This window comes from Mercurialis annua, linkage group LG5 (genome assembly GCF_937616625.2).
Source record: "Mercurialis annua linkage group LG5, ddMerAnnu1.2, whole genome shotgun sequence".
Lineage (NCBI taxonomy): Eukaryota > Viridiplantae > Streptophyta > Magnoliopsida > Malpighiales > Euphorbiaceae > Mercurialis > Mercurialis annua.
The window spans coordinates 3,266,970-3,395,396 of NC_065574.1; the positions used below are offsets into that span (position 1 = coordinate 3,266,970).

The 128,427-nt window shown below is 30.7% G+C and overlaps 12 protein-coding genes across 15 annotated transcripts; 3 read left to right on the forward strand and 9 right to left on the reverse strand.

Moving 5' to 3' along the window:
* Nucleotides 1-391: 391 nt before the first annotated feature.
* On the reverse strand, nucleotides 392-2,071 carry LOC126679925 (dof zinc finger protein DOF3.1-like). Its single transcript, XM_050374950.2, has one exon. The coding sequence runs from the start codon at nucleotides 1,405-1,407 to the stop codon at nucleotides 631-633; it is 777 nt and encodes a 258-aa protein (XP_050230907.1). The 5' UTR covers nucleotides 1,408-2,071; the 3' UTR covers nucleotides 392-630.
* A 10,315-nt stretch (nucleotides 2,072-12,386) lies between these two features.
* LOC126681243 (serine/threonine protein phosphatase 2A 55 kDa regulatory subunit B beta isoform) lies at nucleotides 12,387-21,044 on the reverse strand. 2 transcript variants are annotated; one of them, XM_050376734.2, is made up of 14 exons: nucleotides 20,719-21,044; nucleotides 18,152-18,255; nucleotides 17,929-18,027; nucleotides 17,711-17,830; nucleotides 16,919-17,128; nucleotides 16,343-16,434; nucleotides 15,232-15,350; nucleotides 14,692-14,815; nucleotides 14,471-14,594; nucleotides 13,754-13,822; nucleotides 13,567-13,658; nucleotides 13,387-13,464; nucleotides 13,217-13,284; nucleotides 12,387-13,117 (listed from the first exon to the last, which is right to left on the reverse strand). In XM_050376734.2, the coding sequence occupies exons 1-14, from the start codon at nucleotides 20,828-20,830 to the stop codon at nucleotides 12,981-12,983; spliced, it is 1,548 nt and encodes a 515-aa protein (XP_050232691.1). In that variant the 5' UTR covers nucleotides 20,831-21,044; the 3' UTR covers nucleotides 12,387-12,980. The 2 variants fall into 2 exon arrangements, with proteins under 2 accessions (XP_050232691.1, XP_050232692.1); XM_050376735.2 differs by having other exon boundaries at nucleotides 16,922-17,128; nucleotides 20,719-21,043.
* A 16,757-nt stretch (nucleotides 21,045-37,801) lies between these two features.
* Nucleotides 37,802-39,766, forward strand: LOC126680078 (inorganic pyrophosphatase 2-like). Its single transcript, XM_050375127.2, has 4 exons — nucleotides 37,802-38,032; nucleotides 38,248-38,369; nucleotides 38,478-38,679; nucleotides 39,217-39,766. The coding sequence occupies exons 1-4, from the start codon at nucleotides 37,895-37,897 to the stop codon at nucleotides 39,571-39,573; spliced, it is 819 nt and encodes a 272-aa protein (XP_050231084.1). The 5' UTR covers nucleotides 37,802-37,894; the 3' UTR covers nucleotides 39,574-39,766.
* Nucleotides 39,767-40,962: 1,196 nt separating this feature from the next.
* On the reverse strand, nucleotides 40,963-47,151 carry LOC130014657 (ABC transporter C family member 8-like). The gene is made up of 12 exons (XM_056106013.1): nucleotides 47,002-47,151; nucleotides 44,737-46,688; nucleotides 44,328-44,648; nucleotides 44,152-44,238; nucleotides 43,458-44,078; nucleotides 43,212-43,376; nucleotides 42,834-43,128; nucleotides 42,531-42,745; nucleotides 41,868-42,173; nucleotides 41,676-41,739; nucleotides 41,357-41,596; nucleotides 40,963-41,251 (listed from the first exon to the last, which is right to left on the reverse strand). The coding sequence occupies exons 1-12, from the start codon at nucleotides 47,024-47,026 to the stop codon at nucleotides 41,148-41,150; spliced, it is 4,395 nt and encodes a 1,464-aa protein (XP_055961988.1). The 5' UTR covers nucleotides 47,027-47,151; the 3' UTR covers nucleotides 40,963-41,147.
* A 4,402-nt stretch (nucleotides 47,152-51,553) lies between these two features.
* LOC126680324 (ABC transporter C family member 8) lies at nucleotides 51,554-58,098 on the reverse strand. Of its 2 annotated transcripts, XM_050375429.2 has the most exons (13): nucleotides 57,913-58,098; nucleotides 55,548-57,499; nucleotides 55,139-55,459; nucleotides 54,963-55,049; nucleotides 54,269-54,889; nucleotides 54,019-54,183; nucleotides 53,640-53,934; nucleotides 53,335-53,549; nucleotides 52,675-52,980; nucleotides 52,500-52,563; nucleotides 52,166-52,405; nucleotides 51,872-51,960; nucleotides 51,554-51,841 (listed from the first exon to the last, which is right to left on the reverse strand). In XM_050375429.2, exons 1-13 carry the CDS (start codon nucleotides 57,935-57,937, stop codon nucleotides 51,824-51,826), a joined length of 4,398 nt encoding a protein of 1,465 aa, XP_050231386.1. In that variant the 5' UTR covers nucleotides 57,938-58,098; the 3' UTR covers nucleotides 51,554-51,823. The 2 variants fall into 2 exon arrangements, with proteins under 2 accessions (XP_050231386.1, XP_050231387.1); XM_050375430.2 differs by having other exon boundaries at nucleotides 51,554-51,960.
* A 9,538-nt stretch (nucleotides 58,099-67,636) lies between these two features.
* On the forward strand, nucleotides 67,637-68,703 carry LOC126682656 (uncharacterized). The gene is made up of 2 exons (XM_050378397.2): nucleotides 67,637-67,904; nucleotides 68,316-68,703. The coding sequence occupies exons 1-2, from the start codon at nucleotides 67,734-67,736 to the stop codon at nucleotides 68,526-68,528; spliced, it is 384 nt and encodes a 127-aa protein (XP_050234354.1). The 5' UTR covers nucleotides 67,637-67,733; the 3' UTR covers nucleotides 68,529-68,703.
* Nucleotides 68,704-70,140: 1,437 nt separating this feature from the next.
* On the reverse strand, nucleotides 70,141-73,041 carry LOC126683258 (uncharacterized). Its single transcript, XM_050379105.2, has 3 exons — nucleotides 72,804-73,041; nucleotides 71,035-72,403; nucleotides 70,141-70,669 (listed from the first exon to the last, which is right to left on the reverse strand). Exons 1-3 carry the CDS (start codon nucleotides 72,869-72,871, stop codon nucleotides 70,211-70,213), a joined length of 1,896 nt encoding a protein of 631 aa, XP_050235062.2. The 5' UTR covers nucleotides 72,872-73,041; the 3' UTR covers nucleotides 70,141-70,210.
* Nucleotides 73,042-77,076: 4,035 nt separating this feature from the next.
* LOC126682655 (ethylene-responsive transcription factor 13-like) lies at nucleotides 77,077-77,982 on the reverse strand. The gene has a single exon (XM_056105749.1). It carries the CDS (start codon nucleotides 77,980-77,982, stop codon nucleotides 77,077-77,079), a length of 906 nt encoding a protein of 301 aa, XP_055961724.1.
* Nucleotides 77,983-84,845: 6,863 nt separating this feature from the next.
* LOC126682654 (uncharacterized) lies at nucleotides 84,846-86,460 on the reverse strand. The gene has a single exon (XM_050378394.2). The coding sequence runs from the start codon at nucleotides 86,076-86,078 to the stop codon at nucleotides 85,008-85,010; it is 1,071 nt and encodes a 356-aa protein (XP_050234351.1). The 5' UTR covers nucleotides 86,079-86,460; the 3' UTR covers nucleotides 84,846-85,007.
* Nucleotides 86,461-108,028: 21,568 nt separating this feature from the next.
* Nucleotides 108,029-113,623, forward strand: LOC126681030 (inactive protein kinase SELMODRAFT_444075-like). Of its 2 annotated transcripts, none has more exons than XM_050376396.2 (10): nucleotides 108,029-108,256; nucleotides 108,719-109,674; nucleotides 110,047-110,201; nucleotides 110,283-110,377; nucleotides 110,550-111,583; nucleotides 111,756-111,916; nucleotides 112,231-112,307; nucleotides 112,398-112,545; nucleotides 112,636-112,785; nucleotides 113,140-113,623. In XM_050376396.2, the coding sequence occupies exons 2-10, from the start codon at nucleotides 109,488-109,490 to the stop codon at nucleotides 113,377-113,379; spliced, it is 2,247 nt and encodes a 748-aa protein (XP_050232353.1). In that variant the 5' UTR covers nucleotides 108,029-108,256; nucleotides 108,719-109,487; the 3' UTR covers nucleotides 113,380-113,623. The 2 variants fall into 2 exon arrangements, with proteins under 2 accessions (XP_050232353.1, XP_050232355.1); XM_050376398.2 differs by having other exon boundaries at nucleotides 108,174-108,191.
* A 1,264-nt stretch (nucleotides 113,624-114,887) lies between these two features.
* Nucleotides 114,888-118,282, reverse strand: LOC126681032 (protein WHI4). The gene is made up of 10 exons (XM_050376400.2): nucleotides 117,975-118,282; nucleotides 117,808-117,870; nucleotides 117,532-117,613; nucleotides 117,325-117,399; nucleotides 117,115-117,205; nucleotides 116,920-116,962; nucleotides 116,312-116,421; nucleotides 116,082-116,151; nucleotides 115,475-115,557; nucleotides 114,888-115,385 (listed from the first exon to the last, which is right to left on the reverse strand). Exons 1-10 carry the CDS (start codon nucleotides 118,191-118,193, stop codon nucleotides 115,355-115,357), a joined length of 867 nt encoding a protein of 288 aa, XP_050232357.1. The 5' UTR covers nucleotides 118,194-118,282; the 3' UTR covers nucleotides 114,888-115,354.
* A 3,703-nt stretch (nucleotides 118,283-121,985) lies between these two features.
* On the reverse strand, nucleotides 121,986-122,792 carry LOC126681034 (PRA1 family protein F3-like). Its single transcript, XM_050376402.2, has one exon. The coding sequence runs from the start codon at nucleotides 122,671-122,673 to the stop codon at nucleotides 122,074-122,076; it is 600 nt and encodes a 199-aa protein (XP_050232359.1). The 5' UTR covers nucleotides 122,674-122,792; the 3' UTR covers nucleotides 121,986-122,073.
* Nucleotides 122,793-128,427: the final 5,635 nt, after the last annotated feature.

Genomic DNA, 128,427 nt, shown 5'->3' on the forward strand with positions numbered 1-128,427 from the left:
TATCAATTTTAAAAATGTCAATATATTTATATAATGATGTTAATAGATATATTTATTAAAATAAATAAATAATTATATTTAAATGTATATAAATAATTTTAATTAACAAATGGATAAAGAAATTTATTAAACAATCACATTCTAATTAGTAAGTAGAGAATTAGACAAATTTTATAGTTTAATCGGTTTAGTAGTTTCTAAATTTTGTAATTTTTATTAGTTTGTAAAGGTTGATTGTATCTTCGATTCTTAAGAAAAAACATAATCACATTGACCTTCGATTATAGTCAAACCGATTGAACCGACCAATTTGACTCGATTCTTTAAGCACTTTATTAAGCAATACACCAAAAAGTATATAAAAAAAACAATATCAAAATTGCACTACTAGTTAGTGATTAATTACTAATTTATGGTTATAATAATATAAACAAAAAGCTCTTTCTTAACACCAATAACAATAATCATTTTTCTTCTTCTTCACATGTGAAAATATTTTTAATGTAAAAATCCACACAAAACAAAGATAAAAATCCACATTATCCTATTGGATGATCATTAATTTATATTTATCATCATTAATAGTTTAATATTTTCTTTAAATAAATTAATTAGCTATTGTGTTCTCCACTATTGGAAATTAGAACCTGGAGTGTAAATAGCAAGATCAGGCCACCCATTTGTACTATTCCCCCACTCACCATTTTGCAAGAAACTCTCACCACCATCACCGCCTCCTCCTCCTCCACATTCATCGCCGCCGCCGCCGCCATTATCATTACCGCCTTTTACCTTCAAACCCGGGTTCCGACCCGGACTCTCACCCAAACCCGAATTCAAATCCTCTCCAAACCCACCCACTTGCACCATTTTTAAACCCGACCCATTTGCATTCAAACCCTCAAAAATGCCTCCGAACTGAGCATTTGATGACAACAATGAGCTAAAGCTCCCACCCATATCCAATATCTTCCTCTCCTGATCCGCTTCCAATCTATACATTCGGGTCGGATCATCCACATTCCCATTACTCAATGTCGCCGGTGCTGTACCCGAACCTGTAGTAACTGAAATACTTGACGTCGACGACGACGAAGCTGCCTCAGGCACCCGTCGACTGAGCCGGGCCGGATCAGAATTCGAATTCGAATCCGAGTTAGCTCGTTTTGAGCTTGAAGTACGTTTAGAATTTTTCCGGCTGCCACCGCCGACTGGTATGTTTCGTAAAGCGCCGCCTTTAGTCCAGTATCGGCGACAATTCTTGCAGTAATAACGAGGCTGTGAGAGATTATAGTTGTTGTAGTAACAGAATTTTGTGTTGCCCGAATCACAACGCGGACATTTTAACTGTTCTTGCTCTGGAAATTGTTGTTTCATCGGGTCGAATGCCATTGATGGATCTTGCATGCTTTTCTTGATTAGGGTTTGTAAAATTTAAAGATATGAGAAAATTTGAAGTTTTTCAGGTGAAGTTTGACATTTGAGCTGGGATTTTCGAGTTCGTGATGAAGCTGATAAAAAGATTGAAAATTTTAACGATTTGATTAACTGGGTTTGATGTCAAATTTGATTTTGACGAGTAAAATATTTGAACTTTTTGAGTGAAAACCGTCGCAAAATGGTAACAAATCGTCGCGAAATGACAAAAACATAGAACAGAATAGACGACAAAATTGAAGCCTCTGTTTTTCGTTTTTAAATTACTGCAGAACTATACATAAGTTCTTAATTTTTTTTTCTTCAAGAAACGTAAGAAAAGATCACGTTGTTCGTGAATTTAACTGAAAAATCAAAACCCATTAAAAATTAGAAAAATATGTCAAGTTCCCTCCTAATTTCTTGGAATTTTTTGCTTCATAACTTCAAGAAATTGAAGAGGAAACAGAAAGAATGAAAGATTTTCTTGAAACTTGAAGCAAAAGTTAAATCAAAAAGTGAAGCAAATCTTGATTCTAAGCTGAAAGTAAATAAAAAGCAGTGAAGAAGATCAAGAAAAAGAGAGATTTTCAGAAGAAAAATTGAAGAACAAGAAAGAGAGAATCTATGAATTTTTGTGTTGACGCGTGAGAGTGACTACTCAAACAAAGAGTCATCAAAATAAATAGTAAAATAAGTAGACAATGACTAATCTTGTATTTAATTCATAATTAAACTCTCACTATACAATTAAAATAATTTTTTAAAATTTATTTAATGGTCAATAAACTTGTTTTTATTTGAGTGTTTTGGAGGATGGGAATATGTTTTATACTTGAAAATTTGGCATGCATCAAATGTCAATTGTAATGATGAAAGTGCTATTATTAAAGTACTAATTGTCCAACATTATTATTGAAGTACTAGTTTATCCAACATTCTCCTTTAAACCGAATTTACAATAATTTTATATGAGTGTTTTTTTTATTATATAGTCTAATTTTTTATAATCTCACTTCTTTCTAATAAAATTATCAATTTTTTTATTATCATGAATAAATATATTAAAACAAAATAAATAGAGTAAATGGACATTTCTATTATGACGGACAAAATAATTAAAAAATAAGATAAATGGAGGATTAAATATATTATCTTTATCATGTTAAAATTGTATAAGAGGTGCTTAAATTCATATACTAGAACTTCAAAAAGAATCATATAACTTGTAATTGGATGGCACACTATAGTCAAAAAAAAAACCGTAGATAATTTCTTTTGTTATAACACTTTAATCCAACTATCGTGGCTAGAATTAAAATTTAAATAGTCGGTTATTTCTTTATTGAAATTATACCTTTGACAAATTAATTTATTATTTCAAACTCATTTTATCTTTTTTCACGTGATAAAGGTAATAACAACTGAACACACGCGTAAAACTTTCATCCAAACAAGATCCATTAAATTAAATTCATTAAGCATAGAGATCTAACGAGTGTAAAACCTGGAAAATGACCGGATAGACAAAATAGTAAAAAGTACAAGGGTTTTAAAATGAATTTGGCCAATTTTATTTTAAAGAACAGAAAAACGATCACAACCACATAAAGAAATGCACATCTCATTCTCATTATAACACATTCAGAAATCGTATAATAATATTAGGAAGCAAAAATGGCCACATTCATATTCAATTCATAGAAAATAAATTAAATATTTTGTTGTTCGACAGGAATCAAAATGCCTACATTCATATCCTTCTTCATTTGTCTTATATGGCAGCGAATGTGGTAAACATAAAGTAAACTCCTACGTTTTATATATATTTTTCTGTTTTTTTTCATTATTGCACTATTAGTTTATAAATTTCCATAAATTTTCTTTATTTTCTATTTTCAAATAAAAATAATATGAAAAATTATTGTATATTAAAAAAAATATGAACTTTGGGACAGAATTAGTAGGAAATGAAGGTCAAATTACTCTAAAATCCCTCACATTTATTATAAGTCACCGTTTGGTACCTCTTCTTTGAAAATCAAACGATTTGATATATCAATTTTGATTTTATAAACTATATATAAGACCCTTCAGTTAATTTTGTTAATAATTTAAAATTTACTTTCAAACGATTTAATACCTCAATTTTAATTATATAAACGATTTGGTACCTCATTTTCAAGCGATTTGGTATCTCACATTTTATTCCGTTAATGATTTAATACCTATATTTAACAAAAGGGCTTTCTAGTTTACAAAATCAAAATTGAGGTACCAAATTGTTTAATTTTCAAATAAGTGTCGAATTGTGAATTATGACAAACGTGAGGGGTTTTAGAGTAATTTATTAAAAATGAAACAACTATTAAAAAAAGAGATATTTTCTTTAATCAAAATTTAAATAAAAGTTTCATTTCTTCAAAAGAAAAAGAATGTTTCATTATAAAAAAAAAAATCAATCAAACATAGTGATTTTTTTTTTCAAAAATGTTATCCAATTTCAAAGAAGTTAAAAACTGTTGTAAAACAAAAATGATGTAATGTGAAAAAAAAAATTGAGTGTAAAAAGGGAATGAAGTAGATTTTAAAAACTTAAAATAAGAAATTGGAAGGTCAACTTATTAAGAAGGAAAATAGAAAATAAAGCAAGTGTCTGAATGATTAGCATTTTAGCTGCGTTGCGTAGCCAAACATAATAATAATGAGTGACATAAAACACTTATGTATAAGGTGACAACAGTAAGGAGAACCGTCCATTAATTAATTAACTAAAATTGATAATGTTTAAAGTAAAATTAAATAATTGCTATTTATTGATTGTTTTGTTCAATAATATCATGTTTATTTTTCAATCTTATGTGATGAATTAAGCTTATGTTTGAACTTTTTAACAGCAGTATCTACGAGTCCTGCTTATTTTTAAAGTTCAATATGATAGTATTTTCTTTTATCAACTAAAATTTATTTTATCTTTTCAACTTGATATAAAAGATTAATTAAGGCTATTTTTATAGCTTGGAGAAAAAACACTACCATTTCAATTTTAAATTATCTAATAATTTTTCGCCACTTTAATTCTGATTTGTATAATTTTTTAATCATTTTCTGATATTTTATATGATAGTAAAATGAACTAGCATATTAAGGTATAGATTTTAAAAAAAAAAATTATTTGAATTTAATTTAATATATTGGGTGAAGTTAAGGAGATAAAATGAATCTCTATTGTTATTTTTATTCAATCTGTTACAATAGAGTTGTACACTTTAAGAAAAGTTTTTATTTCAAAACTCTTGTTCACTTTCAAAAGTAACAATTTTAAAATTCAATCTTTCTATTCTATTCCTATTTAAATTTCACTAATAAAGTAAATTAAAAGTAGACTCTGCATTAAATAAGCGTATAATAAGAAGAGTACAAAAAAATTATAAAATCCATAATAATAATTATATTTTTTTAACTGTGTGATAATAATAAAATTGACAACTTTATTAGAATGGAGAGAGTACTCTCTGGTCCATAATATTAGTCGAATTTGATAAATTTTTTGGTTCATAATATTTGACATATTAGAATATTAAAAGAGCATTAATTGCTATTTTTTTATATTTATCTCTATTAATTTATTAAAAAAAATACAATAAACAAATAAAAATAGTAGTTGTAAATGTAAATCAGTTTGGATGTATAATTAACTTAGTAAAAATGTTTATAAATTAAGATATATTAATTATTTTTTTAATTTTTTTTATTAAAATCAAATCCGATAAATATTATGAATCGGAAAAAGTATATCACAGCGTTCTAAATTCTGATAGACTTGTAAATTGGTTTGATTGATTTGTAGAAAGCATGATGAGCGAATAATCATTCAGTTTAATTGTCTAAACACCAACACTATAATTAAGCATGGACGGTGGTGATCATTATGTCAAAATCACTTAAAGGGGTGCAAATTCAAACCTGACTGAATAATCGGACCAAACCCAACAATACATTCGATTCTATTTAAAATTATTAAAAAATTAAATTTTGACCGGTTCTATAAATTTTACACGAACAAAACCAACCGACTCAATTTAATTTATATCTTTATAAAATAATTTGTTTAGTTAAAAATAAAATTTAAATTCGATTAACTAAAATTACATAAATATTATTAGATACAATAATAGAATGAAAGACTGCATAATAGAGAACGGTCATTTTTTGTCAGGAATCAAACCCTGCATATGTTGATGCCCTTAGAAAGAAATAAACATTCTAAAAATTTGTATGGTTCGCATATTTCCGTCCGTCTTAAGCTAACTTTGAACAATATTTTTTTACTTCAAATTCGGTTTGACTCTGAATCGTGTAAGACCTATTTTTATGGACCTGGGTTGCCATAATTGTATAAATTCTAATGTAGGTCGAAACAAATTGGCCTTAACCCATAAAAATATAATGTTGGTGTTTGAACTTACATTTGAAAAAATTAAAGTCTTCTGAGATCCGATGCGCCGCCTAAATCCGCTTCATAAACAAATTTAGAAAAAATTTATAACTATTGGCTACTACCCCATTGGTAAATAAATTTATTATTTAATATGATATCAAAGTTTTTGCGATCGAAAATTTTAAAATTCGCTCATTGTCGTCTTGATGTACATATTTTATACTTCAAATTCAACGAGCATATGCATGCGAAATGGGTTAAAAATCTAACAAATGATCCTTTTGGCGAGTTGGTTATTTTCAACACCTAAATTAGGGTTGTGCAAGAATCGGATTATTTCAATCAAATCAAACTAAATTAATCGAACCGAGTTGTTTTTTTGATAATTCATTTTGTCGAACCGGTTGCACACCCTACATAAAATCACTAATTAGGCGATGGGGCAATGAATGATCATGGTAGAACATAAAAGTGAGGGTGTGAGTAAATTTTTATTAAGTAGTAATCAGAAATTTAATTACTTATTAAACCCATAATCATAGCGGGTGACTTACAATGTAGACAAAGAAGAGATAAAATAAAATGTCATGTCTGTGTCTTGAAAGCGTGCAACATTGTTCAGATTAGCATGCTTTGCTGCCTCTTAATTTCATTTCCTTCCAATTTAGTTATCATGCCTCCTACTCAATAATTTACATCTATTTTCATCTATAAATCATTTCTCAATTTAAACTTAGAACATAATATAAACTAGTTAAGCCGAGTTGAATACCAATTATGTCAAAGATTAAGTTCTAATTTGAGCGTGTTACATAAATTCGAACTCAAATTTTAGCTCGAATGAGTTTAATTTTTTAAAATTAAGTTCGAATTTGAACTATATTTAACCTATTCGAGTTCGAGCTTGACTTGAATTGAATAAAGAATAAAAACAATTATTATATTTAATATTTTAAGTATTTTTTACTATAAAATAAAATTTTTAACCAATTAAATAATATACAGTTAAATTAAATGTATAGAAAATGTTATAGTCTTAAAAATTGAGATGAGTTGGTGCCGCTCGACGGTGTTAAAATAGTTTCTGATGTTGAATTCTAAAAACCAACTAGATATTAGTTTATTTGTGTAAGGGGCTCGTCTATGATAGATACTTCAACACAACTCAAATGAAAGTAGAGCAGCTCGAACTTGAATTCGACTCGTAATAGAATTCTAGTGGCTCGAGTTTGAGCTTGGCTCGAATTTTCAAATTAATTTTTTATTTATTCTTGAGTAACTCGTGAGTAGTCCAACTCATTTACACTTCTATAATAAACACTTCAACTTAGCTCAAATGAAACTAGAGTAGCTCGAGCTTGAATTCGACTCGTAATAGAATTCTAGTTAAAGCATCTAGTTTTATCAAAAATTCAATTTTCAAATGCCGATTTTTCCCAATTCTAGAATTGGTTCATGGAGAGGGTTTGATTAAATCTCGAGGAGAATCAGAAAAGGAAAATGCTATTATTCTTCACGAAGTTTCAACTTTGGGATTGACTTTAATAATCTTACTTCTAATATTCTCACCCTATTATTTTCAACCGTTAATTTATTCTTCTTCATGTTATACACCCCCTTACCAAAGCTTTTTTTTGTCAACCCTGGCCATGTCGGTTCATGTTTGTATACGGAAAAACGGAAAACTTAAGCACAAATACAGTAATATGGCATTATTATAAATTTTTCTATGTTAATAAAAATTCATATCCAAAACATTAAATTTCCGATACGTATTTGAAATGAAAACGTTGGTCGAATAAAGTGTCCGTGTTATCTGGCTAAGTGTAAAGCCTCTTTCACTTATTAGACCACCATAATAAAACCAAGCAAAGCATGTAAGTCCAAACATAGCCGATCACATGCATGTCTCTGGAATGCTTGAATTGTCCTTGGTAAATCAGTCGTCTTCAATTTTGTTAATATATTTTTATAATGCCCTACGTTACGCTTTTACAAAACAATTAGGACCAACGACATGAGAATTGAAAGGAAATATATTTGCTATGTTTCCACCAAGATTTAGACTTATTATAAATTGGTTATTAAACACCACCTTAATAAAAAATACTCCCTCCGTCCCATTTAAAAAGGGACATAACCCTTATGCATATAGATTAAGAAAATAATAATTATTTTTGGTTTTTTTTATTTCACCCCTATTAATTAGTATTGTCTTATAATTTGTGTGTAGAGTATTAGCTTTAATTATAACGCCTAATTACTTAAAAAAATCCCACCTTAAAATATTTTTAGTTTATACCCTGACCTAGGAAAAAGTTCATTTGTACCCTTTTTTTGATTTTTCATTTTCAACTGTACCCCAAATTTTTATTTTTTGACAATTTAATTAATTAAAGGATGAAATCATTAAAAATAATTAAATAGAAGGGTTATATCAGCTTTTTTTTATTTGAAAAAAATATAAATAAGTTAAAAAATGAGGATTATTTTAAGCCTTTTTCTAAATAAAAAAAGTTCAATTTAGTGCTTTAAGGTAGAGTTGAAAACGAAAAATCAAAAAAAGGGTACAAATGAACTTTTTCCTAGGTCATGGTATAAACAAAAAATATTATAAGGTGGGTTTTTTTAAAGTAATTAGACATAATTATAAAAAGAAAAAACAAGTGTATGAGAGAGAATTCCTTATAAAATGGCACAAAAGTCATGAATTGACCTTCTTAAGTGGGATAAAAAAAATTGAGATATGTCCCTTTTTAAACGGAATGGAGTGAGTAGTTAATTTGATAATAATCAAAAATAGTTTATTTTGCCTCATAAATTTGATATAAAAAGTCAAATAAGGCTAAAATAAAATCCCTTCAAATTTAAAATTGTGACTGGTTTTGTCTAGGAATGTAAACGAGTTGTGCTAATTGTGAGTTATTCGATATCGACTCGAGAAAGCTCGAGATTGGCTCAAAAAATCTGAGTCAAGCTCGAGTATCAATTACCGAGTCTCGTGAGGCTCACGAGCCTAAATGAGCTTGTTATTAAAATATAATTCTCTATCCGGTTCATAATATTTGTCGCATTTGACCATTTTACATAGATTAAGAAGGCAATAAATATATCTTGATTTATATGTATTTAAACTGAATTATCCATATTAATTACAATATTTTTATGCTTGACTAGTTTTTTCTAATCTTATTAAGGTATTTATTGTCAGGGATAAACTTGAAAAAATAACAATAAATGCTCTCTTAATATCCTAAAATGATAAATATTATGCACCAAAATAATTTTTCAAATGCGACAAATATTATAAACCGGAGGGGACAATACTTTTATTATAATTATCAGATTTTTATATTTTGAAATTTAGATGTGTATCATATTCATGGGTTAAATTGCATATTACCTAGTGAAAAATAACTAAAATGTAACAAATTTGATTAGTTTGTAATTTTATTAAATTCAAGTCGAGCTCGAGCTCGAATAATTCGAATATTGTTTGAGCTCAAGCTCAAGAATTTAAGCCTGTTCGCGCTCGAATTTGAACCTGTAAAATCAATTCGAACTCAACTTCGATCTTGGCCTAACTCGGGCTCTACTCGGCCCGTTTACACCCCTAGTTTTATGAGGAATTTGCACAAAATACTATGTTTTTAGATTTATTTGTTTTAAATACCTCAATTTTAAAAATTTATATTTTTACTCTCTTTTTGTAATGTTTTTATCTCTACCCCAATTAGAATTTTAACTTATTAGCATTTTTACTCCACTCATGTAAGACACATGTGCACTCTTATATTTTTTTTATCTTTTTTTCTCTTTTTTCTCTTCTCTCTCTTTCTTCTTCTTCTTCTTCTTCTTCTCCATTCCTTTCTCTGCAACTTTTTTTTACGTCTTTTTTTTTCATTTTAATAAAAATTCTTAACAAATTCTATCCAAAAATCCAAGATAAAGAAGAATACATTATGAAAAATTCGACCTAATTCGTCTCAAAAAATAACGAAGTTTTTTGTCATCGCCATCGCCATCATTGATATTTTTTTTTCTTTTCAGAATCTTCTTCTTCTTCTTCTTTTTTCTATATTGTTTTAATTATAGTATCGTCTTTGGTATTTTTTTTCAATTTGTTTTTGAAAAAACATTTTTTTTCTTCATAATGATGTTTTAACATGGGTTTCAAACGTTTTTAAATTAATTTTAGAAATTTTTGGAAACTGTTTTTTCGAAACTGTTTTATATTGTTTGAAACCTTTGTAAACGGTTTGAAACTGTTTTGTTGAAACTGTTATTTTTAAACTGTTTGAAAATGTTTTTTTAAAAATTATTTTAGACTGTTTGAAACCTTTGTAAACGGTTTAAACTGTTATTTTTGAGTCTGTTTTAAAGTGTTTTTAGAAACCGTTATAAACTTTTTGAAACCTTTGTAAACTGTTTTAAGCATTTTTAAATTGTTTGGAACTGTTTTTAGATAAAGGTTGCAAATTGTGTTTTATGAAACTGTTTGAAACCTTTATAAACTGTTTGAAACCATTGTAAACTGTTTGAAGCTATTTTTTTGGAAACTGTTTGATATGCTTATAAACTGTTTGAAATCATTGTATAATTTTTTTAAAATGATAATAAATATGTCTTTTAAAAATTGTATGAAACTGCATTTGAAACTGTGTTTGAAACAGTTAGAAACCGTTTTTAAATGAACAAATAAATAAAAAATTATTAGTTTTCTTTGTTTTTGGAGAAAGTTATGATCGTTGGATTTGAATTCCAAGTGAAATTTGAAGCGATTTGATTACGAATTAAAAATTCGAGCGGATCGAAAAATAAATTTGAAACTAGCAATAAAACTTTAAAAAATAGTAATAAAATCACAAAAATTAATTTTCTAAAATGTTATGAGCTGAAGATTAAAGTTGATTTGTTGATTTGTTATTTTTTTTAAATAAAATAAAAAGGATGAAGAGGAGGAGGAGGAGGAGGAGGAGGAGGAGGAGGAGGAGGAGGAGGAGGAGGAGGAGGAGGAGGAGGAGGAGGAGGAGGAGGAGGAGGAGGAGGAGGAGGAGGAGGAGGAGGAGAAGAAGAAGAAGAAGAAGAAGAAGAAGAAGACGACACTGTAAACATGTGAAGTAATTTTTAGGTAACAAATAAAGTAGGGTATAAAAATAATTGGCTGACACGGGTAGGTAGATAAGTCAAGTCCAAAAATTGTGGTAGATAATTGCTAATTTTTATCTTATTTAGGTATTTCTCTAATTCTCTCTAGTTTTATCCCTTTAGTTTCAAGTTGTTCAATAATTTTATGTCATCTCAGCTCCAATTTATATATAACGTTTCAATCGTTTCTCTCGCCACTTCATATATGAGGGTAAAACGAGGTAAAATATTTAATTTAAGGACAAAACCATAAATCTAATCTTATTTAATTTAAGGAATGACAAAAAAATTGAAAAAGAACTAAATTTCTTCTCTAGATAATGGTATAATCCAATCAAAATTGTAACTTAATTTATTTTTCCAATTTTACATTACTCTACAAAGTTGACACTTGACTTTGTTAGACTTTCAGTTTTGTTTTGTTCAAAAATAAATCATTATTATTGACAAAATGCTATTAATATGGTCAGCAAAATTATTTCCAAAGATTTGAGAAAAAAAAAATCAAACAAAAGAAATCTTTATGTATTGAATTTAAAATTGAAGCCGCCCTTCATCTTATGCACCATATCTCAATATTATTTCATATTTTTGTACATTTTGCTAATTATTTAATCTCCATCACCCGACCATTGTACTATAACCAACTTGATTTGACAAAAAATTGTTCCACTGAGTTTCATTAAACAAATATCTCCAACTTAATACAATTTGTTTTACCAAAATTCCTATTATTTTCACTAGTCAAACATCTGTATTGAAAATGATGTTGTCTTAGTAGATTAAATACATACTTATAATGAATTTTCAATTCCATTGATTATCATAATTTTAATAAAAAAATCAACATTTTCCCGATTATATACGAATTCTTTGTATATTTAATATTTACTTTAATATCTTTCCTTTATATGGTGCGAATTTGGTTTTGGATTGAATTTTTGATAAAATTCTATATTTTGGATAAGGCATGTGTGTAAGGTATTACTCATGAAGTATGACAATAAATAAGAAAATATAGTACATATATTTAAATCAAATTCCTTAATTGTCTTGAACTATTTTAGTTATTTGATCGGTTTTTCGATTATTTCAGTTATTTATAAGAACACCAAACCATTCTTATAATTTTAATCCGATCTGTAAATTTTACGGACCGAATACTCCACTTTTAAGAATTACACAATTTTTGAACCATTTGTTACATTTTGAATGCCATTAGATTGTATTTGCATACACCAAAAAGCAGAAACAAAGAACGAACAATTAATCCTCACTAAACAACACCAAATTTGGCATTTCATGTCTTGAGTCTGTCTAATTGGGTAAACCTAAGGGCAAAATAGAATCAATAACAGGCAAAATACACAAAAAGAAAAAGTTAATGAAAATTCTACATTAAATCTGAGGACTAAAATGGATGGAGTTTCAAACATAGACAAAGAATCAATAAAAAAATAGCACTGCAAAAGTTTTAACAGCTCCTTCCCACCAACATTTGCTTAAAAAAACTACAATTTTACCTTAAAATAGAAAAAAACAAAAACAAAAAGGACCTAAGTGGCAAATATTTTCAACATCCTTGTTTAGTTTTTGTTGTAGGAGAGCTACAATCACATTTTCTTCTGACTTCAACCCAACACATTTTCATCAACATAGATCACCAATCTTCTATTTTCAGAAGATAAATGAGAAAGAAAAAAAGAACAAAGTGGAGATTTTTAAGGATTTTAGGGTTGGGAGGAGGAGGAGGAGCATTAAAACTAAGTTGCTTCCTTGCGGATTCTGCGACAGACACCCACATCCTCGATACGGTATTAGCATGTGTTACAGATTGAAGGGGCATTTGAAATCGGTGTAGCCTCCACCTTACCGTTGGTGGGAATGGAAAAGGAATCGAATCTTCTCCAACAGCAGCAACCCAAAAAAACAGTTAACCAAGCAAATACATTTCTCCTTGGGCACCATCTTCTTTTTATGCATAGTACATATACAAGCTGTTTGCAGCAGCGCAGGCGATCGAGTTTTCCGTTGGGTGCCATGCTAGATGGAGCAACTTTGTCGTAAAATCATACGAATTTCCATTTGCATCGACTCCGGGGCTCTCTGCTCCTGTTACAGATTTCGCAATACAAAAATACCATTTAAAAAAAATACTTATTATGCGGTAGAATAGATAGAAAGGGAGAAAAGCCGAGTGATGACACTGACCCCGCCTCACAACACGCGTTATACTGCTCAGGGATCTAGAAGGCCTCGAAGGCGTCTGCACTTGTCTCCTGAAAGCAAATAGAACCATTATTGTAAAATGATTATTATCATAGAAATCATCTCGAAGATCGTCTATTAACAGCTGAAGTATTATGTGAAAAAGAAAATACCTCATTGGGTTTTTGCTGGCTTCCAAAGTAATTGCCTCGGTACTGCCAGGGGAACAACCAAACACGCGGAACAGATTGCTGGGTTCACATGAAACAAACGAAAACAAAGAACATCAACTTGCAAGTGGAAGGTTTTCAACAACAAGAGTATTAATGACGGGATCTGGGGAATAAACAGACCTGTAAGACCCTGTTGCCACTCGCATTCCATCACCGCTCAAGCAGCACTCGAATTTATCAAAGATTGAATCGTTTTCATATAAATCACACAACTGGTTATATTTAGGGAGAAGAAATACAATCAGAACAAAGAACGACTTAGAAAATTAATTTAGGTTTAACTTCATATGAAGAGATGAAGTCCCACCTTAGGTCTTAAATACTCATGGACCTGGAAGGTTGCAACCGGACCTGAATCCATATTGATGTCCCATAACTGACAATGTGAAAACACAAAACTGAGAAACCAAGAAGAATCTATCCCCACCAAACTTCAAAAGAATAAACATGCAAGCATTAACTCTGTGGCCCTCTGGGTACAAAGTAGTCAGATTCGCAAGTTGTTCCACATTCTAAAATAAAGAGGTATAACTACGAAGAATGATGTTGGAAAACCGAAGTCTTTTAAACAGGAATGCATCACATGAAGCTAGTTTGAAGACTGCACACAATTCATCTCTGTAGTAGTCCCAGAAAACTTTTCACTTAGGATCAAGCCGTAGAGTTTGTATGTTGCGCCAAAGATATGAACTATATTAACTCGGACAGCAGATCTTAATATTATGCTTCATAAATCTACTTTCAGAAATGAGAATTTCATTCAGCATAATCAATTAGCAAGCAAGCAGATAATGTTCTATCTGCAATACCATGCAAGCCAAGGCGAAAGTTTTGCTTGAACACTTAAAAAAATGCACTTTGCAACTTGTATCATAGAAATAAAACAAAATCTAAAAAGCCTAATCCATCATCAATTGAAAAGATTTGCTACTAGATTACTGATTATAGCCCGATACATCTTTATGATGCCGGATAATCAACGACGCATATAATGCTCATCAAATGCAAATACAGAAGCCCAAACCTTAAGAGTCATGTAGTCACGGCTAAGTATATGCCGTCCATCCTTGGCAAATTTAATATCTGAGATTGAAGCAATTATCTCTGTGAAAAATGATCTAGACCCCGGTGCCTCCTGTTCCTCAAACCTGCAAGCGAATTAGTGTTTCATGACACTGGAAGAAATTTGAGTGACGAGAAAACGTAAATGTAACATTAATAGGACAAAGCAGGTTGAATAATTACAGTTTAGCATGAGAATCACATAAAGCTGACTGGCGTAAATCAATGAGTCGGATTGAGCCTCTTGAACTGCTATATGCTAATGTATTACAATGGTTGGGGTGGAATTCTGCAGACGTAATAACCTCTGCAAGAATGAAAGTAAGTCAACAAAAGCAAAGCATCATTCAGCAAAAGGTTACCACCTGAAGCAAGCATCAACAACTCAAATCAAATTTATAAGGGAAAGCTGAACACTACTTTTTGCCGTTGTAAGAATTCACATTCATAGAAACCCAATAGGGTAAATAAACTGGCACGTACAAGAGAAACCAACTGATCCACAGAGTAAGCATACAACAGAAATCAGCACTGAGTACTACAAGATAAATTAACAGGTCCTTGGTAGGTTGCCATGGCAATAAAAGGATTTTAAAAAGGAAAAAATATTCAATGAGCAGATATCCACATTAAAACCAGGATCCCCAAACATTATTCTCGGACATCTGAATCTATGCATTATACAAAGTTTCAATGTAACCATGAACCCAAAAAAAACTTTACCGGTTAGATCCTCCATATTTGTAGGTTTGACATCAACAATATTGAAACTTTGATTGCTAATCTCCAAGTTCCACAGATTGATTCGCAGGTCATCAGCAGAAATAAAAGTTTCACCATCACTAGAAAATGAGAGAAAAGAAATCATTAGTAAAATGAACCAGCAAACACCAAAAGAATGAAGGCATGTACTCAAAATGCATGCAAATATATACAGCAATAGCAAGAAGAGATATGAGTGTGTCTGTGTTGGTGGATGCAAAAAGTGATCAGCTAGTTCAGTAACAAGATTTCAAGTTCAATACTTCCACATCTAATTGAGATACAGAAATTAAAAAGTAGCCAGCCAATAACCTTTAATTTGGAACTTTTCTTATAAAGCAGGCAAATTCGCATAAGATCCAGTATACAGCCACTAGACATTTCTAGACTATATATCTAACAATTCATTAGACTTGTGTATGTATAGCATCTTGATGAATAACAACATTTTGTCACAGAAGGATTAAAATTAAAATGAATATATAACATTGTTAAGGTGAGGAAATGTAGCTAAAAAAGAAAATTAAGTTAAATTATCGTGACATGTAGTTACGTGTTTAATGAGCACATCAAGGTTCTAATAATTGGAACACATTGGTACATGATAATTTTCAGAAATGTAAAGTTCATATCACTGTTGCTCTCATGCAAACCAGAACTCCACTGGGAGGGGGAAGAGAAACAAAATTCCCCATCTGCCTGCCTACTTTTAATTACTATACGGACATCAACATTCTAGTCAAAGAGAGCCTACAAAAAGAACTACAAAGAGGGAAAAAAGAGAAAACTAAAACGGCACCCAAATTTCACATCACAAATAATATCATCAAAAACAAGTATTGACATGTAAATGCATCAATAAAAAACTAAAATCACTGAGGAGTCCCACCATAGTCCTCGGCAATTAAACAAGTATCACTGAATAACAATAGTAACCATGTCACTTAGCTAGAAGAAGTATAAGTAGATAAAAAACATTAGCAGTTGTTAAAAAAACTTTGGAACATCAGCAATGCTCAACTTAACATTAATAACGAAAAATAAGATCATCTGAAATAAGAAACAGAACTACCTGTTGTTTGAGATTGAATTGATGTGATAATCGTGTGCGTGCGCATAGACCCTTCGACATCTAGCCATCAGGCTGGTTTCACCGGAAGTTACCTATGCACAGCATAAAATAAGAGTCAGATTGGTGCAAGACCAGAAGAACAGATTTAGAGAAAATACAACACATCCAAAGAGGTCCCTCTCCTACAGCCCTTTTCTTACAGCAATGGGCAAACACCCAAATCGAACAACAAATTCCCGGAATCACTTCCTAGCCAAAGACCAGCAATAAAAAAAGTCTAATAACCCTCAAAATTCAAGGCTTTTATGGCACACAGAACCCAGGAAAAAGGCACATTAATGATGTATGCCTAGATATTTTGTGTAGAGAGAGCCAAAAGGTAACAAGAAGGATAATTAGCGTAAATTTCATCCATTATACCAAATAGCCTAGGCAATACACAAATAGCAAAAGGACAGAATAATTAAATGAAAGTAATATCCATGAACAGAGAGAGCCCTTCAAAAAGTTGTGGAATTTATGCGAGATGAAAACATAAGAAAACACAATGAAAACAAGGAATGGTTCTAGTACAACTACCACAGGTAAATGCAGAGATGGAACGCCCCCAGGTGGAACGGTGAAGTCATTGCTTGGGTAACTGCATAACTTCTCTGGCAAGCCTCCATTGGCAAGATATGGTTTAGCACTATTTGAATTACTTGAACTAGCAATACTACCATTTCCTACAGCTTTTGAAGGGTCCACATTCATTTCAGAAATTTTCTTGACCTTTTTTTCTTGAACCTGCACAATTCCCACACAAAAATACAAAGGGCAACATCTTAGTGATTTAACATGAAAAGACGTTTTTTAACAAATCTTTGATCAAAATATTTTAAAGTATAACACTATAATGAGCACATAATAACACATTTAATGTCTTTAGGTATACACTAAGACACTTTATCCTTACAGCAATTACTAACTAGGTCAACCATGCATTATGATGACTGCTTCCAGTAAATAGCAAGAAAGCAACAAATTTGACCAAACCATGGCCTTCTGGGATACAGTGCTCAATTTAGGGAATAAAAAGACACAGAAGATAAACATTATCAGAAATATATAGCCAGCAGCAAGAGTTTTGATCAGGTAATGAAATGTTAATATGTCTTCTACAAGAATTATGTTAGCAAACAAGGAAACACATTTTATATTTAAGCATATTAACCATCCAAGTATCCTCCAAACAATTCATGAGGTAGATCAAAAAAATGCAAAATGAGGCTTACTTCAATACATTAAACACTTGTTGCAAAGTTAACAAAAGAAGATGAAACATAAAAGGCTTTCCGCCGAACTTCCAACAAAAAAAATCCTTCCTACCTTCCAAAACTTAATGGTTTTATCATTAGTAGATAGGAGAAAAAGGGCGCCGTTGGCTGTTTGGCACCATCTGATTTTGTTGATTTTTTCTTCTATTTCCAAACTCTTGAGATAGTCAAACTGGCACCAATACGAACAAAGAAGTGCGAATATTAGCAATGCGAAAAGACAAGTCAATTCATTTGAAACCAGACTAGCAATAACCATCAGAAAAATACCTCAGGTTCATGGCTCTGAAATTCTGTTTTATAACGAAACTCAGGATGCCTAGTAATAGGATAATCCATTCTCTCCAGATCTCTTCTTGATCCACCATGCTACACATAACAAAACAAGAAATATTATACTGCTTTCATTAGGACAACAATAGACCAACATACTTAAATAATTACAAACTCAGATGAAGGTACAAATGCAGCTGGAAATGAAAGACAAACATACATCCTTGGTGTCTGTCCTCTCAAAAAGAACTACCCGGCCGCCACGGTCGCCGGTAGCAAGATGATCACCACTTTTATCAAATTCAATAGCTGAAATAATGTCAACTGCAGAAGAAAACAAAATAATATTTAACATAAACCCATAACGATTCTTCTATTCCACAACAATACATCAGATCATACAGTCTTGTCAAATATGTTTGTTTGAACTTCTACAATCCCTTATTTCTTTTTTTCTTCTCTTATATCTTGAAAAGGCTAACTAGCTATTTTTACGTATGGTGCTACTGTAAGCTGTCCTCTTTAAAATAAAATCATCATATGTAGCAAGATAAAAAATAAATAAACCACTAATTTCTCTGTGTCAACAATACTGAAACTGTTAAATAGACATTGTTCTAAAGTGCTGATGCTCATAAAACTGATAATGGTAGCGACACCCAAAAGGAAAAAAAAAATCAATAACCAAAAAATAATTGAAGCTAAGACATCATGTAAATTATCAGAGCGTGCATAAATTCCAAAGTCCCAAACCAAGAGGATAACGGGGCCATAAGTGGCAGATAAAGTATTAGTTGACAGCAACAAATAGCTCATATAAAGGAACATTATCTGACGCATAAGCACCACGGTTGGAAGGATATCAATAACAACTATTTCAACAATTTTCCAGTATTGAATTTCTAACAGCAAATGGTTAGCAAACTTAAGATTCTGGTGTTTATAGCTGAACTTGACATCTAAACTGCTCAAAGCACCAGCTCAAATCTGAACAGGCCAACAGCAATTAAATTTTTGTATTATGACAACTGATAACTGACAGAATATTAAGATTTAACAGCTTTACTTTTTGTATAAAGAATATTCTGCAGAAGAGTGAGTGGAATAAAACTGACAACTTTATTTTATGAGTGAAGTCTGGCCACCAACTAAACTTAGAATGTTATCCCACCAGGGGCAGCCATTGTAGAAGGTAACTTCAACATTGTCGTTGTGCTCTAGTAGTCCATTGCATTTACAGTAATTTCTCAAAGTCAGAAACGTTAGATGTCAGCAACAAGATGATCAACGTGAATCTTGCCGATCATCTACTTCACAAAACCAAATGACATATGAACTTGTTTGAAGTATACCTACATTCAACCATACCTATGCAAGAATTTTAATTTCTGCCCCAGGTGCTCTATTGCACCTTAACAAAAATAGTTACTCCAAAAAAAGCCTCTGGACTTCAGGCTTACTTCAAGATATCTTTAATTGCTATAACATTTGTTGCTATTTAAGGTTCACCTCTTCCGTAATTCTGAAGTAATTGTCAAGAAAAAGACATATTGGATCCTGAATGCCATTATCTTGCAAAGAACATTAATTATTTTCTCTAAAGCTTCTCAAGTAACTTCCATTGCAAATGGAAGAGAACAGCATGGAAGCGCATTTTACCCCATCCCAGCTCATTTCAATATCCTTGCTCCAAATCAGCAATTAAAATCCATATAAGTTTCATTCGCTGTATAGCATGTGATTTATCTCTACTGATTATTCCAATTCCAAGATTCATCTATAACTATGAAAGCACTGTCAATAACCATATCTTCCCCAGTGTTTTTTTATATCATAAAACCTGTTTTTGCAGGTTAAGCTCTTCTGCTGATTCATAGATTTGAAAAAGAATACAGCAAAACCCATCATTGAATTCCTCAAAACCATAATCCCCTACATTGATCAGATTCCCCTTGACTAATGCAGACTGAAAGTAACTACCTTCTGATATTGCTAAAAAAATTATAACTCGTACTATTGATGTCTTCATGCCAAACATTACGGGTAAACACTTATTCTATGTAGTGTAGATTTGGATTTGGATAAGTGCAGACAATATATGAAGCTACTTCAAATATCTAAATGAAAAGCTGATTCACCAATCCCGTATACATCTCCCATATTCTACAAAGCAATAAACACATACAAAGATAAAACTGTAAAGCTTAGGATTAGAATCCTAAGACCAGATTTTTTTTGGCATAGAATGAACAACACATAAGCATATCAAATGTGGTCTTAAAGAAACAAAACTAACAAAATAGTAAGCATATCAGCTTAATTTTTCCCAACTAATACATGGTTAAATACACCAAAAAAAAACACTCAACTAATAGATAATACAATCAATAAGATCCACATAAAACTCTCCAAGCTCAAGTATTACAAACTTAAAATATAAAAATGACCCACTTTTAATTTAACACCCAGCAATTGCATGTACCCAAGAGAAAAAATAACCAATACGGCAATAACCAATTCATCACTAACTTAAAAAAGCTCACTTCAATCAATCCCATTAAATATTACACAAATCCAAATCACTAACAAGTCTCCAAATGACACCAAATTAAAAAACTAAACAAGAATTTACGATTGACCCACAAACCCAAACACCAATATCTAATTGGCCCACGATCTATTTCCGATCCATAACTCGGAAACAAACCCTAATCTGAAATTACAACAAAAAAATTCAACTGGATCCAAACCTTAAAAATGTCAGTAAACCAATAATTAGACATTTACCTTCCTGAACTTCTTCGCCGGCGGTTCTCTCTCCGAAGACCTGAGAGAATTTCCAATCCAACGGCTGTGGTGGGGCCGGCGGAGCTGCAGTGACCTCATCGCCACCGTTCATTGTAATTTTTTTGCAATCTCTTGTGTGTGTGTTTTTGGAGGCAACCAACGATCAAATCGAAGAGGTGTAGTTCCGACAAGGAAGCGATCGAATTAAAAGAGATGAAAATATTGTTAATCAGTAATTGATTAAATTAATAATAATGAATTAAGCTACATATACATAATAAAAAGGAATTTTTTTTTTTTGGTTTTGTTTTGTGTTAAAAATGAGAGAGAGATTTTTATAATTCAACCATTGAAACAGAGAGCTTTTGTTTGTGTGTTTTTATTTTTTATTTTTATTTTTTTTAGTATTATTTTTATTTTCCTCTTTCTATATCTGAATGAAATAAATAAAAACTAGTGCAATATTACAAGTTTCTCTTTGTTTCTCTATCTAAAAGGGTAAAACTGGAACTCCAGTAATTTTTGGCAATAAATGTCATTTTAGTCCCTAAATTGAACACAAAATATCAGCTAAGGCCAAACTTGCAACTTTTAAAAAAACATATTGAATTTAATATTTTAACTCGTTTTACACTTCAACTTCAAATTATCTCACCAATTATTGAGCAGAGGATTAAATCGACTTCTGAATTTATGTTCGGGGTCATGTAATTTACTGACAACTATTTTGACCAATTAATAATATTTTTCAATTATTAAATCAATTAAGGATAAATTCTCTATTTTTAAGTTAATTAAGGACAAAAACTGATCATCTGAGGTTTCTAAATCCATTTATATCGTCTTTAACCAAAAATAAAAAATATGATTTTTAATTGATCAACATGTCTGAAAGTGAGTTATTTATGAGCATAAACTATAAACTAAATTAACCTTTTATTTAAGGCTTAATTACTTAAAAACCACCCACCTTGAACTTTTTTTTCGTTTATACCCTGACCTAGGAAAAAGTTCATCTATACCCTGACGTATGTGTTTATGTTTCACCTCTACCCCAAGGCACTAAATTAACCTCTTTTCATTTAAAAAAATATTTAAAATAGTCCTTCATTTAGAGAAAAATTCATTTCTAATTAATCTCTAATTAGCTTAGGTTAAAAATGAAGAACTATTTTAAACTTTTTTCTTAATGAAAAGAGGTTAATTTAGTGTCTCGGGGTAGAGGTGAAACATAAATACATACGTCAGGGTATAAATGAATTTTTTCCTAGGTCAGGGTATAAACGAAAAAAAATTTCAAGGTGAGTGGTTTTTAAGTAATTAAGCCTTTATTTAATAATTATTGATCCCTGCAGTCGCAGTTTATATGTAATACTTTAATCATTTTCTAACCGCCTCATTTAAAAAAATAAAACGATTTTATTCTTCAGATTGGTAGAATTTTGAAAGTAGTTAGATGTTAAATTAGACTTAAACCGCTTGACCCTACTGAGATTCGAAGTCGAATAGAAATGCATTTGAAGAACATAGCCGCTTGAACTAAATCTCACTTACTGGTTAAAACGATCTAAAATAAGTATATGTTTTCAAAATTATGAGAATAATTTTAATTGATTTTTTATGTTAAATTTAAAAGATAATTTTTTTTTTGTGTGCAACAAACAAAACCGTTCTCTAGAACCCAAAAACAACACTACACTTTCTCTCTAGTGTAAATTGGTTTCATAGAGATACAATGCTGTGAGATAATCAGTATGAAAGTCAGACTTGATTGGATTATAACATGAGGGCATGTGTTTTGACTGGTTGGTGAGGATAAAGCAAAGAAAAAGCTAGGTGTTACTATGTTAGGGTTTGTTGAAATTACCTATTTATCCTTTCCCTTTTTATCTTGCATTTGTCTTGTTTTGTTTTTTGTCATGTACTGAAATGTCACCATGGGAATAAAAAAAGTCATGTCGATGGACGGCTGAGATTGGTTATCAGAAAAGAGGATGTGATGTGAATGTTGTTTGTTACTTTATGAGGAGTAACACATTTGTTGACTTCACTAAGATGTCAAGAAAGAAATTAGAAATAGGGAATTCTTAGGCTCATAGGACTAATTAATAGGCTACAAATATTAAATGAATAAAGGATCACTTTCACCCCCGAAATTGCGTCAAAGTATCAAAAAAGTCCAAAGCTGGAAAACCGGATCACTTATACCCTGAACTTGTGTAAACCGGCTCAAAAAGACCCCTTTGCTGACGTGGCACCTTAATTGGAGAGTGAGATTTAAATTAATCATATCTTACACTAATTAATTATAATCAACACTAATTAATCAAATTTTATCACTAATTAATTATAATATACCATTAAATAAATTAGGGACTTTTTTGACTTTTATCCAAAAAATATTTTTAATTTTTTTTTTTGGAGTTGCTGCTCCGAGGAGCAGCAGCTCCTCAATTTTCTGACCGCTCCTCATCGGAGGAGCAGAGCTCCTCGTGAAAAACGAGGAGGCGCTGCTCCTCATCGGAGGAGCAGTGCTCCTCGTTTTCACGAGGAGGCTCTGCTCCTCAGATGAGGAGCAGCGCCTCCTCGTTAGGAGCTCTGCTCCTCATCTGAGGAGCAGAAGCTCCTCGGAAAAACGAGGAGCTGCTCCTCAGTTGACGAGCAAGCTCCTCGATTCCGGCGAGGAGGAGCTCCTCCTCGACGGAAAACATTTTTTTAAATATAAAAATAAATAAAAATGTAAAATATACAATAAAGTCCTTATATTTTTAAATATTATTAATAATATAAATAAAGTTTTAAATTAAATTATTAATTTGAAAGTCTTATATGTTAATTTTAAAGTTTTATATGTTAATTTAAAAAAATTGAAAATTTTAAGCACCATTTTAATCTTTTTTTTGGATAAAACCACTTTGAAATGAAAACCACTATCTAAAACCGGAGAGTGTAACTCACTCTCTGAGGTGAGAGTGGGGAGGGGTGTTTTTGAGCCGAAATACGCAAGTTCAGGGTATAAGTGATCCTATTTTCCAGCTTTGAACTTTTTTGATACTTTGACGCAAGTTCAAGGGTGAAAGTGATCCTTTGTTCAATATTAAATTATCAATCTTTGATATGTTATTATCATCACTAGTTTAGATTATAAGTGAATAAATATTCATCTCTTTGTTAATCAAGTTTGCTTCCTTGGGAGATAACATGAAAAAATAAATGTTCTTCTGTTCATTGTTTTTCACTAAATAAAATATTTCGTCATCACCACGAACTATATCTCAAATGATACAAGCGTTGATCAGTAAATTATTTTTTTCGTAAATCTTCCCACAAATGCGCCCTCCAAATTATTAAAACAAAATTATTTCTTCATCAAAATCTATAATTTATAACATATAAAAATATAAAGAATAACATAAAGTTGCTGTAATTTAAATACCATCGCCATTTTTTAAAAAAGAGTTGCGATCATCAAATTTTGGTGGGTGAGAGGCGCTAATCTCGAGTCTTTGGTTGAAAACCATCGTCTTTTTGCCCTTTGTGTACGTTTTGTATTTTTTAAAATAATTTGGTCTGTTGTGGAGATTCAATGCGGTTTCAAAGTGTTGTAACATTGAGATCAAATATTTGGTATCAATTGTTGTAACTGGTTCATGACTGGATTGGTATGCGCAGCGGAATTGAAAACACCTGAAAGGTATTTAATTATGGATTTAAAAACAAATGACCATATAACAAAATAAATAAATAATATAAGAGATTTACGTGATTCGCCATTAAAAGATACATCCATGGGTGAAAAAATCGAGTCACTAATCATCAAAAGGAGTTCAAAATTGATGGAAAATCTCCAAATAAAAAATATTTATAATAAATATACCCTTAGAAAAAAATCCACAAAATATTTCTCTTTATAAGAAGTAACCCAAAAGAATTAGTATTAATATATATTTCTCACATTACACATACCCCTTTTCCCTTATTCACATCAATGACTACATCGTGTGTTCGGTTTTTTTCTATAATTCTAAAAGATAAAAAAGGTAGGGTATTTATATGGCATTAGAAGTATTAATCCTGATTAAATTATATTCCTAATTAGTCAGTGATAACAAAATTATTCTACATCAAAATACTACACAATAGAGTTCTAATATAATTAGAATTTTAGTCATATTCCAACACATAGTGTTTTTACAGTTTATGTATTTGGTTTGTATGAATTCATCAAGTTTTTTATGGATTCAATCAAGAACTTATCGTTCTGGGCGATCACATGTTTTGATTCTGGATGAATCCAGTTTTGTGAAGTTTTCTTGACTTCTTCAAGATTTTTATGCTGATCCCTACTTGTTTTGTTGCAAATTTATGTTGGTTTTCACAACTGTAGTGATGTTTCAAGTTTCCAATTGAAGATTTTTTCGAAGACTCAAACTTGTATCCTATTCAAGTGCAATTATTTAATTCATCTGTTTAAAACTTTATTCAGATCGTTCGATTAACCCGCTTATGATTGTATCTTAAGCCATTTTTTCTTTACTAAGTCTGCAGATTTATCCTGCTAATTCGTTTGACCTGTTTTTGGTTTTGAGTTGATATAATGATATTTATGTTGATCTCATAAAAAAGTTAAAAAGATAATAAAAACTACAAAACATAAAATTAGAATTTTTAGATGGACTATGCGAGTAATAATCAGAATTAAGTTATATTTATGTGAAAAAGTTTCAAGTTTGTTCAAGTTAGACCTCTATCATTACTAATTTTCCTCCTTTATGCCCATTATTTACGTTTGAAGTTGTAGTATGATATAAATTTAAGCCAATTATTTGCACACTTATTTCATAAAAATTTGTGCTGATGTACATAAATATTAAAAATTTCAAAATGGTCATGCATAATTGTTTAGAATTCTTAAACTAATGAAGCCTAATGCTAGTGATTTATGAAGTCAACAAATACATTTGTTCTAGAAATCTGGATTAAAATGTTACCTTTGCTTGGATAGTATAAAGATGGGTTGTCAAGAAAAGGATTATGGGTCCATGTGTAATATGTAAGAATTTTTAGAAAAAATTATTTTTAGTTTATAAATATATATAATTTCAATTTGTATAAATATTCAAAACATAAGGTCGTTGTGTTTCTTGAATTTGTGCATAAAAATCAGTTAACTCACGTCTAACTTTAAATTAATTAAGAATTATATTATGGAGTATGTTTTTAAGTCAATTAATTCTGAAATTGGATCACCATGGTCGCTAAATTTTGTTCATTTTATACAGTTTGAAAATTAATCGATATAAAAAGAAAACATCATATTTAATTATTAAAATATTTAAATATAAATCAGTTGACTATGGCGTATAAATTTAAGCATCGCGATGACCTTTTACACTTAGTATTTGTCATCAATGGATATACACTTAATTTTAGTTGTGACTTCTTGTTAGAGTTGAACTAAAGAGAAGGGTCAGTACTAGCCTTGCCTCCCACTTTGTACAATTGGGACCCAAAATGGGCCAACATTTTGGTTACCCTAACCAAAACCCCAAACCTGACCTATTATTTATTTTAGGCCCAAGATCATAGTTCAACACAAAATAGTCATTTGAGTCCATAGAGTTCAAGTTGTTAAGCCCCTCTTGTTCCATTTAACCCTTGGTGATAAAGGCGTCCAAAAACCAAACTAAATTTAAAATATGAAATTCCAAAAGTTTAGTTAACTTTGGATATAAATTGGAAAAATAAAACTCGTAAAAAACAAAATGACTAGTTTAATTTGATTATATTCAATATATTTATGTATTTTATAAAATTAATTTGATTTTTTTATTTTTATTTTTATCGATTCACAATAAACTAAAGACACAGTAGAGATGTCAATTCGTGTCACTTTGTCACAAATATATTGTGCATTTGTCTAAAAGTAAATATATCTTTTTAACTCGAACACGACCCGTTCAACTTATCGTGTTAAAGCTCAAACTCAAACACGGCATGTTTTTTTAACGGATTAACAAGTGATGAAAGTATAATTTATTAAATAAAAAAAATGTCATAATAATTTACTTATTTAACATGTTTAATACATTTATTAATAACTCGTTTGACCTGATCCCTAATTATATGAGTATATAACAAAACAACAAACCTCTTACTATAAACATAAATCTTGATACAACATAAAACAATTAATAGATTATGTGTGCTATGTGATTATATTTGGTCACATATAATTATTTAACAAATTAATATAATTAATAAATATATTTAAATGTGTTTTAAACAGATTAGGCAGATTCGACCTACTATTGATCTATTTTTATTATGAATTCATATAAATTCAATTTAAAATCCGTTTAATTTCTTATAAAACGGGTTGTGTGAGAAATTGTAAGCTCTGGCACAGCCCTGTTTGATGAGAAGTCCAACCAAGTAACTATTATTTTCAATGTCAAAATTATCATGCCATTATTTCTTTATAAATGTTATCTTCATTGTTCTAATAAAATATATTACTATTTTTGTTTGAAGTTTTTGGAAATAAAGACGATGGATTAAGCCATGGGCTTTAGTTAGATTATCTCCACCACAGTAAGGCCTTGGGTTATTTTATTTTGGGCTCATTGTTCCCTTCTATCGGGCGAACTAAATGCTCCTCACTGGACTGTGGAGCACTGGACTGTTTTTTTTTTTTTCAAATTAAATCATGCAAAAATGAAAATACATTTCTTAAAGTAGAAGCTATAGTTAAAATACTTCTAAGCTATATCGTGACCTCGATAGTTACATACAAATTTATAGAATATAAAAAGGCAGAATATTTATGACGTGTACGTATCAGATGAACTAGATTCTCATTAGATTTGATTTTTTAATTAGAGGGAGCTCATACATATTATGCAGTACCCCCTGTGAATACTTCGCCGGTATGAAATAATGAGTATTTTTTATAATAATAAATCAAGTCAAGATTAAGAATCGAACTGGAGGAGCGTAGCCATTCGAGTCGATGGAATGGAGCTAGACTGAAAGGAGAGGAAAAGAGCACGAAACTAAGTTAAACAATCCAAACCAGGTTGAAAGCGTCGAAACTTATCCACTTGAAGCACTACATTTCTTTTTTGGGGTCAACATCAGCAATGCTGTTCATCCAACGATAAATCTAACCCCAATTAATTATAAAATTATGGTAGGAATAATAAAAAAATATTTCAGAATTGAATGTTTTTACTTTTTAGTCAATAAAACTTTTAAATTTTTTTCAATAGCAAATTAATAAAAATAAATAATTAAATAAGTAATACAATAAGTCCAAAATTTTAATTATATATATTAATTAGAGGTTTAATTTAATAATGATCACAATCTCGACAAGAAAAATAAGTGATGTCGATTGCCCTAATTTATTTATTTTAAGTAATTATGTTATTTAGTTTACAAAAAGGCGATCGAGAAAGAAACAGCTACACATTCACTGGTAGATATGATCATATACTCGTTCTGAATATATTTAAATCTGATCTAATATTTTTATTTATATATCTAAATCCGACCTATACGTGATTCAAACATATTGTTATTAGTTAATATTAGTCAATAAATAAATTCATATCGATAAAATTCGCTATTATTTTAAATTTGCTATTTGTTATTGTTTACAACAAATATAAACGACACTATAAACAATATTATAATAAATTTTCTATTTTTTAATAGCTTTTGATTCATTAAATAGTTTTTTAAATCTTGAAATGCTTTTTTCAACAGATTGATCTCAATATTTTTTTGAGGCTAGACACCTCTTTTTTAACTAATGGTCTAAAAATAGGATATTAAAGTTAGGTGTTTAAATGGGTGGATAACAGGTCCGAGCCGCTCTTGCACGCGTATGGTTACGAGCATGCGGTTGCTAGCTACAGTTTACGAGTGTGCCCGGTGGAAATTCTAGCCATAGACACGTCAACTGTACTCGAAGGTCCCTAGAAAACAGCAATACAATACTAGTTAATTATAAATCATAATGTTAATTTAATGTTTTATGATTTTACAATTAAATAAGAAGATTATTACTCCAACCGTTTCGTTTTAAAATTTTAGTAGTTTTAATTTTCACTTTAAAATATTCTATTTTAGAAGTCCTTTTTTTCAAAAAAATTATAGTAATAAATATTCCACTGATATTTTAAAATGACAATAATACCTATATTATGGATAGGAAAAAGTATTTTTTATGGTCTATAACATTGAATAAAATTTTAATGAAAAAATGTTGATGTTTATGCTATTCAAAAGCTACATTAGTTATTATTTTAAAAAATAATTTCGTGTTTTAAATTATAAAAACATTAATAATTTGTATTGTATGTTATTAGAATTTAAAATTTATATTATAAATGTAAAGTTTATTAAATTTTATAAGGATCCCAATTATTTTTTATATGAATTAAACTAAAATCAAAAAAGTATTTTAATATTTTGCTAAAAAAAGTATTTTAATATGCGATTTAATGCTAAGAATAAACCTCAAAATTAATGAATTATAGATCAAAGCGAATAATACTACTTAAATTTATTAATTTTATTTTTCCAACAAGTGTTATTTTTTCCCCGTTATAATAATAAAAAAAATTCAAAATCAGCCATTCGAGCACTTTAATTATGGGTCGGCAACTGCTAAGTGATAGTGGTATATCCGTGTCACTAAATAGCCTTAATAAGCAAATAATTAAGGATGTGTCTGTAGTTAAAAATAAAAAAAAAAGGATGTGTGTGTCTTTGACACATAAATCATAAATGTGTCAATTATTTAGGGACCATGTGCTTATTCATATTTGCATTGGGGTTCTTGCCTGATCGTGCCAGTTCCATGTTATATTTTTCACATTTTTCCTAATTTTTTTTTATTTTTATCTGTCCATTCCACCCAAAAATATTTCTACATAAGTATTGGTATTTCTACAATTTAAAAATAGTGTTAATCATTAGTTTTTATGGATTGTAGTTTAAAATTGCTTACATCATTGATTATTTTACAAGTGTGTTTAATCATTATGATTGGGGTCAAATTTTATTTTTAACTAAAATTTGATATTTTTATTCACTTAACAAAAGTATATAAATAAATTTCATTAACAGAAGTAAATAAATGAAGGTTTTGATCATCGGAATTGGTGGGTGTGAAGTATTGATCTACCGGTCATTGGCTAGAAATCATAGTTTTTCTGTCTGTTTTCTATATATTTTGTGTTCTTTTTTGAATAAATTGCTTCAATGTGGAGATTTGATGTGGTTTTAAAGTTGTTTTGCAGTTTATATTTGGTTTGTATGAGTTCCTTGCGGATTCGATCAAAATTTTACTGTTCAGGGCGACCACTTTTTTGATTCATGATGAATCATATTTTGTGAAGTTTTTTTGATTTCTTCGAATTTTTTATGTTGGTTTCCATTATTTTGTTGTAAATTTATGTTGATTTCCGTTATTTTTATAGTTTTTCAAGTTTTCACCTGTAGATTTCTTCAAAGATTTAAATATGTATTTAATTACAACGCAGTTATTTAATCTATTTTTAATAGATTTGTAAGATAAATCTACAATTAAATTTGCTTATAATTATCGCATATACCATTTGTTTTTGTCAAATCTATAGATTTACTCTACATCTTACATTATAATTATTTTAGTTTCTGAGTTAATAAAATGAAATCCATTTTAATCTAAAAATATATAAAAAAATCAAACACCATGAATTGAATCCACCCGAGCTTGACCAAACCAAATCATGATCAGGGTTAGCTAAAACCCTCCTTCAAATTATGGTTAGGTGAAAGACTGCTTAATTGAACTTAGTGATTACGTAGAACAAGAAAATTAGGTTCGATCGGTTCTTGTTTATTTCATTTTTGTTCCTCACGGAACTTGGTTTAGTGCGTCAGTTTAAGATAGAACGATCCATTAAGCAATTATCATTTACACATCATTAGGATGCACACCACACAAATTATACTACTATATACTCCTAATATTTTTGTCCAACTTGCTTAATGGTGATCATGCCATTTTTTTTAGCAGAGATAAAACTATTCTTCGTTAGTTGTTAACGTAATTAGCGGAACTAAATTAATACCGTCACAAACATACCATGGATTGAGAGAAAATAAGGGTCAAACCCTCAAACTCATGCAACTCTATGGACCTGGCCATTAGGGCAAATCTTCATGTGCATCATACCGTTCTTTATTAGCCACGGTAACAAATTATATATTGTTCGGTTATTTTTAAAGACCAAACAGTATTATCGTTTTAGTCAATTCTTTTAAATAGTTATTCAAATGCTCATTGATTCGAATATCTCATAATCGGAAAGGAATTGCCGTCTCATCTTATTTCATTCTGATTCCACCACTGATCACTAGCTACTAGCCATATATAGACACATATGTTTTGGTTTGCTGTTTGAGACATTTTTTTAATTTTTTTTTGTGAAAATAATATTTAAAGTTATTGCTAAATAATATATTAATTTATCCGATTTTTAAATAATCTTGGAATTTAAAAAAAATTATTTTTATAATATTTTTCCACCGCAATAACAGACTCAATAAGAAAAATGTATGGGACTCACCGATCTGCATTTAATGTAGAGTGCAAATATGGGACTCTAGTTACTGTAAAGTGTAAATGTATTAACTTCTAAATGCATATGGAAAATAGTGCTACTTCTCCCTACAGAAAAATAGACTAATTGTTAGCTTAGGTGTTTTAATTATAAAATTTATTTTTATTTTTAATTATATTAAATAATTATTCAAATATATTCAATTTAATTAATTTTAGTCAAATTAAATAAAATTAATTATGGCTTTAATAATAATTAATGATTTTAATTAATTTTAGTCAAATTAAATAAAATTAATTATGACTTTAATAATAATTAATGATTTTAATTAATTTTAATATTATAAATAATTTGTACTTCTGCATTTCATAAAGAGAAAAATAGTCAGTTTTTTCTTCTTCATAAAAATAGAAAAAATTACTATGTTTAATACTCCCTCCGTCCCAAAACAATACTCCCTCCATTCTGAAATAGTTGTCGCTTTAGAGAGATTTTTTTGTTCCATAATACTTGTCACTTTAAAATACCAAAAAAGCATTTATTGCTATTTTTTCACATATATCCCTCATCAATTCATTGAAAGAATACAAAAATACAAATAAAGAGTCATACTAATTAATGTTAACAAGTTTTAAGAAAGGCTAATTTAGTAAAGATACTTATAATTTTAGACATATTTATTGATTTCTTAATTTGTGTGAAAATGGCTAAAGCGACAACTATTTCAGAATGGAGGGAGTAGTGTACTTTCTCTTTTTCACACAGTTTAAGAAACACAATTAATACTTCAACTTTTCACAAATTTATCTTCATTTTTTCTATCATATCCTTATTAAATATTATGACTATAGGCTAATAGCAGTAAATGATACACTTTAAATGAGGACAATATGAGAAATAAACACTCTAAATTGTATTTTGCAAGGAAAATGGACTATTGTTTTGGGACAAAAAAAATAAAAAAAATATACTATTGTTTTGGGACGGAGGGAGTAGAGGTCGCCATGGGCCGGGTCAGCCCGTGAACCGGCCCGGTCAAACCCGGCCCGGAACCGGACTAAAACCGGTCCGGAACTGTACAAATGGCGGTTCCGGGCCGGTTCTATATTTGTTGAACCGTGAACCGGCGGTTTCGGGTCGGAACCGGCGGTTAAAGGGTCGAACCCGTTGATAAAAAATATATATTATATCTTTAAAATATATATTATATCTTTATCATATAATTTATTTACTTTTGCAATAAAATATATGTTATATTTGTTTTAGTTGAATTTTTGGTTAATTTTTTTATTTTTTTTAAAAAATCTTTATTTTCTTATAATACTATCTCCGTGAGTTATGTTATTATTAAATTAAATATTTTAGTAATTAAATTTTAATTTTTTTAAACCGTCCTAAACCGGAACCGGAACCGGAACCGTCCGCTTCCGAACCGTCATAGAACCGTCTCTTAGGCGGTTCCAGGCCGGTTCCACTTTTTTTTAAACCGTGACCCGGCGGTTCCAAACCGGAACCGCCGGGTTATGAACCGTGGCCACCTCTAGGAGTGAGTACTAGCGAAAGATAAAATTATCAAAATACATGAATCATTTTATTATAGAAGCATCAAATAAATGCTTCTTCAATAATTCACTTTCGAAAATATTAAAGGATAATATAGGAAAATTTTAATAAGTTAACTATCATTAATGAATTTTTTATTCTTAAAAAAATATAACTTTTTCTATAAAATAGAAGGAGTATATATATATATATATATATATATATATATATATATATATATATAAAAGAATGCATTATTTATTTGACAAGAGTATTATAGATAGTTAGTATAGTTTTAATTTGATTAAACTAAATTTTTTAATATGTGTACATTATATGAATCTAGTTTTTATGGATAAAAGGAATAATAATTTATAAATGTAAGTGATATTGTATTTTGTGTGCTTTTTAAAATTAATCATTTTATTAGTAAATAAGCTTCATTGACATATTGATTATATTCATATAATAAAGTTAAGTATATATATATATAGTGTGTGTGTGTGTGAATTGTCTTCAATATATACGAAGTAAGAAACAATAACAAAATTGCAGGTGGAGAATTTAGGTATATTGCATATTGATTTAAGAATTTTTGTCAATATGATAAAGATACCATTATTCATATATATATTTATATGGAAGAATAAAAATAGCGGTGAGAGTTTATATGTCTCTCTAAACTTTTTCTCTCTCTAAATGTCTAATCAAATTTTGGATTTTTTCGATGAAGAAGCTGTGATTTCCGACCGAAACTATAATTTTTTTCGCTGATTTAAATATTTTTGTAATTTTTATTTGGATGAAATTGCTATGTTTTTAGAATTTTGTTAGTGTTTGATGTATTTTTGTTTTTTTTATCGATCTTCAATTATTTAAAATTTTGTTAGTGATTGTTTAAACTTCAGACTAAGATTCTTGAAGATTAAAAGTTTCTTAAAATTTGTTTGAAGTATATTTAAAAGAGAAAAAGATGAATTTCTTTATAGATATAAATGGTGTTCGAGTTAGGTTTTCGATTGACTTTACACTGTCAAAATTTCCTCTTATAATCTTTATATCATTTGTTTCACTTTCAGTTCCGTAAATTAAATTTTAAATTCAATTTGATCTTCTAACTTTTTTGTACGCCATTTTTTAATTCTTAATATAATTAGCTTTCGGCAAAATAAGAAAGAAGAATATAATTAATTATAGAAAATTTAAAATGTTTTAGAACAAAGCTGATTAAGAGATAAGATAAAGAACCTATTTCAATTTGTGCCTGTATTGTACTTGTATCTTCACTATAGCATCTTAGTCATTTTGAATCAGTTCCATTTTGGATACCATTCTTTTTTAAGAACTTTTTAATTGTTAATTGTGAATTAAATGACGAGTTACTTGTTAAAAAAGTCACATAACCAACAAATTTCCCAAAGGAAATTCCTTGAAAAATTTAAATACACGTTTTCCTGAGTTCATCGGCCAAAAAGAAATAAAAGTTCATTTAAATACCAGTTTTTTTTGGAATATTGTCATAAAAATTCACGAACTTTACATGTTTTCTCATTTTAATCATGAACTTTAAATTTTCTCATTTTCATGCACGAACTACCACTTTTTCTCAAATTCATGCACGGTGCTGAGGTGTCACGGCTCCATTGGTGTAATTTGCTGAGGTGGAAGTCATTTTACACCAATGAATGAGTGCCACCTCAGCACCATGTATGAATTTGGAAAAAGTGGTAGTTCGTGCATGAAAATGAGAAAATTTAAATTTCATGATTAAAATGAGAAACCATATAAAATTCGTGATTTTTTTTTACATTAACCCTTTTTTTTTATGAATTATAATATAAGTTAATTAGAATACGTATTGTATTGTGTAAAGTCCTATTAATAAATAAGCCATTTAAGTGTCATTTTGTGACTTACCTTTAAAATTTGGCACCATAATTCCAGGGTGATAAAAGGATCACTTCTTCCCAATTTTCATGCAACTCTTCCGGCTAGCCAGCTCTAATTTAATTAGCTTGACTTTAATAATATTTTGTGATTTTTTTATTAAATCATATTAAAAGCATGTAATTATAATAATAATAATAATAATAATAATACATGATTGCTTACATATCATAAAATGAAATGTTTGAACAAAAATATACGGGTGTCTTTTGATAAATTGCTTCATAAATTTAAGACGTAAAAATAAAATAATCCAATCAAATTCTTTCTAACTTTTATAGAAAAGATAAAATAAACTCACCTACAGAACAAAAATTATAGAAGAAGATAAAACAAATTTCTATAAAGATATACGAAGCAAAACTCTTACTCCTGGTTTATAATATTCGTCGTATTTAACTATTTTATATATACTAATAAAATAATAAGCATGTATTTAGCTAATATTTTTATTAATTTGTTCATATTAATTATTAATATTATTTTTAATTTTCTGACTAAATAAATTATACTCCCTCCATCTCAGATTGATATGCAGTTAAGACATATATAAATATTAAAAAATTTAAATTTCAAAATAAAATAAATTAATACATGAAAAATTACCATGTTATCTTTATTTAATATAGTGGTAATTTTTATATTTTGTGAGTTGTATTATCTTTTCAAGATATTTTTTATAATTAATGAGGATATATAGAGTGTTTTTATTTCATGCATTGGTTGTGCCATGTCATATTTACAACAAGCAAATGAACATTTGCGATAAGCAATTTTTTATTTATTACTTAATTTTTGGCAAAAAGTATAAAAAACCCTCGTAGTTTTTATAAAAGTACAGACCAATCCTTTTATTTTTCTGGTATATAATTAAGCCCTCTTTATTTTTAAATCGAACAAATAAATTCTTTCGTCAAACACCATTAGAAACACTCGTTAGTGGCTGACATGTCTCTCATAATCATATAGAATACAAATTTCAATTTTTTTATTGTTTAAAATATTTACCAAAAATTTGAGGGGGTAAGTGTCCCAAAAGTAAACTAAAAGGGTTTATTTGTTCGATTTTAAAACAATGAGGGTTTATTTGTTCAATTTTTAAAATACGAAGGCTTAATTATGCTTAAAAAAATAAAAGAGCTTTGCTGTACTTTTAAAAAAAAGTCGAGATTTTTTTTGTATCTTTTGTCTTAATTTTTTATTATTAATTTTGCCACATGACTAACACACCATTGATTTGTTGAACGAATGACATGGCGCAACGATTGCGTGTAATAATTTTTGGGATAGAAAAGACAGTGACTTAGTAAAATAAATATTCGGTGTCTATAATTTAAGACAAAAAATTTAAAATAATGACTATTAATTTGAGAGGAAGAAAGGAGTATATTGATGGGGATAGACATGGAAAAATAGTGATAAATATTTTGTTTTTATTTTAAAGTGATTAATTTTATATATCAAAATAATTTTTTAAATACGAAAAATATTACTCTTTCCGTCCCAATAGAGTTGTCCACTTTGAAAAAAAAATATTGTTCCAAAATTTTTGTCCACTTTAAAAAAGTAACAAACTTTACACTTAATTTTTTTATATCATCCCTATTTAAAATTCACTAATGAAAGTAAATTGTAAGTGGATCCTATATTAAATAAGAATATGATAAAAAAAGTAAAGAAAACTTTATAAATGCCATAAACAATAATTGTTTTTCTTAAACTGTTTGATAAAAGTAAACTGGACAACTCTATTAAGACGAAGAAAGTATAAAACAAAGGGTGTAATATTTAAAAAAACTGTTACAAAAAAAATTTATATCTCCAAGTAGTATTTTTATCTTTACTGTTTGAATGTTTTAATTTCTTTTTGTTAACAAGGCAGAAGTAAAAGCTTCTTATCTAGTGTTTAATATTAAAATTTAGTTTTTGACTTTTTTTTATAATTAAAAAGGAAATAATGATAAAAAACTATTAAATAAAAAATAAACAAAAAATAAAAACTTGGTACCATCAGAAGTAAACACCAATTTTTTTAACCGTTGACGGTAGAAATGATTTAATTTGTTTTTGACGTTTATTATAAAAAAAGGCCAGGCAAGGTACATGTTCTCAATTTTACTTTACAATTTTTTTCACATTGTATTAAACTTTAGGTTATAATTTAGTCCATTAAATTTTTTTGACGTCCTATTTGTAATTGATAATATTTATTTATCAATTTTTTTACCCTAATTTTTTTACTATTTTTTATCATTTTCAGTTAATGTATTTTCTTCAAAAACAACTTTTTTTTGTGAAAGGTGAAGTATTTACTATAATAAAAAGATACTATTAAATTAAAATTATATCTACTTATTGAATTGTCTTAAATAATATGCATAGAAATTAATCAAATTATTGAACCCAATTATTAAAAAAACTAAAGTGGTTAGGTATAAAATTACGATCCATGTCATCAGCTTAATTAGCAGCCACACAACCCAAATCCATGCAAAGAATAGGTTCCAAGAATCACACATTTTGATACTCTTCTCCGAATATTCTCCTTTTTATGCAATTAAATCCCTAAAATAAGCTAAAAAGTGGGTTTCAAAGGTGTCCAACGCATAGAATTTCATACCATTAGAATATTCCATTATTCCCACCTTAATTTACCCCAATTAAAACTTCTAAACCTAATCCTAACTTTCTAGTTATTATTAATATCACCCAATACCAAAATATTAAATTTGTCACCAAATCAAACGGCTAAAAATTGCCTGTTATTTTTATACTATAGTATTTTCTAGAGACACCAAATTGGAAAATGGACTTACCATAGAATTAAAGCATATGTTAAAGTAAAAATGTAATATTCGATTGGCATCCAAAAATCCATTTTGCAACTGTTATTATTCCTTCCTAATTCGTTACGTAAAACCTATTACAACTCGCAACTTTTTCTTGTATAAATTGAACCCTAGTTTTCTTACTAAATATTCATACCAACAAAGAACTTGTTAAGACTTGCAAATTTCTTCTTCTTTCTTTAGTTTTCTGTGTTATATTTTTAATTCTCGTCGCTAAAAATGGCCGGAATTTTGGTGGTTTTTGATTTCGACAAGACGATTATTGAAGTTGATAGTGATAATTGGGTTATTGATGAACTTGGTTTTACTGATTTGTTCAATCAACTTCTTCCTACCATGCCTTGGAACTCTCTTATGGTTAGTATTCTATTGATTTTTCGGTATTTTTAGCGCGAAAATTTATCGAGTCTTATGTTGTTATCATTTTTGAAAAGTTTATAAAACTCGAAAACTTTACATTTATTATTTATTCTTCTGAAAAACATTGTTTTTGTCTGTTTTTTTTGATATTTTCCGTTTCGACATTTTCGTTTCCGTCAACTTATATTTTCCTGTATTTGTTGAAATTGCAGGATAGGATGATGAATGAGCTTCATTCAGAAGGTGTAACCATTGAAGACATTGATGAAGTTCTGAAACGTATTCCGATTCATCCGAGAGTTATTCCTGCTATAAAATCTGCTCATGCTTTAGGGTAAATTAAATTAAATATATCTTGATTTTTCTCATTTAAATTTTTAATATTTACGTTTTCGTTTCGGTTTCATTTCGGTTTCTGATGCGATGTTAATGAATTTTTCAGGTGTGAGTTGAGGATTGTGAGTGATGCAAATATGTTCTTCATTGAGACAATTTTGAAACATCTTGGATTAAAAGATTATTTTTCAGAGATTAACACTAATCCAGGATTTGTTGATGAAGAAGGAAGATTAAGGATTTCTCCTTATCATGATTTTACTCAATCTTCCCATGGTTGCAGTCTTTGCCCACCAAATATGTGCAAGGTATATTTTTATATTTTTAATTTCTTGTTTTTTATTTTATTTTTATTAATTTAATAAATGTTCCAGTTTATCAATTTATTTTTTAAATAAAGATATAACAAGATGTTAAGAAAGAAAATACTTTAATTAAATGGATCCAGAATGTTTGGAACATACACGTTTTTCTTATTTTAGTTTCCCACATTCACATAATTTATGTATAAAAGAAGATACTTTCAGTTGTTGGAAATTGGATTATTCGGTTCCGTTTGAAATTAAAGAAAAATATTAGTATTTTTTATCGGTTTGATTTTAGCAGTAAAAACTTATTTTCAAAATTGTATAAAAATCCAACAAAAAATCGAATCAAAAACGAGAAAAATCAACCGACCGGTTCAGTTCAACTTGAAACTTTCAATTTTTTTTATTCTGTTTAACATTTTTTTTGGTTTAATTTGATTCGATTTAATCTGTCTGCTCATGTATTACTACATATAATGTTCTGATTTTGGAGAGTTATAAAATTTTAATTGTTTTGTTGGCTGTGTATAATTACAGGGTCACATCATTGAAAAAATTCAAGCTTCAATGTCAAAAGAACAGAATAATAAGAAAATAATCTATCTCGGTGACGGTGTCGGCGATTATTGCCCGAGTTTAAAGCTAACAGCCGCTGATTATATGATGCCGAGAAAAAATTTCCCGGCATGGGAATTAATTTTCAGAAATCCTATGCTTCTTAAGGCGGAAATTCACGAATGGACCGACGGAGAAGAATTTGAACGAGTTTTAATCGAGATTATTGATGAAATTTATTTGGAAGAGAATAATGCTCAATTGTTCTCAGCAGATTACATATTGCAGAATGTATCATCAATTTCTGCTCTGCCTCAAGCTGTTCCTGTTCCTCTGTAATTGAAATTTAGTAACTTAAATATTGGCAAAATGTTAATGCCATAATTATCAAATTAACAAAATTTAGTCTTTGTTTTATGAAATTGGAAGCATGTGACTTAAGTTTGTAATGCTGCTTCTGAACCAATTTAATTGTGCAATATATATACTATATATGAAATGTTTTGCAAAGATAATTCTTTTTATTTTTTTATTTTTCTTATTTTTCATCTTATTGCTATTAATTCTGCTAATTGTTTTGATGCTTTACACCTGATATTTATCTCAAAACTTCTTCATTAAGAAATACTGAACTGTAGTTAGTTAACTAATTCAAAAGTCTATCACAACTTAGATTGTAAGAATTTTTCACAATATATGTGTAAGTTTTTATTTTAATTTTAATTTTAAAAAGGTCGAAATTTGATATAAAAATAATTAATGATACCAAATTAATTTTTTTTTTACTATTGATGGAGTTTATTGTAAATGAAACTATATTATTTTGGGTATTTTGCAGTTACTGCACCAATTTTAAACACTAAGTGGGTGTTTGGTTCAGTTTTTTGATGGAGTTTTTAACTTTTACTTTTCAAAAAACTCAACTAAAGTGTTTGGTGAGAATTTTCTAAATTTTTTTTGAAGCTTTTTGAACCTCCAACAGCTGTTTTTTGAAAAGCTCAATTTTAGAGTTTTTTACCAACAGCTGATAGCTTTTTCAATATTTTTAATTATTTAGACAAAACTACCCCTATTAGGATATATTATTTTTTAATATATATATAGTAATTTAAATTATTTTTAAATACTCTAATCATTTTTAAATTATCTAATATTATTTATTTATATTAACAAAACTATAACTTAATTATTTTTTAAAATAAATCATAAATTTATAAAAAAAATATCTAAATAAATTTAAACTAAATGTTCCATCTTATTAAAAAGATAATTTTTAATATTTTTATTGAATAGTATATAATATAATATATTCATAAATTAATAAATAAAAAAAGTTTATACCCTTTACGGTCATTTTATATATAAACAGCATCAGCTAATCAAATCTCACCAAACATGTATGGTCTATCAGCCATCAGCTACCAACCAACAGCGAACAGCTATCAACAACAGCTAACAACTATCAGCTATAAGAAACAGCTGAACCAAACAGGCCCTTAACTTTCAACTTTCAATGATTCAAAATACCAATTAGATTTCTACAAGTCTTTGCTAATATGAACGCAAAAAATCCAACCGGAAATTAAACTAGCTAGCTAGAAAGCTTTAACTAAAAAATATTATATTATACTATATGATATGATATATATTTATATAAACCAAAAATATTAGTATATGTTAATGTCTGAACCAACAAAGATTTCGAAACAGACACAAATCATAACGTTTCATCTGATATTTCACAATCCTAATCGAATGTTGCTCAACCTTAACCGGAAGAATTATTCTGTGTTTTACTTTGATGCCATTTACTCTCAAACTTGAGATGCAAGGTACTCCATGAAATGCTTGCAATATCGTAAAGACTCGCGAAATAAAAAAATCACCATCATCGAAGCGCGGAATAGGTTTATCTAAGAGTTAATCCTGCAACTTGACCAATATTCAGCTACAAGCTTAGAAAAGTTAGATTCAATCTCCATCAATTTTGAAGGTTCATCATACTCCAACAATTTCCCTGCACCAAATCAAATGAAAATGAAACGACGAAATATAAGATACGACAAGTTTTTCTGCGATCTTACTGCATAATATTCTAATTTATCCAATGAAAAAAACTTACCATAAGAAAGGACCATGACCATGTCACTGTCTATCACAGTCGGAACTCTATGAGCAACGGTTATAACGGTACATTTCGAGAATTCTTGTCTGATAATTTTTTGAATAATTGCATCTGTTGCAGAATCAATGGAAGCAGTGGCTTCATCTAGAACTAGAATTTTGTTTCTTTTTAGAAGTACTCTTCCCAAGCAAAACAGTTGGCGTTGTCCGGCGCTCCAATTTTCGCCTTCATCGCTCACTTCAAAATTTATATTTTAATTCAAGAAATTAGAATGCATCATCTAAACTGCAAAAAACTCTCACTTTTGCATACTTACCTAATGAGTCTAGCTGATTAGGTATGCTACTAATTGTTGTCTTAAGCTGACACTTCTCCAAAGCCTGCAAATAGCGAAATTACGATCTTACATGTTATTCAATCGAAATTTGTGAGGTAATAAGCCCGTACGGTACCAAATTTGTTTGTATACAGAATTAAAAAAGAGTTCAATAAGAATGGTATCGTTTACCTCCCATATTTGATGGTCAGAGTATAGGCCTAAAGGATCGAGATTAGTTCGAACACTACCCCGAAACAGTGTTGGTTCTTGAGGAATGATGCTTAGCTTTGTCCTCAAATCTTTAAGACCTATAGAACATATGTCAAGTCCATCTATAAGAATTTGGCCACTTGCAGGCTCTACTAACCGAAACAAAGCACTGATTAATGTTGTTTTTCCGCTTCCTGTTCTCCCTACAACTCCAACTCTTTTCCCTTCATCGAATACGCAACTGATTCCTTTCAGAACTAGCGGAGCATTCGGACGGTATCTTATCTGAATGATCAAAGTAAAAGAAAAATGCTATCATAGTTACAACCTGAAAAAATGAATACATTCAGAAGCAAGTTTATATTTGCTCTTTGAAAAGCCAATTTTCCATACTCGTGGACTATGTTGCACGGGAACTTGTCTGAGTTCTATGTTTCGGTATTTTGTTTTTATTTTCAAAAACGCTTTTGAAATTTCAAAACATTAAATTTATAACCTGTTTTTGTTAAAAAAAAAGATCATTTCGCCGTTTTTCTTTACAGCATTTCCGTTTCGAAGTTTCTATTTTTCATGCAACATAGTGTGATGAGATTTAATTCAAAGGTACTAAAAGCAATGCAATCATATTAAGGTTTTTCTCACCTTCAGCTCTTGAAGCTCTATTCTACCCTGGAAAGGCCAGGAAGATGGTGGCCTACTGTTCTCCAAAATTGCCGGCGGTTCTGGCGGAATGTGCATGAACTGCTTGATCCTTTCAACTGATATAATATAGTTTGCTAAATTGCAATACCAACGAGACATGAAAACCGTGTTGCTAGTAAGAGACAATGCATAAGACAATGATAGTCCGACGAGTCCTGCAATCCAGAAAGGTTTATATATATGGATCTGGATCAATTTTTCAATACTTATGAAACTCAATTGTTTCTGACAATGTAATTCTACCTGGAGCGATGGTGCCTTTCGGAAGAAATACAAGCAAAAGAGCAGCGGTGAGTAGAGTTGCATTCTGCATAGCCTCTATCCGTATAATAAGCCATTCCATTGCTCCATTAGATAGGAAGAAAAGAACAGCATCTTTATCTACTAGCTTTATGTAATTCTGAAAAAACCTATCCACCGTTTTGAATGCTCTTATCGTAACAACACCAAGTGATGTTTCGGCTGCGTAGTTCATGACAGGGGCTTTTGTTGTACCATTGATCCTTATCAATTCTCTTGCAGAGGCCAAATAGTAATCCTGAAAGCAGAAAAAATGTTAAGCTATTAAATTTTATAATAAACTAGAAAAATGTCAAGGATTCGAAAATTGTATTCATTTACCTGAACATATTTTGTACCAACTATAGCAAGGAATGCCACAATCAGAACTTGCCATGTGACCGAGGCCATAATTACTACGGTAGCTGTAATTTCCATAAAAGCAGCAGCAGCATAAATATAGGCTAAAGGAATATCAAAATCCAATATGCTCAGATCCGAAGAAGCCTGCAAATTACAAGAACATATATTAAGTCTAGCAGTTTTCTTTGTTTCTGCCATACATTTATAAGTTAAGTATATTCTTACGCGAGTCAGAATCCGTCCAACTGGGGTAGAATCAAAGAAGAGCATTGGAGCTTTAAAGATTGCATTAGTGAAGCCAGAGAAGAAGGATTTAGAAGCTTTTAATCCAAGAAGGACTGCAAAATATGACCTCAAATATACGAAAATAGAACTGACTGTCGATATCAACGTGTAAACGCCAATCAAGACGCTGCTTTTGATGTTCGGAATCTGTATAGCATATGCTAGCCAATAAGTTGCAGCAGCTTGAAGAGCAGAAAAACCACTTACAGATAGTATTGATAGGCAAGCAATCAATGTTCCCTTCGAGACAATGATGTAATCAAGAAACGGCTTCCATCCAATGTCACCAATGCCCTTTTCTTCTTCTTCTGTTAGTTGCACTCCTGTCATATCCTTTAGAATAGTTTCTCCTTCACTGTTCCGATTAGCAGGATTCGACACGTTATAATCCTCTTGCCTTATTATATCTGCTGTATACGAATCTTCTTGAGGTTGGTCACTTGAGGGTCCTGATCCTGTCATTGAATCCTTATGAGCATTCACAAGCTGTTCAAATGCTGTACCGGCTGTCAAGAGTTCTTCATAGCTTCCTAATTGAGTGATTTTCCCACCTTCCATAACCTGTTAAAAAAAGCAAACCCGGATTAAGTGACTTACATGTTATGAACACATATTTTCAGTCAAATTGTTTTACCAAAATCTGATCAACCGATGAGAGGAACTCCACTTGGTGCGTCACTAATACGACAGTTTTCATTTTTAGAGCCGTCATGACACATTCCTGCAAGTACATTTTCAAGTAAGTTATTAAGTTTGCATTCATTTCATGCTTATGAAGAAGTATAGAAATTTTCTTTATTTCTGCCTTACATTGAATAGAAGAGCTGCGGTATGTGCATCGACTGCACTAAAAGGATCATCAAGGAGATAAATATCAGCATCATTATAGACAGCGCGAGCAAGTTGAATCCTCTGCTTCTGTCCACCACTCATATTCAGTCCTCTCTGCCCTATTTCTGTGAGGTCTCCATGACTGAAACTATTAATGTCTTTATCTAAAGCGCATGCTTTAATAGCCTTATCGTACTTTTCTTGGTCCATTGGCTTGCCATAGAGTATGTTATCGCGTACAGTTCCGCTTTGAATCCAAGAATTTTGAGAAACATAGGCCACGGTTCCAAATACATTTACCTGATAGCAAACCAAAAGGAGAAAAACTTGTTAGAAATATATGCCAAAACTATATACCGATGCTTTTTGTTTTCATTTTGGTACCCACAGTTCCTGAAATCTTAGGAATCTCTCCAAGTATGGCACATAAGAGCGACGATTTTCCAGCGCCAACTGGTCCGCAAATTGCAAATTTTTGTCCCCATTTGATATCCAGGTTCACATTTCTCAAAGTTGGCATCATTTGATCAGGATCCCAGCTGAATTTACCATGTTTAATTACAACACTTCCAACGGAGTTGTCTGATTGAATCGAGCTAATGCTTTCAATCTTGAGTTCATCATCAAGCAGAAAAGTATTAATCCTATCAAAAGAGACCTTAACTTGGATTAGTATAGCAAGGGACTCCGGTATCATTCTGACAGGCTCACTCATGCTCCTTAATGTTGCAAGTACTGTGAAAATAGTGCTAGCATTTAGTGGTGCACTCCTAAAAAGAGCACATCCAACAAAGATGACAGAAGATACGATTGTCGGAGCCATCCAATACAAGATAGTTCCATAGGCCTTCTTAAACAGCGAATCGGCCAACCATTTGAATTCAGTATCTCGACGGGCTTCAATGAAACTCTTAAACTTTTCTTCCCATGACTGTAACTTTATGATTTTCATGTTGTTCAAGATCTCGGAAGTAGCTCTAAGTCGTTCATCTTGAGCAATCATGAACTCTTGCTGGCACTTCTGCAGAAACTTTGCAAATGGCACATTGAGAAGTCCACATATTAGGAGGGGTACTAACCCTATAAGTGCACCGAGACCAACAACTCCGAAAAGGATGGCAATGGATAAAAACAATTGCACAACATAAGTCCATGTCGCATGAAACCACCAAGGAAATTCTCCCATTCTGTAAGCATCTACTGCAATGTAATTCACAATCTCACCCGTTGAATGCCTCCTCCTCGCGTAACTTGAAAGTTTGAGCTGCTTTTGATAGATTGCAACCATCAAGGCTGACCTCATTCTCATTCCTGACTGTCTCCCAAGGAAATAGCTGTGCCTTTGAGACAATGACTCCACCAACTTTACAAGCATCAGACATCCTACAATCGAAAGACCGTGATACAGGTTTTGTTCTTCAAGATTTGAGTACTTTACAAAAGCAAACAGCAGCAGAGGAACAACTGCAACAGCAACAGCTCTAAGCAAAGCACATACACCTATGACTATATTTTCTTTAAAATGTACACTTGCTACGGCCTTACGAACCAAATTCCCCGTATTGGCCGAGTTTTTTTCTCTTACTTGGGACTCCCAAGCATGAGCAAACTTTTGGTAAGCTACTTCAGCTCCATCTTCAGGAACTAAAGAAGGTACATCATCAAGAATTAACGGTTTTGAGTATCCTAATCGAAGCAGAGGATTTATCCAAGAAAATGTCAATTTGCTAAGAAAATTAGCATTGACTAATTCCGATTGATCCTTTACCTTCTGTTCTTCTAATAGGGGTTCAAACAGTTTGTCATCTGGATCTTGTTCAGAAGCAAAATGGCTTAAGTTTCTAAAAGCACAAACCAGAAGCAAAACGTTCACCGGCCATGGTAGTACATCAAAAACACGGATGCTCTTCGTTCTTGCTAGAATTTCGACATTTAAAGCCGAAGCCAATACAGAAAAAGACACCCACCAGACAGTAACAACAATCCTAATCCATTTGTTTCGTCTAACAAGCAACGAAACTGCAACCGAAATCCAAACTATTCCCCGAACAAGATAAGTCAACCAGGCAAATTGACTCAAACTATAGTTTTTATCTATTAGATCCCACAATCCAACACCAAAGAATGCAATACTGATAAGCACACAGCAAACTGAAACTACTACGGCGAACCAGTCCCGTCTATTGTTTCCACTAATAACGTGACGATTTCGGATAGAATCCACCAGCAAAAACAGATAGAAAACACCAAGAAACACCAGATTTATCACATCTATGATGCTTTTTTGTGTGCAAAGAGAATCCAGAGCAAGATTCCTCTCACAGTTCATAGAAAGCTCTCCTGCAATAATTAATAAATTATCACATGGACTAACAATCAGAAGATGTGCACTATTGATTATAACAGACAATAAGCTACAGAAAATAAAACATTAAACTCAAAATCAGCATCATCATCATCATGCTCTTTTCAGTATTGTTCTTGAACTGTTCTATGCATGAAAATTCCAGGATTCTTAAGCTTTAAAGTGAAACTAACGACAAATAAACTCCTGCTTTTAACAAACCAAACAAAAGAACCACTTCTGAACATACATACTAGAAATTGAGACGGTAATAAAAATCAAGAAACAGAAAGAAAAACAGGTAGCTACCGAGTGAAAACTTCAAGAACGCCATTGTTGAAGAGAAACTCGATGGTCAGACAAAGAAGAAGAAGAACTTCAGTTGTAAATTTATAGTAATAATTCCATAATACTCAAAAACATGAATAAAAAGATGCACACCGTTTCAAAATCTTCATCTCATGATTACATGTCCAAACTTTTTTTTCCTTTTAAATTCAGGGCTTACCCCCCTTTTAATAGTCGTGTCCTAGGTAGCACGGAAACGGAAATAGAAAACGGAAACGATACTAAACGGACACGGAGAAACGGAAGTTTTTCAAAATGAAGGACACGAAACGTGGGAGAAACGTGCAAATAACAAAAATATAGGAATATATTTATAAAAATATCATCTAAATATTTATGATAATTAACAGAATGATTCATTTTAATATACTAAATATTTAAAATTTTATAAATATATTAAAAATATAAAATAATTCAACACAAATACGTATATTTGATGTATTGTGGGCAATGCGAATGTAAAATTTATGGGTAGCTAGTTAGAATTTTTATTTGTATAATAATTTTAATATTTTATACAAATTTTTAATTTTTATTATTTACGGAAACGGCCCGAAACATTTCGTAAGGGTGTTCAAGAGTTTCCGGTTTCCGAAATGTTTCCGAAATGGAAAACACAATTTTGTCGAAGTTTCCGTACTTCTTAGATGGTGTCTGTATTAAAAAAATGTTCACATTATATTTTTACACTATCAATTTCATTTAAATTAAATTTTTCTGTCCATTTTTATCCATACAAACACATTTAATTCATTGAAATACTTAACGTATTTACAACTATAAACTATCAATATGAATATTTTTCAAATATAAATATTCAATGGTTAAAAATATAATAGGTACAAGGATTCAGATGTACTATTATTAAAACTTTGATGATGTCTGTGCTGTTATTAGAGTCCACGTGTCCAACTCGGAGAATACTCACTTCACACTTGCACCAGATCATACGACATCATTTGAACAACAAACTCACATTTTTTGTCATGTCCAATTTTGCAGACTATGACATTATGAATGTTTTCTGATATTAAATTACATATTTAGGGTTTACACTTCTTTTCTGATTTAAAATTGCATAAATGTATCAGTCTTTTTTATTTTAAATACTTTTAATATTTCATTTTTCGTTAAATATATGTTAGATGTAATAGTCAGCTGTCATTTTACAATACTACCTTATTTTTAACATACGATAAAAAGATTCCGCCCCCCATTTCAAATTTTCCGCCCCTGCGCTCGTGGGAGGAAATAAGCTGACGACCTTATAAATTTGCTGCCAATACAAGATTTTTTGTGATTTTCATATATTCACTATTTATCCTATATATTTATATACATACATTACATCACTTATGAGCCGATTTAAAAGACGGGGTGGACGACCGCTCTCCCTCTTCCAGAAAATATTCATAAGGCATGGGAAGCTCAGCCCCTCCATCAATGGAGGAGGGGATGTTGAATTTTGATTAACGATGAAGATAAGTTTTTTTTTTTGGAAAAAAATATGTTTCAGCGGTTTTTTTATTGTAAAAGATATTAAATTCTTTGAATAAATTTTAAATTATGAAATTCTTAAATAATGAGAAAAATGAATAATATGAAATCCCTATTTTTTATGAATTTTATATGTATTTTTAAATTTTATTAGTGATATATTTCTATTCTCTGCTATTTCTTATAATATAAAAATCAATTTTAGATGAGCAAATACACGTACATAGATACAAAATCTAGTTCAACTAATAGTTTTTTAATTTTTAAGAGGCTGAATGATATTTTTAATTTAAAAATTAGACTAAATAACATGCCGTTTAAACTAAAAAATAAAAATACAGTCAATGGACATGGTTTGGCCTAAAAAACCAAACAAATTGTTCGGCCAAGAAAATTTCAAGCTTCCTGACTAAAAGTTATGGCTTCATAAATATATTTATTTGTATATGGTGAGGAACTTTATTCCAACTTTATCTGCATATTATTAAGGCCTAATTATTTAAAAACCCCCCACCTTGTAATATTTTTTCGTTTATACCCTCATGTAGGAAAAAGTTCATTTGTACCTTTTTTTTGATTTTTTGTTTTCATCTCTACCCTAAAGAGCTAATTTGACCTTTTTTTATTTAGAAAAATATTCAAAATGATGCTTTATATTTAGCTTATATTTTAATTAAACATTAATATTATTAGTCATTTATAATGTTTTCATCCTTTAATTAATTTAATTTTCAAAAATTTAAATTTTAGGGTAGAGATGAAAATGAAAAATCAAAAAAAGGGTACAAATGAACTTTTTCCTACGTGAGGGTATAAACGAAAAAATGTTACAAGGTGAGGGTTTTTTAAGTAATTAGGCCTATTATTAATTATGGTCATGCAATTTATGAAGATGCAAATAAAAAATATAATTTTTTTAGAAAAGACTAAAATTTATATCACGGCAAGAATATAATTTTCCCATCCAAAAAACATAATAATTTCGTTAAAAACTACATGCCTCTCATTAGATGTTCCCCGTCAATAAACATATATATGATGAAATCTGTTTTTCTAACAAATTATCGATGAATTTTTCTTTTCAAAAATATTATCCTGACAAAGTATTTGAGATACCTAAAGATAGGCGCGCTTAAAATGCCATTCACTTTTAATAATGATATACTTTTTAATTATTAAGATCAATAATATAATTTTAAACTTTTGAGATAATTGAAAAGATCAATGATAATTTTTTGATGCATAATTGCATACTATGGATTTGAAATACGCAATTGTTTAGAGTCTGAAAATAAACACTTGAATCTATGACGGAAAAAAATTAAGCTTAACCGCTTAAAAATCCTCCACTTTTAAAGTTTTTTTTAATTGCATCATGACGTAGAAAAATTCTCTTAGAATCCTTCAATTTTTAGATTCTTTTTCAATTGTACCCCAAAGTATTAAATTGACCTATTTTCACATGAAAAATTTTAAAATAATCTTTCATTTTTAATCTATATTTTAATTAAATACTAATATTATTAATAATGTAAAAAATTATTCTTTCTAAAATTATATCCAATAACTTTTTAAAATCAAAACTATAAAAAAATTTCAATTTAGGGTACAATTGAAAAAAAATCTAAAGGTGGGGGAATTTTGAGAGGATTTTCCTACGTCAGGGTGCAATTGGAATGAAATTTAAAGGTGGGAGGGTTTTGAGAGAGTTTTCCCAACGTCAGGGTGCAATTGAAAAAAAAAAAAGTAAAGGGCTTTTGAGTGATTAGGCCAAAAAACTATTAAAACGTGAGATACAATTTTTTGCTACACAAACATCATATTTTACTACTCTGTAAAAAAAAAAATTACTCCAAATTCATCAAAAGATGTACTATAATATGCTAAAATAAATATATATTTTGAATTTATAACATGATATACCAATATTATAATCGATGTTTGACATAAATTCTATAGGCCTTCTCATAAAATATAAATATTAATATAAGAAATAGAAAAATAATCATAAATTTTATATTTCAAACAAAACAAAAAATTTAAAACTAAATTTTAAAATTTCAAAACCAAACCGATAAAATTTAAATTTATAATTGAATTAAACTTCATTGATTTAGTTGGTAATAGCTAGGCTGCTACTACTTGTTCTCTTAAACGGCCACTGTTCAGACTTTGATATTGTATATAATTCATCTGTGTCATAATAGCTTAATGATTTAGGAAATCTCGTATCATAAAAGAGAACTAAAAATAAATTAGTGACAGATTATTCATTTAATCTATCAATCTGAAATTATCAAATACAAAAAGAGTTTTTTTGTGAATAAAAAGAATTTTTTTATAGTATACTTCAAAATGGTTAATTCTGTTTTTTATTGACTTTTTAATATTAAACATCTACATGTGTAAATCTGATGAGTGATGACAAGTGACAACAACAGTCGATCAAATCATGGGAGAGATATAAAGTGCAAATAATTAATTAAAGAGGGCCCTCATAATTAAATAAATAAAAGTCCTACCTCAACTTAAAAGTCAAAATCATTAGATACTACTCCCATGATATTGTTGCCTGGCACTATTCATATTTATCACAAGATAATAGAGAGAGAAACCCAGAAATTTATGCCTGCTAATTTAATTAATTAAAATTATTGAAAAATTCCAAAATCAAGTTAAATATAGCTAAATCTAAATCTAAATCTACCCAATAAAATAATTAAGATTCATTTGATAAAAAATTAGAAACTACTAAGTCTATTAGACTTCAATGAATGAATGAACTTAAACAATGATTATGTTATTTTTAATAATACTGATATGGTTAATTAATCAATTAAAGAGGCTACCACAACTTAAATTTTAAAAATCACTTATTAACTTAGCAATATTAAACACCAACTTTCAGCTTTTAATAATTCAAAACACCAATAATTTTCTAACAATTGTTAACTCAATCAGAAATTCAACTAGAAAGCTTACTTTTCTTTTGGTACAAGGAAATGAGATAAAAGCCTAAAAGAAATTAAAACTGAATATTTTTATTGGAAGAAATGCCGTATATAGCTGATAGGTTAAATTTTCGACCTAAACCTATCAAACATCACAATAAATATTCAAATTAAAATTTTAATAGGTTCAATTTTCAACCCGATAAAAATTATGAAACCGAAACTAAATCATAACAATTACATCGGTTATTTCGATCTATAAACTGAATGCTTTTTCACCCTTAATCTCTGTTTATTATGATCCCATTTACCTCAAACTTAACTTGAAAGGCAAGCTACTCCGCCAATTGCTTGCAAAATCCGTTTATCTAAGAGTTAACCCGGCAACTAGACCAGTACTCAGCTACAAGCTTAGAAAAAATAGATTCCGTCTCCATCAACTTTGAAGGTTCATCATACTCCAACAATTCCCCTGCACGTCAATTAAATTTATTATTCGGACCACCTATGTAACGCACGAAACAGAATTCTTTGAACGAGTAAATGCTCTAAACGGAGTGAGTTTCAAAAGTGCTTCCGAAAATGAAAATGAAATGCTAAAACGTAGAATACGAGAAGTTTTAGTGCTGCATAGCTGAGCACGGAATTCTAGTTAATTCAAGGAAAAGAAAACTTACCATAAGAAAGGACCATGACCATGTCACTGTCTATCACAGTCGGAACTCTATGAGCAACGGTTATAACCGTACATTTTGAGAATTCTTGTCTGATAATCTTTTGAATAATTGCATCTGTAGCAGAATCAATGGAAGCAGTGGCTTCATCTAGAACTAGAATTTTGTTTCTTTTTAGGAGTACTCTTCCCAAGCAAAATAGTTGGCGTTGTCCGGCGCTCCAATTTTCGCCTTCATCGCTCACTTCAAATTTATATTTAAATTCAATAAATTAGAAAGCATCATCTAATTATCACTTCACTGCAAAAACTAATCTAACTTTTGCATGCATACTAACCTAACGAGTCTAGCTGATTAGGTATGCTACTAATTGTTGTCTTAAGCTGACACTTCTCCAAAGCCTGCGTATACATGTTATTCAATCGAAATTTGTGAGGTAATAAGCCCGTACGGAACCAAATTTGTTTGTATATAGAATTAAAAAAGGGTTCAATAAGAATGGTATTGTTTACCTCCCATATTTGATGGTCAGAGTATAGGCCTAAAGGATCGAGATTAGTTCGAACACTACCCCGAAACAGTGTTGGTTCTTGAGGAATGATGCTTAGCTTTGTCCTCAAATCTTTAAGACCTATAGAACATATGTCAAGTCCATCTATAAGAATTTGGCCACTTGCAGGCTCTACTAACCGAAACAAAGCACTGATTAATGTTGTTTTTCCGCTTCCTGTTCTCCCTACAACTCCAACTCTTGTCCCTTCATCGAATACGCAACTGATTCCTTTCAGAACTAGCGGAGCATTCGGACGGTATCTTATCTGAAGAATCAAAGTAAAACAAAATAAGTTATCATAGTTACAACAGGAGAAACTGAGAAGCACGTTTATATTTGCTCTTTGAAAAGCCAAATTTTCCATACTGGTAAACTATATGTTGCACGGAAACTTGTCCGGATTTTATGGTTTATGTTTCATATATCGTTTTTATTTTTCGAACACTTTTGAAATTTCAAAACTTTAAAATTTATAACCTATTCTTGTAAAAGAACATATTTTGCCATTTTTCCTTTCAGCATTTCCGTTTCGAAGTTTCTATTTTTAATGCAACATAGTGTAATGAGCTTTTACTCAATGGTACTAATACAAAAGCAGTCATATTAAGGTTTTTCTCACCTTCAGCTCTTGAAGCTCTATTCTACCCTGGAAAGGCCAGGAAGATGGTGGCCTACTGTTCTCCAAAATAGCCGGCGGTTCTGGCGGAATGTGCATGAACTGCTTGATCCTTTCAACTGATATAATATAGTTTGCTAAATTGCAATACCAACGGGACATGAAAACTGTGTTGCTAGTAAGAGACAACGCATAAGACAATGAAAGTCCGACGAGCCCTGCAATCCGAACAGAGGTTTATATATACGGATCTGGATCGACTTTTCAATACTTATGAAACTCAATTATTCCTGACAATGTAATTCTACCTGGAGCGATGGTGCCTTTCGGAAGAAATACAAGCAAAAGAGCAGCGGTGAGTAGAGTTGCATTCTGCATAGCCTCTATCCGTATAATAAGCCATTCCATTGCTCCATTAGATAGGAAGAAAAGAACAGCATCTTTATCTACTAGCTTTATGTAATTCTGAAAGAACCTATCCACCGTTTTGAACGCTCTTATCGTAACAACACCAAGTGATGTTTCGGCTGCGTAGTTCATGACAGGGGCTTTTGTAGTACCATTGATCCTTATCAATTCTCTTGCGGAAGCCAAATAATAATCCTGAAAGCAGAAAAAAATGTCAAGCTGTTAAAATTTATAATAAACTAGAAAAATGTCAAGGATTTGACAATTAAATTCATTTACCTGAACATATTTTGTACCAACTATAGCAAGGAATGCTACAATCAGAACTTGCCATGTGACCGAAGCCATAATTACTACGGTAGCTGTAATTTCCATAAAAGCAGCAGCAGCATAAATATAGGCTAAAGGAATATCAAAATCCAATATGCTAAGATCGGATGAAGCCTGCAAATTACAAGAACCGATATTAAGTCTAGCAGTTTGCTTTGTTTCTACCTCACATGTTTAAGTTAAGTATATATATTCTTACGCGTGTCAGAATCCGTCCAACTGGGGTAGAATCAAAGAAGAGCATTGGAGCTTTAAAGATTGCATTAGTGAAGCAAGAGAAGAAGGATTTAGAAGCTTTTAATCCAAGAAGGACTGCAAAATATGTCCTCAAATATACAAAAATAGAACTGACTGTCGATATCAACGTGTAAACGCCAATTAAGACGCTGCTTTTGATGTTCGGAATCTGTATAGCATATGCTAGCCAATAAGTTGCAGCAGCTTGAAGAGCAGAAAAACCACTTACAGATAATATTGATAGGCAAGCAAATAATGTCCCCTTCGAGACAATGACGTAATCAAGAAACGGCTTCCATCCAAAGTCACCAATGCCCTTTTCTTCTTCTTCTGTTAGTTGCACTCCTGTCATATCCTTTAGAATAGTTTCTCCTTCACTGTTCCGATTAGCAGGATTCGACACATTATAAACCTCTTGCCTTATTATATCTTCTGTATACGAATCTTCTTGAGGTTGGTCACTTGAGGGTCCTGATCCTGTCATTGAATCCTTATGAGCATTCACAAGCTGTTCAAATGCTGTACCGGCTGTCAAGAGTTCTTCATAGCTTCCTAATTGAGTGATTATCCCACCTTCCATAACCTGTTAAAAAAAGCAAACCCGGATTGAGTGACTTACATGTTATGAACACATATTTTCATTCAAATTGTTTTACCAGAATCTGGTCGACCGATGAGAGGAACTCCACTTGGTGCGTCACTAATACGACAGTTTTCATTTTTAGAGCCGTCATGACACAGTCCTGCAAGTACATTTCGAGTAAGTTAACAATTTTGCATTTATTTCATGCTTATATAGAAGTATAGAAAATTCTCTTTGATTCTGCCTTACATTGAATAGAAGAGCTGCGGTATGTGCATCGACTGCACTAAAAGGATCATCAAGGAGATAAATATCAGCATCGTTGTAGACAGCGCGAGCAAGTTGAATTCTCTGCTTCTGTCCACCACTCATATTCAGTCCTCTCTGCCCTATTTCTGTGAGGTCTCCATGACTGAAACTGTTAATGTCTTTATCTAAAGCGCATGCTTTGATAGCCTTATCGTACTTTTCTTGATCCATTGGCTTGCCATAGAGTATGTTATCGCGTACAGTTCCGCTTTGAATCCAAGAATTTTGAGAAACATAGGCCACGGTTCCAAATACATTTACCTGATAGCAAACCAAAAGGAGAAAAACTTTTTAGAAATATATTCCAAAACTGTATACTGTTACTTTTTGCGTTCATTTTGGTACTCACAGTTCCTGAAATCTTAGGAATCTCTCCAAGTATGGCACATAAGAGCGACGATTTTCCAGCGCCAACTGGTCCGCAAATTGCAAATTTTTGTCCCCATTTGATATCCAGGTTCACATTTCTCAAAGTTGGCATCATTTGATCAGGATCCCAGCTGAATTTACCTTGTTTGATTACAACACTCCCAACTGAGTTGTCTGATGGAATCGAGCTAATGCTTTCAATCTTGAGCTCATCATCAAGCAGAAAAGTATTAATCCTGTCAAAAGAGACCTTAACTTGGATTAGTATAGCAAGGGACTCCGGTATCATTCTGACAGGCTCACTCATGCTCCTTAATGTTGCAAGTACTGTGAAAATGGTGCTGGCATTTAGTGGTGCACTCCTAAAAAGGGCGCATCCAACAAAGATGACAGAAGACACGACTGTCGGAGCCATCCAATACAAGATAGTTCCATAACTCTTCTTAAACTGTGAATCGGCCAACCATTTGAATTCAGTATCTCGGCGGGCTTCAATGAAACTCTTAAACTTTTCTTCCCATGATTGTAACTTTATGATTTTCATGCTGTTCAAGATCTCAGAAGTAGCTCTAAGTCGCTCATCTTGAGCAATCATGAACTCTTGTTGGCACTTCTGCAGAAATTTTGCAAATGGGACATTGAGAAGTCCACATATTAGGAGTGGTACTAATCCTATAAGTGCACCGAGACCAACAACTCCGAAAAGGATGGCAATGGATAAAAACAATTGCACAACATAAGTCCAAGTTGCATGAAACCACCAAGGAAATTCTCCCATTCTGTAAGCATCTACTGCAATGTAATTCACAATCTCACCCGTCGAATGCCTCCGCCTTGCGTAACTTGAAAGTTTGAGCTGCTTTTGATAGACTGCCACCATTAAAGCTGATCTCATTCTCATTCCTGATTGTCTCCCGAGGAAATAGCTGTGCCTTTGAGACAATGACTCCACCAACTTTACAAGCATTAAACATCCTACAATCGAGAGACCATGATACAGGTTCTCTTCTTCAAGATTCGAATAGTTTACGAAAGCAAATAGCAGCAGAGGAACAACTGCCACAGCAATTGCCCGAAGCAAAGCAAACACACCTATGACTATATTTTCTTTAAAATGTACGTTTCTCACCGCCTCAATAACCAAATTCCTTGTATTGATCGAGTTTTTTCCTCTTACAAGGGACTCCCAAGCATGAGCAAACTTTTGGTAAGCTACATCAGCTCCATCTTCAGGAACTAAAGAAGGTACATCTTCAAGATCTAACGGTTTTGAGTAGCCTAATCTAAGCAGAGGATTTATCCAAGAAAATGTCAATTTGCTAAGAAAACTAGCATTGGCTAATTCCGATTGATCCTTTACCTTCCATTCTCCTATTAGAGGTTCAAATAGATTTTTATCCGCGTCTTGTTCAGAAGCAAAAAAACTCAAGTTTCTAAAAGCACAAACCAGAAGCAAAAAGTTCACAGGCCATGGTAATATATCAAGAACATGAATACTATTCGTTCTTACTAGAATTTCGATATTTAAAGCCGAAGCTAATAAAGAAAAGGACACCCACCAGACAGTAACCACAATCCAAATCCATTTGTTTCTCTTAACAAGCAACGAAACTGCAAGCGAAATCCAAACTATTCCCCTAACAAGATAAGTCAACCAGCCAAATTGACTAAAACTATAGCTTTTATCTATTAGATCCCATAATCCAACACCAAAGAATACAATACTGATAAGCACACAGCAACCTGAAACTACTATTGCGAACCAGTCCCGTCTATTGCTGCGACTAATAACGTGACGTTTTCGGATAGAATCTACCAACAAAAACAGATAGAAGACACCAAGAAACACCAAATTTATCACATCTATGATGGTTCTTTGTGTGCAAAGAGAACCCAGACCAAGAATCCTTTCACAATTCATAGAAAGCTCTCCTGCAATAATCAAAAACCATAATTCATGAATTAGGAGAATAATATACACAATTAGGCGGTGAAACATAATTATTTTCCATAGTGCAGTGGATTTGACAAGAGATAAGTGTAAAACGATTCTATTTAATTTCCGCATATTCTAACATGTTCTGTTGATTAGAACAGACAATAAGCAACAAAACATAAAATTTAAAACTAGGATAATAAGTAACAAAACATGAAACTTAAACTTCAAAATCATCATCACTGTTCCTGAATTGGAAAAGATTACTGTTCTATGCATGAAAAATTCAAGAAACCTTTAATAAAGAGAAACTAACGACAATCAACAAACCAACCACTTCTGAACATACATGCAAGAAACTGAGATGGTAATAAAAATCAAGAAACAGTTAAAAAACAGGTAGCTATACCAACTGATGACTCCAAGAACGCCATTGTTGGACAGTCTTTTTGAAGAAGAAGAAGACGAAGCACTTCATTTCATTTCTTCGTGTTGTAAATTTATAGTAATAATATCATAAATAATACACAAGAAACGTGAAAATGATGTACGGGACTACAACTACAACGGCCCGTTTCAAAATCTTTATTTCATGATTACATGCCCCAACTTTTCTCGTTTTTATATAGTTCTTCACGAAAATTCTTACCTGGACCTGATTTTCTATGTACCTATCCAATGAGGTATTAGAAAATTTTATACAATTTTTTCTCTGTTCTCATTATTTTCTCTTTTTTTTTTTGGATAGATCTATGAATTTTTCATGAACCGGGTCTAGATAAGAACTTCCCAATTCTTCATATAAAAATGTAAACCATCCCGTCAATAAAATAATTTTAATTGAAATATTAATACTCATTAATAGTATAATATTTATTAACTAATCAAATACATTTAATAATATCACATATTATATTATACATTAATAAATGATTCTCATCAACGAGGAGATTCGTTTAAGTGGTAAATGGTTTAATATCTTTTAAATAAAGTTTCAGGTTCGAATTCTATAAATATAGAAAATACCGCTGGCGGATTCATCCACCATGACAGATACGCGACACAGTCGGAATCTGAATTAGTCAAGGCGAAGCCTTAGAAATTGGATGGACATCAAAAAAAATGTTTCCCAATTCATATAGCCAATTAGGTTGATACAAGATTTTTCTTCCTGTAATATACTTATACATTAAAAACTGAAACTTTGAAAAAATGTATGCTGTTATTAGAGTCCACGTGTTCAGCTTGGACGATACTCGCTTCAAACTTGCACCACATACGACATCATTCTGGATATTAAAACTTAACTTTTCTGTCCATCTAATTTTTCAGACTGAATTTACGACTTTTTTCTGATATGATATAAAACTGCATATGTAGGGTTTATATTTATTTTTCTGATTTAAGATTGCGTAATTGTATTAATTATTTGATTATTTATATACTTTCTGTAATTCACTTTTCTGTTAAATATAGGCTAACCTATTTTCAGGTCTCTGTATTTTCTGCTTTTTATTTATTTGGTTTTTGAATTATATTTTTTTAATTAGTTTTTATATTTTTTATTTTTTATTTATTTGGCCCATGTACAATTAAATTTTGCAGTAATTTAGTCGTTAAAGGATAGATTGGGGACGAAATAAACAAAAAATGAAACTATAAAAAAATTAAATAAATATTTTTTTCTACTAAGTAAATAAAAATAAAAGTGCATAGACTAAGTAAATAAAAAATATATGATCTAATTAAATAAAAAAAAATATAAAACTGAGACTAAGTAGATAAAAAATAAAAAATAAAAAAACCTCATGATGGATTATGTCTTAAATAAGAAAAAAGGGTCGATTTGTACTTAAATTTATATCTCGAAATTAAATAAACTATTTTTAATTAACTATATTATAAAATTTATGTCTCGACTCTCGAGGTCAAATAATTCACTTTCATGTCATATAGATTACACGTTTGATGTGCACAAATTATTAACCCTGAAATGTAAATTTTGATTAAAAAAGTTAAATGTGACTATAATACATAATATTAGATTTTGATTTTGATAATCACCTTTCATTTAAACTATCTTCTTTTACAAAAATTGACAAGATTTATTTTGAAAAACTTAAAAAATTAATTAATAAATTATATCCTTATATATGTATATTTTTTTAATTATTATATATTTATAAAATACAAATTACTTCCTGAATTTTATAAATATCTTTAAAAACATTAAGTTCATTATTAGTATCTTTATTAAATAAATTGATAATTAATGATAATTTAAAATATAATTATTAGATTTAATAATATTTTAATTTAATTACTAAAATTAATAATTAAAATTTATTTATATTTTAAAATGTTTAAAACAACAATTTTGCACGTTTCTTTTTCTTTTTGGACAAAGATGTACTATGAATGTAGTTCTGTTCCTTTATATGGACTAAAAGATATGTGCATCTTATAATGATGAATCAATTATTGTGTCCCCAGTATTTTTCCCATCCAAAAAGCATTATGGCTTTTTAACATTATATATACTTTAATTAAAAAGCTCTACCTTTAACAAAAATTTATTTTCAAAATTATTTTAATATAGATATTGTTTAATATTCAAAGTCAATTTACTGATTAAATCGAAGAAAGTCATGAGATGGCAAAGCTTTTTATAAAGATTTAAAAATACGCATTATGGATTGAAATTCCACTCTATATCATTTTTCGATGGTAACTTATTTTATTTATTCAAATAATTTAGATTAATTTAATTTTATATCTTTATAAACTTTTTTAATATTGTTAGAAAACAAAATATATTGCTTAAAAGTTGAAAAATATTGAAATAAAATAATTGTAACATTTATAAAAAAAATTACTTTTTTTCATTGTCCGTTCGGTTTCCAGAGCTTCACCCTAACTAGTCCGAATCCGAACCGCGGACCTATATGGTGGGTGAGTCTGCTAACGAAAATTTTCTGCATTTGTAAGACTCGAATCCGACTTTACTTAAAAGATATCAAACCGCTTATCACTTGCACCAACCCGGTTGATAAAATACTTTCTTATCTTCTTATCTATATTGTTACTGAGCAATAAATTAATGGTGTGATATTGCCTTCTTTATAGGGGTGTAACCGAGTCGAGCTAACTCGCGAGCTACTCGGTATTGACTCGAAAAATACTCGAAATCGACTCGACTTATATCGAGTCGAGCTCGAGTTCGAGCTACTCGAGTTAATAGTCGAGTCGAGTTCGAGCTCCAAAATACTTGACTCGATGAGCTCGCGAGCCTAATCGAGCTTCGATTAGTTTACCTTTTTACCCTTTTTATTTATATATATTTATAATAATATCTTTATTTTAATATTAAAATATAATTTTTAAATATTTATATAGATAATCGAGTTGAGTCGAGTCGAGCTCGAGTCTTAATTATTCTGTCGAGTTCGAGCTCGAGCTCCCAAAATGAAACTCGATCGAGCTCGAGTCGAGTTTCGAGCTTAAGATTTTAGAGTCGAGTCGAGCTCGAGCTTGGCAGTGTTTCGACTCGACTCGGCTCGGTTACACCCCTACTTCTTTAGATCCAATGAGCTGTTGTATACTTGTATCTTAGCAGTAATGTAGTAAAAGCCAAAAGAAAATAAATACCAAAAAAATACTAGTAATAAATCTACAAAAAAAAAATCTTATTTAACAAAAACAACCGATTATTATGACTTAAATAACAAAAAACTGAGACTATTTCTGCAAAACTCTACGAGTTTTGAATATATTACAAATTTTAATTTTTATGTAATTTAAAATTATAATATGAACATGTGAAATAAGGTGCAACTAATTAGAAGAGATTAAGTAATTTACCTCCAATTTATAATTTTATAATTTACCTCCACTTTTTAAAGTTATGTTTATTAATATTTTGTATAGAAGTATTTTATAAGTTCATTTTTTGTAATTTTAAAAATGATATATATATATCAATTAGCTGTTTTACTGATTTTTATTTTTTTTATATATTTTTGTATGTGGCGAACTGTATTTCAACTTTACGTGTATATATTAGTATATAAAATAATTTTATCAAAAAAAGTTATCCATCCAAAAATAGGATAATTTTATCGAAAATATATTTCTCTTGATCGGATGTCGCCGGTCTACAAAATTGACAATGAAATTATTTTTCTATTATTGACTAATTTTACATAACTTTTTTGAGATAAGGCTACAGCTCAAAATGTCATTCACTTTTAATAAAGATAAATTGTTTCATAATTTAAGATGAATAATACAATTTTGAACTTTTCAGAAAACTGAAAAGCTACTACTACAGCTCGAATGTCACATTCGATTATATATTTTTGATGCTGCATCCTAAAAGATTTTAACTACACAATTGTTTACAGTAGTTTAAAAATAAACCCTTGAAACGTGAGATACAAGTTTTGCATAATTTAATGTGCTAAACTATATATTTATTTTGGATTGATAGCACATATGATACTAATAGCATTATCGTACTAGTATCATTCAAATCCATTATGCCATTCAAAAAATTTGGTAAAAAATTAGTGCTGATATGACACGATCCGATTCGTTATAACATGTCACTACTGCAATGATGGACCCATAAGTTTTTGTAAAATGGTTAAAGTTGTACTAAAAAATTATAAGATGGTCAAAATTGGCAAAAGGTGGGTAGTGCTTATTATTTTAAGACGTAAAATTAATTATAGTATCAGATTATATATTCATATTTTTTCAAATATTCAAAATATTAAGATGGCCAACTGTCCCTCATATACAAGCTATTTTTAGATCCGCCCCTGACTACTGGTTGCCTGGTTGGCAACTCGGCAATATTTTCCGGATTTTTGAACGGTGTATGGATTTGAGAAAAAATGGTAGTTCGCGTATGAAAATGATAATTTTTAAACGGCGTGATTAAAATGAAAAAAAAAACGAATAAAGTTGATGAATTTTTATGACATTAACTCTTATTTTATTCAATTAACTCTTAAATTGGATCATCGAGGTTTTTGAACTCGTTCATTTTGTACTATTTGAAAATTACATGATCTAAACATAAAGAGCATTGTCCTTAATTTTAATGCACAAATTCAGGGACCGAAATAACCAGTTATCCATTCCCTATGGACTGGTGTATATAAATGCCTTCAACAGAATGAAATTAGTTCCAACACATTTCGTTTAACAATCAGCACCTAAAAGAGACATAAAAATATCTACTAATGTATGGCATTGCAGCTCTGGTTTTAACTTAAGTAACATGACTACCCCATGACACGTCAAACTCAACTTTAAAGCAATTTAATTTTTCTGAAAGAAGAGACAACATTGCAGCAGCAACCCACTTGCCAAAGCCAAACTACCGATAAACCGATAATTATATAATATAATGGTATCGTCATTCGTACGATAAATCAATAAGGTACTACTAGACATATGCTAATATTTAATATAAAAAAAAACAATAATTAAAGATTTTTTATCGTAAATGTTCATTGGCTTGTTGTAAATTAAACGACGTGGCATAACCGATTTATGGGATAAATATTCGCTAAACTACAGTTAAAATTTCATTCCCAACTACTCCATCTATCCCAAAACAATAGTTTTTTTTTCGCTTTTAACATAATTAATGTTCTAATTTTTCATAACTAGAGGTCGCAATGTTTTCTCCCGGTTTTTGGGCAATCATTAATCTTATAAAGGGGTATGAAATGCCAACCATGGCAAGGGACTTAGTTTGCGAGGAACCAGTGAAATAGAACATGCTATTATATATAATGATTTCTCATTGAACCTTCCTGCCATCTGGAACCACAATTCATATATAAGCTTCCATCAACAATGCATTTTAAATAGGGTTTAAGGAGAGTAAAATTAATACCATTTGATTCTATGAAACCACGCCCGATCTCAGGTGTATTAATTATGCCTGTAATGAAATTAGTGAAAAGAGTTTCACTATTAATCTAGTATAATAAAAGGAATCGGAAAAACAATAAACAACAATACTTACTTGTTGTAAAGTACAACCGCAACAATAAAAATAAAAAAAAAGTCAGAAGCAGTGCAAACAAACAAACAACAGCAATCAAAAACAGTTGGCGGAACACAAACCTACAAGCGGGACAACAATTATCGCAAATTACTAATACATTTTTAACAAAAATCCGGCAGCATTTTCCCAAAAATTGAGCATCACCCATTTTTCAGGGAAAGACTACAAGTAAACTGTACATTTTAAAAATATCTAACACACCAAATCATGACAATTAACCCAACAAATTAATGCCAATTAGCCCAAATTTATTCGAGAATTTTTAATTAATAATATACATTAAATATCTAAATCAAGACAAAAATTAAAACAAAACAAATTAACCTACAATGAATGGACATAAAAAAATCAACCACAACTAACACAATTTAAGCTAACTAAAATCTAATTAACCTAAAATTTAACGATTCTAATCTATAATTAAACATTTTTTAACCTAATTTACAATTTAATTCACTTAAAAATTAATTTAAAATTAAAAACTTATTTAAATTAAAAATAAATTTAACTAATGAAGCAAGAATGATCAATTTCAATAAACGTTAAATAATATTTTTTAACTAATTAAATAAACCAATTTAAAGTTAAATAATTTAAAATACCTACACATAACATTTAACCTAAAAATAATAACTCAAAATAAATAAATTTTTTTAATTTAACCTAATTACACTAAATAATAACCTAATCTAATTAATTAAGCCCAATTTAACAAATGAAACCTAATTTTATTAATTAAATATAAATAAACAAATTAAAATTAATTTAATTAATTAACCTCAATTTAACAAAGTAAACCTAATTTATATAAATTATACCTAATTACACTAAATAATAACCTAATTAAATTAATTAAGTCTACCATAACATATTATACCTAATTTAATTAACCCAAATTAAACAAAATAAACATAATCTATATAAACTAAACCTAATTCAATAAATAAAAAATAATTAAATATTAATTAGGTTACCTGAATAAAGGCCGCCGACGACGTATGGCGGCAGCAGAGGCGAGCGACGCCCGGAGGATGGTTGTACGGCGGAGATTAGCAGCAAGGATGGCGACTCGGAAGCAGAGAGCAGAGGAGGGCGGGAAACGGTAGGCATGACGGAAGAAAAAACTGCAGAAGAGAGGGAAAGTTTTTGCAGTTTGATTTTAGAAACTGAGAATGAAGAAGAGAGCGTTGGGAATAAAAATATTTTGATTTTAGCGACGGATATTATATCCGTCGCTAAAATCTTAAGTTCCGTCGGCGAATGCATGCCAAAACTCTGTGTTTTATCAATTGGCCGATTTAGCGACGACAGTTGAAATCTGTCGCTACTTAACGACAGATTTTAATTTTCGTCACTAAAATTAGCGACGGAATTAAACATCCGCCGCTAAAATTACAAATTTTGGTCGGTGAATTTGGCGGGTGTAATCCCACCAAATTATTTTTGGTTTTGGCGACGAATACTGATTCTGTCGCAAAATTTCGTCGGGAATTTACATTTAGCGACGGATTTTGGATCCGTCGCCAAAATCCGTCGCTAAAACACAACTTTTTAGTAGTGGGTGTCCTCGTCGTCGCCACGGCCACGGATACGGCGATGAGTCCCACGGCCACGGATACGACGCTGAGTCCCGAGGCCACCCTGACCGGAGTCCTCGTCATCGCTGCTGGTATAGTCGTTGGGGCTATCATCATCGTGCGCGGGATCATGCCTATAAAAGCGTACCAGACCTTCAACACGATCTCGACAAATTCCTAGCTTTCTACCGATAAGCAACTTAACATCTTTCTAATTCTCGGTGAAAGGTGCACCGGTCAAAGAGACTTTCACAATGCGTCGACTTACCTTGGACCAATTACAGATAGTGTATAGATTTGAGCATCAATATCCACATCAATATAATTGAAAATCTGACTAAATGACCTCAAAAGTAAGCTAAATATACACGTCTCCGATAGAAGCAATATATGATGTACAGCCAAATTTTTCAAATCATGGGCTTTTGGTGATATCTCCTGAAGTTGTGAGATCCATATACAAATCTTTCAATTCGTAAAGAGCATTTTTCAGTTTTGGCAACGATAAATTGGTTGGAAGTGTGGCTTCATACCTCACTGGCATGTTGATCACCATAGACTTATGATGTCTTGATTCAACATATTCTTCTAAATTTGATTCCTACTGTCAGCTCATCTCTATCCACACATCATCGTCCCTGGATCTAAATGCCACCACATAATAGTTGGAGCATATAAGTTTAAAATCTATCCAAAAATTCTCCATAACTAGCCGAATTACGAAGAATCGGGAACTTTTGAACTTCTTTCCGTCGTATCTAGCACTGCGTTTCAAATAGGATTTAAAGAGAGTAAAATTAATACCATTTGATTCTACGAAACCACGCCTGATCTCAGGTGTATTAATTATGCGTGTAATGAAGTTAGTGAAAAGAGTTTGACTATCAATACCAGCTTCATCATTTTCTAAATTGAATTCGAAAAAGCCAATTTGTAAAGCTTCATACTGTTCCGCCATTTGGGTTGAAGAGAGTGGAAAGTATGCTAAATTTTGGTGGCAAAAATGGATTCGAACCTCTCTTTTTTATCCTCAATGAAAATAATGTAATAAAATAGGCTAAATTCATTTGTAGATCTCTGTATTTTAAACCTCTTTTCAAGAGGTTCTTATACTAAAGGGCGGACCTAGGAAGAGCGTATGGTGGGTAACTGCCCACCTTATAATTTTGAGTCCCTTTAAAAAACGTTGATACAGAATTGAAAAATATGATTTTGTCACCTTAAATTATATAGTTTGCCCACCTTAAAATTTATTTGTTGTCAATTTTACTCATTTTATAAAGTTTCAACATAATTTTGACCACCTTATAAAATATTTCTGGGCCGCCACTTACTTGAATTCTGTATTATTTAGTTTTTCTACTTACCTATTTTTTGATTTCAAGAATGATCAATTTAAATAAACATTAAATAATATTTTTTAACTAATTAAATAAACCAATTTAAAGTTAAATAATTTACAATACCTACACTTAACATTTAACCTAAAAATAATAACTCAAAATAATTTTTTTTTAATTTATTCTAATTACACTAAAAAAATAACCTAATCTAATTAATTAAGCCTAATTTAACAAATGAAACCTAATTTGATTAATTAAATATAAATAAACAAATTAAAATTAATTTAATTAATTTACCCTAATTCAAAAAAGTAAACCTAATTTATATAAATTATACCTGATGACAAAAGCAGAGTTGGTCAAATCTTGAGACAAATATAAAGTGCTACTATCTCCTATTCATAATATGTATTGCAGTTCAAAAAAATCTATAATATTTTTTATTTCAAAATATTAAAAGATTATTTATTGTTATTTTTTTTTAATTTATCTCCTATTAATCTATTGAAAAAATACAATAGCACAAATAACAAAAGTAACCATAAATATGAACAAATTTTAATATAGAGCTAGTAAAAGAGTATATAAATTAAAATATTATTTTTTTTATAATTTTTATGTCAAAAATAAAATGCGATAAATATTATAAGTCGGAAAGGAAGTATTAATAATAACGATTACATAGGATTTACCGAAAGCACTTGGACGATATGTTAAAGATCCACATAAAATAGAAGGCATGGGCAATGAGATACCAAAACTAGCATTCCGAAGGGTTTACCCAGATAGTCAGATCATGTTCCAAAAAAATGGTCGGCCCATCGAAAATTGCCTCGTCAAATAAATAATAGGCCTAATTATTTAAAAACCACCCACCTTGCAAATTTTTTTCGTTTATACCACGACCTAGGAAATAGTTCATTTGTACCCCGTTTTGTATTTTAATGTTTCATCTGTACCCTTTAAAAAAAGAGCACGCGCATTTGTCCACCCTGTCCGCCATGTCAGCCAAAAATGCTGCAATTACCATATTATCCCTGATGAGTCACCGGTTCTCTGACCAAACCATGGTTGCCCCTATCTCATTATCCAATACGCTGCGTTTTAATTTTCCTTCCATCTAACCCATAGTTCTCCTCATCCCATCGTGTTTCACAGACAATAACCCTAACTTCATAAACTCACAGAATAGAACAAAGAAAGGCGAGGAAAATTGAGCGATACTATGTCTTCAATGTTTGAATCTTTCAAGCCCCTTGAAGATGTGAACGACAACATGTACAATCTTTCTCCAAAGCGAGTACGCAGTAACTGTAGGCATGGAAAGTTGGCTCTGTACACTTCATGGACCAAAACGAATCCGGGAAGAATATTCCGGCGATGTCGTCAGTCCAGGGTAAGTTTCAACATTTATTGCTTAATTTTATGTTAATGAAATGTGTAATGTTCGAATTTTTTTCTTAAGATTGTTTGGAAATTTATTGTTGAGTTGTGTTTTGATGGTCAGTGAGTAGCTTTTAGTCAATTTATAACTGTTTAAAACCCCCAATTTTTGAAAACCCCCAATTTTAAAGTAGGATTTATCGGTGATGAATGGAGAGTCACCCGTTTACACCCAAACTCTAAATAGATTCAGCAAGGTATTAGTATATGGAATAGCCAACCCTGGAATAACGTTTTTAAATCCAAATTCTAAATGAAATCATTGTTTTTTGTTGTTTATTTCTGTTAAAGTAACATTTGTGCTTTTATACTGTGCAATATATTCATACATTAATGGTTGAATTGTCCGTTATCTATTGGATAGACCGAAGAAGATTGCGGAGCTTTTCGTTGGTACGATGAGGAGGTATCGTACGAGAATATAATGAAGCTCACTGTGCTTTTGGACAAAGTAACAGGATTGACGGATCAACTTGAGGATAGGGAGAAAACAATTAAGCAGTTTGAAGAGGCTCAAGGAAAAGCTACAATTGCTTTTACGGAGTTACTGGATGAATATGATCGACTGCCTATGTAATTTGTTCACTAATTATCTATGTAATTTGTTCGACATTTATCTATGTAATGTTGTGGTTATGGTATCACTAATTATCACTAATTCTCTATGTAATTTGTTTGACAATTATCTATGTAAAGTTGTAGTTATGGTACTACGAACTATACCTATGTTTGTGGTATTGAAACATTTTGTATATTGTACTTACTTATAATTCAATTTATTTGTCGTTATTGTTGTCGAGTTACCCCTTCTTTGTGATTGTATTACCATTTTCATCCATATTTTTAAGCTGACATTTTTCTTTTTATCTTGAAAGGTATTTTTGAACCTTATAAATTCTAGATTTATGCTTATTTTGACTTTTCATGTATTAGAAAAGTTTGATAGCATTCAATTATTAACTGAACCTTGACCTGTTGATTATTGGATATTTGGATGCACAAAAATTGTATCAAATTAAATATCAATTCACTAATACAAATATATTGACTAGCCAAAAAAGCAAGGTTTATACAAACCTTTGCTATAAATATTTCTTCACATCCGGTGAAGCCAAAAAAGTTGAATATCCTAAAATTATCTAATGATTTACATTCTGTGAAGGCAAAAAAACTGCACATTGCAGTAACGCCTCCCTAATGCTTCACACCAAGGTGAAGCCAAAAAAAAGGTTTATACTTCTTTGGACCTTTTATATACCTAGTGCTTCACATCCACTTGAAGCAAACAAAAATAAAGGTTAAATTTACACCTTCCATATACCCAAAAATTACGAAACCCAAAATCACATGACGTTACTTGTGCATCTTCTGTTTTTCTTTTGTCATTGGAAGTTTGCCTAATCGCGGTGTCGCAGCTTGCGATGCAGTTGACTTGAACATAACAGATGTTGTCGATCCTTCCTGTGAAGATATGGCTGCCCGGGCACCTACATTGGTGGTCGATCCTTCCTGCGATGACATTGGCGGTCTACTACGTCTTCTAGCTGCAGCAGCCGTTGAAACTGCTCCATGAACATATGTGTTGCCATCAGTAGGAGCAGGCTGCATATCAAAAACAGCAGGAAACGCACTATAAAAATCACTTACAAAAGAAAATAAGAACTAAAAACAGTTCAATAGTCTTAACCTAGGCTGCCTAAAACAGTATTTAGAAGTTGATTAGCTTGAGAACACTATTGAATTCATAAATTCAGAAGACTAATACAAGTAAGAGGATTACCCTTGCATAAATGAAACCAGAGCATGTGTTCACCCTTATCCCAACATTTTCAGCAACCTGGCAACCCAAACAACAAGATCAACACCATGGAAAGAATAGAATGCACCATTTTAGCCGAAATTTGTTGTATGTTACCTGGTTTTGCAGTTGTGTATGGATCTCACTTCTTTGCTCCGATGTTGATGCATTCCTTTGAGCTAAAATCGTGCTCTCAAGCATTTCTGTGTTTCTTTGCTTTCTCATATTCGAAGCAGAAGGTGCACTCCTAGGAGGTTTAGGAGTCCAGTTTGGACCCCTAGGTCTACCTGCCTTACGCTGCAAACATAATTCATTAGTATTTGTGCATATACATATATATAAGGATAAGGGAACAAAGAAATTGATAAAATGTTATACCTTTTGAGGCCTTTCAGCAGGGGCACTATCCTTATTGGGGCAGCCACGTTTGTTATGTCCCTCGACAAGGCAATGAGTGCATGTCATTGCAACACCCTTTCTTGCAAACCTCTGAGGCTTCTTAGGTTCCTCGTCAGGGTCTCTCCTCCTATTCTTCTTAGGACGGCCAGGCATCTTACGATATGGCGGTGGCAGTATAGCATGTTGATTGCTTGAAGTTGCCTTGGCTTAGAAATAAATCCGTTGAAGGTCTCAACCAAATTGCTCGTAATGGCATCACACTTTAAATTAGGCCTAATAAAGGCTTTGCAAAATGTGTTCTCCAACTGCTTCATGAAATCTGTGTGGGCTTCCATCTTCTCAGCCATTATCAAATCCATAACATTGTCAAACTCTAGAGGATTAGGTGTATTCACAGCCTTCCAAAACAGTCGCTTCAGTTCAGCGCCCTTATGGTTCTTCTTCCAGTTAGCATAAATATGGCGGGCGCAATTTCGGTGCTCGGCAAAAGGTACCACACTCTTAATTGCATTTTTCAAGCCCTGTTAAGAACAAAAAGGACCAAAGAATTTGTATATACATCCAAGAGCCAAACATGATAGACAGTCAATTAAAACTAGCAAAAATAATCCAAGGTGAACTGTGCATATATGCGGAAATAGCAACAGGACTCAATGTTATAAAATGATCCAAGGTAAAACAATCAACTTGATGTCCAGATTGCAAGTGAACATTAATAACTAACGAATGTAACATTCTGACAAACCAAAACCTTAAACAAATAAATCCTAAAGAATGTAACATTCTGACAAACCAAAACCTTTGCATATTTGTTATCCAGGGAGCATAAAAATACAAGTTATAATATTGAAATCAAAATAATATAACATAAAGTCAAATATATTACCTTTTGTTGGTCGCTAATGAGAGTCAAATACACACCCTCCCCGAACCCAAGATCTGATATCAACAAGTTCATAAACCACGTCCAGGTTTCCTCGTTCTCTGCTTCAGCAATCGCCCAAGCCACCGGGTACATTTGGTTGTTCGCGTCCCGGCCTACGGCACTTAACAGAACGCCAACTACAAGTGTCTTGAGGAAACAGCCGTCCACACATAACACTGGCCGACAACCAGCATTAAACCCCTTTCTTAAACATGAAAACCCAACGTAGTACCGCTGGAAAACCGGAGCGCCAGTTGTTGGGTCTTCAATGAAGTGAAAACAGAATAAACCTTCTGGGTCTGCCCTTCTCAACTCAGCATCGTACGCTCTGAATCTAGTGTAATGGGTTTCCAGAGACCCTCGGATGATAACCATTGCAGTAGTTTTTGCTCTATAGCAACATGAAGTGGGCACTACTAGTCCATAATATTTTTCCCTTAGATCAGCTTCCATGTAACGGGGTTTGTATGAAGGCTGTCGTCTAAACTTCTGAATGAACTCTTTCGCCACCCACTCCGATGTCGCTTGTCTATTTTTCGCCGCCCTTTGACACATGTGCTTATTATCCAGCCCTGTGATCTTAAAGGAAGTGGAGGACAGTTTCCTACTTGCATATAACCTCCATGTGCAACCAGGTGCGCATCTAGCTTCGACCTTAAACCGCTCACTCCTTTTCCAACGTACATCGTGGCCACGGCAGATAGCCCACTGTTGTACAGCATGTTTAACTTGAATCTTGTTCACAAATATCATGTTCATTTTAAATTCCAACTCTTCGTGGTTGCAATTTGGGTTATAGTACAACCGAGTTCTTTTCTTCCTCTTCTTAGGAATTAGGCTGTCCTCATCACTGCTAGAGGGTGTGATCAGCCCGTCGTCAGTGTCCGCATAGTCACTTCCAGGTTCAGACTCTTCGCAACCCGCATGGGCATCTAAGTTACCAACCCCCCCTCCTTCCCAATACTTCCCGTTTACACTAGCAACACCCCCCGGAGCATCAAGCATGGCGTCCAACCCCAACCCATTAATGCTATCAATTGCAGCACTTCTTAAAATTTTCTTCTGTTGCTTCGCACTTGCGTACTCATCATCGAAGTCACTCCCGCCATCAATGAAGCTGTCATCATCAGTGCCTTCTTCGCTGCCGCATTTGTAGGTGCTGTCAGACTCACCAAGATAATTATCAATGTCCATTTCTGCTGCTTTATCAGGCTCCGTTTCTGCTGCATTTTCAGTGTCCACCACAATGCATTCCTTCTCCGCTTCATACCTCAGTATGCTATCCCTAACACTTTCTTCTCTGTCGAAGTGGTCAAATTGTTGAGCTGCCCTGTCAATGAATAAAAAAAACTAACATTAACAAAACTACTCATGTATAAAGGACTGTTGTAAGCATAAGCAGTACAAATTACAAACACCCATACAAGAACATAATTATTTAAGTACATCCTAATTTAATGCCAACAACTAATATATCATGTTTCTGATTACAACTAGCAGCTCAACATCTCAATTTTTAGTCTTTAAATTCTGGTGGATTGTTCACAGTACATCCATGTGATAAATTTTAAATTTGGCACAACTCATGATTTGCATTAACTCAAAGCATTAGCCAACATAGCATACTAACATTAGTACCATTCCTATAGCTATCAGCCTATCATGTTTTCAGGTGATAAAAAAAACAAAGTGCATACCAATTTTTTTAAAAACCCTAAAAAAATTCTTACCTATAATTAGTGGACAATTTTGGGTCTCCTCTGCCAGAAAGATCGTGTTCTCGTTTATCTTTACCCATTTCAGCCTGGAGACGCTATTTAAAACGCTGGTCGTTCCCAATAACTGCTGGTCGTTCTTTGCATTGCAGATTTCTGTTGTCGACTAAAGTGGGTTCGAACGTTTGAAGGGATAACGAAGGTTTAGGGTTTGAAGGGTTAACGAAGGTTTAGGGTTTGAAGGCAGTCTCTCTGTCAAGACTTTTGTTTTAGGTTTTGCGATGAGGAGAACAATGGGTTAGATGGAGGGAAAATTAAAACGCAGCGTATTGGATAATGAGATAGGGGCAACCATGGTTTGGTCAGAGAACCGGTGACTCATCAGGGATAATATGGTAATTGCAGCATTTTTGGCTGACATGGCGGACAGGGTGGACAAATGCGCGTGCTCTTTTTTTAAAGGGTACAGATGAAACATTAAAATACAAAACGGGGTACAAATGAACTATTTCCTAGGTCGTGGTATAAACGAAAAAAAATTGCAAGGTGGGTGGTTTTTAAATAATTAGGCCTAAATAATAATAATACGAATATTAATAATAACAACTACTGATTGATTAAAAAGGGCCATCATAATTGTCCCTGAGCTTAAAATTCATAATTATTGTTTGTTGTTAGCTACTAGCTTTTATTATTGTGGTCCGACACTATTCATATCTTATTTATCACCAGAATATTGACTTAAGTAGCAATTTACCCCTTCAACTTATAAGTAATGGGCATTAACACATAAATTAATTTTGTTGACAAATCAATACACGAACTTGGTGATTATGGGCAATTAACCTATTTTGGCAAATTAACTTACAAGTTTAGGGAGCAAATTGCCAATTTAAAATACAATTAACTTATAAATTAAAGGGGCAAATTGCTAAAATGGGGTAAATTGCCCATAATCACCAAGTTCATGTACTAATTTGCCCATAAAGTTAATTTATGTGTTAATTGCCTATTGCTTACAAGTTTAGGGAGTATATTGCCACTTAAGTCCAAGAATATTACTTGAATTGTTTTGGTTCATTTTTGCCTCCACTCCTTGTGGTAGTGCTAATATATGGCTTAATTACTTAAAAACCACCCACCTTGTAACTTTTTTTCATTTATACCATGACCTATGAAAATTTTCAATTGTACCCTATTTTCGATTTTTATGTTTCATTTGTACCCCAAACTTAAATTTTTTGATAATTTAATTGATTTAAGAATGAAAATATTAAAAACAAGATACATAAATGATTAATATTAACGTTTTATTAGAATATAGGTTAAAAATGAAGGACTAATTTAAACTTTTTTTTAAAAGAAAATAGGTCAATTTAACTCATTAGGGTAGAGATGAAACATAAAAATCAAAAATAGGGTACAATTGAAAATTTTCCTATGTCATGGTATAAATGAAAAAAAATTACAAGGTGGGTGGTTTTTAAGTAATTAGGCCCTAATATATTGATCATTTTTATCAAAAAAAAAAGAATATTCATAATACACAAATTTATACAGCAATATTAAAATTTTAATCTATTTAATCTTAATAAAGTTAAATATTTTTATGAATAAGATGAAATAATAAAAAATTAAATTTATTTATCTGCAGTTATAGTTACCATATTCTGACCACAAATTTCCAATTTATCCAATGAAATGAAAACTTACAGTAAGAAAGGACCAGGATCGAACCATGTATCTGTCAATGCAGGAACTCTATGAGCAACATATTAAAAGCTCATTTTTAAATTGGGAAATAAAAAAACTGCTACCCCTAATCATAAAATTAATTAAAAAAAGATAAATAGTACTAATTATGAAAAGGTAAATACCATGAAAAAAAATTAATTAACATGAACTATATATACTAAATACTATTATTGATCAAATTACTTTATCATAAAATTCACATTTTCGTCCCTTCTATTTAAAAGTCAAATGATGTGGTCTTTTGATTTTATTTTTTTCATCAACGATTTAGCTCATGTATCTATTTTAGGTGTTAGTCAATTGAATCAAAAGATTTAATCAAAAAATTAAACTTCAATTTAGACTGTAAACTTATTTTTACATATAAATATTAATAAAAGGTATAAATTTATAAAATTTAATGGCATAATATATTCAATTAATTTAATTTACTTCTCTCACTTTTAATTTTTTTTAATTTTAATTCATTTAGTATTTAAAAATAAAATAAAAAATTAAAACTAAAAGATCTTTTGTTCAAAAAATTGATAACATTAATAATTATTAAAATTTAAATTGAAGTTTTAAACTCACTAAATCTCATAATAATTTGATTGACATATTAAAAATATAAATTTAAGGATTTAAATTGTTTTTTTTAATTTAGTCATTTGATTCGTTTGACTAGCACCAAAAATAGCTAGAAGGACTATTGACCAAAATAAAAATAAAAGATCATATAGTTTGATTTTCAAACATGAGGAACAAAAATGTAATGTAAACTACTACCACCGGTCCTTTTTAATTGTCCATTTTTGACAAAACACAAATATTAAAAATGTCATCAAAATTTTATATAAATGACAAAATAATCTTACATAAATATACTAAAAATCTATATATTAATAAATGTTATCACTACTCCACTAACTAAAATAAATGATAACAATGGAAATATTTTTTAAATTTGTCATTAGAATTTGTAATGGATAAATATTATAAAACAAAAAAAACTTCAAAAAAATAATAATTAAAAGGGAACAGTGGGAGCATAACATATGTGAGATCACCATTAAGTAATTTGCTCTAAATTATTATCCAAAATGCTAATAAAAATTTAATACAATGTCAACATTCAACAATCTATTTTGGAGTTTGGCAAAAGAATGTCATTAGTTAACTGTAATTTTTTTTTTTGGTTTGATAATTGGAGAAAGGAGCGTTTTTGAAAAGATTTAAGTTACTTTTTGATATAGATATCTACTTGATGTACTAATACGGTCCAGTTCAAAGAAAGTAACTGCCAGCAAATATTTTCGGTTTTGGATACTTTCAATTTAATTTTCAACACGGATTCGAAGACCTGCAGGGTTCGTGCACAACCCTAATTTGCACATAGCTTAATGGTAGAATTTAATGGTGGAATTTACGTTTCAAATCTGAAAAATTGAGATATGAATTATTCGTCATAGCAAATCAAATCGAACCAAACTTATTTACTCGGAAAACTTTTGAAGCGCAATAGATTTATCTAAGAGTTAATCCTGCAACTTGACCAATATTCAGCTACAAGCTTAGAAAAGTTCGTATCCATCTCCATCAATTTTGAAGGTTCATCATACTCCAACAATTTCCCTGCACCGAAACAAACTTATCTATTTTGATCATCTATGTAGCATGGAAACAGAAACGTTGAAACGAGCTAGTAAACCTCCAAAATGAAAAACGGCAAAATACATACTTTGCTCTGAATATAAGAGTTTTTCAGAGATTTAAAAGCATTTCCGAGAATGAAATGAAACATCGAAATCGTAAGATACGAAAAGTTTCCGTACAGTATAGCTGATCACAAAACTCTAATTTATTACTATATGAAAAGAAAACTTACCATAAGAAAGGACCATGACCATGCCACTATCTATCACAGTTGGAGCTCTATGAGCAACGGTTATAACCGTACATTTCGAGAATTCTTGTCTGATAACTTTTTGAATAATTGCATTTGTATCAGAATTAGAGGTCGCAATGTTTTCTCCAGTTTTGTGGGCCAAAAAAAAAAGTTTACTACAATATTTTATTAAAGGAAGTAATAATTACTGATTATTAAAAACTATAATGATGATTAAAATTAATAAAAAATGAATTTAATATTTGCATTTATTTACTTAAATTAATAACATATTTATTTATATTTTAAAACGTTTAAAACGATAGTTTTGTATGTGTTTTGTGGACAAATATAGTACTAGTATAAAATGTAATAAATAAAGAATATAATATTAATATATAAATTCAATTCTTTTTCTTTATAGATAGATATGTGTATATTTATGAGTTAATTATTATGTCCCCAGTAATTTTTCCATCTCAAAAACATTTTGGCTTTTAACATTATATATACTTTAATTAAAAAGCTCTACCTTCAATAAAGAAAATTATATTTTTAAATATATTATTATATATAGTTCAATATTCAAAGTCAGTGTACCGATTAACTTATCCAAATGGAGTATTTTTGGATAATTATTTACCTTTAATCTAATAAAGGATTTCCTTATACACCATGGTTCCTGACTTGGCAATTGATAACATGGCTAAACTGGTAAACATTTTGTGCCACAGCATTAGCTATTAAGTTAATTATTTTTATTTTCTTGTTGGACTTTGGAGAATCATCATTCTGCAACTGATCCAATGAAGCCGACGAACTCGGAGATGAAGAGGATTGTTCCGACGAGCTACGTTTATTAGTCACTCTAATCGGATCATGCTGATCAGTTGAGCCAATTAAAGGAGGAAAATTTAGCCTGGCTTTGGCACCTCGCATTTTAAAAGCTGCTCTATCATAAGCTAATGCTGCATCTTCTGGTGTCTCGTATGTACCCAGCCAAATTCGAGCTCCATGTCTCTTCGGATCTCTAATCTCCGCCGCGTATGTGCCCCAGGGCCTCCTCCTTACACCTTTATACTTCTTCCTGGTGGTGACTGCTTCTCCACCATTAGGCGGCGATGTTGCAGTTTCCGGCAAAGCGTCAGAAGTTGAATCACCAAGCGAAGTGTTTTTTAGGGTTTCGGAATCATCTTCAAGTAAAGTATGCAGTGAGGTAGTATTTACTAGGGCTTCAAACCCGTCTTCAGGTAAACTATGTGGTGAAGTATTTTTTAGGGTTTCAAAACCATCTTCAAGTAAAGTATGCAGTGAGGTAGTATTTATTAGGGCTTCAAAACCGTCTTCAGGTAAACTATGTGGTGAAGAATTTTTTAGGGTTTCAAAATCATCTTCAAGAAAGCTATGTGGTGAGGTATTTATTAGGGTTTCAAAATCATCTTCAAGAAAGCTATGTGGTGAGGTATTGGCTAAGGTTTCAAAATCATCTTTAAGAAGATAATCTTGGATTAAATCTAAAAGAGTAGACTCATCATTAGAAAAAGAACTACTAATTTCTCCCATTATATCCATGATCAGAATAAGAAGGAAAAATAAGAAGTTTTTTTTTTATAATTAAAAAAATAAAAAAAATAAGAAGTTGGTAATAGTACTGAGTTTTGAGTAAGTGACAGTGAAACTTGTATATATAGTGATAGTGAGTTTTCTGTTTCCATGAAAATTGATCTCAGATTTTCTAATTGAATTATTTGTGGGTCTAATCAATAAATAATTATTAAATTATTATAACTCTATTTTTATTATTTTTATTATTAAATACTATGGCAAATTCACTGATCTTTTGAATAATGATAATAGTGAATTTTAAATAAAAACATTATAAAAAAATAATTTTGAAAATTATAATTTATTAAAAAAAGAATAGATAATTATTTTGAGACTGAGAAGGGAAAAATATTACCTTTTGTAGGTTGATATTATGTTTATTAAATAACCAGTAGAGCTTATGTGCTGATTGTTTTGAAGGACTCTCTATGTTCTTTCCTTATGGATCGCATCCATGAAAGTAAAATCATTTATTCAATTTCATATGCTTCAATATGTCAATCTAAATTTATCTAAAAGCATGCTGCTAATTGCATGTCAATGAGTTGCACGTTAGAAATTCACAAGAAGCTTTTATGATGGAAATGCGTGCAGTCAGAATGGTATGAACCGTCCCTCTCTCTTACAGTACATACGAACAACAAGCAAACACAAGCAAGTGATTAATTCAGTTTCAATGAAGTTATTGTCGAAAAGTGTCATAAAATCGAATTACTTTCATATTAGTTTCACCAAAATTTCATTAAGGTCGAGTTTTGGGGGTATTTAATCCTTGACCGGATCTACAGCCTTATCTATCGGTAGAACCGGTTGACTACAAAAAGGATGTCGAGAGTGATCTGGACATGCGGCCCATTTCACCCAGTGGTCTGGTTGGTAAGTTCTGTCATTAGCAGGATTTTTAGCCTATTCCGAATAGGACTTGGTTTTTTGATATTTTGGTTTGTTAGAGCTAATGAGAATCTACTTTTATTGGATAGAAACATAGGGGAATATTAATTGCTTGTTGGCTAGAGTATTAGCATATAAACACAAAATACCTTTAGATTTAATATAAATAAACTTTTTATGGTTGTTCTGGTGTAATTTGTTGAACGAAAAAGCTTATCAGAAAAAGTTTAATATAAATAAACTTTTTATGGTTGTTCTGGTGTGATTTGTTGAACGAAAGAGTTTATCAGAAAAAGTCTTAATCAGGAATATCTTTCTAATTAAGTTTATTTTCATAGATATGAGTTTGTATCCAAATAGGAAAGAGGTCCCGTATATTCGGTCTTTTAGATATGATTCTTCATGTATTAGGTCTCTAGCGATACGCTGGCTGACGCGCTTTTACCGAGTCCTTTGGGAGTTGGTATTTTTGAAAATTCAGGCGAATCTCTCTTTATTCTTCAAGTTTAGCGAGTCTCGTGGACTCAAATGCCGATATAATCAGACTTTCGCTTTTTGAGTGAGTGCTAAAATTCTCCCGGAAAGACAAATTTCGTATGATTCAATTCTATTATAATTATGTTAAAATTCAGTTTCTATCATTACTGTAAGATGTAGTAAATAAAGAATATAATTTTCATAAATGCAATTCTTTTCCTTTACAGATAGATATGTGCATCTTTCAATTATGAGTTCATTATTCATCAAAAAGAAATTTTGGGTTAATTATTATGTCTCCGGTACTTTTTCCTTCTCAAAAGCATTATGCCTTTTAACATTATATATACTTTAATTAAAAAGCTCTATCTTTAATAAAAAAAATTATATGACCACATATAAATATTTTCTTTTTTATAAATGATAGGTGTATTAGCACACTCACAAAAAATGGATGGAAAAAGAGTCACAGAACTAGAAATTGTTACGACAAAATAAATCACGCAAGCGAAAAACATTTTCAGTACAGGGGAAGCTCGGATTACTAGCTCTATAAATATCCACCGGCTGTACTAGCATTGCTAGAGCGTAGCAAAGGGTTGCACCCAGTGACGAATGCATAATTTTTTTCCAGAAGGGTCTAAATTAATAAAGTGATATATTTTAAGGAAAAGCAATATAAAAGTATTAATCTTTTATTTTTCGAAATCGCCGCATAACAACTTTATGCATTCTCTATATAAGTAGCCAAACAATCATTTAGCGTTTTTGTGATATCATTAATTTAATCATTTAATGACTTTGTATCTTTTACATTTATTGTTCAAATATGATAGACTCTATTATCTAATTGTCGAAAAGAATTAAATCAAAATGACCTTAATTTGGTCGAACAAGTTAAATTGGTTGATTTAACTTAATCCTTACAAATAGTTATTTAATGCAGTAATCTAGTATTAAATCAAAATGAACCGGTCAATTTGATTCATTAAATGCTAGTCAGAACTAATGTTTTAAAAGTTGGATTAAAACAACTAGTTCAATCAAAATAAATTTTAAAATTAATAGAATTTTATTTTAATACTAGTAAAAATTAGAAAAAAAACTATTAAAATTACTTATATATATATATATATATATATATATATATATTATTTTTCTTAATAATATTTTGGCTGAATATGGAAAATTTATTAAAAATAGCATATGAATATATTAAATATTAATTATTATTTTTACTCAATTTGTGGCTTCAAAATACATCTAGATACCACTTTATATTAGTATGCTACAGCATATTCCGCATATAGTAAATTGTAAGGGTATAGTGAGTCTTATAGTTGTTATTAAGAGTATTATTGAAATTTATATTACTAATACAGTCGACCCTCTGATAATTAATATATATGGTGGATTAAAAATTTATTAATTGTTAGAATTATTAATTTATTGAATACTTTATAAGACGTAATATTAAAATTGATTCTCTAAAGTTTTATTAATTATTAGAATTATTAATTTATTGAGTGAGTTTACTGTATGTAGTATAAAAAAAGCCCATATTCCAAAGAGGTCCAGGGTCCCCCTTGGCTATAAGGTGTGTCCGTCACCATTCTTGGAAGAGAAACTCGGCTGCCTGTAGAACATGAGTAGGATCCGAGTGCTCATTTCTGAAGATTAGCCCATTCCTGGCAACCCAGAAAATACACGCCACCTTGCATATCTTGTTTTCACGAACTTTGATTGCAAAGCAAGTAGTTCCAAATTAAGTGATAAACAGCTCCATGAATCCCAATCGTCAAAAACATATGCTTCCCTCCAAGTAACATCAGCAAACGGGCAAGTAAGAAAAAGATGGTTTAGCGATTCAGGGGTATTACATCGAGAAATACCCCCAAACTAAGAAGCACGGAAACTTCAATGAAGTTGTGTATCCCGTTTCGGAAACCGAAAACTCTCAGAAACTCTCGGAAACTCATAAGAAAACATTTCGGGCCGTTTCTGTAAATAAATTATAAAATAAATCTAAAAAAGTTTCAACAATTTTTTTATGTCAATTATCCATAATTTTTATTGTTTACTTTATCTACAGTAAAACTTATGTTTTTTTTTTGGGTTAATTATGTTTGATTTATTTTATTAATTGGCATAAATATATAATTAAAATTTAGTATATGTAACATTATATAATTTCTAATATTATAAATATATCCTTATAGTTTTATTATTTACACGTTTCCCCCACGTTTCGTGTCCTTTATTTTTAAAAATTTGTTGTTTTTCCGTGTCCGTTTGTCGTTTCCTTTTCCAGTTTCCGTGCTACCTAGCCCCCAAATTTAATTAAAAAAATAAACAAAATAACTCAACCCAACTCTATCTAACCCAAACCATTTAATCAATCCAATCACCGTCACCCGACCAACCTGCCACCTGACCACCGCCGGAAATTTTTTCGGTCATCTTCTCCGAGATAACCGGAAAATTTTCCGGTCATTCTCAAGAACCGGATCTGTTCTTGGAACATATCCATGGTGGATCTGTTCCAAGAACATATTCACGGCATGGATCTGTTCTTGGAACATATCCATGGTGGATCTGTTCCAAGAACATATTCACGGCATGGATCTGTCCTTGGAACAGATCCGGCATGGGTGATTATTAACCTATAAAGATATTATTATCAGGAGGTTTGTTGTAAGGTATCCCTAAAGTCAGGGACCATGGGTGATTATTAACCTATAAAAATATTATTAACTAGATTTGTGGTCCATTGCTAGAGTGTTGTTTCTAACTTTGATATTGTATATAAATTAGAATTCATTTCAATCATAAAATATTGTGGTAAACGGTAGCTTAATGATTTAGGAAATCATATCTTACAAAAATTAGTGACAGATTATTCAATTAGTCAGCCGATCAGACTTTATAAAATGCAAAAAGATTTTGTATTTGCCTAACTTTTTACTACTATTTATTAAACCTCCTCATGATTCTCAATAACTATTTTAAATTTGGGATCAGATCTACATGTGTGTAAACCTGACGGCAGAAGCAGAGTCAATCAAATCCTGGGAGAGATATAAAGTGCAAATAATTAATTAAAGGGCCATCATAATTAATATAAAGTCCTGCCTGAGTTTATAAGTTAAAATAATTGATTGTTAATTATTAACTTATTATAATCCAGCTATTTTACTATTGTGGTCTGGCACTATTACTATCTTACTTATAGTTATAATAAGAAAACAGAGAAAGAACCTATAAATTAAATAATTTTAATTTGATTAACTAAAATTATTTCAATCCCTTCTCAAAAGAATTATATCAATCCGAACGCTACCCCCGAAAAATATTGGTTCGGGGATCTTCAAGATTTGTGCACAGCCCTAGTAAGAAAAGCATTCCAATCCGAACGCTACCCCTGAATAATATTGGTCCTTAAGAAATGATGCTCAGCTTTGTCCTCAGATCTTTGAGCCATATAGAACATATGTCAAAGTCTATCTAGAAGAATTTGGCCGCTTAATCGTAAACCCTAAACCCTAAATGAAACAAACCCCAACTCCTATTCTTGTTCTTCCTGGGATACGCTGAGCTTTTGGATGATGTCTCATCTGAAGAAGTCTAAACAAATGTCTTTAGAGCTGTGAGATTATAAGTTTGAATCTCAGTCGAGGAATAACAGAAAAAACATTCTTCTTATCTTCAGCTCGATCCTGAAGTCTAAACCCTAAACCTAGTAAGAGATGATGCATAACGTGATCCTACTACAGCAAGGATGACTACAATCAAAACTTGCCATCTGAACAAGGCCATAATTCCTATGCTAGCTATAAGCTCTAAAGAGGAGCAACTGTAAATGCATAACCTACTGAATTGAAAAAACTTCCAACTTAGGTTGGTTTGTATATTTCTTTTTATTCGACTACTTTTCCAGAATTCAATCGACTAATGATAGGAACTTAACTTGGTGAAACTGTCATACTTGTTGCCATAGCGTATGTTATCACAAACAGTTCCAATCTGAACCCAAGAAGTATGCAATCGATCCAAATACATTAACCTGATAACCAGAACAAAAGAAGAGTATCGATTAGATTAGCGATAATTACATTTTACATAAGCATAGAGACAAGTATTATGCTTATTATTTTAACTTTCCCGAAAGCTTGGGGTATTTCTCCAAGAGTAGCATATAAGCGAGATGATTTTCCAGCCCCAGCTGCACCGCAGATTGACATCCGGATTCACTTCTTTCAGAGTTGGCATCAGTAGCTGAGGATCCGAGCTAAATTTACCTCCTTGAATCTTAACACTGTCATCTGATTCATGATCAGATGGAACTGAGCGTGTGTTTTCATTCTTGAGTTCATCATCGAGTATGAATGGACAGGCTCGGCCATGATCCTTAATGATGCAAGTAATACGACAATGGTGCTGGCATTTAATAGTGCACTCATAAAGAGAGCACTTTCAAAGGAGATGACAGAAGAAATGATTGTTGTATATATCGAGTACAAGAGAATAACATAGGCCTTGTTAAACTGTGATTCATCCAACCAATAAAATTTCACTTTCTCGGGCGGGATTCAATCAAAGTCTTGAACTTTTCTTTATGATTTTCATGCTGTTCAGAATTTCAGAAATAGCCTTCATCGTTCCTCTTGAACACTCCTGAATTCTGACTGACACTTATGTAGTATTTTTGCAGATGGGATATTGAGAAATTCACATATAAGGAGGGGCACTAATCCAATAAGTGCACCAGAAGCACCAACTCTGAAGAGGGCGACCATGGATGACATAGTTGCAATAAAAAATAACGGTATTTTCAATGAAATCTCGAATTGAAAATACATATATCATAAACCAAACATACCATCAAAATCAGAACTAAATAATAACAGAAATATACTCAGAAGATTGTAGTTTAACAGAGAAGATACTATTGTACTTGTATCGAAATTTGAGTTAAATACAGCGCCGCGCCAGAATAACGTTCAAAAATCAACTACAGAATTAGCTTTCTCCAGTTAAATTCTATAACAGGAAATATTCGGAATTTACATATTACTCATTTGTTGTTGGAGTTGAGTAGTTGTTGTTTTTTCAATACTTGAAGGTTGTTACTTATGCAAGTTGAGTACTCAATTCAATAAACATCACAATAATCAAGAGTTAATTTTCTTTTGCTTCAGGCATGCTAATTTAACAAAAATAGTTTCTAAACGCATTAACTTATTTCAAAATAATCAACTTATCCCTCTAAATTCTGATGCATCAAAAGAATGATCAACATTGATGACCAGAACATAATTTCGACATTACCAAAATTCTAAATTCGTCTATGTTCTTTCATCAGTTCCTGCTGCAACTAAATCTTAAAAAGCTATTGCACCAAACTATCAAATACCATAGCAAAACCATTTATTCTATTGCATACAGGACTAACCAAGCAACGATTAACGATCATTAAACGCATTTTATAAAATTCTAAACCAAAATTTACAAAATTTAACATAGCAGCAAAGATAACAAACCTGCTAATCTTTTGAAAACAAACTAAAGTACTGAACCACTAAGCAACATTTATGAATATATACCCGCCAGCGATTTCGACAAATTCAAGCACCGACACCAGCATTTCCCTTCAGCGCCTTCTTCAACTCCTCGTTAACATCCCCTTCTGTCGGCTTCTTCTCATTGCCTCTCCGGTCAACTCTATTGCCACTAGCATTTTTCATTCCATTTCTCTCAACATCTTTGTACCTACCAGAACTGAAATCTGCAGCTGATAAACTCAATCTGCCCGAGGCAATTTCCTGCCTCAGGTCATCCACAGATCTCTTCAATAACCCATTCTCAGCCTGCAAAATCTCCATTTGTCGCTTAACAGTCAAACACGCCTCCGTCATATCAACACTTCCCCACTTCGATTCATTCGAAGCCGTTGTTGTTATCGCTTTCGACTTCGAATCATCACAACTATCCACATGCTCAATCCCAATCTTATTCATCACCAAAAACGGAATGCTTCTAAAATTAATCCGACCCATCGAATCCCCACCGCCAGCCCTGACCTCAGCAGGAACCCTAACTCCCCACCTAACATTCATCACCGCGCGACTCCTAATCGGAAGCTTGGTACTTGCAGTCACTTCCACACCCGAAAAAGCCCCGACAATCGCCTTAGCAGTAGGCTGAGGCAAAATCCGTGCCTTCTTTTCCGAAAATCCATTCGCAAAAATCGGAGAATCAACAACTTCAATTGAAGCATCATCATTCAAATTCTCCAAAGGCCCAATAAAATTCCCATTTTTCTCAAACACATTAGAGGACTGGGACTTCTTAATAGAAAAATCCCCAAATCTAGGCTTGAAATGCAGCATAAAACTAGGGTTTCCTCTACTAAGCAAATTAAATTCAGCGCTCATAAGCAATGAGCTTGAAATTGGCGAACCAAAAGCACCCATACCCGACTTAACAATCAGAGAAAACGGGTTAAAAGAATCATTAGGACGATAAGCTACCTTAATCGACGGTCCAGATTCAAAGAACGTGGCGAGATTGAGACTGAGTTCTTTGGATTCACCAGCTACAACACCTGATTGAAATGGTAACCCTAATATACTTAACGGAACTTTAGCTCTAAATAACGGCTTTTGCTCTTCGCGAAACTTCAACGAAGCTTTCATTTTTTTCAATTGAAATGAAACCCTAATCAAGAAATTTAATTACAAGAAATCCCTTGGCTGAAACTGGAATTTAACGAAACCCAATTCACGAAATTGAATTTCTTAAAAAACCCTAATCAAGAAATTAATTTCTTTGTAAGAAATGAGTGGTGGGTAGTGGAGTGAAAGATTAGAACCAATTTATAATTATTATTTTTGTCTTGAAAGATTTGAAATTTCTAAGTGGGTTTTTGAAAATTTGAAAATGGATTGAGATTGAGATCGAAATGAAGAAAATTAATTAATTTTTTTGATTTAGTAGCAGAGATTCCGCCAGTTTTTGGCTGGATTTAGGGCTCCTGGCGCGGGGGATGACAGTTATTTGGGGATGTTGTTTATTTTGGGTATGATAAGGTTATGATTATGCCCTTGTTTCTTTACTAATATTACCAAGTGAGTTTATGTTAATTTAGGTAATTATTGAAAGATTAAGGGTTGAAATTGGAAATTTGGATAAGTTAGGTGGCTGATTCACCCGTTTAAAATTTGAAAAAGGGAGTGTTACTGTTTATTTTCTACAAACAAATCATTGAATCATTAATTAATAAATAATAATTAAGAGTAATGTTATATAACCCTCCTTTTTAATCCACCTTTTTTAACCCATCTGACGTGGCAACAAACTAATGAATGCATTCAAAATTGTTTTTTTGAGATATACACTTTTGTAGGAGAATTGGACGAATTAAATGCTGCCACGTAAGGAGAGACAACGAAGGAGGCACAAAATGATGGATTAAATAGCATTTTCCAATAATTAATTTGTAGTAATTGATTTTTGGATTTAATGTTACTGTTGGGAGATTATTTTTGAAATATTGAGATTCAAATTTTGAAAGTGGGTTCGTCTCTTCTATGTTTGTACAGAGATGTGATTCCAGCTGGGGCATAAAATGCACACATATTCCAACTTTAGGCTCCATCAGGATTCTGGAAATGAAAAAATTGGATTAATTTGTAATCTTCCATGTGATTTAATAATATAATATCATATCATATTAGTAAATCATCATATTCATGCAATTCCAAATGTTTTAGAAATTGACCATTTGAACATTAAATTGTTGGTTCCATACTTCCATTTGTGAATTTAACAAAAGGAAATTTATCAGTAACAAAATTTTGTAGAAATTATTTAAACAAGATGTACTACAAAAATGTAATTTATTTCAGAATGAATACATTACACTCTAATTAGACATGAAGATGTTGTGATGTGTATGTTATATTTTCAGGTGAATGCTGGTCTAATAATCCTCTAAGAAAAAGGAGTATAAATGAGTTAGGTTGCTAATAAATTATTGGCTAATCTTCTGAAAAAACCTCCACCTTTTGGCCCCAATTCGTTTGCACGCTCATGTTGTAAAATCGTCAATTTTATCCAAATTATGACCTTTCGATTTCAATTGCATTCTTAATTATTAAAATTCACACCTTTTGATTTCAATTACACCCTCAAGCATCAAATTGATCCTTTTTGTAATACTTTAAATTTTAACAAATATTTTAAATAGTCCTTAATGTTATAATTAAAAGAAAAAAACCATCTTCCCTAAAATTTTAAAAAATAATAATATTTTCTTATTTAATATAAATTAATTAAATATATTATTAAATAATTTAAAAAAACAAATTATTTTTTAAATATAAGCAGACCTATTTTCACCATCTTCCTAAATGTGTATTATTGCTATTATTTTTAGGTCAATTTTCTGACAATAAAAAAATAAAAAAAATCAATTATTTTTTGGCCATTCGCCACCACAAATCACACTTTCACTCTCCTCTGCAATCCTAGCCATTAGAGAAATCCAATCAGACCCAAAACCATGAGCAATAGCCGTGGCGGCGATGGAGATAGAAGCGGTCGTGGTAGTTGCTTTATTTAGATGAAATTATTATTTTTAGGGTTTTAACGAAATTGCTTTGAAAAATGTGAATTTTTTTCTTTATTTTGTTTGTATAAATGTTTGGTTGAATGGGTTTTGATATGTTTAGAGTGGTGGGTTGGTATATATGTTTGTATGAAAATAAACTTATAAAGCTAAAATTTTATTAATTGATTTTGTAGTGAATCAATTTTCTAGCACAAATATTTGGGTTGATGATGAACAGACCCACCTGGGTTTGTTCATCATCTTCAGGATGAGACTCCGATGAACCCAGTTGACTGGGTTCATCTTTTTTTTTTTTATTCTCAAAAAAAAAAGTCTCTAACTGGATTTGTTGCGATTTAGTTAGATTTTAGTTAATTTAGAACAATATTTAGTTGGGTTTTAATTATAATTGGTTAGGTTTTATTAATTGAAAATTTATTAAATTAGTATAATTTTTGAAAAGAGAAATCCTTTTTGTTTTAAATATAACATCAAGTCCTATTTAGTATGCATGCTAAAATATAAAATATTGATTTGAGCTTTTTTCAAATGAAAAGAGATCAATTTAATGCTTACAGGTGCAATTGAAGTCGAAAGGTCATAATTTGGGTAAAATTGACAATTTTGCAACGTGAGGGTGCAAACAAATTGGGGCTAAAAGGTGGGAGATTTTTCAAAGAAGTAGCCTAAATTATTTTAGATAGAAACTAAATCCTATCTTCTAAAACTGAAGTTGAAAAGTTGTACATCATATCCTTGTGAGACATGGGATGTACTAAGATTAAAAATTTTGTTTTTTAAGCGCGCGGTCAGATACCAAAATTACATATACAATTCTTTTGCAGATAATATGCTATTGTCTTTCTAAGTTTAGGGCCTTTAATGTGTGCAATTGTGTATATTTTTTAACTCTTATATCTCATCAGAGACACATTTCATCAATATGCTTACAAAACAGGCTCCATTTATCTTATTCATTTGTCATGGATTCTTTTCTCCTCGGGCAACTCGCTCTAGCAGAAACAAAAAAAAACTTCAATAGCTTCACACAAATCGAGAATTATTGCCATAATAGTTGTGCATTCAATTCCCCACAGTATTACCTTTCTCAAAATCTGCTCCACTGAAGAAAAAAAAAGTTAACAATTATAGCCGTCTTCAGAAATATATTTATTTCGAGAACCAAATTATATCTTTAACCACCGTGGATTAAGGGGAATTTTTTCTTTTGTGTTGCCTTCGCGTGTCCTTTTTCTTTCTCATTTCTCGAAGAAAGAAAAAAATACATTCTTTTATAATTTCCATAACTCTGTCATCCAACTATAAAATTGATTAGTGTTGTAGTGTACCTCACACAACTCTGCGTACTGAGGTTGGTTTTCTTTAACTATATCACTATCTTCACGTATTGTTTCCATTTTCAATTTTTTTAAGTTTTCAGGTTTCCACACCAACGCACAGAAGCTCATTTAAGGTAACAAAATTTCTAATAGTCAATCAAAACATATTTGAATGCATTTGCGTTTGTAACAAAATCTGTTGGATGCTTATTTACAAAAACTAATCATCTACGATTAATACGCACATTTAATGTGGCTATTTGCTTGCGTTTATTATTTATATTATATAAAAATGCTCTTGAGGCTCATGAATTTGAATGAGTTTCTTTCACGCACAATATAATAATTTACAACTTTCTTATATTATTTTAATTCTAGGTGCATCTCATTCAATTGTTCGAATTCAATATGATGGAAAAGTTTTGTTGAATACAAACTCGACTCGGGAAGATTATGCGTCGTGTGAATTCAAGAGAGAACTCGAGAATTTAATATTATTCAAGCTTAAACTCGAAGTCAAATTTAGAATGACTCGGACTTGGCTCATTTTATATCCCTAAGGAATAAGTAATTCAAGCAATTGAGAAATAGTTTTATGCTAATTTATTTATGGAAAAAACAGTTCTACTATACTGTTGAACTTGAAGTTTATCGGGAAAAAATATATACTGGAAGTCATTTTTGCCATGAAACTCAGCAGCTTTGGTGGCAACAACATTGAAATAATTGAATTTATCTGATTATCTTAAAATTATGGACTCTGGCCCAAAATATTATATGGATAATTCTCTATCTAATAAGCCTACGACCAACAGAACTGAACATAATCAGTTATAAGGGCCCAAACATTTGCTTGCTCCTCTTTGGACTCATGAGTTCAGGGTATATGTCAAATTTCTAGTTACCATTGGAGTAATGGGCCGAGTATCCATCCGATCCGTCAACTTAAATCGGATTTAAACATTTATTTTTACTATTAAATTATTTCGAATTTTGAATAACTAGATCTATCTTTTATGAATGGACTCAAAATTTTTGAAGTTGATTTGTATTTTAATCGTCACAAGTTATAGGTTTATTTTCTATTTTTAGAAGTTGGTTCATCAAATGAATAGTTAATGTATTCTTTTTATAATCCGGGGAGGCACTTATGGAAGAATTTGAACTCACAAACAGACAGTTTGATGCACATTGCTCATACTACTTGAGCTTAGTTTGTTGGTGTTAATATAGTCTTAATTGAATTAGTTTTAGTAAACTTTAACTAAACTGGTTCTGACGTTAATAGAAAAATAACTAATAATTTTAATTACTTAAATAGTAAAAGAATGCACTCGATAAATTGTGAATCGCTATTTAATCAAGTGCATTTGAATTGGTGAATTCATTGATTATTTATCAAAAATATCATAGATAATTAGTAAAATTTTAATCATTTTTCCGGCTATAATATTTGCCCTTTCTTGCTATTTCATATAAATTAAAACAAAATTCTTGATTTATGTACATATATTATTAAATTATTCATATTAATTAGTACTTTCTCCGTCCTATTATATTTATCATTTTTATTATTATTTTCCTAAAAAATATCATTCTATAAATAAGTTAATAAAATATAATTTATTTTCTTACTCTTATAATTAATGAGTTTAATATATTGATTAATGAATAAAATCAATAAAATTGGTGACTGTGTTATATTTCTAAAACAAAATAATAAAGGATATAAAAATGTAAATATGATGATTTAATGTATTTTTAGTATATGTATAAAAACAAAAATAAATGATAAATGAATTGAGGCAGGTGGAGTATTATTTTTATGCTTAACTACTTTTTATAGTCCTGCTAAATTATTTATTGATAGATTTTAAGAATAGTAAAAATGATCCCTCAATATTTTAAAGTGACAAGTATGTATGGACCAAAAAAATTAACACATGTTTCCCTTTTAATTTCAAGACAGAGGTGGGTTGTTAAAGTGTTCTCCTAATTTAATAGAAGTGTTGTTCAAACCATATTTATATATACGGCCGTTTAAAATTTGTGTTTAGAGTTTGCCTCCTGCAAGGGACTTACACAGTTTGAGTTGGTATTAATTTAGACGGAAAAATTTAAAATGTATTTTTTCATAATTGAGGCCCATTAAAAAAATCTAAAAAGAATTGTACAAAAAAAGTTTTGAAGCAATAAATATCATGAACCGAATAGAATAGTAAGCCTAAGAAATTATAAGAACGAAAAGGGGTAATTAACATAATGTAATCATTAAAGTAATCGGTGATTAAACGTAAGACTAATAGATCCAAAATTATCCCTATCACATGTGAGTACTACTAACACATAAAAATATCCAAATTTCCAATCCAAATGCACATCTCTTTAATGTAAAGGTGCAATAATTTTATGAACATGTCGTGAACGGCATTAATGATTCCAACTTGGCTTTTTCAAAATTCAGTGTCCTAACTCATTTCAGAACACAATATAAAGACATTGCCATAATTTTGCAAAAACATGAATTATGGAATGCATCATTTAATGTTAAAATCAATACAATTCACAAATAAAGATATCCATATCAAGCATGGCGTAAAACCCATTACAATTTACACCAAAATAGTAGTAGTAGTACCAACACTTATTACTTTCCACCATTACTTTTTCACCTGGGTAGTTTTTAACTATCTCTAAATTAAATACATTTTTTAATCATACAATTATAAAAAAAATCACAAAAAACTTCTTATTTCAACAATAAATGGTTGATTTTTATAGCGATGGTGGCTGGTTTTTGGATACCGTAGACACTTAGGTAGATGTTTAGTTTTGCAAGCGGAGCTTTGGGATGCTCTCGATGGTCTCGAAGTTGCTTGGAACAAAGGTTACAAGAATGTGATTCTCGAGATGGATAGTAAAATTGCGGTTGAGGCTCTCCTTAAAAATGAATTTGGGATCAATACAAATGCTAGCCTTTATAATGCTATCAGTAATGTCTTGAAGAGGAATTGGAATGTTTGTGTTCGGCATACTTATAGAGAAGGTAATCATTGTGCGGACTGGATGGCTAATTACGGCTTTTCCACCCTCTCAATTTGACTATTTATGAATATATGCAAGATGAAATTTGTTGTCTCCTTATGGATGATATTATAGGTGTCTCTTTTCCTAAAATGTGTAGAGATTTTTAGTTTTTGGCCTTGGCCTCTCCTTGTTAGTAAAAAAATAGTTAATTTTTGAGAGAATTACTAGATCCTAAATTTTATATAATCAGCACTTTTGTCCTTTCTATTTGAAAATCAAACAATATGGTCATCATTTTTATTTTCTTCAACATTTTAGTCTTTTCGTCTATTTTTGTGCTAGTCAATTGTTGAAATAATTAAATTTTAATTTAATTCTTAAACTTATATTTTCAATATTTTAAATAAAAATCATACTAGTATGAAATTTAGTGATTTATTTAAAAGTTTAATATATCATGATCTTTTACAAAAGATAATAAGAAAAACTATATCCAACAACTGAAGAAAAAAAAAAGGACCATCAATTGCTGGTACGAAAAAGACTTGTTTGATTTGCACACATTTCACAGATCACACAAACAACGACATAATATATTCAACTCATGTCTTCGCTTTAAGGGTTATGATGGGCTAAAGCTAATTCATATCAACAATATTTTGTTTTGGCAAATGGAATCCAAGAGCACCTGCATCAACACATACACAAATGCAGCTATGTTAGTGGGTTATTATTAAACAACGACAACACTGACTTTCATGCAATTATAAGATCATTAATTAAGAAAATTTTAAATTTTTCTTAAAAATAAGTTTTTTTGTTAAAATTTCATTGAGGAACAAAGGAGACTAAATCTAAAATGGACCCATTCATGATGACTTGAATTATCAAGTGCTTTTATGCTTTAGTATTCCATCCTTAATTGAAGGTTAGGTCCATTATAAAGTGTATGTATTACACTTTCAGTCCCAATAGAGTTGTCCACTTTGAAAAAAAAAATTGTCCCAAAACTCTTGTCCATTTTCAAAAAGTAACTAATTTTTACATTCAGATTTTCTATATTACCCCTATTTAAAATCCACTAATGAGTAAATTGCAAGTGGATCCTATATTAAATAGGGGTACAACAGGAAAAGTAAGGAAAATTTTACAAAACCCATAAACAATAATTGTTTTTTTTAAACTGTATGATAAAGGTAAAGTGGACAACTCTATTGGGACGGAGGGAGTATTAGTTTGGGTGATGTACATATAAAATTATCATTTTTATATGAAATTTTAAAAATAACACGACCTTTAAAACGTGTCAATTCAGGTCATCATCTTTCGTTTCTTTTCAAAAACAACATCGACATATTTTTAGTGGCATTTTTGCTGACGTGGCATGACACGTGGCACTCCCATGAAGTGTCTAAGTCGGCAAAAATTTATCAAAAGAGATGCTCCTGTTGTTTTGAAAAGAAATGGAAGGTGATGCCCTAAATTAACACGTTTTAAAAGTCGTGTTATTTTTGAAATTTCGTGTAAAGATGATGATTTTGTATGTAGTTAATCCTGATAGTTTTTATTTTATTTACTCCTTAGCAGATTTATATTTAAATAATTTAATATATTTGTAGTTTTTTTATAGTCGGAATTATATAAAACACAGTTTTTTTACATTGGACATTGTCCATGGGCTTAGAGACCCGTTTGACCCGTCCAGACTCATCCGCCTTGGACTAGGCGTGGACAATGCTCCTTGTCTTAAGTTCGGCTTGCGTTAAAAAAGAGTGTTATTTTATGAGCGGACTTGAACTTTAATATTATTATAAAATTAATGTAGGTAATGGCCCTAATCTATACAAATAATATATTTTTATGCACAAAATTAGATAGTAAATTTAAAGTCCGAAGTGATTCAAACTTTGGACTTGCATTTGAAAATGTTAAGCATGCTTAAACCCTACTCATGAACAAGTCTATTTTATTTCAATCAAAACGACGAAATTTCAAGCAACAAACAAAACTATGTATTCACAAAATAAAGTACTCCCTCCGTTCCAAATTGATAGGCACTATTTTGAATTTTTTTGTCCCAAAGTATAGGCAGTAATTGCTTAAATGTTTAAATGACATACATACCCTTATTAATTATAATATATTACTGCATTAAATAAGAGCAAATGTGGTTTGTTTTTATAGAATTACTCATTTTACATAGATTTAGTAAATTTCTTAATACTTGTATTTGTCCTAAACTGTCTATCAATTTGGAACTGAGGGAGTATTAAATAACTATTTAAATGCAAAAAAGCATTAAGAACAAAAAAAAAGTTAACAGTACAGTAGTTTTAAGATGGATTTAGCCTTAACTGAAGAAACAATACATGTATCATATTAATTATTACGTTAATTCTAATTAAAATATTATTAATTAATTAATATTTATTGATTAAATATGATAATGTAACGTGCCATATATTTAATAAATGGTTCATAATTTTATATTACAAATTAAGTAGATACAAAAATTTATCGTACCATACATGTATGCAATGTAAACAAATTTTCCCTACTCTTGGCGGTGGTAATGAATTCCTTGTACTTTATCATAAATTCACATACAATAATAACTTCTACATCTACCACTACCTCTACCGTTTTCTTAAATAGCAAACAAATTTCAGAAACTTTAATAGACTATATAGAGAATTTGTTAATAAATGACATTGATTTTTCAAAGCATAACCTTTTCATTTTCTCATTAATTGTTTTATTGGCATTTAAAAGAAGGCTTAATCATCAAAAAATGCCAAATCTATACGTTTTGTGTCAATTATAGCCAAACCTTTAAAAATCACCAGATTTAGCCAAACCTTATATGTTCTGTTTCTTTTTTAGCCATTTTTGAATCGAACCGGTTTTTTTGACACCGTGTCGTCCACGTCACCGCCAACTAAGCAATTGGCTGGCATGTCAGCTGAAATATTTAAATAAGGTTTGGCTATAACTGACACAAAATGCATAGGTTTGGTATTTTTTGATGAATAAAACTAATTTTAAAATTAAATAATTAAATAATTAATTATATTATAATAAAATTCATATATATTTAAAAAATCATATTTTTATTTAACGCTAATTAAAATTAATTTATTTTTACTAAATTTAAATAATTATAATATTTTTTTTACATATTTGAGGGATATATAATTAATTTAAATTCTAATAAAAACAAAAAATGTCATATTCATTTTAAAATTTATTTTTTTAAATTCCAGTCGTCGATTCTTTGACACCGCCGCCGTTTGAGACCCAATTATTCGTCTTCCAACGAACAATCTGAGAGTAATATACACAACAAACATACGACAGTGTTCATAAGTCAACTATACACATATAAATATAAAATAATTACTGAATAGACTGTTTATTTAAAGGACGAGTTTAATTATTTTTTCATTTTTTTTCTTTATAAAGTGAAGCTCATTGTGGTGTAATCAATATATATCATGATGTTTATAAGCATAAACGCATATGTCATTTTACTCGGCATAGCCAAAAAATTACCTTAATTTATACATAACTATTTTATTTATTACCTAAATCCAGTCATAACAAGATCTCAACAACATTAAAAATACTAAATCAAGTTCAAAATCATCATAAACATTAAATCCTTTTACCAAGTTTAATTCAATATTAATTCCTAAATAATACGTTAATTTATTTTTTTAATTACATATTCATTAAAATTTATTATAATATAAATTTATTAGATTTAATTAAGTTTAATAAAAAATTAAAATTAATTTTAATTAGTATTAAATAGGAAATATTAATTATTTTTAAATATATATAAATTTCATAAATGATATAATTAATTTACTAATTATTAAATTTAAAAATTGCTTGAATTTAAAATTAGGTTTATTCACCCAAAAAATACCAAACCTATATTTTTTGTGTCAGTTATAGCCAAACCTTATTTAAATATTTCAGCTGCCATGTCAGCCAATTGCTTAGTTGGCGGTGACGTGGACGACACGGTGTCAAAAAAACCGGTTCGATTCAAAAATGGCTAAAAAAGAAACATAACATATAAGGTTTGGCTAAATCTGGTGATTTTTAAAGGTTTGGCTATAATTGACACAAAACGTATAGGTTTGGCATTTTTTGGTGATTAAACCTTAAAAGAATATAGAATTCCATACATTTGAACATTTATGTGTACCGCTAGACTTTTTTTTTTGATAATTTAAAGAGGGGGAGCGCTTGTGGGAGAAAACGAACCCACGACCTAACAGTTTGCTGCTCAGCGCTTATACCATTTGAGGTAAAACTCATTGGTGTGTAACCCTAGACTTGGACATTGATATCGTCATTGTTTTTATTACTCCCTCCGTCTCATAAAAATATGTCAATTTTAATTTACACCGGAAGTAAAAAATAAGAGTTAAATTAGTTATTTTTAATAAATTATATATATATATATATAAATATTTAAATATTTTTAATTATACACCTTAAAAACATCAATTGTTTGGTGAGATTATAACTAAATTATGAAAATCTAAATTTTTAATATTTATGTTGGATGAAGTGATAATTAATATGTTTAGGGGAATATGATATAAGTGGTTGTAATTAATGAAGAATAAAATGGGCATTTCAACTTAACTAATCAAACTAAAATGAAACTCTGATCTATATTTCGAGACTCGAAATACAAACTGGCCTATTTTTATAAGACGGGGGGAGTTATTTGGATGTGCATGTATAATATTTTATTCATATAAAATATAGACAAGTGATTTTATACATTCATAATTATGATAAAACTAATAGAGACATCCTCACAAATAATTTTGACAAATTGTTTTGTTAAATTTGTAAATTATGACAATTATACTCATTGCATAACGTTTTACTTTAGATTTTTTATATTACCTTAAATGCATCACATCTTTGAAAAAAACGTTGTTAAATGCACTAATTGAAAAAAAAATTAATACAAAAAATATTTTATAAATAAACATTACTCCCTCCGTCCTGTTAGCGAGGGACAAATGACCTTTACATATAAATTTAAAAATATTAATTATTATAATTTTTCCTTATTTTATCTTGATAGTTTTATAATTTGTATATAGACTAATAGTCATTAATTATAGAAAGAGAAAAGATGGTAAAAAAATTTCATATAAATTGACATAAAAAAATACAATAGGGCCTTTTTAAATGGGACAAATAAAAATGGAATATGTCCCTTAAAAAAGGGATGGAGGGAGTATCAATTAGAGCGGATATCTAAAAAATAATTCTTAATTAGAATGAGACGGAAGGACTATTATAACTCTTAATTTTTATAATATATTAAGGAAAACAAATAAAAATGAGACACATTTTTATAGGCCTAATTACTTAAAAACACCCCACGTTGAACTTTTTTTTTTCGTTCATACCCTGACCTAGGAAAATTTTCATTTGTACCCTATTTCGGGTTTTTCGTTTTCACCTCTACCCCAACTAATTAGGGTACAATTGATAATTTAAATAATTTAAGGATAAAACATTAATAACAACTAAACAGAAGGATTTTACCATATTTTTTCTTATTTGGACAAATAAAACAAGTTTTTTAACTTTAAAAAACATTAAATAAGTCCTAATAATTAATTATTTTTTAAAAATGTATTAAAATACCACATACTTCTTTGATTTAACAATCTGTCACTAAATTTAAACAAAAAAAATTAATTTTTTTCCGACTTTTGTACTCCTCCACCCGAGTCGCCGCCGTCCACTCTCCGGGAAAGGAGGAGCTGCTGCTCCTCCTTCATGTTCCTCCATGGAAGGAGGACGGCGGCGGTGGGTCGGAATTTTTTTATTTTTATGTAAATTTTAATTTTTTTACGGTTTTTGATTTTTTAAAAATTATTGATAATTAATATAAATTAAACAATTATTATTAGTCGATTTTTTTTAAAAAGAGATGGTATTTTTGTAAAATTAATACTCCCTCCATTCTGAATTAGTTGTCGCTTTAGAGAGATTTTTTTGTTTCATAATACTTGTCATTTTAGAATACCAAGAAAGCATTTATTGCTATTTTTCCACATATATCCCTCATTAATTCATTGAAATAATACAAAAATACAAATAAAGCGTCATACTAATTAATGTTAACAAGTTTTAAGAAGGGCTAATTTAGTAAAAATATTTATAATTTTAGACATATTTATTGATTTCTTAATTTGTGTGAAAATGGCTAAAGCGACAACTATTTCAGAATGGAGGGAGTAACATTTACGTCTAATTAGAATATAGGTTAAAAATGAAGGACTATTTTAACTATTTTTTAGATGAAAAAAGATCAATTTAGTGCTTCAGGGTAGAGTTGAAAACGAAAAACCCAAAATAGGATACAATTGAAAAAAATTCTAGGTCGGAATATAAACGAAAAAAAGTTAAACGTGGGGTGTTTTTAAGTAATTAGGCCCATTTTTATATGGCCTGCTTATTATTTTATTTTTTCAAAATTTAGATACAAGCACAAAATAATCATTAATTTGTGCTACACATTTTGATTATATGAATCTAATTAATATAAGTCAAACAACTAACTTTCTCCTCCTTAATTATAGCTTAATTGGGAGAAATTGATCAACTAAGATCCTCTTGGTGACCAGCAAATAAGTAGAAGTGGGCGAGCAAAGGACCACATCAATTTGTAAGAATGGGAAGGCCATGTGTGTAGTTATTTTGGTAGGGAACACCCTTCTTTTTAATCATAAATTACCAATTTCACCATTAAATTTCTAATTATGCAAAAATATATGGACCAAGCCAAGTCACACCTAAATATTAAAAGAATATAATTGAATCATAAACTTCAATATATTGTATAATATAATATAGGGCAAATATATGGATTGGGCCCTATCGTTTTGTTCGGTTTTGAATTTGAACCTAGTAAACTTTTTTTCCGATGAAATTACTTACTGTTATAAAAAAATCACATTGAACCCTCCAAATCTAAAATGCCACATTGCGCGTTAGAGACTGGCCAATTCAACGCTAACGTATTAGGTTCGATGATTCATATTGGCCAATTATTAGCAGACATGTGGCATTTTAAGTTCTGATGAAATTTTTTTATAACGTTAAGTACATCCATAAAAAAAGTTTATTAGAGTCCAAATTCAAAACCGAATTAGACGTGTGGGTTCAATATATATATTTAGCCTATAATAAACTTTAAATATTAATTATATCATACACTAACTTTTACATTTTTTATAATTTAAAAAACCGAATAACTTTTTCTATAAAAGATGCTAAAATTAAAAATATATTGTTTTAGCATCCAAAATATACATTAATCCGAGTTACAAAAAATGTTAATTTGTGTGATATTATCGGGGCTTAACAAAAAATGAAAGTTGATAACTGACATTATAAAGTTTAAAACACTTTGAATTTCATAATTTATTTTATAATCAATCTTAAAATTCAAACAGAATAAAATATGATTTTTAATTTAATTTAATTTGACTAACCCGTATACAGATAACCGGCCAAATATACGGATTGAACCCTCTCGTTTAGTTCATTTTTGAATTTGGACCCTAATGAACTTTTTTTAATGGAGGTATTTAATGTTATAAAAAAAATTACATTGGACCCTCTGAATCTAAAATGTCATAACGGCCAACTCAGCGCTGGCGTATTAGTTTGATGGTTCACATTTGCCGGTTACTAATAGACATGTGGCATTTTAGATTTGTAAGGACATTATGAAATTTTGTTTATAACATTAAGTGTTTTCATCGAATAAAATGTTTATTAGAGTTTAAATTGAAAATCAAACTAAACGTGAGGGAACAATATGTATATTTAGCCCGGATAACCATTTGTAGCTCTTAAACATGTCTGTGACCATTCCCCTTAAATGTTATGGTTTGACATTGAAATTACCGGAAGATTAAAAAAAAATTGACTCAAATGTAAGCTGTCTGGAGCAAGGCACATTTAAGTTCACCAATCGAAGAGCACACAAATTTAGATGAAAACTAATTAATGAAAAGTAACATTTGAAACAAAAATTCCCATATTTCAATGCCTATTTAGCAGAGAGCCTCTTGTACTAATTGGGTACTCCTTTTCCACTCTGTAGCTGCATCTTTACGCACAATAAAGCCCCTCCCACCATTAATGATCTTCTATCTATCACCAAATTGATTCCAAACCAAAAACCAGATCGATGGCTGGACCAGTATAGCCGTTGCTTAACGGTCTAACCGGTTTAATCACAATGATATGATCTTATTTATGTACTTTTATATTAAATTTACGAAATCTGCTCATTTTTATGGTTCAACCGGTCATATAGTTCATTGTAGAGGTGAACATTTAGTCGGTACAACTAAAACCAAATCAAAATCTCCAAAATGGGACTAAACTGATCATCCAAATGCTTAAAATTGAACCTATCGAACATTATATGTTAATCGGAACCGAACAAATCGAATATATAAAGTCAAAATTGTCAAAACTAAACTGAATAAGTTGGTAATTTGGTTGGTTTAGTCAAAATAAAAAAAAACATAATAAAAAATTTATAAAAGAGAAAAAGAAAAGAAAAGATTCATTTTTATTCGGTTAGATAAGTTAATTTGGATGATTCAAATCTCAAACTGAAACAATAACCAAAATTTGAACTTTTAACTCTCCAAAATCAAACCGACCGAACTGAGTTTATCACTGAACCAAACTGGTCAAAAGTCATCCGTTCAGTCAGTTAGATATTTTATTTACTCGTGATTTACTGATTCATATGATTTTTTAGGGATAAAATGGTTGAACCATATTTTTTATTTTTTCTAAGAGAAATTCTTATGTAGACTCAGTCTATCACGTCATCCGTGGACTAAGCCAATCATATCATAACACCTCATTAAAATGAGGGCATTCTTGTAATTTTGTTTGTTATTTGCATACACTTTTGGATAATGATATTACAAGAATACCCTCATTTTAATGAGGTGTTATGATATGATTGGCTTACCACGGATGACGTGGTGAACTGAGTCTACCTAAAAATTTCTCTTTTTCTAAATTAACTCTCTCTTATCTTCAATTAATTACCTAAATGATGTTTTGATTATTTGGACCCACAAGGCATGAACAATGGACATGACAGCAGTAACATGAATCATAAGGAAGTATTATTGTGTGTACTAAAATTGGTAATTTTTCGTGTAAACAAGGCAATCATAACTCACTATAACATACATATTCACAGTTTCTAAATGGCTGAATACATAGTTTGACCCCTGAACTTATACCCTTTTACCCATTTAACCTCTAAACTTAACGTCTCACCTATCGAACCTCTGAACTTGTTAAATAATCCGATTTGACCCCTGAACTTGATAAAAACGTAAACATTGAACCCCTCCGTACACAATTTCTTCTAGAATGTTTCAAGTGACAGGTGGCACGGAGGGGTTCAATATTTTCGTATTTATCAAGTTTAGGGGTTAAATCGGATTATTTAACAAGTTCAGAGGTTCGATAGGTGAGACGTTAAGTTTAGAGGTTAGATGGGTAAAAGGGTACAAGTTCAGGGGTCAAACTATGTATTAAGCCGTTTCTAAATTTGAGAATCCAGACAGTACATTTATACTTGAGATGGATTTTACATGAGATCAATCAATACTAGTTTTTATGAGACCAACAAATACACTGTTTTGGAATTTTTTTACCTAATGTAAGTAGTGTGCATAAATCTAACCGGACCAAGAAATTAAATCAAACCAAAATTAGTAAGTCTAGTGTATTTATTGTAAATTTTTAATTCTTTTAATTTAATTTTGTTTTTATTTTTGAAAAGAACAACCATATCTATACAACTCCTTTTTTCTTTAAATAATATTATAACTAATTATCAAATTTTATGGAAAATTAAATAAAGTTGAGGGTTATTGACTTCTTGTGTATCTGTCCCTAGTAAGAGTCCTCTAGATTACTAGCATATAGTTTAAGGGAAATTTGTAAATGTGTCTCATTTAAGTAAGTATTCTCATAGGTTAATAAATTAAAAGAGAAAAAAATCACCCTTGGACGTGCATGGCATAAACTCAAATCATTCTTAATTCAATCGATTAAACTTTAAAACTATATTAATTAAATAATGATTAAATTTAGATTATAAAAAGAAGTTGTACAAATTAAGAATCACCATTTCCAATTCCAAATAAATTAATCCCACCACCAGATCCACCGCATTCCATTTATGTTGATGCCATGCACTATGTTAGCTAAGGGCATGTGCCCCAAATTTGTTGAACCCTCTTTAGTTTTTGAAATATTTTCCATCATGAATAATAAAAATAAATAAATTAAGTATTCATTAATTAAATTAAATTAAATATAGAACTTTTATATAGTCCATCCATACTAAATTAATGGATAAATTAAAATAAATTTTACAATATTTTGTTTATCAGAATAAATAAAATAATTTATAAAATACAATAATTACATTCTTATTTAAGTCAATAATGATATTATATTTTTACATTTAATGGTTCTATTATCATAATGATGTATAAAATTATTAAATAACTATAATTTGAAATAAAAAATTAAACAGTATCGATTTATTAATTTAAAACCAAAAAAGTAGCTATAGCATAATTTTTTAAAGTATCACACGCGAATTTTAGGTGAATAAAACAACAATGTAATTGATTAAAATACGTGTCTTGCCTAATTTAAATAATACTACTTGATTAAATTAAAACCATTTTATTATAATAATGTTCATAATATGATAGAATACGAAAGAACTATCTTCCATTATTAAGCAACATCAGCTTTGTCTCTAGCAGTAAATATTTTAATTTATTCAAATAAGACAATCAAAAAATTCTGACTTAGAGGGATAAAACAGAGAGATGTAAATTAATAAACTAATTAAATTTGGTGACCAAACAAAATTATGTGGGTGTTTGGTTCAGCTTTTTGGTGGAGCTTTTAGCTTTTACTTTTCAAAAAGCTCCACTAAAGTGTTTGGTGAGAATTTTCTAAAAACTTTTTGGAGCTTTTTGAACATCCAACAGCTGCTTTTTAAAAAGCTCCATTTTGAAACTTTTTGCCAACAGCTGATAGCTTTTTTATTATTTTTAATTATTTAGACAAAACTACCCCTATTAAGATATATTGTTTTTTAATATATATATATATATAGTTATTTAAATTATTTTTAAATACTTTAATAATTTTTAAATTATCTAATATTATTTATTTATATTAAAAAAACAATAACTTAATTATTTTTAAAAATAAATCATAATTTTATCAAAAAAAAAATTTAAATAAGTTTAAACTAAACGTTCCGTCTTATAAAAGAAATAATTTTAATATTTTTATTGAATACTATATAATATAATATATTTATAAATTAATAAATAAAATTAAAAATTATGTCCTTTACGGTCATTTTATATATAAACAGCAACAGCTAATCAAATCTCACCAAACACGTATGGTCTATCAGCTATCAGCTACCAGCCAACAGCTAACAGCTATCAGCAACAGCTAACAGCTATCAGCTATAAGAAACAGCTGAACCAAACAGGCCCTATGTCTGTAATAAAATAGTATAGGTTAGTGTAAAACATAATTAATCGATTCGGAGGTTCGAAAGACGTTGGACATGATCCGTGGCACGTGGCGCGATGATTGATGTGTTTCGATGGGCCGCCAAAGCGCAGTCGTTTTGTCACTATTCTCATTTACTTCTCTCATCACATCAAGGACCAAGATGATGCAAACGTAATACTCCACTTTATTACAATGAGAGCATTCTTACACTAATTATCCTGAAACTCATAAAAATTTTCTTTTAAAATAAATATTCTAAAATTTGTTTCATTTTTAATTAAGTTATACTAATATCTAATATGTTAATATTAAAATTTAAAATCCATTCGAATTAATTGAAATAAATAAAATTAATAAAATAAAATTAATTTAAATTGTCAAAAAAATATATTATATATATTTATATTATCTTTTGACTATTAAATATGTTTTTGCTACTATTAAATATTTTTATTTCACTCTATAATTGTTGTATGATTTAAAATAATTATAACTAGTCCCAAAGAATATTAAATGAATTTATATATAAAAAAAGAATATCAAACAAATATTAAAGATTTTAAAATAATATTTTTAAAAATTATATATATCATTTATATCAAATAGACACTTACTAAAATTATATAGCAACATTCAAATTGTTATGAAGACTGTACGATCATTTTTAAAAAAAAATAGTAAGTTAAAATTTACTTTATCTATTTTTTTGATTTTTTTATTTGATATGAGTTAGAGCATAATATTAATCTATTAATTAAATTTGTGTAAAAAAATTCCTTTTTGATAAAGTAATCCATAATTAATCTATACTTTAAAATATGTTTTGGTTGCCAATTTTGCTGCTCAATTGAGTAAAATTAATAGCACCAAAACTATAAAAATGCAATTTATATTTGAATAAAAATTGTTTAGCGAGTTCTTTTTAGAAGGCATGATAAGACGTGTAGTGTGATAATAGGGTGGGTTTAGGAGGGAGCAGGATAACTCAATGGTTCAATTCCCACCACAACGTTATCCTTGAAAAAGGAGTAAATGTTAGGGCTAAGAAAACAGTTGGTGATGCTAACTTGCGCCTTGCTGGCTGACAAACGGAAAACGTTTGGTTATCGGGAACTGTTGTGACGGAGACACTTGAATGGGTGATGAGCTAACCTGACGACGATGTGTAACGGCGTCGGGTCCCACCTTTTCTCAGACTCTGGATTAGGTGCGCAAAGCTGCCAATTATTTTGGTGCACTTCAATTGCTAACATGAGCCTCTGCCTTATACTGTGAGATTAGTGGTAAGTTGGTAATAACGGGGAGCTACGGTAAATTTATTTGAGATTAAACATGGTAAAATGTTACACGTGTCCGATTTAACAAAATTATTTGAAGTAGATTTTTAAATTAAAATATTATAGTAATAATTAACTATTTAACTATACTCACATATATATGTTAATTGATTAATTATTTTTTACATAAATCCTTTACAAAAAGTGGTCCTCCTCCATTAGGATTTTGAAGTTGTGGAGGGGATTATGCAATAACTATCAATTTGGAATCGTTGTAGTTAGTTTTAGTTTGAAATTGATTGTAAACTTGAGAGGAAAAACGTTATTTTCACTAAGTTATTATTCTTTTAAAGTTACTTCAATTTGAGAAGTTAAGCTAGATAATTTTTATAAAATAAAAGGTATAAATATAAAAATTAATTTACACCTTTATTTATAAAAAAAGGATGTAAAATTACCAAATTTGACCCATTAAATTGAAATAAATTTAAGAGCATCTTGATATATTTTATGGATATATATAATGTAATGTAATATTTACTTATATTAACAATTTTTTGAAATTTGAAATTTGAAATGTTTGTACATGTTGTAGAATAGATTATATTCAAATTAAAAAACAAAGTGAAAGCATAAAGAAATTAAGACAAATAAAAGATTATGAAAACTTTGTTTCGGTGTGTATAATGAGATTGATGTTTTAAAAGAAAATAAGATTCTTGCTTTTATTTGAATAATTATTCCATTGTCATCTTTATTTTAGACTATGAAGTGTATTTATATAAAACTCATTTTAATATTAAACTTAGCTATAAAAAAATCAGTTATTTGTATTACTTAGGTTTTGTCCCATTTTATATATAAAAAAATTGGTTTCTCCTTAATTAATATTAAATCATGGCTTGTGATTATGGATACCATGTATCATCAAATGGGAAACCACAAACCCCAACAAAGACAAATATTTGGAAATGAAGTCCTTGCATTTCAAATTCAATTATATGATATTAATTTGTGTCTATGAATTTAATTTAATGATTGATTTGTTATATTTAAATTTAAGAGGTGATGGAACGTTAGATGGAATCAAACAATCCACAATAGTTCTATCAATAATTGAATATTAATTTATTTTTCAATCTAATTTATTTTATAACTTTTAAATAAAATATATATCAACCTTGTACAATGAATTAAATAATCATTCGAAAAGAAAAAAAAATACAACTAAACCTCATCAAGAAACAATTTTATTTTGATTTTGAACCGTTAAATGTTTAAGCGGGATGACAAAGTGTTTGTAGCCTTAAAACTTTTTATTTTTGTGCTTTATAGATTCTAAAGAGCAATAAATTGAATTAATTCAAAAATTAGCCTGAACCTTCAAAACTAAAATGACCAACCCAGCTATCTTAAATCCATGACAGTCAAATTTTATCAAAGAAAGGGTCCCATATGTCAAACAATCATTGATTGGGGAGCTACTGTGAGTCTGTGACCGTGACTGTGACCATATAGAAGAAATATTACAGCTGATTAAAACCCTGTGAAACTCAGTCACTCAGTTAATGTGATACTGCGCCGTATAACGTTCACGAATTCATTAAAACGACAAAGCCAAAAGCCAAACTTTGCCTTTCTTTTCTTCTTCTCTTCCGTTATAACATGCCGCCTTTACACATTCAAATCCCAATGAACGACATACCGTATATGCTAGCTTCATTTAATTACTAAATTATCCTTTAGTTCACTAAAATTAGAAATGTTTATTCAGTCATAGGTTTAAAAAAAACAGAGCAACTTTTGTTATAGATTATCAGTTGAACAAATTTATAAATGACTAAATTAATTAAAATAATAAATTTTAATAGAAGGTTATTGTGTAATCTTGTCTTGTCACCTTTCTAATCAGTGGTTAATTATTAATATTAGCTGTTAATAATAAATGGTAAATTAGCTGAACCGTTAGTTCATGTTGCACTAAAATTCAAAACTGAAACCTTAAAAATGCATCCAGAATACTTAGCCAATGATTCACCGACTTATAGATTGATAATTCGATTTATATTTTTTTTTGACTAAAAATTCAGTATATGATATGCAAATTATAAACATAAGATATATTAACACCTCTATATCTAATAATAGTAGTAATTATTTAATATTTAATATTATATTTTATAAGATATTGATGTTAAAATTATGACTATTAAAAATAAATTTAATTAGTTACTATTTTTTTTATTAAAATTAAAAAATATTTAAATTTAAAACTTAATTTTGACTATAATATAAAACCTATTCGATGATCTCTTTTCCACAATTAATAAGCTTGCATCAATTTTAAATGTCTTAAGTTATATACTATGTAATTTAAAAATTAATTAATTTGATAAACATTTTTTTATAAAAACAATTTGAATCAACTAAATTAGATTAATTATAAACTAAATATAATTATCATGAATAATTTTTGATAATTTTAATATTAATAATAACTTTATATACAATTTCTGAATAAACAAGGGCACATTAGTAATTAATCAAAAAATATAAGCGTAATTTAAGTGTAACATAAAGGTTAAAAGAGGAAACACAAAAGTCCATCTACCCGGCGCGAGTTTTAAAAGCAAATATCTGCAGATTGATAGTTTGAGAACACGTACCACACCAATAGTAACCTACTCTACTTATTCTAACTGTACATGGCGCGTGGTTCACTATACTCCTAATTTAATTAAAAATCACACTTTTTTTTATTACTTGATTTTTTTAAATTAAAAAAATCTTTTTTAAGCTTTAAAAACCAGACAGACAGAGCTAGTAAGTAAGAGAGAGAGACACAGACACATTTGAATTCATTATTTTAAGTTAAGAAGAAGAAGAAGAAGATGATAAGTTAAAGAACATGAAAATTATTTATTTGTTTCATTCGTTTTGATTTCTTGATTTTGTTCTCATTCGTAAGTTTTTCATTTTCGCGCCTTCTTTAATTTCTTCATCTTCAAAATCATAGCGATTTTTTAGTTTCTTGAATCTCTGTATATGTCCTCAAAACGCACCGTTTTTGCAAATTTCAACGCTCATGAGCGTTTTCTTTGGTTCTTGTTTGAAGTAAAAGTTTTGCAGTTTTGAGTTTTCAACTTTTAATAAAGATTTTGGATCTCACAGTGTTTGTTTTGGATTATTTCATATTTTTTTATTAAATTTAAAAAATTATTTTCAGTAATTTCTGCCATCAAATGAGCTGTTTCCGATTCCGCTTCGAAAATGTGTCGGACACTTGATGTTTTAGACACGAAACTTACATAATTTTTTTTTAAATAACACTGTTTCTCCTTGTCCATGTCGTTTTTCTTGATTTTATAATTGTTGCATTTTCTGAGCATTTGATTCTGATATTTTGTTTTGTTTAAAATGTGCAGGATTTGAAGGACAATAAGCTCAATTTTGTGGCTGTTTTTAATAGAAAAAAAGGAAGATTCCTTAGTCAAATCCATCAGCACAGTAAGATGAAATTTGATGGTGTTAATTATATAAGGTGAATAATATCATATTTGGAAGGTATCTAATTGGACAAAGATACTCTTAAGGAGAAGAGAATCTATTCCTTTCTCAGCATTATTTGTTCACCTGGGATCCCAAAAACAAAATTCTAACTGTTTAATTCTCAGTTTTCACTGTTGTTTTACACTGATTTGAAGTGGCTCAAAAAGCAATGCTGTAAGCTTGTGTGGCAGATTCTGAGGGTTCTCACAAATTTGGTGGTGTGTTTGTATTTTTGTCTTTTTACAATTTGCCTGTTAGTGTTTTGTGGATTCTTGCTTTAATAGCAGTGTTAGTTGAAGAAGTAGTTTTTTTGTTGCTTTATTTGTCAAATTTGTGAGCTTTTTGGTATTTGGATTCTGAAAATTTGTTGTTACCATTTGTGGATTAAGAGGAAGAGAGGAAAAAGTAGGACACCTTGTGAACTGGGTTTGTTTGTTTCCTTGGTGAAATTGGTATTGTCAATGGAGGTGTCTCTTCTTTATTGTGACTGAAGGGTATCATTTCTTTGTCGGTGGTACATGTTTTTGAATCCAACATGGTGGGGCAGACCAATAATGCAATAATATATTTGTGCTTTTTGACAATTTGATCTACTGTGAGGAACTTGGAGGAATTGTATGCAAGTTTGTGGCTGTGGTGATAATAATGAGTAGAGAACAGAAGCGAGGGGGAAAGCAAGAGAAAGGCGGATCGGATGCCGCCGAGAAGGTTGTAGTTGCTGTTAAGGCGTCTAAGGAGATTCCTAAGACTGCCTTGGTGTGGGCTTTGACTCATGTTGTTCAGGCTGGTGACTGTATTACTCTGCTTGTTGTTGTCCCTTCTCATAGTCCAGGTACTTTCTGGTCTGCTCTGGTTAAGTTTTGTTATTTTTCTTTTCAAATTTTGAATGATGATAAGTGTTGATTAGGATCTTCCATATTCTGACTTTTTAAGTTTTGTTACAATATCACTTTTGCTTTATTCCTTTTAGTTACTTAAAAAGAGGATAGTAAATGGCTATATGGCTATAAGTTCTGTATTCTAATCTTTTATTTTAGAATATTCACGATAGAAGGATTATTTTTCTCTATCAATTTTTTTCTGGTCATCTACCTTAGAAATTATCTAGTCTTTGATTATTTCCTTCTTATTATAATATGGTTTTTTGGTACTTTTGAAGTGGGCAAATATGATACTGAAATTTACTTGTTTCCATGATCTTAAGGTCGAAAATTGTGGGGCTTCCCAAGATTTGCAGGGGACTGTGCCAGTGGTCACCGGAAGTCTCACTCAGGAGCAACTTCAGAGCAGAGGTTTGATATAACTGATTCTTGTTCTCAGATGATCCTTCAGCTCCATGATGTTTATGATCCAAACAAGGTAAATTTGTCACTTGGTATCTTACTTTATCATCAATATCGTAAGTACTTATCCTGTTTGATCTCTTGGTTTATTTTGCAGATCAATGTAAAGATTAAAATTGTTTCTGGATCACCTCTTGGGTCAGTGGCTGCCGAGGCCAAGAAAGTGCAGGCCAATTGGGTTGTATTAGACAAGTAATACTTTCACTGAGTTTTCTGTGGTTTTCTTCTTCTCTCCTTCATTATAAATTAAAACTAGAACACATTCAAATTTTGAGTTTTGCATCCAATCTTTATCAGCACTCATATCATGCTTATACTTCCAATTCAAGCATTTTCATTCCGTTCATGTTGAATGGTTGTGCAGACAGCTGAAGCATGAAGAAAAACTTTGCATGGAAGAATTGCAGTGTAACATAGTTGTTATGAAACGCTCTCAGCCGAAGGTTCTTCGCTTAAATTTGGTTGGGACATCCAAGCAAGCTGAAAGTGCTATCCCTTCAGCTTCTGAACTAGATGAAGCTCCCGGAAAGCATACCAAGAGCAAAAATGATTCGTCAGATTCTATCCGAGGACCAGTTGTGACTCCAACAAGTAGTCCAGAGCTAGGGACACCATTTACTGCTACTGAAGCTGGAACATCATCTGTGTCTAGTGATCCTGGAACTTCTCCATTTTTTATATCAGAAACAAATATAGACTTGAAGAAAGATGTATCATTAATTATCAAAGAACACAGGGACGTTGATGAGTCTAGTTCTGACAGTGATAGTGAACATTTGTCTACAGCTTCAGCAAGTATGAGGTTCGAACCATGGATAGGAGAAATCCTCAGTTCTCATATTCAGTCTTCACGGCATATGGAAGAAGGCGCTCAAAGACCCTGTGCAGCTCAGGCATCAACAACTAAAGCTTTGCTAGAGAAATTCTCAAAACTTGATAGACAATCCGGATATGGAATGTCCAACTATCGGACTGACTCAGACTTGAGTGGAACTGTGAGAGAAGCAGTATCATTGTCCAGAAATGCACCTCCCGGTCCCCCTCCTTTGTGTTCAATATGTCAACATAAGGCACCTGTTTTTGGCAAACCACCAAGGTGGTTCAGCTATTCTGAGTTGGAACTTGCAACTGGTGGATTCTCACAAGCTAATTTCCTGGCCGAGGGTGGTTTTGGATCTGTTCACAGAGGTGTACTACCAGATGGCCAGGCAGTTGCTGTCAAGCAACACAAGCTGGCTAGTTCACAAGGGGATCTTGAATTTTGCTCTGAAGTAGAAGTCCTAAGCTGTGCTCAACATAGGAATGTTGTTATGTTGATTGGGTTCTGTATTGAGGACAAAAGAAGATTGTTGGTGTATGAATACATATGCAATGGATCATTGGACATTCATCTATATGGTAATTTCCTTTTGACCCTCTACGAATTTTAGTGCTGTTATTAACTGATTTTTTTGTCTGGTGTTCATTTTTACTGTCATAAGGACTATCAAAACAACGTTACTTGCACTTTAAAGTGCTCTTGCTGCTAAACATGGTTGTGTATTTATGTAGAATGTTTAATATGTTTCAGGACGTCATCGGGAGCCCTTAGAGTGGTCTGCTCGCCAGAAAATTGCTGTTGGGGCTGCTCGAGGATTGCGCTATCTTCATGAAGAATGCAGAGTCGGTTGCATTGTCCACCGTGACATGCGCCCTAACAATATCCTCATTACCCATGATTTTGAACCACTGGTATGAGAATTTCATTGCATCTAGGGCTTAATTTATTTTCTTGAAATATTAAATTCTAAGCCTCCTTGGTGTGCATGCTTGCATCAGTCTATTCGAGTGTTCTCCACTTGAAAAATGTTTTGGGTGTCTCTAGTTTTTTAATATGGCTATTAAATGTTTTGGTCTTTCCATCCCCTCATGATACGGTGTTGCCATTCTCCTATTCAGGATCTATGAGAACCTGTGTTGTTAGAAATTTGATAATGTGAGTGTTGGGTTGCATGAATTGGGTTCTGGACTTTCTAACTCCTTGTGTTTTGTGTATATTTTGTTAGGTTGGGGATTTTGGCCTGGCCAGATGGCAACCTGATGGAGACCTTGGTGTTGAAACAAGAGTCATTGGAACATTTGGGTATTTTTCTTGGGTTGATACTTATGCTTTTAAATGTTACCTATGGTGTACAATTGCTAACTCCAGTCACAAATTCTTAATCTCCTTCAGGTATTTGGCTCCAGAATATGCTCAAAGTGGTCAAATAACAGAAAAGGCTGATGTTTATTCCTTTGGAGTTGTATTGGTTGAGCTTGTTACAGGAAGAAAAGCAGTGGATCTTAATAGGCCAAAGGGGCAGCAATGTCTCACTGAATGGGTATGCTTTACGAATCTGTTTAGCAAATGCGGCTGTAGGTTTTTTAATTTCATCTTACTAATTCTCATTATCATCTTTCATTTGGAATAGGCGCGCCCTCTGTTGGAAGAATATGCCATTGATGAACTGATTGACCCACGAATAGGCAACAATTATTCAGAACAGGAGGTTTACTGCATGCTTCACGCGGCATCATTATGCATACGGCGGGATCCTCACTCTAGGCCCCGCATGTCACAGGTAATGAAAAGCATAAAGCATATAGTTAAATAGTTAACCTTGTCTTTCATGATATGAAATTATCTGACAATTAGATAAGAGGTTGTTATCAGTCTAATACAAAAATAAATGATTTTTTAATGGAGGCTTGTCGGGTCTTAAAGTTAAAATCTCTGAATGTCATATTGGACGGGGGATACCGGGGCGGGATCATATTTGATGAGGATGTCACATTTAAACATTTCCTTGACTAATTTATGGGCCAATTTATGCATTTTGCCTTTGCTTCACATGTAAAACATATTAGCATATTGAACATTAAAATCGAAGCTTAAGCTCAGCCTTAACGTGCTTGTTTTCTTCCTCCGGGAAAAGGTTCTCCGTATACTAGAAGGTGACATGCTCATGGACATGAACTATTCATCAACACCTGGGTATGATGTTGGAAACCGGAGCGGAAGGATTTGGGCAGAGCAGCAGCACCAACATCAATATAGTGGCCCGCTGTCAAATGAAGCATCGGAAGGGCTCAGTAAGCTCTCTGTAGACACACTAAGGCCAGCTTTCTGGGAAAGAGACAAGGCCAGAAGGATTTCATGTGAAGATGATTTGTAAAGTGTCAATCAGATCGGCAATCAGCGATGAGCACTTTAAATGGTATGCAAAATATATATATCCCACGCCTTCTTTTGCATTCAACATTTGTAATTTTTTTTTTGCCTAAAATAGTTTGGTTAAAGCCATCTAGATTTTTGTTTGTATAGTAGAAGGGGAAATTAGGGTTAATAGCAGTATTATGTAATTCTTTTGGTAAATGATAGAAACTGGTATTGAGTACCGGTCACGGTATTAGTGAAAATTCAATTTTTCCATTTAAATCAAGGCCTAATGAACCAAAAAAATCAAACCTTTAGCTTCATTCTAATCAAACCTTTGAAAGTCTCAATTATAGTCAACATTGCATTATATGGCTTTATATAGCTAATGAATCAGTAAAATTTAAACCGAATATCGGGACTTTATAAAAGTTTGGTTAGCGAATTTTTTTGCTAAAGGTTTGATTTTTTCGTGTCATTTGGCCTTAAATCAATGAAGAAGCTTTATCCTTTCAGGAATATGTGCTCAAATTGTAAGATCCAAATTTTACTATATTTGAATTTGAATTCTGACATAGGATCAAATAGCAGACAAACTAATTATCTGAGTTCTGTCTTATTTTAAGGAAGCAAACAAAATGAATCCTGAAAGCAATAAATTAGGGTTTCAGTGCAGAAATTAAAATTTGAATTTCAAATTTTCCAAGCAGTGAATTTGATAATGACAGGTTTCTTGGGGATGAAGCTTTAATTGTGATTTGGCTGTTGCTGCCATAACTTGTGTGATATTATTATTGTTATTAAGAGATGCAAGTGGGTTGCAATGCTGTCTCATCTGGTTTCTTTGGTTAGGATTTTCAGAAAATTGAATTGCTTTAAAGTTGACCTTGACCTGTCATGGGGTAGTCATGCTACTACTTAAAACCAGAGCTGCAATGCCATAAATTATGGATATTTTTATGTGTATTTTAGTTGCTGATTTTGCAACATTCCAAGGATTTTTAAAAAATAGGTAACCAATTTCAATCAGGAAAATATGCTTATTACAATCTAATTGAAAATCAAGATTTTATTCTGAATAGGAATGAGTGAACTAGTTATGAAACAAAATGTGTTAGAACTTAGAACCACTTTCATTCTGTTGAAGCTGAATTCGCACATATTATCCATAAACGGTGTTCATACCGGTGTTTGGAAATGGATAAATATTCATTCCGGTATCTAGAATTGTGTGTTAGGGTCAATTAATTCACATCTAACAAGTCTAATCGATCATTATTTTTAAGTCAATTAATTCTCAAATTATACAAAATGAACAAGTTCAGAACTTCTATGATCTAATTTGAGAGTAAATTGATCTAAAATAGAGAGTATCACCTCTAATTGACCAAAAAATAGATAAATATTGTCTTTAATTGATTAGAATGATTTAAGTGTGAGTTAATTAATTTCATTGCACAAATTTGGGAACCTCAATGGCCCTTTATTCTCAAAATAAAACAGCCATCTGCATACTAATCTAAGAAATACTTTAATCTGATAATCATTATTACCATAAATCAAGAATACAAATGCAGCTGAAGTCTATATTATACTTTATAAAATCCATACATCAACCTTGAGGAAGAAGGATTACAGACTAAGAAAACAGTCTGCTCGTAAAATACGATTGAGGGGATTCAGACCATACTGAGTGAGCTAATCATTTAAATCAATAAAAAGTATCCATGATATCCTCCTGTATGATTCAGCGGGTTTCTTTCCTTTCTCCGGTAAATTGACATGAGCACGTAACCACGCACCACAGCAATGGACACAAACAATTTAAACACTTTGCAGCTTTAGATAGTTGAGTGTTTTTGGCTCGTTCTTCAACTAAAACTGAAGCATATGTAACAGACCTACCTATGCATGAGAGTATCTTCGCCTAAATCCGCATCAAAGGTTTTACGGCCAGAATATAGAATTGTCGCCTCACAGCTCACCCACTGCTGCTATGGCTTCCTCATTTTAGACCTCGCATATCTGGAACGCAACAGTTAAATCTAGCATTTGGTATCATGATCATTTATAACTATAATAATAGGCCTGAAAGGAGGGCTAAAAATAAATACTCTATATGCATGCCGCCTCGGTCTGATGAAGGTAATGAAGTTCCTTGTAGATCCTCCAAGGCTCTTGTAGCTTGTTCAACTTCCTGTCAGGGAGGAGAGTATAAGGTATGAAGGTGCACTCGTACCTTTCACAGTTTAATGAATTTTCAGCCACTAATTAGAACATCCACAGGATGGTTTTAGTCTTTTAGATATATGCAATACGAAAATCCTTGTCTCTTAAGAATGAAGCCATTGATGCGGTGGATTATCCGTCGCTTAAAATAAAATGATGGAATAACCCTATCTAATTCACTACATCATTAAAATGTTAAAGTACTTTGTGGATATACTAAAACCAAAGACCTAGTAGGTGATAATTTCAATATCCTTGCTAAAGCAGTTCAACAAAACCCGCTGCAGGGTGCTGATGGATTGGGCATTTGTCTTAGAAGTAGCAATGGTATTCCTAGAATTAGGCCATATGCATAACGAAACTTGAGCAAACGTAAATAAGAATACATTTGCCATTTTAATGTAGCTATATCGAGTTGTTTTATGACTGTGAAGTCTGCAGTACTAAGGTGGTAGTTGATGCAATGTCTTTACTTGCCAGTAATTATAGTACCTCAAAATCAGCAAAGGCAACAGGCATTCCACCTTTAGCACGCACTTTGAGAAAGTTAAATCCAGGATATCTGGAACCAAAGAAGTTTAAGCCATCAAATTGCCTACTGACAATTAACTAGATCATCAACATAATAGAAATGCGGAGTAGAGGAGATTAAAAATCCCACTCTGATGTGAAAAACAGTTTAAGAAACAAAAAACAGAGCACCGACATTAACTATAACTTACTGTGAGAGAGTGTGTCTTAGTTCATCTTCAGTGCAATTTGGACCTAAATTTGCAATGAACAAAGTGGAACAAGGCTGAACGCCTCCTTGTACAGTCTTCTCCAACAGATCCTGTTTCATATCCATTCCCCAAGATAAAGAATCAAGATATGCTTTCATGGAGTCAAATGAGCACCGTACAAACAAGGAAGAGCTGAGAATTATGAAAGAATCATTAACAGAACAAGACTTCAATATCTGTAAGCTGTCAACGACATATGACTCTAGTTTTATTGCTCCCCAAGTACAATTTTAGTTTGAACTGTCTGACAACGACATTTCAAGTTTGGTCCTAATCTTATAGAGCCGAAGAACATCCAGTATAACTATATCACCACTAATTTAAGAGCATATTTCGGGATGCATCAAGGATGATGAAAATGTGATAAACACCAATCTTACATTCGAAAAATGAATATTAGATTCCCGCCTCTCGATAGTGAACAAGTTTGACAAAAAGAAATGGAACAGGAGGCAAAAAACAGCACTGGTATTGTATAGTGCACCATTCAGCAATCATTGTAACAGGCATCTAAGAAAGAGACTTTAACACATGCTATGTTCACTTACATTTGCAACTACCAGAGCATTGTCCGGATCACCTTCTGGCTCGCTACATTTTAGGAAAAAACAAAGACTTAGGTAAACAGAATAAGTTGCAGTAAATTGATTAATCATTGTTCATCACAGTAGATTAGATATCAAGTAGTTCAAGCTTTCAAAAGGCTTCAATAAACCATAGAAAAAGCCACAAGTACCACCAACCTCTTTACATTCGCTGAATCACCCTGGTCGGCAGAATCAATATTATCTGTTGGGGTTGCAGTTGCAAGCGCTTCATCAGAGTCACTTCCTCCTAGATACGAAGAAATGAAACAACTTAATAACCAAGCCATAACATCATGCACATAGAACTTCGGACTGAACTCAACCTCGCTTGAATTATTTACAAATGCGCACACATTAAAAATTTACCATCATCAGTTGATGTTTCTCGAGCATTATACGCCTGTCGAGTTCTATTATCAATAACAACATATGGTCCGCTCCCTATGCACAAAAGAACGATCATCTAATCAATCCATCTTATTGTTATAAAAATATATCCATCGTATACCTAACATCCAAATGATCATATATCAATTTATTGGCAAAATGCACCAAAAGAAAAACGAAATTTACCAGGTTTGTGTTTTCGTCTGGAGTTTGATCTGGCAAGCTCTATATGAAGAGTTGATCCAGACTGAGGATCAAATTTTACTCCCTACAGATTAAAAAATATCTTAAATTTATTTTCAAAAAAAAAAACTAATCAAACATATTAGCATATGATCATAATAAATTAATAAAACACGATTCAATTACTACATACACTACTATTTAATCAACAAGAAAATTTAATTTTCAAATTTAAATTAATTAGAAAATTAATGAATAAGAATAAAATAAGAATCTCACATTTAAAGAGTGCATAGCTGCAATTGCTGATTGGTGATTTAAAAAGGTAGCAAATGCAACAACCTGAAAATTCTCAAACAAACACCAGCAACAAATAGTAAACCTAAAAGAAAAAGAAAGAAATTCATAATTTTCTCGGGAAACAAACAGAAAGATAATTAATCGACCTGGTTACCGCGACCGGTGTACTTGAGCTGGCAAGAGTCGAAGCCAGAGCGGCGACGAAAGAGATTGTGTATTTCACGAGGCTTGACGTCGTCGGGAAGACCGGACACGAAGAGCGTATTTATTCCGTTTCCGATCCACTCCGCCGCGGGTGCAGCTGGTGGTGGTTGCTGTAGAGTGTAGTATGGATCGTAGGGCTGATGAAGATGATGATGCGCCATTTGTTCAGCTTTTAGTCGCTGATAAGTCCTCTCTGATCGGAACTTACACGCCGGTGACGGTTATGTTGGTTGAGCAGGCTTTATCTTAGAAGGTTGCTCTTCTCAAAATCGGGTACCCGTAAACCCGAATTCTTTGGGCCGGGCCATACTGGCTAAAGTAGGTAATTACATTCAATTTAAAAGGAACAAAGGGTCAACTTGGTCCTCGAACTTATGTCTCGAAATCAAATAGGTATATTTAACTTTAAGTCAAATGGATCACATTATTCAGTTAGGTCCTTGAATTTGTGTTTCGGAAGTTAAATAAGTTCGCGTTTAAGTATACAGTTTTAGAATTATTGAACCTAAATTAAGAGAGTTTGAGGACCTAAGTGACTGAGAAGATGAAAATTAATTTACTTGATCCAAAAATATAAATTTAAAAATTTAATTAAGTTAAAAAAGTTAAAATATACTTATTTGATTTTGGAATATAAATTTAAAGGTCCAATCGACATTATTGATTTCAAACAATAGCTTTATTATGTCATTTTTAGGAAAATCTAACTTACAATTTTTAGACTGAAATACAACAATTTTATCAATTAGAGCAAGATATTATTATGCATGTTAATTGGTTGTTGTATTTATTTAAATGTTGCATAATTGTAAATTCTATCAAAGAATAACAAAAATATTCTTGCTTCAACATATGACTATGGAAGACATAAATATAATTGGCTTTTCAATATTTCATTTTTCAATCTATTTTTCAATTTGTATTATACTTGTTTATATAAATTGGAATAAAAAAAAAGGTCAATGTCATAAAAATTCACCAACTTTACACGTTTTCTCATATTAATCACGTAGTTTAAATTTTCTCATTTTCATGCACGAACTACCACTTTTTCTCAAATTCATGCACGGTGCTGAGGTGTCACAACTCCATTGGTGTAATTCGATGAGGTGGAGGTCATTTTACACCAATGAATGAATGTCACCTCAACACCGTGCATGAATTTGGGAAAAAGTGGTAGTTTGTGCATGAAAATGAAAAAATTTAAATTGCGTGATTAAAATGATAAAACGTGTAAAGTTCATGATTTTTTTTGACATTAACCCTAAAAAAAATCCAAATAGGTCTTTAACGTTTGAAATTGATAAATATATATATATATATATATATATATATATATATATATATATATATATATATATATATATATATATATATATTAGAGCAATGTGATAAATATGAAAATATATTTTATAAAAAAGTTCACTATAATTTAAATAAATGAGTATAATTAAAATTGAAAATGAAAAAATAGATTAAAATTAATGGTTTTTCGAAAAAAGACGAGCTATTTTTTATGATGGAGTTCAATAATTAATAAGACCTACCAACAAATAAATTTTCTATAGCTATTATGTAAGCAGTGAATTGATGATACTATTGAGATGTTGTAGTAGTTGTAATTATTTGATTACCACTATGAGATGGTTAGTTTTATCATTAGAATCATAATAGATACATTTGCTTTATCAGTTTTTTTATGGATTAGATAGAAAGGTTTTAGTTACATGCCAGTGGTGGTCCTAAATTTTGTATATATAAGTAAACAAATTAACAAAAAATAATAAAATAATTAAGTTTAAAGACCGTTTAAATTCAAACATTAATTTATTATAAATGTGACATGACAAAATACTTATATGAGATAAACTCTCGTAATAAACACTTCAAATTTTTTATTCATTTTTATATATAATAAAATAGTGAATAATTAAAATCTATTAGCATTCATATTTTAAAGGTATGATGTGTTTGATGTAGTCCAACTAAACACCGACCTGTCACGTAGATTAATTTTATATGCGGAGTAAAATTGATATAATTATAATAAATTTTAAAATTGAAATATAATTATAAAAATTTAAAAAATTGATTGTAATTGATATTAAACGGAAATGTTTGGATTATATAAGTTATACGTCTTATAAAATTAATACATTAAATATAATGAATTTAGTAAATATGCATACAAAGTTTATACAACATAAATAACTAAATTATAAATACATCAATATTATTTTTAAAATTAAATTACTATCATGCTGTGCTAAAGTTTTTGGTATATGCTAGAGTAAAATGTGACGTGAATAGCTTTCTTATAAAGTATGGAGAGCCAATAATCTTGGAAATTATTAGATTTAAAAAAATAAAAAAAATGGAAATGAAAACCACATAAGAATCAATTATACCAGCAAAGCAACATAATCATATATGACAGATGTATCAGTATCAGTAGACAGTATAATTATAATTTTTATATTAATTTTTTTATTCAACCGACTAGATTTACCTTCAATTAATATACCATCATTTAATAATTGCCGATATACCATTATTTAATAATTGCCAAAGTGAGTAAAATTATATTCGGAGGCGGAACTATCCTTATGTTAAGGTAGGTTTCAGCTTCAGTTTAATAAAAAATTTGTAAAAATAAAAGTAGGTTTGTAGTGAATTCAAGAAAGTTAAGTTTGAATTACTGGAAATCATAAATAAATTAAAGTTTTTTTTTCTGAAAACTAGATAAATCGAAAATTAAGTTTAAACTGATAAAAATCTGAATCTGCCACAGTTTATATTTATGATATTCAATTTGAAATACAATTGAAATAACATTTTTAAAACCGAGAAATTTTTAAATAGATCTAGTCTATCATGTCATCCGTACATTAAACCACTCACAATACAACACCTCAATAAAATAATGACAATATCGTAATAATTGTCTAATAATGTATTCAAATTTTAATTGTGATATTAAGATGTTGTCATTATTTTAAAGGTTAACGTTATAAAAATTCACCAACTTTACACGTTTTCTCATTTTAATCACGCAGTTTAAATTTTCTCATTTTCATACACGAACTATCATTTTTTTCTCAAATTCATGCACGGTGCTGAGATTCACGACTCCATTGGTGTAATTCGCTGAAGTGGAGGTCATTTTACACCAATAAATGAACCGCCTCAGCACCGTGCATGAATTTGAGAAAAAATGATAATTCGTGCATGAAAATGAGAAAATTAAAACTGCGTGATTAAAATGAGAAAACATACAAAGTTCGTGATTTTTTTTGACATTAACCCTTATTTTAAAGAGGTGTTGTATTGTTAAGGCCAAATGTCGTAAAAAGGCCAAACCTTTCATAAAAGTTTCACAAAAGTCCTCACCTTTCAATTTTGTCGATTTTGGCCAAAAATAAATTATTTGGTTTCAATTGTGGCCAACTCTCAATTTGATTTCAATTTGCCTATGTGATGCATATGTGGCGCCTATGTGGCATGCCAAATATTGAAAGGTCGGGACTTTTGTGAAACCAAATAATTCATTTTTGGCCAAAATCGACAAAATTGAAAGGTCAGGACTTTTGTGAAACCAAATAATCAGTTTTTGGCCAAAATCGACAAAATTAAAAAGTCAGGACTTTTGCGAAACTTTTATAAAAGGTTTGGCCTTTTTACAACATTTATTGTTAATGACTTAGTCTATCTAAATTTTTTTTCCATGAATAAGGTGATAGATTTGGTCAACGTAAAATTTCTCCTCTAAACCCTATTATAATTGGTAAATTGAAAAACTTAATTAGACATCTTAAAAGAGATTTGCAATAAAGTAAATCTAAAAAACAGGATCAAATAAAACAATTTGGGTAGAGATTTTTCATAACTTTAAATAATACTTACATCAAATTCACAAAACAATACAACAAAAGATAAAATAACAAATTGGAAAATCTAAAAACAATAACATCAATTAATCAAAAACAAACATACCAAACCATAAAATTAAGGATCAATCACACATAATAAATTAATAATCAATCAAGAAGAAGAAGAAGAAGGAACAGAACCATGGCCAAGAAGAACATGAGCAGCAGAAGCAGCACTACTCAACAACCCAGTAGCCTCCTCCTCCTCATCCACCGCCAAGTCATCGGTCTTCCTAACAACCCCGTGAACCACCACAACCACGACGCCGATCAACAGCGACGACAAAACATTCAAAGTGACACCACTCAATATCAAGAACCCTACAGTCAAAACCGCAAGAACAATCATCACGACCCGATCATCAACCAATCTTCCAAGAACAACCAGCGGCTCATCTCGCATGAAATACAAGATTACCCAAGCTGCAGCCATCACTACGAACACGATCATTGAAATCGGGTGGTATAGAAGGCTCAAGAACAAGATTACCAAGACGATGATCGCGTAGTTCATGCGGAAATAAACGGTGTTCGTCTTCATTCGAGTGAGTGATTCTTGGAATGTTTTGGGGAGATTGAAGGAGTGGTAGTTGAACATTTGTTTCCATGATCTGCGAGTTGCGAGGCCTTCTTTGAGTCTTTGTTTGGCGCGGGAGGAGATGTAGTCGAGATTTGTGGAGGTTGAGGTTGGGATTGTGCCGTATTGGGTCATTGGGGAGGCGGAGGACGGTGGCCGGAGATGGAGGTGGGTGGTGGATGAGGGTTTTTCTTGAGGTTTGACCTTTTAGGTGTGGAATTATGGATGATAAGGGAAGGCTATGGACAAGTGGATTTTTATATATAAAAATAAATTATGAAAAGATTGTGTGAAATGTTTTATTTGAATATTCGAGTAGAAGATCGTTTTTTTTTTTTTTTTTTTATGTTTACAAAGTTGTGAATCGAGATTTGTTATTGGGATTGTCAATTATAATACTTTTTTAATATTTTGGATGGTGCTAAAAAAAGGGTTTTTTACACAAATCCCTCAAAAGTGCTATAGTGTTTCACTTTTCCCTCACCATTTTGATTTTGGCAAAAATCTCCCAAAAAAAAAAAAAGTTTTCAAGAATACCTCATAACCAAAAATTAAAAAAAAAAAGACAATATTGTCCTCACTATTTGGCAACATCTCATTGGTCTATATTTTAGTCAATAAAATGTTGACACGTGGCAAATATGGGTTTGGTTAGACCAACCAACCAACCACAACCGACAACCGGTCAAATTCCAGCCCGACCGACCGGTCAACAGAGGTCAACGCCCGGTCAACGGAGGTCAACGCCCGGTCAATGGCGGTCAGCGGCGGTCAACGCCCGGTCAGCTCGGTCAGCGGCGGTCAACTGTAGTGGTGAGATTTTAAAAGAATTAATAAAATATAATTTTGCTCTTAGTGGGATTCGAACCCATGACCTCTCACTCTTTGTCCATGTGCCTAACCACCAAGGCAAGACATGCTTGTTGTCTTTATTTACTCTTTAATATTAATACATGTACTCTTTAATAATGTATAAAAAAGCATATAAACTAAATATAACCTACTAAAATGGTTGATTATAAATGATATATATTACAAAACACTAATAAAGTATTACTCTTGTCAAAATTTAAATTAAATTTACTCTAATTAAATTAATAGTAGTGTAAATTAAATATTAACTTAAAGTAAACTAAGTTAAATAGATTTTATATATTAATGTATTACAAACACAATTAATTTAATATCAACTCGACAAAAACTCAAAATAGATTATATAAGTTAATTGAGTTGATATTAAGTTAATTTTTAAAATTATAATAATTTATTAAAAATTTATCTTGCATTAACATGTAATTTACAATGAGTTGACATTGAGTTTACATTAGGTTGACATTGAGTCAGCGTTGAGTTACTAAGTTTATATTGAGTTGATATTAATTTACATTTCAAAATTAAAATAATTTTCTAAAAGATTACTTCAGATTGACAATAGGTTTACATTGAGTTAATATTATAATTATATTGAGTTGACATTAGGATTATATTGAATTGACGTTAGGTTTATATTGAGTCGTCATTAAGTAGACATTGAGTCGATCTTCAGTTGATATTAAGTTAATTTTTAAAAATATAATATTTTACTAAAAAAAATTACTTTGGATTGACATGTAGTTTATATCAAATTTACATTGAGTTGACATTGAGTGAACATTGGGTTTACATTGAGTTGACATTTAGTGAACATTAGGTTCACATTGAGTTGACATTGATTCAACGTTGAGTTATTAAGTTTATATTGAGTTGACATTGAGTGAACATTAGGTTCACATTGAGTTGACATTGAGTTAACATTAGGTTCACATTGAGTTGACATTGATTCAACGTTGAGTTATTAAGTTTGCATTAAGTTGATATTATAATTATATTGAATTGACATTAGGATTATATTGAATTGACGTTAGGTTTACATTGAGTCGTCATTAAGTAGACATTGAGTCGACCTTCAGTTGATATTAAGTTAATTTTTAAAATTATAATATTTTACTAAAAAAATTACTTTGAATTGACACGTAGTTTATATCAAGTTTACATTGAGTTGACATTGAGTAGACATTAGGTTCACATTCAGTCAACATTAATTTATTAAGTTTACATTGAGTTAATATTAGTTTACATTTTAAAATTAAAACAATTTACTAAAAAATTACTTCATATTGATATTAATTTTACATTGAGTTGACATTAGGTTTATATGGAGTTGACATTAGGTTTATATTGAGTTGACATTAGGTTTATATTGAGTTGACATTAGGTTTACATTGAGACGACATTAGGTTTACATTGCGTTGACATTGAGTCGACGTTAAGTTAATGTTAAATTTACATTGCGCTGATATTAAGTTGACATTAAATTTATATTGAGTTCAAATTAAGTTTATATTGAGTTCACATTAAGTTGATATTGAGTTGATATTCAGTTCACTTATTTTAAATTTACTTTTTGTTCATTTTAATAAAACCTTAGATAGTTTAATTCAAATTACTATTAATTTATCTCATTTCATAAATTATTTTTAGTAGTATAAATAATGAAGTTGACATTGAGTTGATATTGAGTTTACGCACACCACGACGGGTACCACTACCACGTATCCGACCATGACCACTTCGGTCCGACCACCGAACCACCATATTTATTAATTTTAACAAACAAAATATATTTTTCAATTTTAACAAGTGAAATATAAATATTTTTATTTTTTTATTATGTAATTTTTTAATAAATAAATTAAATTAGACTAATTTAATATTATATTTATAGTAAATTTAATTTAATTAGATATTTATATTTTATTTAATTTGTATTGTAGAACTAATTTCATTTTAATAAATTAATTTAAATTTATAATCAGTTATATATATATATATCATATAGAGCAAACATTGACAACAATAAGGTCTTGCCTTGATGGCAAAGTACAAAGTATTTCATTCAAGAGGGCAAGGGTTCAAATCCCCTTATCCACAAAATGATGTTTTATTTAATTTTTAATTATCTAACCAACATTGGTTCAACCATTAAAAATGGTTAGACCACAAACCATTGTTGGTCCGACCAGCAATGGTCCGACCTGATGTCAACCGGCCGTTGACCGGCGTTGACCTCCGTTGACCGGCCGTTGACCGGCCGTTGACTTCCGTTGACTTGCCGTTGACCGGCCGTGACTCCAGTTGACCGGCCGTTGACCGGAAATGGTCCGGTCAATAATATTCCGACCAATGGTTTGATTTATAAAAAATGGGGAAATTATTGAGTGTAACAAAAACACAATAGGTAAAATACACCATAGGGATAAAATAGGAAGAGTAATTATAAAAAGGTAGGCATGGAAAGTTTTTTTAAAATTTGAGAGATTTTTGCAAAAAATGAAATCATGGGTCACTAACATAAACTTTTCAATTTTTGAGGGATTCCATGACATTTTCTCCTAAAAAAATCACACTTAAGTCTCATATTGATTTTGAATATCCATTCCGATTTTAAATACGGTTTTATAAATATTTTTAGTTGAAGAGAGTTGGTATAGGTATATCAAAATTATGGAGTTGCTAGTCTTCAAAGTGCAATCAATCAATTGGTAAGCTCTTTTTCTAAATTAAATGAGACTGTAGGTTCAAATTTTACTAACATATGAAACCGTTTAAAATTAAAAATTGAAGTTTTACTTTTCAAATAAACTTATTCGTTTTACAGGAAAATTAGCTTGAAATATGTAAAAAGAATATTATTTTATAATTGAAATTCGAGACCTCTGTTTTGGATCTTTCTCCTAATCAATTATATTGATAATTATGGAGTTGCTATAGCTAATTTATTTGTTTCTTTACTCAGCAACTAGAATAACAAAACAAATTCTTATGTTTTAGATAAATTTATAAACTTCATATGTATGAGTAAATTCTAAAAGATCTAAAAAATTATTATTTTAAAATAAACAAAATATTACTATCTTATATTTATAATTATTTTAAAATATATTTATATATGAATGTATATACCTTAATTTAGTAAAATAAATTGATATTTTCAAAATAAATTTTCATATGAAAATAGAACTAGAATCATCCCCAAGTTATTGAAATATGAAAAGTCATATTCAATTGATTTACATTTTTCATTATATAATAAATAATGTTGATTTACTTTGTCCGCATGGTTTTTTTTTCTTTACTTAGTTCTTATTCTTTCATAAACAATTTTATGTAGTTCGTATGTTAATAAAAGTGTGATAAAGTGGTGCAGTGTTTTAAAAATTTGCCGCTAATTTTAATATTTTTATTTTTAAAAAATTCATTGAACTGGAAACTGGCCGGTGGCTTCACCAGCTCAACCACAGGTTTGTTTTTTTAAATATTGACGAGGTGCACTTTTAGAGACTAAGTAAACATATTTTTGAAGATACATGAATCACTTAAAAAAATAAAAATACCTAAAAACAAAATAAAAACTATAAAAAATTTATGATTTAATTTCATTCAAAATTATAAATAGACTCAATTTATCACGTTATTCGTAAATTGATACAAATAACACAATAAATTGAATCTATCTAAAATTTTTAATATATTTGATGATAGTTTTAAAATTTGGCATGTATAACTTATAGGTTAAGTATATAGTTTTGGCGAAACCTATAATATTAATATTTGATGATATTAGAATCACAATGACATTGACTCATACTAAAAAAAATGACATATGTCGACATTTAAATAAAACAAATTATCGAAAAATTATTTGGTATTTTAAAGTTTAAAAATAATTATAATTTGTATTATATAGGAAAAAGGGTCATTTATACCCCTAAGGTTTGACTTTAGGATCAAGTAAGCCCTCAACGTCCGAAAGATTCAAATATGCCCCTAACGTCTTAAAATATTGACAACCAGGCCCCTAATTTTGACGCATAAATGATACGTTAGGGCATGTTTGTCCAAATCGGGGGCCTGGTTATCAACATATTAAGACGTTGGGGGCATATATGAACCTTTTCGGACGTTGAGGGCTTTATTGATCCTAAAGCCAAATCTTAGGGACTTAAATGAGCCTTTTCCCTATTATATATTATTAAAAGTTTAAATTCGTTCTATCTAATATGCTAAAAATTACTATAATTTATTTTGAATTAAATCCTAAATAAATTACTATAATTTGTTTTAAGGTCCCATGGCCTAAAACCATTATCGAGTGCCCTTCAATTCGAAACTAAAGATAAGAGCACACCAGCTTTTGTAGGGACGGTGTTAACAAAGAGACAGCAAGGTGCCACCAAGGCCGGCCAGCTTTGGCCACGTGGCTTGTTCACTCTATTAGAAAGTTTGTGTATAACTTTTTCTTCACATTATGGATGGAAGTTGTGCGTCCCTTCACTTCAAAAATAGTTAAAATCAAATAAATCACATCTTTCAAAAATTCGAATTAAATTTATTATTTGATGATGTATTTAACTTTTAAATGCAATAAATTAAACCGAATCAAATTATATAAAAATATTTAAAAAATAGGATTGAATTGAAAAAAAATTAAAATTATCTTTCAATCGGAATCAGTTGAATTATAGTCAAGTGTTCGATATTACGACCAAGTTTATTGTGAAATGGTAAAAATAGTCATATAAACCAAATAAATGTAATCAGCCATTAGCGAATAGCGATATTGTATAGGCAAGGTTTTCTGATTGTATTATTATTCTCATAGCTATAAAATTGTTTTTTTGGTGATTGATAAAATTTTTAAATTAAATAGACCAAATTAAATATAGTTTATTTTGGCATAACTTTTTAAAATTTATATAAAATTTGATTCAGTTTAATTTAAAAAATATGATAAAATTTTATTCCGGTTAAACCGAATGGATTACCTAATTGTGTAGGGTTGTATATGAA

Bases quoted from the DNA above. Each gene is read 5' to 3' on its own strand.
- LOC126679925 (XM_050374950.2), bottom strand. From the start codon at position 1,407: ATGCAAGATCCATCAATGGCATTCGACCCGATGAAACAACAATTTCCA.
- LOC126681243 (XM_050376734.2), bottom strand. From the start codon at position 20,830: ATGAACGGTGGCGATGAGGTCACTGCAGCTCCGCCGGCCCCACCACAG. The intron at 17,129-17,710 runs GTAGGAAGGATT...GGAATTGTGCAG, and splicing joins AAACCATTAAGTTTTGGAAG to GTTCAAGAAAAAAAGGTCAA. The intron at 13,823-14,470 runs GTTTGGGCTTCT...TCACATTGTCAG, and splicing joins GTGACTACATGACTCTTAAG to TTATGGGACATCAATATGGA.
- LOC126680078 (XM_050375127.2), top strand. From the start codon at position 37,895: ATGGCCGGAATTTTGGTGGTTTTTGATTTCGACAAGACGATTATTGAA. The intron at 38,370-38,477 runs GTAAATTAAATT...TGAATTTTTCAG, and splicing joins AAATCTGCTCATGCTTTAGG to GTGTGAGTTGAGGATTGTGA. The intron at 38,680-39,216 runs GTATATTTTTAT...GTATAATTACAG, and splicing joins GCCCACCAAATATGTGCAAG to GGTCACATCATTGAAAAAAT.
- LOC130014657 (XM_056106013.1), bottom strand. From the start codon at position 47,026: ATGGCGTTCTTGAAGTTTTCACTCG. The intron at 46,689-47,001 runs GTAGCTACCTGT...TAATTATTGCAG, and splicing joins GTTCTTGAAGTTTTCACTCG to GAGAGCTTTCTATGAACTGT. The intron at 42,746-42,833 runs GTAGAATTACAT...TCTGGATTGCAG, and splicing joins GAAAGGCACCATCGCTCCAG to GACTCGTCGGACTATCATTG.
- LOC126680324 (XM_050375429.2), bottom strand. From the start codon at position 57,937: ATGGCGTTCTTGGAGTCATCAGTTG. The intron at 53,550-53,639 runs GTAGAATTACAT...TTCGGATTGCAG, and splicing joins GAAAGGCACCATCGCTCCAG to GGCTCGTCGGACTTTCATTG. The intron at 52,981-53,334 runs GTGAGAAAAACC...TTGATTCTTCAG, and splicing joins TAGAGCTTCAAGAGCTGAAG to ATAAGATACCGTCCGAATGC.
- LOC126682656 (XM_050378397.2), top strand. From the start codon at position 67,734: ATGTCTTCAATGTTTGAATCTTTCAAGCCCCTTGAAGATGTGAACGAC. The intron at 67,905-68,315 runs GTAAGTTTCAAC...TCTATTGGATAG, and splicing joins GGCGATGTCGTCAGTCCAGG to ACCGAAGAAGATTGCGGAGC.
- LOC126683258 (XM_050379105.2), bottom strand. From the start codon at position 72,871: ATGGGTAAAGATAAACGAGAACACGATCTTTCTGGCAGAGGAGACCCA. The intron at 72,404-72,803 runs GTAAGAATTTTT...ATTCATTGACAG, and splicing joins AAATTGTCCACTAATTATAG to GGCAGCTCAACAATTTGACC. The intron at 70,670-71,034 runs GTAATATATTTG...TGTTCTTAACAG, and splicing joins TCATTAGCGACCAACAAAAG to GGCTTGAAAAATGCAATTAA.
- LOC126682655 (XM_056105749.1), bottom strand. From the start codon at position 77,982: ATGGATATAATGGGAGAAATTAGTAGTTCTTTTTCTAATGATGAGTCT.
- LOC126682654 (XM_050378394.2), bottom strand. From the start codon at position 86,078: ATGAAAGCTTCGTTGAAGTTTCGCGAAGAGCAAAAGCCGTTATTTAGA.
- LOC126681030 (XM_050376396.2), top strand. From the start codon at position 109,488: ATGAGTAGAGAACAGAAGCGAGGGGGAAAGCAAGAGAAAGGCGGATCG. The intron at 109,675-110,046 runs GTACTTTCTGGT...CATGATCTTAAG, and splicing joins TGTCCCTTCTCATAGTCCAG to GTCGAAAATTGTGGGGCTTC. The intron at 111,584-111,755 runs GTAATTTCCTTT...AATATGTTTCAG, and splicing joins ATTGGACATTCATCTATATG to GACGTCATCGGGAGCCCTTA.
- LOC126681032 (XM_050376400.2), bottom strand. From the start codon at position 118,193: ATGGCGCATCATCATCTTCATCAGCCCTACGATCCATACTACACTCTA. The intron at 116,422-116,919 runs GTAAGTGAACAT...GATATGAAACAG, and splicing joins ATGCTCTGGTAGTTGCAAAT to GATCTGTTGGAGAAGACTGT. The intron at 116,152-116,311 runs GTAAGTTATAGT...CTTTGGTTCCAG, and splicing joins CTAAGACACACTCTCTCACA to ATATCCTGGATTTAACTTTC.
- LOC126681034 (XM_050376402.2), bottom strand. From the start codon at position 122,673: ATGACCCAATACGGCACAATCCCAACCTCAACCTCCACAAATCTCGAC.